Source organism: Phodopus roborovskii, unplaced genomic scaffold (genome assembly GCF_943737965.1).
Source record: "Phodopus roborovskii unplaced genomic scaffold, PHOROB, whole genome shotgun sequence".
Taxonomy (NCBI): domain Eukaryota; kingdom Metazoa; phylum Chordata; class Mammalia; order Rodentia; family Cricetidae; genus Phodopus; species Phodopus roborovskii.
Window position 1 is genome coordinate 1 of NW_026125959.1, and position 144179 is coordinate 144179.

At 37.8% G+C, this 144179-nt stretch overlaps 1 protein-coding gene and 1 pseudogene across 1 annotated transcript; one reads left to right on the forward strand and one right to left on the reverse strand.

The window, feature by feature from the left end:
• Positions 1 to 7971: 7971 nt before the first annotated feature.
• On the reverse strand, positions 7972 to 81033 carry LOC127218166 (iron-sulfur clusters transporter ABCB7, mitochondrial-like; the record flags this gene model as incomplete). Its single annotated transcript, XM_051179193.1, has 4 exons — positions 80819 to 81033; positions 32250 to 32327; positions 30261 to 30347; positions 7972 to 8108 (listed from the first exon to the last, which is right to left on the reverse strand). Coding segments are annotated over exons 1-4 (470 nt in total), but the record flags the coding sequence as incomplete, so codon positions are not given.
• On the forward strand, positions 9830 to 10642 carry LOC127218167 (40S ribosomal protein S3a-like; annotated as a pseudogene).
• Positions 81034 to 144179: the final 63146 nt, after the last annotated feature.

A 144179-nucleotide genomic window follows, 5' to 3' on the forward strand; every position in this document is an offset into this window, starting at 1 on the left:
ACATAAAATATAAATAAATAAATCTTTTTAAAGGAGACACTAGCAAAGACCAAAAACAAGGGGCTACAAAATAAAAAGAATTATAAGGAAAAGGAGAAATGGATCAGTGGTTAAGAATACTTATTGTTCTTCCAGAGGAACTAGTTCTGAATCCAACACCCTCTTCTGGTCTTCATGGACACATATGTACATGTGGTACCACACACACACACACACACACACACATAGATATAAAAAAGGAGGAACCTAAGAGATTCTACAAGGTCCCTCACAGAAGGGGAAAGGAACAAGATCTCCTGAGCATATTGGGAGTGGGGGGACAGTGAGTGGAGAGGGAGTTAGGAGAAAGAGAAGGAAAGGAGAGCAAAGTATGTGGGACTAGGAAGATTGAGTCAGGGAGGAATAGACGAGAAAAAAAAAAAAAAAGAAAAGGACATACCAAAAAGAGGGAGCCATTATAGGTTTGAAGAGAATACTGACTCTAGAGAAATGTCTAAAGATCTACAAGGATGACCCAAACTAACAATCTGAGCAACAGTGGAAAGGCTCCCATAAATGCCCTTCCCTGATAATGAGATTGATGACTAACTTATCCACCATCATGGAGCCCTCATCTAGTAGCTGATGGAAACGGAAGCAGACACCCACAGCTAAACAGTGAGCCGAACTGGAATCCAGATACAGAGAGGGAGGACAAGACCAGGCTACAGAAACCCACAGAGATAGCTGACCTGAACAAGGGGGAACTAATGAATTCCCAGACTGATAGCTGGGAAACCAATCTTTGGACCAACTCAGACCCCTTGAACATGGGTCTCAACTACAAGACCTGGGCGGTCTAAGGGACCACTGACATTGGAACCAGGATGTATCCCTGGTGCACAAAAGGACTTTGGGAGCACATTCCCCATGGAGGGATACTCCCTTAACCTAGAGGCAGGAAGGAGGGCCTAGTCCATACTCCAAGTGACTTGACAGATTTTGATGATCCCTTCTGGAAGGTACCACACTCCCTGTGGAGTGAGGGTGGGGTGGTGTGGGAGGGTGTTCAGGGGGGCAAGTGAAAGAGGGAGGGAGAGAGGGAGAGAAGGAGGGAGAAAGGGAGGGAGAGGGAACTGGGATCAATATGTAAAATAAGAAAAAAATAACAAATAAATAAAAAATAAAACAAAATAGTATAACAAGGGGAGACAAAACAGATGAAATTTTAGCTGATATGTAGAGCTGCAGCAGAACACATAACTTCTACCCATAAAATATTCCATACTAAAGTCCTATTTAGCTTAGTAACTTTTATAAAAATAACAATAAATCATGTTCAGATTTCCAAAACTAGACAGAATAAGCATTAGAATAAGACTTAAGATACTTTTTAGTTATCAGACAAGGAATTTATTTATTTTTATTTTATCTTATTGCAATATTGGAAAGTGAACCTAGGCCTTGCATGTACTATACAACTGCTCTTTCACTGAAACATCAGCTTTTTAAAAAAAATTTTTGAGATAAGTACATAACTAAGGTGCCTAGACTGACCTTAAACTTAAACAGGCCCTTTTGCATCAGCCTCTCAAACAACTGAATTACAGCCCATGTCACCACGTCAGGTATCAAAAAAGAAATTTAAATTTTCTCTAATATGTTAAAGGCTTCAATGGAAAAAGTAGATTGCATATAAGAACAGATAGGTAATCTACACGGAAAGAAAGGACCCTCCAAAAGGGAGAATTAGGACAGATTAGAAATCATACACACTATAAAAGAAATAAAGAATGTAATTAATAGGCTAATTGATAGACATGACACAATCAATTAAAAAAATTAGCGAACTTGAAGACATATTTCAACAGAAACTTCACAAACCAAAGCAGAGAAAACAAAAATAATAAAAAAAGTAGAAAAGAATATACAAAACCCTGGGATAGTTTCAAAAAATTGATACATATATAATGAGACTATTATAATAAAAATAGGAAAAGGAAAATACATGATGTCATAAGTTAAAATTTTCTAAATTATTAACATTAAACCAGAGATATATGAAGCTCATAGAATATGCAGGAGGAATAAAATTTATATCATGGCCTATCACATCTAAACCACAGGAAATCAAAGACAGAAATAAAGTTAAAAGAAGCTGAAGGAAAAAGCACTTTACCTGTAGATGAACACAGGTAAAAATAACATTGGATTTCTCTTCTGAAAACATTGAAACAAAAAGACAGTAAAGGAAACTACATAAATTGAAGAGTTAAAAAAAAAAATCTCCACAACCTAGAATTCTGTACCCAGTGGAAATCTCCTTTAAAATTGTAGGAGAAAAATTTTCTAAACTGAAAAATTTGAAGAAATTCATTGTCATAACCTATTGCTTACTAAGAAGTATTTTCTAAAGTTCATCAAAAAGAAGAAAAATTATGTAGGCCAAAACTTTAAATGTACATACAAACAGATAAATGTTAGAGAGAAAAGTAAATGTACACAAAATAGAGACATTTTTATTTGCTCTAAAACATAACTGAATCTTTAAAATAATACAACAATATACTGAATAATCAGAGCTCATGGATAAATGAAATGAATGGCAGGAGGACTACACTGGAAATACTATATGAAAGTAGACTTAGATTAGCTATAAATGTTTAGTGTAAGCTCTACAGCCACCAGGAAAGAGAATGTAAATGTTAATAAACCCAAAAACCAGAATCATAAAATGCTCAAAGATAAAAGAAGTGGATTAAAAAGCAAACAAAAGCAAAAGCCAAAGAACAGGACATTTGTCTTAATTACTTTTCTATCACTATGATAAAACACCATCATCAAGAAGGTAACTTATAAAAGAAAGCATTTAATTTGGGGGCTCACTGTCCCAGCGGGTTAGAGTCCCCCTCATAGAAAGAAGCATGGTAGCAGGCAGGTGTGGTGCTGAAGCTGTAACTGAGAGCTTATATCTGATCTACTAGCACGATACAGAGATGCAGCACTAATTGGGAATGTAGTAGCTTTTTAAACCTCAAAGCCTACCCCTAGTGACACACTTCGTCCAAAGCCATACCTCTTAACCTTTTCCAAACAGTTCCATTCCTAAAGACCAAGAATTTAAATATATAAGACCATTTGGGCCATTCTCATTCAAATCACAACAGTAAATAAAAAAGCTACACATATGGTTAATATTATAAAATTATACCAAAAGATGGTCAGAGGAGATTAATAAGCAACCTGACACAACTTTGCTTTTAAGTATAAAAGACAGAAAAGATTAAAAGAAAATAGAGAAATGTACATCATAGTACTATTAATCAAAATAAAGATGCAATAATTTTATTAATCTTCAAAAAACACTTTTTAATGTTAAGGAAATGTAAAGAGGATCATTGTCATAATGAAGCAGCCAATTCTAAAGCACATTAACAATAGTAGTATGTTGAAGGAGGGACTAGGCCCTATCCCAAATGACGTGACAGGTTTTGATGATCCCTCCTGGAAGGCATCACCCTCCCTGGAGAGGGGATAGGGAATGAGACAGGGGCAGGTGGGTATGGGAGGATGGGCTGGAGAGGGGACTGGGATTGATATGTAAAATAAGAAAAAAATTTATAAAATAATAAAAATAGTAGTGTGTGCCCCATATATATTTTTTAAATGGCAAAATTTTGTGGTAAAATCTGATGAATATCAAGAAATAAAAAAGAATCCTCTATTATAGTTGAAGACTTCCAAAACTTCATTAGTAATTAATAGAAGTAACAAGCAGGAAGTAAGTAAGGATATGGTTAAAGTAAACATTATCAATCATTTGCATCTAAATAACATTCAATGTATTATATTTCAATCAACAATAGCAGAATACACCATCCTCAAGCTCACAAAATCATTGACCATATAAACCATGTTCCAGGCCAAAAATAAACCCTAAAGTATGTTCTCAGATAACAGTAACAAAATGACAGCTGGCATATTACAAAGATTTATGCAACCAACACACTTCTACTAGCACTAGGTCAAAAAAGTTTCAAGAGAAATTTTAAAGTATTTTAAACTATATAGAAATAAAATTATAGGCTGGAGATATAGCTTAGTGGGTAGAATACTCGTCTAGCAGGTATTAAGCCTTGGGTTCTATCTCCAGTACTGAAACAATGGTGTGGTGTGGCACACAACTCTAATCCCAATGCCTGGGAGGTGTAATCAGGAAGATCAGAAGTTCGGTTACATTGTGTATTGGAGGTCAGCCTAGGCTACATAATACCCTGTCTCAAAAACCCAAAACAAAACAAATAGAACTTTTAATTTATCCTTATTTGTAAAACAAAAAAATAATAAAAGTGATATGTATAATTCAAAACATGTATTATAAAAGATCTAATCTGGATGGCAGGCATTCAAACTGATGTTTATTAACTCAACACTAAAATAGTCCTAAAGTATGTGAAGTTTGGAAAAAACTAGCATATAATGGTGCCTACATTAGTACAAAGCATTTGTTTTAGTGTTCACTATTGCTATGAAGAGACACCATGACCATAACAACTCTTATTGGGGTGGCTTGCTTATAGTTTCAGAGGTTCAGTCCATTACCATCATGATGGAGAGCATGAGGCATGCAGGCAGACATGGTGCTGGAGTAAGTTGACTAACTCTCACACTGAGGGAAGCTTGATAAAGAGATCTCAAAGCCTGTCCCCACAGTGACACATTTCCTCTAACAAGGCCATACTTCCTAATAGTGCCTTTGGGGGCCATTCTCTTTCAAAATGCCACATTCTACTTCCTGGGCCCCAAAGACTTATAGCCATCTCATAATGGAAAAAAAAAAGCATCCAGTCCAATATCAAAAGCTCCCATAATCTATCAGTCTATCATAGTCTCAACAATGTTTAAACGTTCAAAGTCTCCTCCTATGGGACCGTTGGCAGTGGAACCAGTATTTATCCCAAATGCACAAATGTGCTTCAGGAGTACATCCCCTATGGAGGGCTACTCTCTCAGCCTAGATACATGGGGGAGGGCCTAGGCCCTGCCCCAAATGATATGACAGACTTTGATAATCCCCCATGGGAGGACTCACCCTCCCTGAGGCATAAATGGGGGTGGAATGGTGAGATGGTAGGGAAAACAGGAGGACAGGAGGGAGAGGGAACTGTGATTGGGTATGTAGAGTAAGATTGTTTATAATTTAAATAAAAATTCATTTAAAAATCCAAAGTTTCTTCTGAGATGCATGACAATCTCTTAACAGTAAGGGCTCTCATGTTGTCTTATTGTATCTTATTTTGTCCTGCCTAGCTATTGTCTCTTGGAGGCCTGCTCTTTTCTGAAGATGGGGGAGTGGACCTGGGGTAGAGAGGAGGTGGAGGGGAACTAGAAATGTATATAGGCAAAACTGTGATTGGAAGGTACTATATAAGAGAAGACTATTTTCAATTTTTTAAAAAGTTCAAAAACAAGTATTTTCTGTATGCCGCCTTCTATGGGTACTCATAATAATTCCCACCAAGCTCTTCCTATTTACGTCTAATAGGAGTCAAACATACTTTGAAAAGTTTCTCTATACACTTTTGTTGACTTCTAGTCTGTTTGCAAGAATTTGGAACAGCAATTCCCATTCTATGAGTTTTATTTGTTGACTAAAGAACCAAATATTAGCATTCTAAAAATATTTTAATCTTCAACGATGTTAGCTTAACTAGATTTCACACCTTGATATTGACCTGTCACCAAGCAACAGAAATCTGTATTTTTGAAGGACTTGAATATACTCTAAAAATATATCCTAATGTAAATGTCATTACTGAAGACTCCTCCCTTCAGCTAGACTAATTAGTCATGTTCTAACCTGCCCTCTTCAAATCTCAACAAAGAAAACCATCTGCCTTTTACTTGTTAACAAGGTACTTACATTCAGCTAATAAAGAAATAAATGCTAAATCACTAATTTTGCCTTGCATAAGAGTTCAGAATCATCTTTCTCCTTAATAATTTGTATGTAAAAGATAATCCAGCAACCAATGCTGTGCTAAAATGAACACAAAAGTCAAAAAATCTCAACATTAGCTACTAAATTAATTTCTAATATTGTCCTCTACTCAGCTTAAACTAATACAGTGAAATATGAACTCATGATCTACTGCTTAATAGCTTGATTTAAGGCCATTGATATTTCAGGAATGAGTAAGATTTAGTGGGAAGGTTCTCAACAGAGCAAACAGATGACAAAGGAGAAGTGAAAATGAAGAGTCAGCCTATGGTTTCACTTTTATCCTTTCAATTACCTAATTTTTCTTTATGTTTTCTTCTGTATAGAACAAAAGTTCTGCCCTCTGTTTGGTAATCTACTTAATTTGTCATTTTCTGACTATAATCTCATCATTTCTCCAACTCTGGGCTGACTCCTGAGCTTGCTCTGCAGTCTGTATCACTGAATGTACTACTCTCTATTTAGATATTCTGCTAGAATCTCAACATGCTCAAAAGTGAAATCTTTATTCTACAAACAAGATTTCACTTACTACCTACTTCTTTTGAAAGGATTATCATTCTTGCATTCCTAGCATCAACTTAGAATTGTACTCTTTTCACTCCTAAATAACCAATCTGTTCCTATAACTTAATTCTACCTCACAATATGTCTGACATCTTTCCCACCCACAATTTTGCTTTTCTATCATGACTTCTGTACAGTCTGCTATTACTTCTTACCTACACTATTACACTTATAACTAGTTGATAAATATTTGCCATATGAAGGCATGAAATCGATGGATGGTATGTATCCTTAGAGTAGATCTCTTACTACTTTAATTCAGCTTAAACAACAGAGCCAAATTAACTTCTTAAAGCAAACTTCTAATCATATTAATGAGTTACTCAAAATCACAGCTCTTATTTTTCACATTATGAATGTCTTGCTTTATAGTGAAGGTATTTCATATTAGGAGCTTTCTCTCTCTCTAAACTTACTTCCAGTTCCTCTGAAGTATCATCCTTTCAGTGGAGCCAAGATGGGTTATATACAAGACTGCCGCCAACTAACAATTTGAGCAACCGTGGAAAGGCTACCATAAATGCCCTTCCCGGAGAGTGAGATCAACAACTAACTTATCCACCATCATGGAGCCCTCAACTAGTACCTGTTGGAAACAGAAGCAAACACCCATAACTAAACACTGAGTCGAACTAGAATCCAGATGCAAAGAGGAAGGACAAGACCACGCTGCAGAAACACATAGAGACAGTGGACCTGAACAAGGAGGAGCTAATGGGCCCCCAGACTGATAGCTGGGAATCCAGCATGGGACTGACTCAGGCCCTCCTGAATATGGGTCTCAGCTAGAAGGACTGAGCAATCTAAGGGACCTCAGACAGTGGAACCAGGATGTATCCCTGGTGCACAAAAGGACCTTGCGGACACACCCCCCATGGAGGGATACTCCCTTAACCTAGAGACAGAATTCCTAGTCCCTACTTCAAATGACTTGACAGATCTACATGACCCCAACTGGATGGCATTGCCCTACATATGGAATTGGGGTGGAGGAATGGGAGGGGAGGGTGGTCAGGGTGCATGTGAGGGGACAGAGAGAGAAGGAAGGAGGGACGGAGGGACAGAGGGGCTGAGGAAGGAAGGGAAGGAGGGAGGGAGGGGGAACTGGGATCGACATGTAAAATAAAAAATAAATAATTTAAAAAAAGAAATGATGTTTAAAAATAGGCACCAGTGAGGTTCTGAGGAAATTTTTTTATAAAGTTCCTTATGCTTTCTTACAACCAATGTTTATGCAGCTTATATACTTGTGTTAGGAGTGAATTCCATTAAGTTAATACTATCAGACTTTTGATTCAGAATAAAATATCTCCCAGTATCATTATAATTTCTGCTCAACAAATGAAATAATTATGCAAACTAATTAAAGTCCTAAAAGTTGAACATGTTCTACTGACAGTAACTTGCTTACTAGAAAAAGTTACCGCATGCATATTCTTACCTTTGCACCACCCAAAAATCCCAAGGAGATGGCAACTCTGGCTCGGAGATCTGGCCTGTCTTTGGGCCACACATAAGAAAGCATTGCTTTAATGATTTTTCTAGTATCAACATCTTTTAACTGTTGAAAGAAAGAAAACAAAGCAGTAAGGATGAAGTAATGCCATTTCAAATGTTACCAATCTTACTTAGCTACGTTATAATATTATAGTATATTCATTCATTCACTCATAATTGTATGTATGTGTTGGTACATGCAAGACAAAGCATGAATGTGGAGGTCAGAAGACAATTTTCAAGAATCAGTGGCTCCCTGGAACTGAACTCAGATCTTCATTCAGGTTTGGCATCAAACACCTTTATCCACCAAACTCTCAGTAACCACAACCAAACTTTAATACTGCAGAATTATATAAATATTTAAGAAATGCATAAAAACAATACAAACATAACTTTCATTCTGAATCTAAGAATGACCCCAGATAAGACTCCTAGCAACAGAGCACCATAGCCTGAACTAGCCATTTCCTGTGCGAGGAAAGACTTCAAGTGGAGGGAATGGGAAACCAATCCAGCCACATAACTTTTGACCTACAGTCTGTCCTGCCTATGGGATGTGCTCAGGTAAGGTTGGCCTAGAGATTGAGGGAGTGCCCAACCAATAACTGGTCTAGCCTAAAACCCATGCCAGGAGAGTAAGTCCACCCCTGACACTGCCTGGAGCATCAGGACCCACAGGCTAGATGACTCAGAGACCTGAGATAGAATCAAACATGACTGGAGAAGAAGATGCCAATGTAATGATGCCTAATGATATTCTGCTATACACACATAGATTGGTACCTAGCCCTATTGCCATCAGAGAGATTTCATCCAGCAACTGGTGGAAACAGATGCAGACCCACAGCCAAACATTAGGTATAGCTTGGGGAATCCTGGTGAAGAGGGGAAGAAAAGATTGTAGAAGCTAAAGGGGTCAAGAACACCACAAGAAAACTCACAGAATCAATTAATCTGGGTTCATAGGAGCACCCAAATACTGAACCAACAACCAGGGAGCCTGTACGGGACTGACCTAGGCACTCTGCATATATGTTACAGTTGTGTAACTTGGTCATACCATGGAACTCCTAATAGTGAGAACAGGGACTCACTCTTGGGACCCTATTCCACATACTGGGTTACTTTGCCTAACCTTAATACATGGGGAGGTACTTAGTCTTATTGCAACTTGATATGCTATGTTGTATTGATACTCATGGGAGAACTGCCCTTTCATAAACAGAAGTGGATGAGGAGTGGATTGGGAGTAGGAACAGAGAGCGGTTGGGGATGGGGGAACTGAAAGGAGGAAGAGGAAACTTTTCCAGAGATATAGAATGAATAAAATTATTTTTAAACAAAATTTTGGAGGAAAATACAATTTCAATTGCTTTTTCAATGTTACTCATTTCTGAACTGGGAATGTAGCTCAGTTGGTTGACTTCTTGACTAGCATAAAGATATCCAAGATCCTATTTCCATCACCACATATAACTGGGCAAAGTGGGCTGTGCCTATAATCCCAATCCCAGCATTCAAGATATGGAGGCAGAAGGATCAGAAACTCAAGGTCATCCTAGGCTAGACAGCAAGCTCAAGACCAGCACCCCAGCCCACACACACACACACACACACACACACACTTTAATCACTTTTCTTTAACTTTTTACTTTCATCTATTGTCACCTGCACACTGCTAAAAGAGTTTTTTTTCAACAGTGGCATGGGAACATGAACCATAGATTTTTTTTTATCTATAAGAAATAAAACATTGCCCCATTTGGCTCTCTCAGCAACACCATGGCGGCCAGCAAGAACAAGCGCCTGACAAAAGGCAGGAAGAAGGGAGCCAAGAAGAAAGTGGTTGACCCATTTTCAAAGAAAGACTGGTATCATATGAAAGCTCCAGCCATGTTCAATATTAGGAATATTGGAAAAACACTAGTCACGAGGACTCAAGGAACCAAAATTGCATCTGATGGCCTCAAGGGTCATGTGTTTGAGGTAAGCCTTGCCGATCCACAGAATGACGAAGTTTCATTTAGAAAATACAGACTAATTACTGAGGATGTTCAGGGCAAAAACTGTCTGACTAACTTCCATGGCACGGATCTTACCCGGGACAAAATGTGTTTCATGGTCAAAAAGTGGCAGACCATGATTGAAGTACATGTTGATGTCAAGGCAACCGATGCTTATTTGCTGCATCTGTTTTGTGTTGGTTTCACTTTTTTTTTAAAAAAAAAAAATGCAACAACCAAATACGCAAGACCTCCTATACATAGCACCAGCAGGTCTGCTAGATCCGCAAGAAGATGATGGAAATCATGACACGAAAAGTGCAGACAAATGACTTGAAGGAAGTGGTTAATAAATTGATTCCAGACAGCATTGGGAAAGACATTTAAAAAAAAGGCTTGCCAGTCCATTTATCCTCTTAATGATTTCACTGTTAGAAAAGTAAAAATGCTGAAGAAACCCAAGTTTGAATTGGGAAAACTCGTGGAGATCCATGGTGAAAATGGTAGTTCTGGAAAAACTACTGGTGATGAGACAGGTGCTAAAATTGAACGAGCTGATGGATAAGAACCACCAGTCCGAGAATCTGTTTAAAATCCAGATTTTTAATAGTGACAAATCAAAAATCTTATTTGAAAAAAAAAAAGAAAGGAAGGAAGGAAGAAAGAAAGCATTACAGAGGCCTTAAAATAGTTCTGCAATCCCCTCTTTGTGAATTTTGCATTCTTAAACCCAAATTCATCATAGGGCATTTAGGAAAGCAGGATTCTTGGTATTGACTGCACTGTAGTAATTTGAGATTATTTAAAATGTCAAACATTTTTTGGTTGTGCTTACTCTGATTCAAATAGAGCTCACATATATCTTTTTTCTTGTTTCTAAGACAATAGTCCCATCAAGTCTTTGGTTTTGGCTTTAGCTTTAGAGATTGAATTTTAAGAACCAAATTTGTGTGTGTGTGTGTGTGTGTGTGTGTGTGTGTGTGTGTGTGTGTGTGTGTGTGTCCCATGGGATATTTGTATATGTTGTATGCCCAGGTATATGTATGGGTGTGTCTGCTTGTGCACCAATTAGTGGAAGCCAGAGGAAGGTATCCAAATCTTCCCTTGACATACACTGCCTTATTCTTTTGAGGTAGTCTCTCTGTAAACCTGGAGTTTACATGTTTTTATTTTCTGCAATGTTGACAGCTACCATTATCCAGCAAACTTCTTGTCTCTTCTCTCCATAGCACTGGGGGTTACAAAAGCAGGCCTAAGAAACCATGGACACTAAGATCCAAACTCGGGTCTCTTCATGGTTGTAGATCAAGTATTCTTAACCACTAAGGTATTTCTCCAGTGCCCCCCTGCCCCAATTCATACTTTCTGAAACCAAATTAAGGAGATAATACATAATGAATTTCTAAAAATTACCATATTATTATAGTTGGTAAAAACAATCCCCATTCAAAACTAAAATAGCTCAATGTCTAGAAAAGAAAAGAGATGTTCTTTACTGATAAGGGTACACAGCAGTGAGCACAACGTACACTATTAATGGGGGAAATGCTGGAATAATCTATCTGGAAAGCAATTTCCTATCTAATATAAGCTTTTAAAATAATTCTGTCCTCTGTGCCCAAAAATCTACTTCTGAGAAGTTCTGCTAAAAATAATCTGAACACTGTGTTCCAAGTTGAATCTATTTTACCTGAAAAATATCTTGAATCTGTCAAATTCTTTCCATTTCCAATCACTAATATAATCCAAGCTATCATTCTTACCAAAACAACAACAACGACAAAACACTGCAGCAGCTTCCTAACTTATTTCCAAAAAATCACTCTATTCCCTATCTAGTAGATTCACCCTACAATAAATAGCCCTTTAGTTTAAAACTCTTGAACTAAAGAACAAAGTCTATAACATAGCATATAAATCTCTGTTTAGCCTGACACACAGTCATGTTTTATACTATTATTACTATTATCAGTGTTCCATAGGTACTGGCCTTCTTTTAGTTCCCTAAACATGTCACATGTCTTTGAATAACTATGTTCTGTGTCTAGAAGAGTCTCCAAAAAAACAAATTTCCTATCCTTTCATCCCAGCTCTTTAAACCCATTAACCACTTTCAGCAGCATAGAATCATGCATTCAATGAAGTTACTTCTGACACTAGTCAGGGTTCTTTTTCTGTTTTCTCTTACAGATCATTATTTCTTTCTTTTAAAATATCTACTTCAGTCAGAAACACACACACACACACACACACACACACACACACACACACACACACACACACACCAAGATGGCTAATCAGGTAAAGATATTTGGCATCAAGCCTACTGAAGTGGGTTTGATCCCTGGAATCTACACAATTAAAAAAGAACTACCAACGTCTGCAAGGTGTCTTCTGATCTTTACAGAGGCACCATGGCATGCACCACCCCCAAAAATAAATTTTAGGGGGTCATCCTTGGTTACATAGGGTCCATGGTAAGTTGGGATACATGAGACCCAGTAGGAAAGAAGGGAAGGAAGGAGAGAGGAAAGGTTAAAAAGTAAAGAAAGAAAGAAGAGAGGGAGGGAGGGAGGAAGACTGTGTGTGTGGGGTGTGTGTGGGGGTGTATACGAGCGTGCATATGTGTGTGCACGCATGCGTGCATGTATGCACTCAAACAAGGCCACACCTCATAATACTGTTACTCTCTTTGGGGGCTTTTTTTTTTCTTTCAAATCACCACAAATATTATGTCTTTTGGCAAATGAATACATTTAAATTTGTTGTGTGAGTATAGGTCTAGACATATGAAAGCAGGAGAATTGCCTGGTGAAAGGAAACCAATGAGAGGGGGAAGAGTAGTTGATATAGAGCAAGTACAGGCCATGTACAGTGAGGTAAGTATATGAAAATCTCATAATGAAACTCATTATTTTGAATGCTGAGTAAAAATGAAATTTTAATTAAAAAAGAAAACCTTACACCAGAGTTAACTAAAATTCTAAAAATACTGAATAAAGAAACAAAAATTTAGCTATAATAATGCTTATGGTGGACTGTTTTAATAGAAGCAAAATTAGAAAATAATACCCAAACACATTAACAACAGTAGCTTGAGTGAAGAGAATAACTGAATTTAATAATCTTTTTACTTGTTTATATTTTAATTTGTATATAAGCAGAAAAAAAATAATTTCAAAAAGGATAAAGTTATGTATGCAATTTAAAGAAAATTTGTATAGCAATAAGTGGGCAAAAGTCAACATACAACAAACCCAGGACAGTACATCATAAAACACAGGGTACTTTTATATTATGATCAACCTCATAAAGCTCAGCAAACTACTTTGCTTGTGTTTTAGAAAGTTTATTGTGCAAAGAGTAAAAGAAATAAAACTGCTTGCATTATACAAAAACAGAAGGACTGCCATCCTTAGCTGTTTCAAATCCTTAAGATGGCAAAAATATGAAATGCCAAAAGTATAGTTCCTGTATTTTATTTTACGCATACTGGTAAGGCTTTTTAGAAAGGAATGAGGCCGTGATTTTAAAATTCACTTTTTCTAATCGAACAATCACAAAATAAAAATAATTTAATGCATTATAACACAAACTGGGGCATTTCAACCACTTTCCCATTTCCTAAGTTTTGTCTGCCTTATTTCTCTTGATGGAGTAATGGAAAAGGCCCCTGTTTCCACATATCTTTAGAAACATTCCCTCCTGTCAAAACCTTCTACAACACACCCCAGAAATTTTTCAATAAGGACACAGAGAAGTTATGGCTAAGAGCAAGAAAATTATTCTAGTTGGCTTAATAGTGCATAAAATGTCACCACTTCATTTAACAAAATGGGTTCTGAAGTTGTGTAATCATGCATTATGAGTCCATTAAGCTGTAAAGGACATGACTTCAGTTAGAGTTTAGATAAACTATAAAGTTTGAAAAATGTCTTTTTTAAAAAAGTAGAGGCCAAATCAAAAAAGCATTTGAGAGCCTGAGACACAGTTTTAAAGAACTTTAAACCAACTTATTCCTGCTGTACCAGAGAAAATAAAATTGGGGACCATCACATAGATCCAAGAAAATAATATACCTCCTTCCAAAAGCACCCGTTATATCATCTTAAACAACCAGTAGTAATCCTGAAAACAAATGGGTTTTTATGTACAGCAAGAAAAAAAGATCAGCAAGTAGCTTGAGACTAATTTTATCACCTTTATATCCACTATGCATTGTCATCTCAATTCAGTTGAGTATAAATAGATAATGCCAATAATAGTATACCTATCCCTTTAACATCACATTCTTAAGGAAAGTTTGGGAAATGTAATTATCAAGATGATAAATTGGTCTTTGAAAAATGTGAGATGGTGCTTGCCACCAAGCCTGATATCTAAGTTAAATCCCAGGAACTTCTATGGTGAAAGGAGAGAAATGATGCCACATGTGGGTCCTCTATCCTTCAAATATCCAAATATTCCATGGGACACAGACACAGACACAGACACACACACACACACACACACACAGAGGAATTTTTTAAAAGATGAAAAATTACTTGGTAATGAGTGACTACATAATAGAATATGGAAAAGAAATCAAGCAATAATTATGGGAAATGATGTTATTCTAACAGGTTTTCTCTTATAAACCTTTATACATATAAGCAAGAACTATGAAATTCATATTCTAAAATAATTTTTCACAATGGAATTTAAGAGCAGTACTTTAAAACATAATGTTGAAGGTAGAGGCAGGAGAATCATGAGTTGGAGACTAGCCGAGGCATCCTAGTGAGATTCCATCTAAAAAAAAATTAAAAATAAACAAACAAAAAGCACTGGTGACTCTAACATGACAGCAAACGCTCTCCAAGGTTGAGTGCTATAGAAATGCATTTTAAAGTGCTATGAAAGTAGGAGTGCATCTTCTTTCCTCCACCACTAAGAGACTGCATCAAATGTAGCCTTCTTGCTGTAGCTAAACAGCCTCAAATTTGAAAAGGCAGAAATGATACTTAAGCCTCATTACATTGTAAAACTAGTACCATGAGTTTCAGCAGGCACTTCGAAGCTGCTTTAGCTTTTAAAAGGAAGACAAAATTTAAAAAAAAAAAAAATCTTCATTTGGTCCACAGCGTAATTGTTGAACACAGGATCAAAGTTTAGTAATTTTACATTCAGTTTCTGTCTCCTGCACTTTGCCTCTGACTCCTGGGATGTTTTGTTTGACTTCATGGAGTTCTATAGAGTGTCCACCTAACTCAGCTCATCCACTTTCAAAGGTGAAGACATAGACTTGAAAGAGTCATTGTCCTAAACGTATAGTCACCTGGGATTCAGAAAGGACAAAGTCTGAAACAGACCACCCGGCAGCCCTAGATGAGGGTTATTGTCCTTTATGGTGAAGCTACATCCTGAAACAAAACAATTATTTAATGGGAGCTAAATTGATTACTTTAAGCAATAAAATTGGTAACAACTACTTTTGACCACCTTGTAGATCCAGAACTGAGACAATGATCAACCAAACTATACTCAGACCAGTGTGGAATATTCTTTTACACTGTGTGAATATATGTTGCTGTGACTGGCTTAATAAAAAGGCTATCTGGCCAATAGCTGAACAGAATAAGTTTAGCCAGGAGAGCCAAACTGAGAATGCTAGGGGCAAGAAGGGTGGAGTCTGAAGAGTAGTGAGTAGATACAGAGAGAAGCAAAATGGACATGCTGTACTGAGAAAAAGTACCCAGCCATGTGACAAAGCATGGATAAAAATATGGGTTAAATGAAAATGTAAAAGCTAGTCAGAAGCCTGAGCTATTAGCAAAGCATTCATAACTAATATTGAATATCTGTGCATTTATTTTGGAGCCAGCAGTCCCAACAAAAACTCCATCAACAACAGACTAGGACCGATTTATTATGCATAGTTCTTGCCTTTAATTCCAATTCTTCCTGTATCAAACCTAAAGCTTATGCCAGTAACCTTAATACATTGTTTCTCTTTCCAAAGCATTTACTAAGTCCCCTTGCACTGCTTCCCCCATTACTTGCTCTCATTAGCCAGTTTCACTAGGCCATGTAGTCACAGCTAGCTAACTGGGATTGCTGGACCTGAGAATGTGCCCTGAGCCCCCAGTTATACACAAATGAGATTTCTTTCAAAAGCCTTTTGCCTTTAAAAAAAAAAAAGTTTAGACTAATCTTTAAGAATTTCATACAATGCATTTTGACCATATTCTTCCCCAACTCCTCACCATTACTCTCCTACCTTCCTATATCCATTCTATGTCATATTTTGTCTCTCTCTTGCTCTTTTTCTTAAGAAAAGAAAACAGCCCTGTCTAAATGTTTTAGTTGACTACTCCTGGGTATGGGACCTACCCTGGAGTGTGGTTGATATACCAGGTAACAGTCTATTGAAGAAAACTAATTTTCCCTCTCTTAGCAGCAATTAAATACCAACAGCTTCTCAGCTAAGAATGGGACTTCATGCCCATCTCTCCTCCTCCATAGTGGGACTTGGTCTGCTTTGACTTTATGTAGGTCAAAACCTCTGTAAGCTCATATGTGCAAACTTTCTTGCCATGTCTGAAAGACAGTTTCCTTGAAATCGGCTAACAGTCCTGGCTCTTAAGACTCTTTCAGTCCCATTTTCTGCATACATCCCTGAGCTTTGAGGGCAGAGTTATGATATAGACAACCCATTAGAGCTGATCACTCCAATGTCTCTTAATCTTTCTGCACACTGACTAGTTGTGGGTTTCTATTTGAACTGCCATTGGCTGCAAAACGAAACTTCTCTCATAGGCATTAATCAATGCACTGACTTATGAGTACAGTAATAGTTATTAGAATAATTTCTTCTAAGTCCCAAAACTTATCTATCCGCAGGTTCTCAGCCTTACTGACAGTGTTAAGTATGTGTTCCACCTCAAAGAAGGGACCTTAAATCCAATTTTTAAAAATTGCTTGGTTACTCCCATAACATATATACCAAATTGCACTAGTGAGCACATCTTCCCAGGCAAGTGGTTATTGTAACTCAGAGTGTTCATAGCTAGGTGTGGTCATTTGAATGTAATTGGCCCCCATAATCACATAATCCCACAATCTCATAAGAGGGTGGCATTATTAGGAGGTGTGGCTTTATGGGAGGGATATGGCCTTATTGGAGGAAGTGAAGCATGTCACTGTAGGGGTGGGCTTTGAGGTTTCATATACTCAGGATATCACCCAGTGAGTTAGTGGACTTCCTGTTGCCTCTGAGTCAAGATGTAGGACTCTCAGCTCCAGCACCATGTCTGCCTGCTCCCCGCCATGATGGACTGAACCTTTGAACTGTAAGCAAGTCCCCGCAGTCAAGTATTTTTATTATAATAATTGCCATGGTCATGGTGTCTCCTCACAGCAATAGTAAACCCTGCCTAAGACACTGATGAATACTTGTCTTCTCTGGAAGAATTCATAGCACCTGCCAGTACTAGTCAGAAGCAATGAAGCTTCCAATTGAATACTAGCTAGATTTTTCCATGTTTTAAATATGATGCAAGAATAATGTAACAGGATCTTATTGTCAAGTTCTGGGGGGGGGGGTGTGCCACTAAGGTTATTAGAATATAAGGGCACTAACTGCATCAGTGGAATAATCCATTGATAAGGTCAAAGATTAATGCACTATTAAGAGTCAAAGTCTAAGGGATCTAGGTAACTGGAGGCATTCCTTTAAAGAGCATAACCTGTTCCCAGTCTCACCTTCTTTATGTCTTAGCTTTTTAGCTATCATGAGGTAAGCAGCTTTTTACACTGTGCTCTTCTGCCAAGTTTTTGTCTTTTTAGCAGCCTAAGTACAGCTGATCTGGCTGATGGACTAAAATTCGTGAAACTATGAGCCCAAAAAATCATCCTCTTTTAAAATTATTTCCCTTGGGCAATTTGTCACAGCAGTAAAATGTAACTAATACACATAGCTTAAAACAAATTTTATAGCTACACGAATGATATTACATCATTTTCTGTAAGCTTTTTAACTATTTTTATATTAAGCTTTAAATATACAAAAATACACAACCATACACATTAATCTAAGCCTACATATGATCAGGATCATCAATATCACTGTCTTCCACTTTTCTTATCTCCTCTCTGTGAAAATTTTCAGACAAATGGAGCTGTCATCTTCAACAGTGACAATTTTACCTCGGTAATTAACTACAAAAGGACTTTCCTGTGGTTCTTCTTGAAAAACTGTTACTGTTTTCAGAAGTGTGCTCATGGTAGCTTGGTTTATTTCTTCCTCCATTACAAAGTTGCTTGTGATGAGATAACATACCATAAACAACCCTCTCTATTAGTGACATTATAGTGCATGTCTTCAGTCCCTCTCTCTCTCTCTCTCTCTCTCTCTCTCTCTCTCTCTCTCTCTCTCTCTCTCTCTCTCTGGTGTGTGTGTGTGTGTGTGTGTGTGTGTGTGTGTGTGTGTGTGTGTGTGTGTACATGGGGAAGCCAGAGTTTGATGTCCAGTTATCTTCCTCAATTGTTTCATCTTTTTTGAGGTAATACCTCTTATTGGGAACCTGGAGTTTGCTAGATCTTGGTCAGTGAGCCAAATCTTCCTGTCTGCATTCCACAGCACTGGTGTAATAGGTTTACTGCAAGCTTTTTTTTTTTAAATTAAATATGGGCACAAAGAATCTGAACTCATGTCCTCATGCTTGAGCATCAAATACTGCTGAGCTTCCCATTACTGAGGGTTTTTAAATTTTTTTAATATATTCTACTGTTTTTAGAATTTCATATATGAGTGCTGTATTTACAACATTCTCTTCTCCCTCCAACTCCTTCATGATCTCTTCTTTAACTAGGAAATCCCAGTGAAGGAGCATTTCCCCTCCCCCCCTTTTTTTCCTCCTGTGTTTTTTTTCTCTTACCTCTTCTTCAGACATGTGTTTACTAAGAAGTAGGAATTTTTCAGTTCCACTAAAATCTTAAGAGACTACTGCTGTCCCTTGCTGACCAAAGCCTCACTATGGGGCATGTGATTATGCATAAGTAAATGTGCAAGTGTATGATGCGTTAAGAGGATATAACTGTAAAGCCACAAATCACACTTCTTACATTGAATAGTATTCAACCTAACAATGTGACCAGCAGGAGAGAAAACTCAAGACCAAATGCATTATAAGAGAAGACCTACAGTTAATAACTATGAAAAGGGCACAAGAATTTAAAATTCAAAACATCTAAACTAGTTCACTTGGGAGAATTTTCAGATATTTTGTATAATGATATTAATAAATTCAATATGTATTTTGCTTTTCAGGCAGCTTTGTATTTCTTGCCAAAAAAGTTGTCAAGCACAAATAGCAAATGTTTCCACCAGGAATTCATTCATTTCAAGAGACTGCAGCCCACTGAACTCTGACAAAATGAGAATAAGAAATAAGAAAATAGTATTTTGACAAAAATAGTACAATTGTCCTTTCCTTCACTGATGAAGAACTTAAGAATTCTGGTTTTACAGATACTTCTAAATTTTTATTTTTATTTTATATACATTGGTGTTTTGCCTGAATGTATGTCTGTGTGAAGGTGTCACATCCCCTAAAATTGGAGTTACAGACAGTTGTGAGCGCCCATATGGGTGCTGGGAATTGAACCCAGGCCCTCTGGAAGGGCAAGCCAGTGCTCTTAACCACTAAACCACATCCCCAGCTCCAGATATCCCTAAACTTTAATAGCAAGAAATGTATTAACTTACAGATCAAACTGGATTTAAAATAAATTACCTACAGATAAAACTTTTGGTGAAGAAGAAAATCTCCAGCCCTGCCCAAAAAACTTGGGATAGTATCCACTCTGTAAAATCTGGCATATAGGCTTAGTGTCACTTCCCTAAAGAACTAATTTAGCATTATTTCAGGGACAGACAAACCATTCAGGGAAGGAAACTGTCTTCTCAACCCAAGCTAAAGGCAACTTCAATTAAAGGAATAATTAAAATGGATGCTTCAGTACTGTTAGAGAGAACACTGACTTGATAAAAGCTAGGTCAAAGACAAGCAAGTTCAGTAGATGTCTAACAGAAAGCTCCAGAGAGCAGGCAGAGAAGTCCCCCTACATTATTATAACTGTAATGAGTCTGGTATTCCAGAGCAAAATATAAACTGTCAGAAAAGACTTTGCAATTATTGTTATTTTCTCTTTACCTTGGGGTTTGTTTTCTAAGCTCTGTTAGTCTGAAATTTCAATAAAGAGCTTATGTGGTGGTGATTATGACCGGAGGAAATAGATTATGCTGCACATGAGATGGATTTGTACCTGACAGTTCATTTAATAACATATAATAAAAAGTAACTAACAAGCAAACTGATGTTCATGTTGGCCAGTCAGTTAGTTCTTTACCCCCAAAGTAAGTCAAGTTGATAAGGTGATCCTTAGACTGTGTGATGATATATAAAATAAGAGCCAGAAAACTCACTACCCTTGTCGTCCAGGTATTCTTTTCCACTGGATTGTTGTCCCACTTGTTTTAACAAGCTTAGATGTTATTTTTCCAGTCTTCCAATTTTCATTACTTCAGGTTGCCTTTTCACATCTGGTTATACCAAGACTTATGGCAAAGTTCTGAATGCTCTAGCGAGTGTTAATCTCCCTTTTACTATCACAGACTTTAGAATGAGAAAGTATTTATAACATGAAGCAGAGTATTTAGTCAGAAATAAGTTGTCATTTAATTGCAAGGGGAATGGCTAAAGCTGTGTTGGAGAAGGAAGAGAACAGCACAGCAGGACAAGAACACTGTGTCCTTGAAAACGTCTACAAGGTAAGCTATTTCCAACAGAGGTTACTATTGTTTATCCCATGGTATAAAAATGCCTGTGGTGGGAAAGAAACACCAGCAGCTCTGCCATGGGAAGCTCAGTCATGGAGAGAAAGCTCAATCAGAAACTCTACCTTCCTCAACTTCCCTAATTGGTTTTTGTTGGCTACTATGTTTGACTTGATGATGTTATCTCTATCTATTACTATTTCTTAATTTACTCTAAAGCCTTACCTGAGGGGCCACTCCGTTCTATCCAAAATGTTCTCTACTGGGAACCATAACTGCCTGTCTCAACCAGGTTTCCGCTGTTGATTTCTGCTGAATGTTTTGAACACCTGATCTAATGGCATTTTGCTTTATGTGCATATGGGGGTGTGTTTATCTACTGATCATCTGTCTAGCTATATACCTGTCTACATACTTCCCTCTTGCCATCTATTCTCTTGATGCCCTATTAATTTGTTTATTTACTTATATTAATTTTATGTGCAATGGTGTTTTACCATGGGTGTCAAATCCCCTGGAACTGAAATTACAGACATTTGTCAGTTGCCATGTGGGAGCTGGAAATTGAACCCAGGTCCTCTGTAAGTGCAGTCAGTGCTGTTAACTGCTCAGACATTGTTCCAACCACCATCTATTATTGTATTGTGGCTTGCTATAAACTTAATGAGCTTACTCATTAAAAATGTATTACTGATCATTCTTCAGACCATACAGAACAAGCACATTCTCCTACAGAAAGATATAACTAAATATTTAAATGTAGAAATAAAGACTCCAGTCCTGGCAGGCAAGATTGCTTAGCACGTAAATGTGCTTGCCATACAGGCCTAGCAATCAGTGATAAATCTCCAACACCCAAATAAAAATGAAAAGAACACACTCTGTGAAACTGTCTTCTGACTTCCACATGTGTACCATGGCATGTGCATACCTGCATGCACTCACACATATTCCACACAGAAATAACAAATCATTTTTTAAAAATGTCAATTTTCTATTATAAAACATTTCATCTGTTTTAAAAAGCAGAATTTTCAAAGAATGAAACTACCAGTCTTTCTTCACAAATCCTTTTTATGACAGCCACATGAGATAAACAGATTTAAATATATTCCAAAATGGTAATTGTTAATGGCAGTATTTATTTGTAAAGACTATACAAATGGAAAAGAATAAAAAAATCAAGCTGTATATGTTTCAGTTAGTATCACTGTATAATCTATCATTTGTTATGCTGGTAAATGTTCTATTTAGTGGTTTATATATTCTGTCATCTCAACAGTTAAATTTTAGATAGCAGGGATTTTGTCTTGTTAACTAATGCATCTCCCATATGTAGTATAAAGCTTGGAATAAAGCAAGTACATACTATAAGCATTTAAAATGAAGTTTCTTATTACTGTGTGTGAGGGGGAAAGGAAGGGAGGGACGGAGGGACGGAGAGACTGAGGTAGGGAGGGTGGGGGAGGGGGAAGGCAGGGAGGGGATGTCAGGAATGACAGCCATCTTCTTGGCCCAGACACATACTTTATAAATGAAAGCACTGTAGTAGAGGGGGCCTTACAATTCACTACAACAATGCCGAATATTTAGTGAGCAACTCCTATACACTAATCACTATTTAAGAACTTTAACATGGTGAGTGGAATTACCTCATTTCAATTCCTTCTTGTATGTTTATTAGCTCCATTTCCAGAAGCACCTGAAACATCCAGTGTTAAAGGAATTTGTTTAAGGTCATTCCATTAGGAAGTGATGGATCCTGGATTCAAACCCAGTATGGCTCTAGAGCTGAGGCTCTCAACAATAATTATATACTATGCCTCATTTTCTTTTCCATTTAACCACTAAGCACTATTATTTTATGATTCCATTTAGCAATGAAGTTCAAGTAATACAAAGATAACAAAACAAAAGTGCTGTGAACAGCAATATAAAATATTATGATTGCTTTGTTCTATTTTATCAGAAAAGAAATTATTTAAAATTTATCTTGTGTCATATTTAAATGCACCAATATCAAAATTTTATCATTAGATGAGAAAATACTTTCAACATTTAAATAATGCAACATATGAGCCACTGGCTAGAGGTGAGTCTGGGCCCAATCCCTCTCCCCTACAACCCACCCCCCCAGACTCCCTGGGTTGGCCCCTGATTCCTCTGCTCCTGTGTCCTGTCCCCATCAAGAGCACCCTTGGAGCTCTGATATACTCCCACTCATCCCCACGACGAGCCTGCCCCCCCCCCGCCCTACCCGGCCCACTGTCCTGCCGCTCTGGTTGAGCACTGGGACAGAGGGTGGAGCCAACAGTCCCCTCTACTTTGGAGACTTCTCTGAGCAACTCTGAACAAAGAAGACCTGCCTATCCACGCAGGACCACCCGTAATTTCCACCTGCTTGGTCTCTGACCCCACCTCCAGTCCAGCTGGAAATAGAAAAACTGGGCAAAAAAATTGGCAACTACAGACACAAGCATAACCAATTGAACACAAAAGATGGAAGAGAGAATCTCAGGTGCAGAAGATAAACTAGAAGAAATAGATTCATCAACCAAAGAAAATCATAAATCCAACAAATCCTTAACACAAAACATCCAGGAAATGTGGGAAACCGTGAAAAGGCCAAACCTAAGAACAATAGGCATAGAAGAAGGTGAGGAAGCCCAGCTCAAAGGTGCTGAAAACATATTCAACAAAATCATCGAGGAAAACTTTCCAAATCTGAAGAAGGACATGCCCATGAAAGTACAAGAAGCATACCGAACCCCAAATAAGCTGGACCAAAGAAAAAAGACCCCTCGACATATAATAATCAAAACAATAAAGAATATTAAGAGCAGAGAAGGGAAAAGGACAAGTAACATATAAAGGCAGACCTATCAAAATTACACCTGCCTTCTCCATAGAAACCCTCAAGGCCAGAAGGTCCTGGATAGATGTTCTAAAAGTATTAAGAGAACATGGATGACAGCCTAGGCTACTATATCCTGCAAAACTCTCAAGCACTATAGATGGAGAAAACAAGATTATTTAATGACAAAACCAGATTTTCCAAATACGTATCTATAAATCCAGCCCTACAGAAAGTATTGGAGGGAAAACTCCAACCCAAGGAAGGTAACTACACCCACAAAAATGTAGGCCATAGATAATCCAACTACACCAGAAACCAAGAGTAAAGCAGAACTAATGTATTCACAATACCACTGCCAATAACAAACCTAAATCAAACAAGCATCAACAATCAATGGTCCTTACCCTCAACATTAATGGTCTTAACTCACCTATAAAAAGACACAGGCTAATAGAATGTATACGAACACAGAATCCATCCTAATGCTGCATACAAGAAACACATCTAAGCTTCAAAGATAGGTATTACCTCAGGGTAAAGGGTTGGGAAAAGATATTCCAATCAAATGGAACCAAGAAGCAAGCAGGTGTGGCTATCCTAATATGTAACAAGTTAGACTTCAAACCAAAATTAATCAAAAGAGATGAAGACAGTCATTTTGTATTATTCGCAGGACAAATCCATGAACACAAAGTCTCAGTTCTGAACATCTATGCCCCTAATACAAAGGCACCCACATTCGTAAAAGAAACGCTACTAAAACTCAAAGCTCATATAAAACCTCACACACTTACAGTGGGAGACTTCAATACACCACTCTCAACACTAGACAGGACCACAAAACAGAAACTCAACAAAGAAACAAAAGAACTAACAGAAGTTATGTCTCAACTGGGGTTAACAGACAGCTATAGAACATTCCATCCAAAGACAAAAGAATATACTTTCTTCTCTGCTCCACATGGAACCTTCTCTAAAATCTACCATATACTACGGGCATAACAATAGAGAATAGGAATAGTCCCCTGTATCTTATCGGACCACCATGCTTTAAAATTGGAATTCAACAATAACACAAATAGCAGAAAACATGCAAACTCATGGAAACTGAACAATGTGCAATTGTACCACTCCTGGGTCAAAGAAGAAATAAAGAAATAAAATTAAGAACATTCTGATATTCAACGAGAATTAGGACACAACATACCCAAACTTATGGGACACCTTGAAAGCAGTGCTAGGAGGGAAGTTCATTGCACTAAGTGCCCATATGAAGAAAACGTAGGATAGTCACATAAGAGAATTAACAGCGCAACTGAAAGCCTTAGAACAGAGAGAAGCGAATTCACCCCATAGGAGTAGACGCCAGGAAATAATCAACTTGAGGGCTGAAATCAACAAAATAGAAACCAGGAAAACAATACAAAAAAATCAATACAATGAAGAGTTGTTTTTTGAGAAAATCAACAAGATAGACAAACCTTTATCCAAATTAACGAAAAAGCAGAGACAGAACATGCAAATAAACAAAATCAGAAACAAAAAGGGGGACATAACAACAGACACAGAGGAAATCCAGACAATTTTCAGGTCATACTTTGAAACTCTGTATTCCACAAAAACTGAAAATTCAAAGGAAATGGACATATTTCTGGATAAGTATCACTTACCAAAATTAAATCAAGAACAGTCAAACAACTTAAATAAACCTATAACCCGCAATGAAATAGAAGCAGTTATCAAAAGCCTTCCAACCAAAAAAAGTCCAGGGCCAGATGGATTCAGTGCAGAATTCTACCAGACATTCAAGGAAGAACTAATACCACTACTCCTCAAACTGTTCCACAAAATAGAAACAGAAGGTTCACTGCCAAACTCTTTTTATGAGACCACAATAACTTTGGTACCCAATCCTCACAAAGACACAACTAAGAAAGAAAGCTACAGACAAATATCCCTGATGAACATCGATGCAAAAATACTCAATAAAATACTGGCAAACCTAATTCAAGAATACATCAGAGAAATCATCCACCATGACCAAGTAGGCTTCATCCCTGGAATGCAGGGATGGTTTAACAAAAGAAAATCTATCAACGTGATCCACCATATAAATAAACTGAAAAAGAAATACCATATGATTATCTCCCTAGATGCAGAAAAAGCCTTAGACAAAATTCAACACCCTTTCATGATAAAGGTCTTGGAGAGGTCAGGGATAACAGTAACATACCTAAACATAATAAGAGCAATACACAGCAAACCAACTGCCAACATCAAACTGAATGGAGAGAAACTTAAGCCAATTCCTCTAAAATCAGGAAGAAGACAAGGCTGCCCTCTCTCTCCATATCTCTTCAATATCATATTAAAAGTTCTGGCTAATGCTATAAGACAACAAAAGAAGATCAAGGGATCCAAATTGGAAAGGAAGAAGTCAAACTGTCTCTATTTGCAGATGATATCATAGTTTACATAAGCAACCCAATAAACTCTACCAGGGAACTCCTACAGCTGACAAACACCTTCAGCAATCTAGCAGGATACAAGATAAACTCAAAAAAATCAGTAGCCCTATTTTTTTCAGACGACAAAGAGGCAGAGAAAGAAATCAGAGAAACATCACCCTTTACAATAGCCACAAGCAACATAAAGTATCTTGGTGTAACGCTTACCAAACAAGTAAAAGACCTATATAACAAGAACTTTGTGACTCTAAAAAAAGAAATTAAAGAAGATACCAGAAAATGGAAAGATCTCCCATGCTCTTGGATACGTAGGATAAACATAGTAAAAAATGGCAATCTTGCCAATAGCAATCTACAGATTCAATGCAAGAAAGTAGGAGGTACCCTTGAACAAACTGGTATAGGAGACTGCTTCCAGGAGCACAGACATTGAGAGAAACAATTAATAAATGGGACCTCTTCAAACTTAGAAGTCTCTGTAAGGCAAAGGACACAGTTGACAAGACCAAACGGCAGACCACAGACTGGGAAAAGATTTGCACCAATCCTATATCTGACAAAGGGCTGATCTCTAAAATATACAAAGAACTCAAGAAACTAGTCAACAAAACACCAAATAACCCTATTAAAAATGGGGTACAGAACTGAAGAAAGAATTCTCAACACAGGAAATCAAAAAGGCTGAAAGACACTTAAGAAAATGCTCCACATCCTTAGCTATCAGGAAAATGCAAATCAAAACAACTTTGAGATACCATCTTACTCCTGCCAGAACGGCTAAAATTAGAAACACCAGTGATGACTTATGTTGGAGAGGATGTGGAGAAATGGGAACACTCTTCCACTGCTGGTGGGAGTGCAAACTCATACAGCCATTTTGGAGACCAGTATAGCGGTTCCTCAGGAAAATGGGAATTACTTTACCACAGGACCCGGCAATCCCTCTCTTAGGCATATACCAAAAGGATCCACATCCATGCAACAAAGACATCTGTTCAACTATGTTCATAGCAGCACTATTTGTAATAGCAAGAACCTGGAAGCAACCTAGATGCCCCTCAATTGAAGAATGGTTAATGAAGATGTGGCACATCTACACAATGGAATAACTACTCTGCAGAAAAAAATAATGGTATCTTGAAATTCGCAGGCAAGTGGATGGCACTTGAAGAAACCATCCTGAATGAGGTAACCCAGTCACAAAAAGAGGAACACAGTATGTACTCACTCATATATGGATTTTAGACCTAGGTCAAAGGATCACCAGTCTATAATTCACACCATAAGAGGAACTAGGATACAAGGTGTATTCTAAGAGATTCATATAAAGTCCCTCACAGAACCGGGAAGGGACAAGTCCCCCAGAGCACAGGGGAGGTGGGGGGGCAGCGAATGGAGAGAGAAGTAGGAGAAAACGAGGGGGAGGAAAGGAAAACATGTGTGACCAGGAAGATTGAACCTGGTTAGGAATAGAAGACAGAGGAGAGAGAGAGAGAGAGAGAGAGAGAGAGAGAGAGAGAGAGAGAGAGAGAGAGAGAGAGAGACAGAGACAGAGAGAGAGACAGAGAGAGACAGAGAGAGAGAAAGAGATATAAAGAGAGAGAGACAGAGAGAGAGACAGAGAGAGAGACAGAGAGAACATAAAAGAGGGAGCCAATAATGGTTTGAAGATAAAATTGAACACAAAGAAAGGTCGAGAGAACTACAAGACTGCTCCCAACTAACAATCTCAGCTTCTGTGGAAAGGCTACCATAAATGCCCTTCCCGGAGAGTGATATCAACAACTAACTTATCCATGGAGCCCTCAACTAATGCCTGATGGAAACAGGAGCAAACACCCATACATAAACACTGAGTCGAACTAGAACCCAGATTCAGATGGAGAGGACAAGACCAGGCGGCAGAAACACATAGAGGCAGCTTACCTGAACAAGGAGGAGCTAATGGGCCACCAGACCGATAGCTGGGAAGCCAACAGGGGACAGACTCAGGCCCCCCTGAATATGGGTCTTAGCCAGAGGACTGAGCAGTTTAAGGGACCTCAGACAGTGGAGCCAGGATGTATGTATCCCTGGTTCACAAAAGAACCTTGAGAACACATCCCCCATGGAGGGATAACTGCCTTAATCTAGAGACAGGAGAGAAGCCCTAGTCCCTACTTCACATGACCTGTCAGATCTATAAGACCCCAACTGGATGGCATTCCCCTACATATGGAATTGGGGTGGGGGGTGTGAGGGGAGGGTGGTTAGAGTGCATGTGAGAGGGCAGAGAGGGCAAAAGGGAGGGAAGGAGGGAGGGAGGAAGGGAGGGGGAACTTGGATCGATATGTAAAATAATAAATTAAATAAAAAAATGCTTTGACTCCAAAATTTAAGTTGAAGGACAAGTTACTGGGGAAAAGGATTTCTATTTTTGTTCCCACAGAAAATGAAAAGATGTGGATTCCTTCCAGACTAATGTGGTTTGATCACGCCAGACCGCCTGAAACAGAGTACAAGCTGATCCTACATTCAAAACAGCTGGACAAAACAGCCCTACAGACTACAGCTAGGATATCTGAATCTTCTTCGAATCCCCTTGACAGCGCCCCTTACCAGCAGAAAGTAGTTTGGAGAGAACGACACCCAAATTCCCAAATATTGTCTATAAATGTTTGTTTTCATTTAAATGGACTTGGTTATATAAAATAAATAAAAAAAATAATGCAACATATATAAAATTCTTGTTTGGTTGCAGTTTAACAGAAGTGGCTGGCCTCTCCTATATTAGTCCACATATTTTTGGTCATAGAGCATTACGAACAACTAACCTTAAGAGTCCTTAGTGACAGATGATCCTTAAAACTGACAAATATCATGCCAAAAATTAACATATGAATAAACAAATATCACTACTTCGCCAGATTCTTAAAAATTCTATCATATTATACTGTGTTATTTGCAAAGACAGCTATGAGGGCTAGTGATATATCTAGAAATAGAAATATGACTACAATGTGCTTTGAGTTACCTGAAAGTACAAAGCAACACTAGACATCAAGAAAATAAGGTTTTCTTACCAATTATCCACTTTCAATAAAATAACTCATATTTACTTAGCACCTATAATTTATGGAACACTTTTACATAAATTTTTTCCTTAACTCATTGCTACTTAGAGATAACATGCCTATATGAGAAAAAGAGAGAGAAAAAGGGAAAAAGGGAAGGAAAGAAAAAGAGGTAGAAAGAAAAAAAAGGAGAAAGATTAATTTGAGGCAAGCCCCAAGAAAAGGACCAGATGGAGAAATATGTATCAGTATTCTGGTGACATTTTCACTCACTTAGTAAAAATCTAGTCCAAATAGAACTTTTTATTTTAGTGGCTCTACTGATTAACATGTCTATATGATAATAACAGTGATATTTTTAAAGAATATCAATCAGTAAGAGCTGGATCATGTGGATAGAAGATTTACCATGAAGCTAACTGATATTCTAAGACCTAAGTATATCCACACAAAACATTGACCTTAATACACAAATTATAATCGCTAAGCCTTATTTGCCTACTTATTTATAATGCTATGTTATATAACAAAGTTAGTTAATGCTCCTTTAGAGAACCAAAGCATTTGGAACAGCATGATATCATAAACCTGTAAACCGGTGCTTGCCAAACTGAAACAGGAAGACCCTGAGTTTGAAGCCAGAATGAGACACAAAGAAGACTCTGTCTTACATGCCTATAAGACTTTTTCTCAACACACCAAATCAACAATAACAGCAAGCACTATAGAACATTAAAGTTGATGAATAACTTTTTAATTTAGTCAATCATGAATATTTATTATAAATCAAAGAAAATCTCATCTATGTAATATTCACCAATTTATGTGGGAGTTTTTAGTACTCGAAAGCACCATTAGATAAGCCAATCAAAAAATATTAGACTATGATAATCTTAAGGACACATCTTCTACTAAAGTACAATAATCACCAAGAATTTCCAGTTACTTGTCATTCGTTTCTTTTAAAATTATTTTTTAAAGTTAACATAGAAAGGCTTGGTATTCATTCTTACCCCTTCTTTTGGGTCTGTGTGGAGTCCTCCTCCTGCGTGCCCATGCCAACATGTTCTCTTTTCTATCACTGGCCATGCCAGGAGAGCCTAGGTAAAAACAATACCAAGCAGGCTAGTTATTAGCTACTACAGAATTTCAGGTGCCTTAATCTAATGACTATCCCTAAAATAAATTCAAAGGCATTGCATCTACTCTGGCATAGTAAAGCAAAACACTTTCAGAATTAGTATATAGCTAAGTTTATACAAGAAATATTTAAATATAACAAATATTCAGGTTACTTTTCCTAAATAACTTTTGAAATTAGTTTAAGTGACTCACCTAACATTATAGTTTTACATAATTTATCCTAACCCCCTTAATGTCACTTACTATAATGCTATAAGCAAGCAGGCAAACAAGGTTGATAGAGTTGAAGATTTATATCTCACTTGTTTACCTTACATACATATTTTTATAATTAATAAAATTATACAACTGATCCTTTACCTTATTTTTGTGATTTATATGCATACTTAAAAACAAAGTATTTAAAACTTAATAGTAAATCTATCTTATGCTTTAATATTTTGCATACTTTTTTTTCTACTACGCAGTAAATTTCTTAAGATGGGAACAATACCTTTTGGGTCTTTTCTCTCCTATGGTACACACCACAGTATCTTATATATAGGCAAAGAAGGTGTCAATGTTTTCTGGATTCACTTAGAAAATAAAAGCTACATATATTCTCCCGCGTAGCCTTACATATTATCTTACCTAGTATAAATTTTTCAAAGGCATTAATGTTATTGCTAAAGTCAGAGATTATATAAAATAAAATCATTTGGAAAAATGTAAGAGTTAACAAGATAATGACAATTAGGCATAACATTTAAATTTTCTAATGCTGGAAGTCTTCATGACTAAAAATACCAAATGAAGTATACAGATTTAATGATGTTTTGCAGTATTCATAACAATCAATAATTAATGAACAATAGCATAGTTCTTTACAAACACAAATACCTAAGGCATGAAAATAGAATTATAAAAAGTGAAAGTGTCTTCTTATTTTTACCAGTGAGACACAAAAAGTAATTGTCGTGAATGTGTATCAATTTTTAGATCAACAACCTTAACACCATTTTGTTAGAGGAAAACATCAAACGGTGATTTTTATTCTGACAGCATCTTTTGCTGACATTTTTCCTCCAAAATGCTAAGCAACAAGTTTTAGCAAGGGTTCTGATGAATATTATACAAGATAATGAGGTCTTCAACAAAGCAGAAGACTGAAATATAAACAAATTAAGTGGTATCTTGGACAATGAGAAAGCTGAACATATTTTCTACTTAATAGTAGAAAATAAATTTATTTTTGCAGTCTCTGAAAAATTATAACAGTGCTTTCTACCTAAATTGCAAATAATTATTAAATGGCGAAAAAATAATGTTTCCATGATATAGATGGTTTCCTAGCTTTTTTTCCCTATCATTGAAATTTATATATCTTATTTTGAAGTAGTGGGAATTATGAAAGGTATCTTTCACATAAATTAACAATGAAAAATAACCCTCATCAATATTGAAACTCATCATTTATCCCAAGGTCTCTAGCAAGCTTAAAATCTAAAAATCTAAGGTAAAGGTACTTTTCACACTTAAAAAATGGCAACATTCCATGTATCAGATAGGAATTAGGATAAATTTGAGTGTCAACAAGCTGCCATTACATTTATAAAAGCTTTCTGAAAATGTTACTTTAGTTGGCATTGATCTCAAGGGATTCAGACAGATTTCTGCAGTGGTAGAAAAATACCAAAATTTCTTTCTGCAATCCTAGTAGAAACACAACTTCCTGCTAGTGTTTAGAAAAAAAAAATCATGAAAAGGGAAAGTATTTAGGAAATATAAAATATGTAGTAAATATGCAGTACAAATTGGGAAATGCACCATGGGCTTGCACACTTTTTCTACTAGATGTAGAAATGTTGGCTACATCTTACCTTTGAAGCATCTAGTAAATGTCTTGAATTGTCTTTTCCCCATTTCTGCCATGTAGCATTTCTTAATGACTCTGTAGTCTATTGAAGAGATTAAAAAATGAAGATAAGAGTATGAGTGGATATTTAAAATTCTAAGATTATTCTTTTGCTTAAAAGCATACATAAAACTAAACCACTGTCAATGTTAGTGAGATGGCTAACACATGTCAAAAAGGACCAAAAAAATATGTGGATAATGTATAAATTAGGCGACTCATTAAGATAACCAAGTAGATTTTCTTTACATATCTTACCTCCTCTAGTTGTCTTTGTTTTTATTTGTTCTTATTTTTAAAATCCTTGCTTTTAACACCCCCAAAGTCTTCAATATCACTTCTCTTTTAAATTGCTTCTACACACCAACCAGTGCCCAACTATATCATATTGCCAGACCACAGTTAAGATTTACCTGCCAGGTAGGTCTTTTTTCCTCCTGGTCATGGATTCCACAAGAAGAAAAAGTTGCAGAAAGATGGACTTGGCTAAAGAGACACAACCAGGGGTTGGATATACTAAAGCATAACTAGAGAGCGGCCATTGGAATACAGACTGAGGAGAGAGATGTAGAAGTGAGACACAGGAGTCTGAAGCTGAAATATTTCCCCACACACCCTGAAGTTAATAGCTTAAGAAGACAATCCTCCCCCCCCACTGCTTGAAGCTACATGGGGAATGGAAAAAGTGAGATGCTAAACATTGCACAGCCAACAGATGCTGTCTGCCAAAAGTCAACCAGTGACAAGTGGGCAGGCCTTCCACACTCCCTCAAAGCGTTAGTCACAAAAAGTTCAATTAGTAGAAAGAACAATCTATAAAACACCAGAAACAGTTGTACCTAGTAGGCAAGAGGTCTCAATCTGGCTACAGACTTGGAGTGTAGAGTGATCAAGGGATCTACACATGAAAAAAAAAAAAAAAAAAAAAAAAACTTGTCCCAGAAATATATTAGGTCACTGGCAGTGGGTCTAAGATCTAATTCTAATGCACTAATTGATTTAGTGGAGCCCGTTCTATACGGAGAGATACCTTCCCCAGCCTAGACACAGGGGTGTGGGAGTGGAGAGGTGCCTTGGTCCTACCTCAACTACATGATAGGACAAACTTAGCAGACTTCCTAGTGGAGGACTTACCCTCTCCGTGGAGCACATGGTAGGATGGGGGGTGGGGGGAGGGAAGGAGTAAGAGGAGGGGGAACTGGGATTGGAATGTAAAAAATAAATTAATAAAAATATTGTGGAATATTAAAGAAACAAGGAAAACAAAAAAATTCATAGAGTTAAATGAAAACAATAGTACAATTTACTTGGAACTTTGTGGTACAGCTAAGGGAGGTCTAAGCACAAAGTCCATAGCTAGGGTTGCTTATATTAAAAAGAAAATCAGAATCACACATAAACAACCTAATGATATACCTTAACATACTAGAAAAAGAACAAGCCAAACTCTAATGCAGTAGATAACAAGAAATTAGAATGATTAAGGCAAAAGTTAATAAAATAAATATGAAAAAATACATAGATGCATTCAAACCATGAGTTTGAGGTAAACAAAATTGACAAACATGTAGTCAAACATACTAAAAGAAAAAAAAGGAGTCAAAATACTAGTTATAGATTAAAAGAGACATGTTACAGCAGACTCCAATGCATTTAGAGGATAATTAGAGAATACTTTGAAAACTTATACTTGGGGGGGGGACAAAAATCAGGAAAATCTGGGAGAAACAAATGAACGTACAAACATATCTGACCTACCAAAAGTAAATCAAGAAGATAGTCAATAAGACTGAAGCAGTAATTTGTAATAAAGGTCTCCTCAGTTGGATTAACTGCTGAATACTACCCATTTTTAAAGAATAACACAAATACTTCTAAAACTGCCCCATAAAATAAAAAAGAAGAAGTAACACTACCAAATATAGTCTATGAAGAAAGTATTACCCCCATACCAAAACTGGATATGAACAAAAAAAATAAAGCTATAGACAAATTTCCTTTATGAGCATAGAAACAATAACATACTTGAAAGCAAAATTCAAGGACCCATCAGAAAGACCCTACATCATAACTGTGATTGCTAATCTTGGTTGTTAACTCCATATGGAACCACAGGTGTGAATAATTTTCTCACTGGATCACATAGATGAGAAGATTCACTTTCTGAGTGATACTTTCTGGTGATAGCCTATATAAAAGGATGTGGAAGAAAGCTTTTGCTTTTTGCCTGCTTGCCCTTGGATCCTTGGAGTGGGAATTTGCAGGTCATTGGTTTTTTTGTGTAAGTGACGTCTCCCCAAATAAAATATAAAATTCATATTTTATCCTTGTCCCCTGTATCATAATCGGTGCATCCATAGTCCCAAATTCATGCTTGAGATCCTACTAATCACCACCCAGAAAATTCTCCACCCTTAAGAAACCCTATATAAACCCTGTAACTGTTCAGTTTGGGGCTGCCTTTTTCCACCCAGGCAGAGAAAGCTGCTCTCCTGGATTCCTCCCACCCAAGGAATCCTTTGAGTAAGGTTTGTTGTAACAACTTTCTTTTGCCAGAAAGGAAGCAAAGCAGAGCTGTAACAACTTTTACTAGAGCAGAACAGAGCTGTAACAGCTCTCAACTGAGTGGAGCAGAAGCAGAGCAGAACTGTAACACTCTGACTAGGGAAAATTTTCCTTTGCTGGAGCTGAGTTGTTACACTCATGGGGAACTGAGCAGAGCTGTAACACTTCTCCAAAGCACAACAAGGCAGAGCAGAGTAGAGCTGTACCAACCTCGCTAAGGTTTCCTAAACACACTTTGTTGTGTTCCCTTTTTTTGAGGGGGTGTTTCTGAAAGGATTTTTAGAACTTTGGAACATAAAAGGCTACTGAATGCTTTGTGTTTAGTGAGATGTTTTATGGGAGTGTTAAGTCGACAAGGGTTTAATTGTGCCAGTTAGTTTTTGTCAATTTAACACAAACTAGAATCAACTGCTTCCATCAGATTGGTCTGTGGGCATGTATGTGAGGAATTTTCTTGATTTATGGTTAATATGGGAAGGTTCAGCCTACTGTAGGTAATGTCACCCCTGGGAAGGTAGTTCTGGGTTGTTTAAGAAAACAGGCTGAATAAGCCATGGAAAGTAAGCCAGTAATCAGCATTCTTCTATGGTTTCTGCATTAGTCCTTGTGGTGGTTTGAAAGAAAATGGCTCCCAAAGGGAGTGATACTATTAGGAAATATGACATTGATGTAGTAGGTATGGTCTTGTTGGAGGAAGTGTGTCACTGTGGAGGCGGGCTTTGAGGATTCATATATGTTCAAGCTACACCAAATGATATTGACCACTTCCTGTTGCCTGCAAACCAAGATGTAAGACACTCAGCTATTTCTCCAGCACCATGTCTGCCTACATACTACCATGCCACACCACGGTGGTAATGGATTAAACCTCTGAAAATGTAAGCCAACCCAATTAAATGTTTTCCTTTATAAGAGTTGCCATGGTCATGGTGTCTCTTTACAGCAATAGAAACCTTAACTAAGACAGTCCCTTCCTCCATGTTCCTGCTCAATGACCCACTTAACAGTGATCATGTTGTCTAAGCCAAAACAAAAACCAACAAAAGAAAAAAAAAAAAAACTTTCCTCCCTAAATTGCTCTTGGTCACTGCTTTACCACAACAGAGAAACAAACCAGGACATAACATAAAATACTTGAATACCCATGCTGTGTTATTCACAATAGCCAGGAAATGGAACCATGCTAGATGTCTACTAATAGAGTAATGGATAGAGAAAATGTGATACATACACATTCAACAATAAAAAAGTGAAATCACAGTGTTATGTGAAAAAATACAACTCAGAAAGACAAGAGGCATATTTTCTCTTACATGAAGATCCTAGATTTTATCCCCTCTCCATCCCATGCAAAACATGTGTGTGGTATGCCATGAGGCAAAAATAAGAAATCACAGGTGAAGGTGGAAAGGAAAACACATTAAGTAATGAAATACACCTAACATGTAATCAGAAGGAGGCTAATAATAGGGGTAAAAGGAACCAATAAGATGACAGGAGTCTTGAGTTCTTGGCAGGGAAGTCTAAGACAAGCCCAAAACATTGGAGGCTATTGCAGTTGCCTTTGGTTCCCTTCTATGGATTGAAGGGAAGCCCCTATTGGAGATTGGATACAGAACCTGGAGGATCTGAAGCTTAATCTGACCTGAAAGCGTCTTCCCTTAGGACTGGCTCTCATGGTGCCATCTACTACTAAACTACTACTAAAGTAGGGAAGCAACCAATAGTCCTACAAAGCTATGACTCCAATGTTCCACAACCAGACAAACATGGCATGACAAACCTTAAGAATGTAATGGTGGTAAGCATATCTTGGAGGTAAACAACATCTTTCTAATTGGACTTAAGCCCAGCGTAACAATTCCTGGTACCAGAGTCCTAGCAAGTACCTGAAGCTGTGAGGTCATAGATCTTGGGGGAGAACCTATAATTACCACTTTACTAAACCAACAAAATCCTTAACTCTGTTAAAAATATTTATTTGCACCTTACCAAAAAAAACTTCTCTTTGCAACAGATAGAGATCATTACAGAAAACCATAACTGGTCAAAAAGCAGGTGATAACTGATCATGGGGTGTGCAGCCACATCAGATATATTTACAACCCCAACTCTTGCATTTAGGCTCAGGAAACATTATGGAAGAGATAGCAGAAAGACTCTACGATCCAGAGGAACAGAAAATCCATAGTGAGAATACATCTCCCTGAACTTTCAGGGAAGATACACCCACGAAGTCTCAATAACTTGGCTACCTAGCAAAAATCTGATCAAGGAAGACACCAACAGACATGCTAATATGGAAGGGAGAAATCTCATAGGGCCCCCACCAGAGATAAATTATAGGCAACTAAGGATGTTGGGAATGGCAGAAATAGACTTCTCCAGGAAGAGCCCCCAATTGTTTATATGATACCAAGTGGTCAGCCCTGAACGCATACATACTATAACATTAAACAGACTGGACAGATAATATTAATATATTTATGATATATAAATACATATACACATACTCACACATAAATGTACACACACACACACACACCAACAATTAAAGAAAAAAAAGACATGATTTTGAGAGCAAGAGGGAATGCATGGAAGAAGTTGAAGACAGGAGAAGGGAGAAATCATGTTATTATATTTTCATTAAAAAAACAAAATATTAAAATAAAAATGGAACAGGAGGAAAGGAAGACAGCAAAGGAGGGGAAACATTTTTAACAGAAGAAAATGGAGAAAAGAGTTTCTCCATGGTAACACCATATGGACCTCCCTAAAATTGACAAACAATCTGAAATACGCATCAACTTAATGAGAGAAATTTTTTTCTTAGGTCCAGTCTCTCACAAACGGCAAGCTATAGGCTTTACTTAAGATGTAAATTGATTATATGCCAATGTTATACACTGCAAAATGCCAAAAACTCCAAATAAATAATCTGGCATATGCAAAAAACATAGACACAATACTGAGAAAATAAGCTGAGTCATATTCTGAAATTCAAGAATCAGTAACTGATATATCTCGCATCCTGGAATCAGGAAAAAATACTGATAGCTATATGCAAACTATCATGACAAGCCTCTTATTCCAGATCCTCTCCAACAGTTTCACCACAGTAACCAACCCATCAATCCTCAATGTCTGTTCCAGTTTCATATCTGTTATTGTGATAAAATACCCTGATAAAAACAACCCTGGGTAGAAAGGGGTTTACTTCAAATTTCAGGCCATGGTCTATCATTGTGGGGAAATTAAAGCAGGAATTTCAAGCAGCTAATCAAAACACATCTACAGTCGAAAGCAGAGGCAAATTAATTCATACATGCATATTTTCAGCTTGAATTCATCACTCTTATACAGTTCAATACCTCATGCCTAAGGAATGATTCCACTCATAGTGAGCTGGATCTTTCCACATCAATTAAGACAATTCCACACAGGCATGCCCACAGGACAAGAGACTCATGTCCCAAGTGAATCTAGGTTGTGTCAGGCCAACAATTACAATTAGCCATAACAATGCTCTTCTGCCACTTCACTGCTTTCCTCACTGTTCTTCTCCACATTCAGACCTTCTACAAGCTTTATTCCATCTTCCTGTTTCTTGTAAACTCCTAATTTAGGAAGCTGGACACTTCAGTGATATATTATTTATGATTTATTAAAGCTTGACTGAGGATTCAGAAAAGCAAAGCCAGCCTCAAACTAAGGAGACAACGCAGTGGTGATACACTCCTTTAATCCCAGCAGCCAGAAGCGGGAGGAGGAGGTGGTATATACCTTTAATCCTAGGACTCAAGATTAAGAGATCCCTGTGAATCCAATACCATACAGATCTACACAATAGTGAATCAGTCTAAAAGAGAATTATAGCTCACACCTTTAATCCCAACAATAGGGAAGTATATAAGACAGAAGCAGGGTCTCAGTAAAGGATTCATTCTTGGGCGACACTGAGTGAGGCAGCAGTCTGAGACTTGGTTAAGAGCTCGTGAGTGGATGAGCCCTTCCAGCTAAGCTAGAGGTGAGGGTTAGTGGCTGGCTGCTTTGCTTATCTGATATTCAGCTTGAACCCCAATATCCGTCTATGGCTCATTTATTAATTTGTGTAATAGGACACTAAAGGAAACAATAAATCACAAGCTACTCAATTCAACAGATGTGACAAACAAGCACAAATACCAAAGAAACACAATATGCAGAAAATGGCAACCTGCCAGTCCATTGTACAAAACCAGTGTTTATTTCATACTTAAAAAGAAAACATTCTGAAAGAACTGAATTCTAAGGAATCTGTAATTTGAGCATATTACATACTCTCACACTAGCAGCATTCATCTACTAATCATTAAACATACCTTGTTCTATGTAGGTGCTCAGTAAGGATTTATTAAATGTATACAATACTAAAAGCAAAGACTTACTAGCCAAAACTAACTATGTAAATATACCCAAGAGAAAAGCCTAACAGAATCAAAATCTATTTTGTTACATTTATGTCCTTCTTTAAGGACATTACTTTGAAAAAGTAATCCTAGCAATATGTATTTAATAACTATTATTGTTTAACCTTTTCTATAAATTCCAACTTTTATAATTCAATTTATGTTCATTATTTATGAGACCTGAAGATTTAACCAATAGTAAAAGAGATTTAAAGGGTACATAAGTCAATGATAAACCAAGTGCCCAGCATGCACAGGCCCTAAGTTGAATACTGAGCATTGTAGAAGTAAAGGAGAAAAATCAAAAGAAATTTAAACAGTTTAGTACCAACCCATCAAGGATTTGAGTATTTTTACATATTCTGCATTCCTTAAACTTTAGGAACAAAAGTAAGCTTACAATTATGTATCCTGAATGCTTGTAATTTTTAACAACTTTCATAAGTCATGTGTGAATACTGCTATTATCTGATCATTAATCATTTGTGATCAAAATATAAAACATTTAAATTTGCCTCACAGTACATTCTTAAAGAGAAATGACTGTGATATAAACCTATTACCCATTTAATCAGCTTGAAAGTATTAATAAGTGTGACGGTCATAAAATTTGGTTTTCTTTCCCATTGCTGAGAAATTAGAGGTGAAAAGTAAGGGAGAGGGTAGAGCAAACAGGGTGGGAGAGGAAGAAGAGTGACAGGCAGACTTCCTAGAGTTTGTGATTACAATTCTCAGACAAAAGGTGAAGGAAAGCGGACTTTTACTGTGTTGGGTAATCAAAACTGTTTGATGAATACATGGAAAACTGGTAGCACAGCATTAAGAATTATTGACAGTCACCAATAAAACACCAACCCATGATTCTAGAACAAGTGTTGGCATTTTTGTTTTAATAATTATTAAAAAGAAGCGAAGTGTGCCGGGCAGGGAAGCAGAGGCAGGTGGATCTCTGTGAGTTTGAGACCAGCCTGGTCTACAAGAGCCACTTCCAGGACAGGCTCCAAAGCCACAGAGAAACCCTGTTTCGGGGAGGAAAAAAATGGTAAAGTCTGAGGCACATAAGAACTCAGACTATGGCAGTATGCACAAGGCCTACACAGGTTCAAGCAAGATAGGGTCCCAGTGCTGAGAGGGGGACGTGAATACAACAACCCCCCTAATGAAGAACCTATCTGCAACTGATAACTGCTTTACAAAGGAAAAAAATAGTTTTTTTTTTCCAATGGAATCTCATTGGATATATCCACCATACTTCAGAATAGGTACCATGCCCAGGAGTTGTCAGTCAACATAAATGAACTCAATGGTATTTGTTTGGGCATTTTTTGACTTGGTGATCTATTGCTTGAATATTCTGGTTTCCCATTTTTTTTGGTTTTGTGTGAGGGGTGTGTGTGTGTGTGTGTGTGTGAGAGAGAGAGAGGGGGGGTTGTTTTAAGAGAAAAGAAAGGGCATAGAGATGAATGGGTGGGAAGAATCTGGGAGAGAAGACAAGTGTGATCATAATATATGAATTTTTCAATGAAAAAGAATTCACTTGCATAAAAATGAGAACAAAACAATAGTAAAGCCAATTTTGTGGAAGAATATAACATGTAAGCCAAATATAAAACAAATCAAATCAATTTCCCTCTAATTCCTCTGCCCAACATCGTGTAGTACTCATATTAAGATGTACAATATGATGAATTGGGAGATAATTATCACAGGCAGGCTAATTAATAGCAAGGCTAGCTAGCTCCTCACAATTATTGTTTAGTATGTGGTCAGAGTGCCTCAAATCTACTCTTTGGAAATTTCTTATACACAATATGAGATTATTGGGGTTGGAAAAAATGGCTCAGCGATTAAGAGCACTAGCTGTTTTTGAGAGGACCCTGGGTTCAGTTCCCAAAACCCACATGGCAGCTTACATGCATCTGTAACTCCAGCTCCAGGGGATCCAATGCCCCTCTTTTATTACAGAATGTTATTTTAAGGTGTGTTACTTTTATGTATGTTAAGAATCATTTGTTTGATGATATAAAGATGTGTTGCTTTCATTTATGCTGCATTTGTTTAACTCTGTTAAGCTGTGATTCTTTGGCTGCCTAAAACACCTGATGGTCTAATAAAGAGCTGAATGGCCAATAGCAAGGCTGGAGAAAGGATAGGTGGGGCTGGCAGGCAGAGAGTTTTAAACAGAACGAGAAATGAGGGGAAAAAGGAGCAATAAGAGAACAAGGGGAGGAGGACACTAGGGGCCAGCCACCCAGCCAGCCACAGAGTAGGAGTTAAAGAAGTAAGAAAAGAAAACAGCCCAGAGGTAAAAGGTAGTCTGGATAATTAAGAAAAGCTGGCAAGAAACAAGCCAAGCTAAGGCAAGGCACTCATAACTAAGAATAAACCTCCGTGTGTGATTTATTTGGGAACTAGGTGGTGGGCCAAACAAAAAGCCAAAAAAGTAAAACATCACACAATACTCTTTGGCCTTTGCAGGCACTATATGCACATGGTGCACAAAAATACATACAGGCAAAATCTTTAGAAAAAAAGACAATATGAAATTACTACCAATAGTAATGGTGCTTGCCTATTTTATATTGTGGCATTTTTGCACTTTTTGACCAACACCTATCCATCACCCTTGCTTCCCTGTAAACCTCCAATAACTGCCATTCTACTCGGTCTGTCTACATACTCATACATTTTTAGCATTCAAGAGTGAGATTATGTGGTATTTTTCTGTGAGTCTTTCTCCTCATATCTGTGGAATTAACAACTCCAGTTGTTCTCTGACCTCCACATGTGTGTCATAGCATGTGCATGCATTCCTACTGTGACAACTACTTTTGGTTCTAAACTTGACTATATCTTGAATGAATTACAATCCGGAAATGGAGGGCACATCTGCGAGAGATTTTCTACTCAGTTTGAAGTGGTAGATCTGCTTCTAGTCCAGAACATTGAGGCAGGAAGACATAAACCTTTGATCTGGATCTTGAAGCAGGAAGGCAAACCTTTAATCTGGGCCACACCTTCTGCTGCAAGCCTATATAAGGACATGCAAGAAGGAAGATCTCTCTCTTTGCCTGCTTGCCTCTGCTTGCTAGCACATCCAGTCCTTCGCTCACATTTGGAACCTACTTCCTCAGGATTCCAGAATAAACAGAAGACCAGCTAGCCTGTGGGACTGAGGAACTATTAGATTCTTGAACTTTGCACTCACAGTTAGCCATTGTTGGATTAGATGTACTGCAGCCTGTATGTCATTCCAATAAATTCCACATACATAGAGAGATTTTTTTCCATAAGTTATGTGACTCTATAGAATCTTGACTAAAAATACATCCACATACAAAGAAATAAATGCAAAATAGAAAGTCTACACTAGCACCATCAAAAATATCCAACATATAAATATATTTACAGATTCCCTTTCTTCCTCAAGTATTTTTCTGTTTACCTTCCAATTTTTATATTTTTGAAACATAACATCAGCAAAATAAATCCTATTTAGTAAAGATTCTTCACAGAATTTGAAATGCTCGGTTAGACAAATTTCTGGGAAGAAAGCTGCCTTGGTCCCATTAGCATAAAGTCATTTACCTGTGTAATATGATTTTGTCAATGTGAAACTTAGTCACTGCTCCTTACCATTTTAGCTAATGGTATAAGACCCCCACAATGCTTGCTAGTAGATTAACAACAAATTACAAAGCATTTGTACATTAAAACCAGTAACCTGACTCAGTGGGATGGTGTTATCTTGTCTAGTATATGCAAAGCTCTTGGTTCATTTGCCTGAATCACAGGAGGAAAAAACACAAGGAAAAAATGACTAAATAGTACAAAAGTCAGAACCAACTTCTTTTAAAGAAGGGAACTAAGGAGCAAACAAACACAATGATCATACTGAGTGAATTTACTGAGAGCCCATTAAACAAAAAACTATTTCACTAGACTAAGATCCCAAGATTTTCATAAAGTTCATATCAAATCTCACACTACTCATAAGGTTTCCAGCCCCACTATGTTTATGCATAGTATGGTGGTTTGAAAGAAAATACCCCCACAGGGAATGGCACTATTAGGAAGTGTGGCCTTGTTGGAGTAGGTATGATCTTATTGGAGGAAGTAAGTGTGTCGTTGTAGAAGAGGGCTTTGAGGTCTCAAACCACACCCAATAAGATAGACTATTCCCTTGTTGTCTGCAAGATGTAGGATACTCAGCTACTTCTCCAGCACCATGTCTGCCAAATGCTACCATGTCACACCATGATGATAACATATAAACCACCCCGATTAAATGTTTTCCTTTATAGGAGTTGCTGTGGTCATGGTGTCTCTCCAAATCGATAGAAACCCTAACTAAGACATATTTTCCATCTGTAGCAGAATCCTGAAATAATGTGGAAAAAGTCAAAGAATGAAGAATTGGACTTATTTTCTGCTACTTTACAGTTTCAAATTTGGGTAATGTGCTAGCCTTATTCTTGGTGTTTACTTGGAAAAAATCCTCAAGCAACATTTCAACTCTCGTTTCCATAGCTGGATAGTTTCAATCAGTGATAGTTCTCTCATGTTTAGTTATATTTTTCTACAAATGCTCTTTTATATCTGTTGCTTTCTATGGATGTGTCACATTGCTACTAATGACTAAATTACCTGGAAAATTACCCTAAATCCATAGAAGAAGGCATTTTTAATTTATGTGGATTATTCTACAAGGCTTACTATACAGGTTATATCCAAAACACCTCACTTCTCTTTGTAAGCATTCCAGAAAAGGTTGATACTGGGCATCCCTTTGGTACAGACTAAGACATTATCAATATAAACACAAATCTAAACTCAGGGCTTACAAATGATCCTGATGAGTTCATGATTAGCACTAGAATTAAAAGGAACATTAAAAAAGATAATTTGATTTTGTGAATTCTAAATTGCTTTTTGCTTATCTATACATACTTTTTCCAGCATACTAAAAGCTCCTTTCTACTAAAGAAATGGGGGGGGGAATGCAGGTCTTTGATGTAATTTCTGATACCAATCCCTCAATACCAACCTCTGATAGCAACTTCCCTTCAAAATGGCAGCTTCACTGTCTCTTTGCTAACCCATGTTTTGTTCCTCTTTTTATATGTTCATTGATTTCTCTTTCTTCTTTTTAATTGACAGTTTAGTGTTGCTAATGGCACTCAAGCCTGAGAAAGGTGCTAACCCTTATTCCATTATCTCTTCAGAGCTAATTGTACAAAATGGAACTGTCCTTCTCTGATAAAAGTACTATCACCCAAACCAACTGAATCAGCTCCTCAAATTAAAAAAGGGGGGGGGCTTTTTCAAAATATATTTCAAATTCACCCTCGAAACAAACACATATAAAAATATCTTAATTTCTCTCCCTCTCATTTTTTCCATAGGTCTATTTAAGCCCTGAAAATCTGCCACTTTTCTAAAAATATCAAGTCTTCAACTGCACTTCAAAAAATTCTAAAAGGTGACCATAAACCATACAATAGTTAGAGCACTTGTTTTCACATAATGCCAGGAAGAAATCTGACAGCTCTCCAAAAAGCATTTTAAGAGCTGATTTTTTTTTTTTTAAAGCTGCCTTGAAAAGAAGTACCTAAAGCCTTCAAGTCACTTTAGAACGCTTTAACAGTAAACAAACCTTGGACCAAGGAGATGGCTCAACAGGTAAAAAGCACTTGCCATGCAAGTCTAATACCTGAGTTTGACCCTCTGAACCCATGCAAAAAGTCTGGCACCATAGCTCACATCTGTAATTTCAGCACTCCTATAATGAGACAGAAGGTAGCCACAGGATATTGCCCAGAAGCTCACAAGCTAGCTAAAGTATGCTGCACAGTAAAAGAAATAAGACTCTGTCTCAATGAGGTGGAAGTTGAGAACCAGCTCCCAAAAGCTATACTCGGATTTCTACATGCTTGCCATATACCTGCATTCCCTTTCTCTCTCTCTCTCTCTCTCTCTCTCTCTCTCTCTCTCTCTCTCTCTCTCTTCCTCCCCTCTCTCCCTCCTTCCCTCCCTCTCTATCACACACACACACACACACACACACACACACACACACAATTAAATTTCAAATAAACTGTGCTGTAAATTGTCCACACAACCCTGTTAAATAGAACTCACTTTTGCAATATAAAAATTGGTTTTGTTTTAGACATTGGACAGAATAATGATTTCAAAACACATGGTCCTTATGCTTTTAGCCTAAAACAAACAAATGCAGAAATAAATATCATAGCAAGACAAATATTATGATGAAATACTACCCTAAAAATCCCTGCTAGTTCAGTACAGAACAGTATAGCAAATCCACTGATTTATTACATTTCATAGAACCATTTTGATCTGGGCTTGCTAAGGTGGTTTATTATATAAATTGTTTATTAGGAATAAGTATCCTATACTATTTGGCAAGTACAAGGCACAATACTACATTATATCTTTTCCTTCTCACACCTCTACAATGTAAGGTCCTATTATTGGTGTTATTGGTGTTCCCATTTCACAGACAAGAAACCCAGGATCAGAAGCTGCTTGCTTAAGGCTATACAGACAATAAGTAGCAGACTGAATATATCCATCCCTAATACTATCACTACTAGCAATATCAGCAATTCACTGGACCTAGTGAATTTAGAATTTAGTAACTGTCATCTTGCAACATCTAGGCTGATTTTTCTGTTAACAAGGCACCTCTCACTAAAGTGATAATTAAGCTTACAAAAACTGTCAGATATGAATCAACTTTAACTGAACTCTGGGGCCTAATGAAAAACTAAAAACAACCAGAGGAAAACAATGAAAAAAAGCTGCTGCTAAATCTCAGAAAATAGTGTGTAAGATTTGTGCTTACTCATAGACAAGCTGATCCTCCATGGGCATACAGCCTAAAATTCAGACATGGCTTACAGGAGAAAACATGGTCCTTGTGCTCAAAGTACTGTGCTTACACGTTTTCATCTGTTTGGCAGGAAGGATAAATTCACTGGCTTACCAAACTACACTGAAGCCAGACTGGCCTTCTATGGATCTTTAGTTGAAATAATACAAAGACAAGCCTGAGGCAGGAAGATAGTAAGCAACCTAGGAAGAAAGAGGCTAGTAGAAGATATGGGAGAATAAGGGCTTTGAACAGACAAAGCAAATATTAGTTATAAAAAAATAAAGGAACATAATGGTCTATATTAGCATGTATTCAGTAAGAGGACAAAAAAAGAAAATGGTGAAATGGAAAGAAATACATACCAAAAATTGTCAAAAGTTAAAGATGAAAGAGCTCATATTAGAAAAACCCATCAAGTGCCATATGAAAAACAAAAATAAACTATCTCCTAAATACAGCCATAATAAAATTTAAAAATTTCAAAGGTGGGGGACAGACTGGAGAGATGTGTCTCAATGGTTTAGAGCACGTGTTGCTTTTCCAGAGGGCCTGAGTTCAATTCCCAATACCAACATAGTGGCTCAAAAATCATCTGTAACTCCAGTTCCAGGGGATGCACTCTTTCCAGCCTCCATGGGTGCAGGCTAAACAGCCATACACAAAAAAAATATTTTTAAAGCAATATATTCTAAAAGATTCTACAAAAAGTAAGTAACACATTGAGTAAAGAGAACCAGAAGGTCATCAGACTTTTCCATTGCCTTGAGGAATGGCTATGGAAAGGATAGGAAAAGAAATCTGGAGTCAATAGACAGTGGAAACCAAGGCCAAAAGCCAAGCATGGTGGCACAGTGTACTCAGGACACTGAAGATTGAAAAATCCAGGCCAGCTTAGGCTGCAGACTGAGACTTTCTCTCAAAGAACAAGAGTAAAGAAATAAAGGCCAATGTCATTCTCTTATTATTCCCCATTCCTCTACAGCAAATCCTTGTATTCATCATAATTTTCCAATTCTTCCTAACTTTACTCAGGAACTGTTAAGAGTTTGGAAAAGAAGTAGAAGCTTTATGCGACTTAATCTCGTAAAGGTTAAAAACATTAAACTTTTATGTGTTCAGTATACACTGTGGAGCACAGGACAAACAAGCTGTCTCGCCTTTTACATGTGAGCATCTTATCATTCTGCCAAGCCTCATGGGCAGAAAGCAGCTCAGATTCTAGCAGCTGCTTCTCTGAGAAACTGGAAGGATACAGCAAAAGGGAAATGATAACTCGGATCTTAAACTGACATACTACAGTATCACAAAAACAAGTCAGGTTCATTACAGAACATTTGGAAAATAGAACAAAAAATAATAGTCATGCATCATCCTACTACCCAGAGACAAATGATTCTTATACATTTGGGTAGAATTTCTTTTAACCATACTTCCTTCCCCTCCCTCACTCCCTTTCTTCCTTTTGAGAGTGGGGCTCTCTACATCACCCTGGCTGTTCTAGAACTCACTATGTAGATCAGGTCATCCTCAAAGTTACAGAGAACCACCTGCCTTTGCCTCCCAAGTGCTGAGATTAAAAGCATGTGCCACCACAACCACTTCAATCTCAATTTTTGCACATGCATTTTTTCACACTTGAAGGACTAGAGAATTCTAATTATCCTGATTTGACCATTATACATCACATATGTATTGAATTATCCATGTACCTCATGAATATGTATAATTATGTGTCAATTAAAAATTAAATTTGAGGCAGGCATTAGTGGTGCATGCCTTTAGTCCCAGCACTCAGGAGGCAGAGGCAGACGGATCTCTGTGAGTTCAAGGCCAGCCTGGTCTACAAAGCTAGTTCCAGGACAAGCTCCAAAGCAATACAGAGAAACCCTGTCTCGAAAAAAACCCAAAAAAAATTAAATTTGGGGGGCTGGAGAGATGGCTCAGAGGTTAAGAGCACTGACTACTCTTCCAGAGGTCCTGAGTTCAATTTCCAGCACCCACACATGGTGGCTCACAACCATCTGTAATGAGATCTGGTGCCCTCTTCTGGCCTACAGGGTTACATTCAGGAGGAACGATGTAACATAATAAATAAATCATTAAAAATTAAATTTGGATGCTGGATAGATGGCTCAGTGGTTAAGAGCACTAGTTGCTCTTCCAGAAGTCCCAGGTTCAACTCCCAGCACCCACATGGCAGCTCACCATAACTCAAGCTCCAGGAGTTCCAACTCCTTCAAACAGACTCACATACAAGCAAAACACCAGTGCACATAAAAATAAAAACTAATTTTTTTAAAATTGAATTTTGCCAGGTGTTGGTGGCACATACCTTTAATCCCAGCCAGCACTTGGGAGGGAGAAGCAGGCGGATCTCTGTGAATTCGAGACTAGCCTGGTCTACAAGATCTAGTTTCAAGACAAGTCTCCAAAGCCACAGACAGAGAAACCCTGTCTTGATAAACAAAAACAAACAAACAAACAAACCCTAAATTTTGATGCAGGCACAGTAATGCAAGTCTGTAATTCTAGCATGACATTTAGAAGATTTTGCCATCAAGGCTAACCTCAGATTTTAATTTTAAATATTAAAATCATTTGGCCTGCTGAATTTTGTGTCCTGATTTTCTTTTCTTTTTTTACATCCCTTTGTTTGCATGTGTGCACATAGAAAAGAATATTGTTGACGTCTGGGGAGATGATTCAGTTCGTAAAATAATTGCTACATAACCATGAGTGAGCTTGTATCTCCCATGTCCAAGTAAGAGCCTTGTGTAATGGCTCATATCTGTAACCACAGCAATGGGGCAGGAAGACAAGCTGATTCATGGAGCTTGACAGCCAATCAACTGACTCAATGAGCTCCAGATTCAGGGAGAAACAATGCTTCAAAAATTAAGATGAAAGACGGCTCATGCACCACATTGCCTGCTAAGATCCCCTGTCCCTCAACAGCCCTGAAGCCATCTTTATACTTCTAAGCCTGGCTCCAATCCAGCCATTCAAGCACTGACTGTCCCTGGCCTAGCTCCTGCACTGGCCCAAGATGGGGAAAGTTAGAATCTCACATCAGACATACAACCAAGAAAAGTCTGCATGCCCAGCTCACATCACAAAATACAAATAATATGAAAGGCCAAGACAGTATGATCCCCTCAAACTCACTAACCCTAATGAACCCCAGGATACAGAACTTTTTTAAAAAATCATAAATTTTGTCAAAGGATTCAAGTTTAAAGAAGACAAGGAAAATAGCTTAATGAAAGTAAAGAAGATAAAATACAAAACAAACATGAATGAAATGGCGAAGACAATTCAGGATTTGAAAAACTGAATTCAGTAAAAAGAAATACAGAAGAGAACTCAGGCTGAATTGAATGAAGATGGAACTGACAAACTCAATAATAAAACAATTAGAAAATGCAGAAAAGAAAACCAAAAATTACCCCTTTGAGGAGGTGGCAGTGAGTGCCCGGAAAAAACGGCATTGTGTTCTGGGTCAGTGGTAGTTTCGGTACCTACTGAGCTTAGTGTCCTTCTCTGTGCTTATGTGTCATCCATTGTAACATTGTTTCCCTCCCTGCCCCTGTGAGGTTGTCTTCAAGCTACTGATGCTAGGATTTGCATCTTTTGCAATGTGGTACTACTTAGGTTCTTTGATAGGTTGTTTCTCCCCGTGGGGGGGGGAGGGCAGTAAATTCCCCAAACCCATGTGAATGTGAAGAAAAGTGGTATGTTTGCTGGCTGTTATTTTTTACACAGTGTAAAATAAAAATAACATAAAATTTTAAAAAAAGAGAAAACTCAGGAAAGCCTTACCAATAGAATGGATCAAATGGACGAAAGAATAGCAGGACTTTAATCACTCAAACAAAGATTATGAAAAAAATTAAACACATAAAGGGAACATACTAGAACTGAGGGACACCATGAAAAGACCACACCTTTGAGGATTGAATTAATCATTTTTGTGATCTCACTACCTATTTATGGCACCTCATGGGAAGCTATGCTATATTTTGTTCACCCTTCAATCTAAATGGAGAAGTGGCTACTCAAAGGATTAAAAGACAGAGGAAGAAATTGATATATTCCTTCAGAAATGCTGTAGATCTCCAATAGCAGTACTGAAGAGTTAAAATAGAACTAACTAAAAAATATTTTACTAGGTTTTTTTTTGGGGGGAAGGGGTTGGTTGGTTGGTTGGTTGGTTGGTTGGTTGGTTGGTTGGTTGGTTGGCTACTTTGTTTTGCCATACTGAGGCATAAATCTTGAGTCCTGTGCCTGCTAGGCTAATGCTCCTCCACTAAGCAATCAATATCAAATAACCCACTTTACCGCTGGTTTTTTTTTTTTTTTTTTTTTTTTGGTTTTTGTTTTGTTTTGTTTTGTTTTTTTGAGGCAGGGTTTCTCTGTACCTTTGGTGCCTGTCTTGCAACTTGCTCTGTAGATCAGGCTTGCCTTGAACTCCGAGATACACCCGCCTCTGCTCCGAAGTGCTGGAGTTAAGGGTGGGCGCTCCACTGACTGCCACCTCTGCCCAGCTTCACTGCTGGGTTTTTTTTTTTTTTCTTATTTTACATACTGATCCCAGTTCCCCCTTCCCCTTTTCCCCTCCTCCTCCCTCCCATGCCCCTTGACCACCCTCCCATCCCATTTTCCCACACATACTCCACAGGTGATACCTTCCAGGAGGGGGTCATCTAAATCTGTCAAGTCATTTCGAGAAGGGACTAGGCCCTCCCTCCTGCCTCTAGGTCAAGGCAGTATCCCTCCATGGGGAATGCGCTCCCAAAGTCCTTTTGTGCACCAGGGATACATCCTGGTTCCACTGTCAGAGGTCCCTCAGACTGCCCAGGCCTTCTAACTGAGACCCATGTTCAGGGGGTCTGAGTCGGTCCAATGTGGGTTTCCCAGCTATCAGTCTGGGGGTCCATCAGCTCCCCCTTGTTCAGGTCTGTTTTTTTTTTTAACTCATCTGTGATTTTACAAATGAAAATGATTGTCTTTTCGTGTATTTAGTGACTGGCCATTTCATAGTTCTTGCTCTATGAATAGACTGCTTAACTCTGTCTTCTAATTGAATTTCTAATGTTTTGAAAAAGGTTCATTTGTATAAGTTCTTCATATATTATAGACATTAACTAATTGAGCCTTATAAATTTTTAAACTTTTAGGTTTCCTAGTCATCTCTGACAAAGACATTTTATACACATAGATACACAAGTGCATATACAATTTTATCGCATCAAATTTATTTGTTTTATTTGTTCATTCCTTTGTTCTTATGCTTTAAAAAACATTCCTTCTGAGAGAAAACAGGATGGATTATCACTTCATTATTTCAAGCTTTTATCTGCTCATATTTACTATAACTAACCCATGAACAGTTTGGTGTTAATATTAAGATCTATCTCTAATGGTATAACTATTGAGGAATGTACCGACATTTATGCTTTATTTATACCTAGTTCATTTACTATTTGGTTACAATATCCTGCCTTCCTATTCATAAGCCAGTATCACACTATTTACTTTACAATACAGTCTAACAGCTGATGGAATCAATTTCTCCTCCCAAATACATCTGCATTATATAACTCTTCCAAAATGTTCTTGGCTTACCTCAGCAGCTTACTGTAGCAGAGAAACTATCAAAATAATCTATTCAAGATCACCTTTAAAAATCTTTTAAGTTTTTCTTAGGCTTTGTAAAAAATCTACTATTTTTTTTTAAATCAACAATTTGAATAATCCAGCATTTTCCTCCATGTACTCAAAGTTAATTTACTTCAGTAAAGTTTTTAGCTTTGGTCAAATGGGTCTCAAACACTTTACATAAATTTATTATTGACTCTCATATTCACTATTTATATTGTAAAAGTCCCTTTCATTATATTTTCTATTAATTAAATGCCACCTTCACAAGACATGGAATTATTTAAAACTTTTTGTACTAGGATAACAGACAGATCCCCCTGGCTCTAGAGATGCAGTAAGTTTTAAGCTACCATATGGGTTCTGGGAACTTAACCCTGTTTCTCTGGGAGAGCAGCAACTGCTGCTCTTAACCACTGAGCTTTTTTTTTTTTTTTTTTTTGCAGAAAGTCTCAGATATTTCAGACTGGACTATGTGATAAAGAATGATGACCTTAAGCTTGTGATCCTCCTGCCTGTACCTCTGGAGTGGTGAGAACACTGGTATGTGCTACTATGCTCAGTTTAGACAGTCCACAGAATGGAATGCAGGGCTTTGGCGTATTAGGCAGTACTCTACAATTAAGCCATATCCCAGTCTTCTAGTGTTCTCTTATAGCACCTTACCCTGTGCTATCACTCTCCCAAATCAACACAAAAGCTTTAGTACATGTATTTCCCTCTGCCTGGAATTCACTCATTTTTCTTCTTTGTTCAAGTAACTCTTACTCATCCTTCAACTAAATATCACCATCTCCAAGGAGGCTTTCCTAGCTTTCTTGATAAGAGCAATTCTCTGTATTATCAAGTCTTACAGGAGTATGTATTTCCATGTATAGCTCCTGTCACTTTTACAGTTTTGCATTTAAAATTTTGTTCTTGCAGTGCTAGAGATTAAACCCAAAGCCTCATACATGTTAGGCATACCACTTAATCATAACCCCAACCCTGGATCTTTATTTTTGGCATCACTTCATGCCTATGAATCCATTTCTTCATTCATTTAGTTCATAGCGTCCATAAAGGGAAGGAAGGACCTCATCTTGTCTCCTGTGATTCCCAAATGACTACCTTTCTTTCTCCATGAATATTTGTCAAGTAAGAAGTCAAATATCAAACAGTAAATCTAACTTGATATTTCTATTACTAACAAATCTTTTGCAAAAGAGGTTCAACTTCTCAACTTTTGAGATGGTTTCAAGCAGAAGAGGAAAGCTTCATAACATTGGACTATGAAGACATTGAACCCTAGAAAAGGAATAGCAGCTTTACCGACACCTGAATTCCTATCCTTTATTTATTTATTTTTTTTTAATCGCAGTAGCCGTGAATCAAAATTTCAAGAACTCTGGGGTTAATATACATAAATGTCTCCTCACATAAACAAATTCAAAATTCCCAAAATGATATGATGGGAGAAGCATTCTAGTCTAAGGCAGGAGCTCAGCTCTGGTTCATTCATTATGTCACTATTCTAATAACTGCATGATTCTTCAGTTTCACCATGGTACAATTAGTAAAGCAGAATGGATTATCCTCACAGTTTCCTTTAATGATGAGATCAAAAAAATTATGATTCCATGTATAATCACTTGAACTTAAAAAAAGCAACTGCCTTTGCTGGCAACTAAACCACAAGTTAATAAGCCACTGGAAATGTCATCCAAATAATATTAACAAAGTTTAGTTAAATGAAAACTTGGAAAGAATAAAACAGTTTGGCTTTCCAATACAACTACCACTGAAATCTGTGTTTTTATTCACTGAAGTTCTATTTTTAAGTAGAAATTTCTAAGGCCTTCTGCAACTTCAAAATTAGTAAATCAAAAATCAAAGTAAGCTTAATAAAGACAACTACATTATGTTTTCAGCTGTTTTATTGAATTTAAACATTATATTATTGACTGATAATAGCCTGAAAGCAATATTAGCTCTAAAAACTCATTACTTGCTGCTCACACAGGTTTTCTACAAGAAACGACAACTTAAACTGTAAGAATGTAAAAGTTAAAGTTTTTAGAAACAAAGAATAATGTTGGCATCACACAAAGGAACTCATGAAGAAAGCAAAAGAAGCTCTCAGTTCACTGGTTTTTATTCTAATCAGGTGGTGAATGTATGTTTTCTCCACAAGCTGGGGTGTGACCCACCATCTTTCACAATTGTCTGGTTTTAAAAGAATTAACTCAAGTGGGCTTGGTGGCACATGTCTTTAATTCTAGTATGTTGGAAGCAGAGGCAAGTGGATCTCTGTGACTTACAGGGCAGCCTGGTATACAGAGCGAGTTCCAGGCCAGCCAAAGCTATATATTTATTCTTCACAGTTCAAAAAGTCAGAGGTCTAAAATCAAGGTAGCAACAGGGTTGCACTCTCTATAGAACTCTGAGGAGATTCAACAGAGTGGAAACAGCAACTCATAGAATAGGGAAAACATCATTTGCCCACATTTATGGGATCATTTCTAGACTTTCAATTATCTGCCATTTAGGTTTATGCCTGCCCTTCTGTCAACATCCCATTGTTTTAATTACTGCACATTTGAAGTTAGTGTAAAACTTAAAAATATTAATTCCTCATCAAATATGTAAGTTTAAAACATCCACACTATCTTAGCTACTAGATTGACTATGAGGGTATTGAGGCAATTATAGAATTTCCCTATGACTCTACAATTGTGCTTTGAGGTACACACCCACAAGTATGGAAACCAAGTGCTCAAAAACAATATTGACATTCTTGTTTATAATGGTATCACTTATAGTGGCGAGAAGGCTCGAAATAGCCTAGATATCTTCACTGGAAGAAGGGAATTAAAATTTATGGAATACCATGTGACTATTGCAAAGAAAAGCCCACACTGTGTTTTCAGGTCTTTTTTTCTTAATACCTCTTTCCTTCTTTTAGCCCTTTTGCTTAAAATCTACATTACAAATGTCATTTAACAAAAACCTCAACTCTGCTTCAAAACAAATTGTGTATGGGCAGGAGAGATGACTCAGCAGTTAAGACCACTGGCTGCTTTTGCAGAGAACCTGGTTTTGGTTGGTTTCCAGCACCCACACAGTGTGTCACAATTACCTGTCACAATGCCTACTGACCTTCATGAGGATGAAACACACATATAGTGAACATACATACATGCACACAAAACAATCATATACAAAAAATAAATAAATATTAAAAGAAAACCTGTAAACTAGGCTGAGGATCTATCTCAGTCACAGTAGAATTATTACCCAGCATGTCCTGGGACCTAGCTTCATTCCCCAGAACTGATACAAAGAAAGTCATACATCTACAGAGACTACTTGCCAAGGATTAGGGGGTTGGACCATGGAGAGAAAATGTTCAGCACATATAATAAATTTTAATGTGGAGCAATGGAAAGATTTGAAACTAGACCAAGATGGCAGTTATACCACACTATAAATTTGCAAAATGCCTGAATTATTAACTTTAAAATTGGCAAATTTCATATCCTATAACTCTTACCTCAGTAATCTACGGAAGAATTATGTTTATCAGGGGCATGAATTGGAAGTATGAAAATCTTAACACATCTGAAAATAAGAGTTTATCAATTAAACAATCCTATTTTTTTAAAAACAAATTTTCTAAAGGTAATGCTTACAGTTCTGTTTAGAATAAATGGTTCCAGAGCTCTTATGTGTTACAGGTAACACTTGTAAGAAAAATTTTTATTAAACTTTATTAGTAAGGCCAGGAAAGACATTTATTTGTGGATAGTAGCAGACTGTGAACCTTATGAACCAATTACATTTTTAAATATGTATAGTCAGTGAGTGGCACGGCTGTACAGGCCTATGACAGAACTTGGAAGGTAGAAGCAGGAGGTCAGAAATTCAAGGCCAGCATGTGCTACATGAGACCCTGACTCAAAAGTTTAAAATTTAAAATATAGTTAGGCATGACGGCACATGGGTGGAAGCAGGAATGTCACATCAAAGACACGCTCACAGTGACTTTGAAACCTGGGGCTTCTGAGACTGTCTTAAAAGAAAAATGGACAAGAAGAAGAGCAGGAAGCAGGAAGCAGGGGACAAGGGCATAACCAAAGGACACAAGAGCCAAACTTACTGTATGCAGTAGTTCAAAACTGAAACAGAGCAAGATAAATAATGAATGTATTAGATTACTGTCTAATTATATGGCTTATTAACATACATGGGTCTATCCTAACATATAGAAATACCAAATAAGGAGAGTGGATGCCTCTTCCTTCCAGAAAAAATCCAATTAACAAGTGTAAAAGGAATGAGAGAAATAGAAAAATGTAATTAGGCAAACAGCATATTAATAACTGCGGTAGACAAGATCCACTGATGCCTGCTAAAATTAACTAGTGAAACTTTAGGGAGAAACATGATATCTCTATATTCAAAAAATCTTCTCCAAGGTATTTTTAGTAACAAAGAAAAAAACAATACTTTCCATGACATACAATCTGACCAAGTGAGAGACATTGCCAGTGGTAGATATAGCATTATCATGATCCTTTGATATAATGTACTAAGAAAGGCACTGCATAGTGCCTTACTACTTAAGGTATTATATAACATGATTTCAACCCTGTATGACCACTGAAATTGTTTTTACCAGAATGCTAATTGAACTAGTAATTGTCAAACTCAAAAACACTTTATATGTTCATATTACACTCTGTAGCATAACACATTATTAATTTCCACCTTTCTGAAACTCTTTCCCTTGGTCTTTAGCATTAAAAATTTCTTCACTGGATTCACTTCTTTGCTACAGCTGACTCCTCTCTTCCCTTTTCAGGTAGTGGTAGTTTCAGTGGTTAGCTCCTTGCCTCCATTTTACCTTATCCTGTAATCTCCAGAAATTATTCACTATGGAAATACATTCCCCTGACAAAGACTCTCAAACTTTACCTTAAGTCTAGACCTCTTCCTTGAGTTATCTACCCCATGTATTTGATACTAAAGTCTAGATAAATCAAACTAGACTTGAGTTTATTTTCTCCATCTTCTCTAAATTGCCCCAACTTGTTCTTTCCTGTCTTAATAGCATCACTATCCATCCAAGCTGTCTAACCCAGATACTTGGGACATATTCTCCACTCTCTTTCCTTCTGTACCCTCAGCAAACTACCCGCTAACTTTTGTCAACTTTACCTCCTAATGATCTCTTTTTTCCAATATTGTAATAACACTTTATTGTGTTCCTTTCAAACAAAAAACTCTCCATACCTCCAATATTCTTCCCCTTCCAACCTAAAACTTCTCCAAAGGCATGCTATTACTTCTTGTCCCCAAATACATTTTTTTTCCTATTCATTTACTAGGTCAATATCTACTAATACGTCTTCAGTCTTCATCTAGAAATTCATCATCTGGAAACTCACCCCCCCCCATCTTCTCTAAACTGAATATGCTTCTCCATTTCTGGGATCCCCTAAAACACTGCACATAGATCTTTTTAAAACACTTGTCACATACTACTTTGTTAATTTTTACTAAAGTGTTTTCCCTCAAAAATTCTGATTTCTTAGAGGGCAGGTCATGATTCATTCATTCATTGTTGTATATCCTCAGTGCCTAGTTATGTCTGCCAAATGGCAAGTGCCTAACATATTTGTTTAAAATGATTTAATTTGATCCCCAGTACCCACAAAATACCTTAAAATGATAATGACATGTTCTTTTTGTAAATGTAGAGCTGGGTTAGGTCCTGATAAACCCCAGAAACAAGAGTTTAGAATGATTTTTACTACCATTGTATGTAGGACAATATTCTAAACTACTAGTATAACAAAGAGTTTTACAACAGATTTATTCAAATAGCTATGAGGTAACTCTTCATCCAGGAAATAGAGAATAGATCTACAAATGATCAACTATAATAAATAGAAGTAAATTTCATCAATGAGAGTTGTCAAGCACCAAGCTAGCAAGATAAGGAGAAATAAATAAGTCAAAAGACCTGGTTTGGGGCTGGAGAGATGGCTCAACAGGTAAGAGCTACACAGCACAAAGAAGACTCCTAAGTCTTCACATACCTAAAATACAGGCCAAAAAACCTGGGTTTGGCTGTGTTATGACTGTCATCTAATCACTATGTTAGCAAAAACAGGATGATCACTGGGGCTTGATGTCTTCCAGCCCAAGTCCAAGTTCAACGAGAGACCCTGTCTCAAAAAATTACCATGGAAAAATGGCAGAGGTAAACAGCCACTGTTCTCCAGCCTCGATGTACATGCATAGGTGAATGCACTCCAAAATATTCATACACATGCATACAAAAATAAAATTTAATTTTAAAAGGCCTGGGTTGTAGTTTCAGTGTGTCACCAATTAGATGGGATAAAACTTGAATGCTTGAGGAAAATTTAAAACATAAACAACCATAGTAGCCCAACCAATTGGCACATTACAGACAGTCTCCACAAAACCTATTCTAGAATTGTATTTTATTGAAGACTCATGATAAGCCCAACAGCAATGGCAAAATTTAAAGATTCCAACTCACAAAGTACTTTTCACATATTTCATCTCACTTGATCCTCCAAAGAACTGTGCAAAATAAGAAAAGTAAGACTACTCAAGTGCCATTTTATGGTCTAAAACACTAAGACTAAGATAAAGTAAGGCAAGGTGGTACACTCCTGCCGCAATTCTGTTCTCTTTCCAAGTCACAAAAATGATGACAAATTCCAACAACTCCCATAACAGGTGTTATAGGTCCTTATCACTTCTGCCCTATATTACTTCAGTATCCTCCTTATTGATGATGTCCCTGTCTCCATCTTCTTCTTGTTTCTAATCTATCCTTCAAATTGCAACCAGAAACATATTCCTGAAACAAATTTGACAATGTCATCCCCTATTTACCCTATTTAGTATAAGTCATCTTTCTGTATCCTTGAAGGATTAATTACAAGACTTTCTTCATATAATCCAAATCAGAAAAAAGTCAAGCCTCTTCTATAAAAGAGTATAGTAGAATTTCATATAACCTACATACTTCTCCCCATATATTTTAACTCACCTTTAAATTACTTATAATTCATACAAATGTGAATGTTATATAAATAGTTATGATACTTTGTTATTTAGGAAATAATGATAAGAAAAAGTCTGTGTGTTAAGTAGCTATATAGATATTAGCGGGCTTGAAGGTCACTGAGGATGAGCTCCTTCTTTATAATCAGCAGCTTATAAAACCAGTAACTATAATTTCAGGGCTCTGATTAATGGTCAAATGCATAAATACTGCACATTTGTACTCCAGATGAAATCTTGTTCCTGGATGTTTCTTTTGTTGTTGTTGTTGTTTTTCAAGATTCATCTATTTATTATATATACAGTATTCTGCCTGCATGTATGCCTGCAGGCCATAAGAGGGTATAAGATCTCATTACCAATGGTTGCAAGCCACCATGTGGTTGTTGAGAATTGAACTCGGGGTCTCTGGAAAAGCAGCCAGTGCTCTTAACCTCTGAGCCACCTCTCCAGTCCCCTCCCTAATTTTTTTATATATTTACTTATTTGTATGTATGTATGTATACATGCACCACAGAGCATGTGTGAAGGACAGAAAATAACTTGTAGGAGTTGGTTCCCTCATACCATAGAGGTCCTGTAGATCAAACATTTGGCAGCAAGTGCCTTTAGTTTCTGAGCCATCACACCTGTTTGCCTACTGCTGAATACTTTTAATATATAGTTAGTTGAATGTATGGATGTGGAAGCCATAGATACTCATAGGTCTAATAATCTTTACTAATAGACCATATACCACAGAGCCTCCTGTGTGACAGAAAGACTGCCCATCTGTTGTGTGGTTAAATACGATGGGCACTCATCAATCTAACTTAGCACTCTAATTACATCCACTGAGACTAGGTAACAAATTTTCATTTTAATTAATTTAAATTAATATTTACATAGCTTTGTAAGCTAGTATCTATAGTATAGGACAGTGAATCTCTAAGATGGAGGGAACCGTTTTTCCAATCCTGATGAATATGTATGTAAGCAGAGACAGGAAGAAGTAAAACCTGAAAGCATTTTACAAAGAGCTGCTATTACTGTAAGTACAGGTTATACCTAAGTGCTGGCATGCTGAGTGCTGCCAGAGCTTCCTCCGGTTTTGTTTTTTTCTACTCCAGAAGTAGGTTTATACAGTTAAATGGGTTTTTTATGTAAGAATTTGTTTTTATATGTAAAGAAATAAACGTACATATAAATGGATTTCTATTAGGCAGATTCAAAAGCAGAATGTCTGTACTGTGATATAAAAGAACCACTGATATGAACAAAAACACTGAACCCCAATCTTCAAAAAATCCCTCAATTCCCCCCAATAAAGTAAGAAAGAAAAGCTCAGTTAAATAAGGAAGCAGCAGAATACTCTCAGCTTCTTAAACATGTTAAAGAACACCTTATGTTATACAAAAGCAAAAAACAAAAATCAGGATATATACAGGGTTGTTAAAATGCATTACCAGTAGACAAAGCCCAATTAGACTTAAAAACAAATTAACATGAATATAACCTATTTGAAAAGGCAAGTTCACTAATTGAAAAGCATAATTATTTTTCTATTGTGAAAATAGATTAAATTGCCCAAGTATCTATAAGGGCAGGTGAAGTTTGTCTTCTAGCCAAGTTTCCTAACCCATCCTCTCTCCAGGTTTCGAGTATATACTTCTCACTTGCTATGCTTTACTTCTAAGGTATATGCATATTTGCATACACACACACACACACACACACACACACACACTTATAGCTGAATTATGCCTGCCTCCTAAATTTACATGCTGAAGTTCTAACACCCCAATATATTCAGAATGTGACTTCATTTAGATACACTCTCTAAAGATATAATTAATGTTAACTGGTAGAAATCCAGCCACAGACATACATAGAAGACAAAAGAGGTCTGTGTGTGATATTTGTTATGGCAAACTAACACACATAAATACACATATGCAGCTATGCAGTTGCAAAGTTAATATACTTAGAATAGTTGGAGAGTTCATACCTGAAAATATAGATGCACTTAAAATATGAACATAGATAACAATAACCAGTTATAAGATAACAATAACCAGTTATAGCACAAGTTGTTCAACATCAGCAAAAATATTTGATAAGTAAACAAAAATAGAAGAATCAGCTAGCTTCTCTTTCCTATACAATTTTGAAAAACTGAGGTTTGAAAGCCAACTCAGATAAAACATCAGTACAAGAGAAACTATATTTATACCCCTAAGATATACTTTCTCCACTCTAATATCATTTTCCCCTCTGCAAATAGTAAAGAAAATCTGATCAGAAAACTAATGAGCATAACAAGATATAGCCTGCAGGTAAAATTTTTACAAAGGGTAAATTTTATATCCTACTCCTCAAAGAGATCTGTCCTATAAGTCATTCTTTTCTAACAAAAGATACCTAACAATAAGGCATATCCAAAAATTCTGGATAGGTGATGATGTAGTTCAATGGCACAGCGCTTGGCTAGCATGTACAAGGCCCTAGGTTCAATCACCAGCACTACAAAAGTTAGGATAAGTATATGTGCTTGAGTTATAGAAGAACTCACAAAGAGATATTAACACACGACAATACCATATATTAAAGACAAAAATGCAGTGGACTTATTTATGAAGCTCTTGTCAAGAAAGTGAGACTGTGGTTCTAAACGGCACTGAAGTAAACGTTATTTATTCTGTTAAGACTTCAATGTACCTTAGTTAAAGATTTCATCATTCACTTCACAAATGAGTGCCTACTACATGCAAGAAAGTATGCCGAGCTCTATGGACAACAAAAGATGAGAGAAATGTAGTTGTCATTTTTACCCATAAAATTTTATCACCTCCACAAGACATTTATGATAGCTACTTATATAAGAATTGGTATTATAGGCACACAGATCAGGAAAAAAAACAATGTCTTGGGGCCTATACAGAAGGACACTATAGAATAAAATGACCCTCAAACTAAGATCTGAAAATATGCAGGAAGGAAGAGTCAGAAAATGCATAACAAATAGGCAGGGACAACAAACATGAAGAAAATGAATAGGCACCAAGGTCCAAGAAACAAAGAGCAAATAAATCTGGGTAGACAGAAGATTCAGGTGTGTGTTAGAGAAACAGTTAATATAGCTATCTTGTAAGCTAACAGGAATGTTTTAGTGCTTTAAATGCCAAGCCACAGTATAAAGACTACTGCAATTTATAAGCAAGGACGAGACATGGCAAAGGTTATGCTTTGGGAAGAAGGGTTGTATGGGATGGATTAGAAGAGCAAGTCCATGGAGCTAGGGAGAAAAGCTATGTGTAAAATAACAAGGGCCCAAAAGTAGGACAGAGGCTGAAAAGCTGAAAAGGACAGCAGCAGCTATTGCTACTACCTACTTCACACAGTTACTGTGAAGACCAAATGACATAACACAAAAGACATGAAAAGCATATTTTATTAACCAGTAACAAATCCTACATGAGTGAAAAAAGCAAAGATTTTATGCAACAGATTTTAGGAAAAGAAGGGGAAAAAAACGTATCACCTTTTGAAGGCTAAGTAATACTGTATAGTATATATAGAGTATGACTCTGTCACAACAAAACAGTATCTTGTATAATTAATGTATATTATTTTAAAAAGAAAAACATTATATTTTAGAAAATTAAGTATTTACCTATGAAAATTACTAAAATGTTGCAGCCAATCATGGTGGATCATACCTTTAATCCAGCACTCAGAAAGCAGAGCCAAACTATCTCTGAGTTCCAGGCCAGCCTGGTCTACAGAGTGAGTTCAGGTCAGTCAGGACTACACAGAGAAACACTGTCTTGAAAAAAAAAATGCTAAAATCTTAATTAAAAGACCTATCTACCAAAACAGAGATCCAAAAGGAAAACAGAAAATGTAAGAGGTAGAATTTCAGATATTTTGCTATATTTTATTAAATATTATTCCATGCAATTAAAAAGGTAAACTGTAATAAGCATTTTATCTATGTTGCTCCTACTCTCAGCAGCACACTAGGCTCACAAAGTAAGACAGTTATCATCATCAACACGTAGAAATCAAATCCTTTAATTTACCTGTATTTTCTGTACCATGAAACCTGCTTTCTACTACCTCAAGACCCTTTAATAGAGCCAGGCATCAGTGGTGCACACCTTTAATCCCAGTACTCGGGAGGCAGAGGCAGGCAGATCTCTGAGTTCCAGGACAGCCTCCAAAGCTACACAGAGAAACCCTGTCTCGAAAAAAGACAAAACAAAACAAACAAACAAACAAAAAAGACCCTTTAATAGGACTGGCAAGATGACCTGCGTGCTACCAAGCCTGATGCCTCCATTAATTCCCTGGGACCCACGTGGTTAAAAAAAGAAAAAAGAAAACCAACTCCTACAAATTATCCTCTAACCTACACACATACACACATTGTATAAACACATATGTATGCACACACATGAATAAATAAATGTAATAAAAAATGTTTAATAGGACTTAGTGTCATTCCCTGATAGTTTATTATTGCAGGTGATAATCATTAAGAGCCTTACTGAAATCAAAACAGACTGTACTCACCTTATGTTTTAAGAAAGGGTCTCAGCCGGGTGTTGGTGGCACACGCCTTTAGTCACAGCACTCGGGAGGCAGAGGCAGGTGGATCTCTGTGAGTTCGAGGCAGCCTGGTCTACAGAGCTAGTTCCAGGACAGGCTCCAAAACAATACAGAGAAACCCTGTCTTAAAAAACCAAAACAAAAAAAAAAGAAAAGAAAGGGTCTCATATAGTCCAGGTTTTGAACTGCTGGTCATTCTTTCTCACCATCCTAAGTGCTGGTATTAGATAAGTACCACCACTCCTGTTCTACATGTACTCTTACATAATTCATCATTCACACAGGAAAAATTGCATTTAGTAAATCTCCTTCCCCCTAAAATGAAGCTGTGCAGGATTGATAGCACATGTCTATAATCCCAGCACTCTGAAAGCAGACAAAGAAAGATGAGCTTGAAGCCAGTCTGAGTTACACAGTGAGATCCACCCCATCCCAACCCACCTGGGAAAAAATAGCACTTTAACAATCTTTTTATAATTACTGCATATTGTTTAATGATTATTTTCTAGTATCCCCTAACATTAGAGTCAAGACTGGAACCTAACTCTTGTAATCAATGTTTTACCTATTTTATTTCTACTAAATTAGCCAACAAATGAGTTGTATTCTTGAATGATACAAAGTCAGTTCTAACTTTAGAATACCTAGTTAGGGCTGGAGTGGGTCAGGATTAAGATCTCATAGTGTTTTTCCAAAAGCCACCTCTGGCTTCTAAGGGCTCCTGTACTTAAACACATACACTATCAACAGAGAGACTCATAGACAGACACACACGTGTAATTTATAATATTAAAAAGACTTATTTAACTTATGACTAAGTTACTTATTCTACCTTTTAGAAGCTAACATTGTATATACAACATATGGATTATTAAAATATCATATAGTGTCTCATAAACATGGACAATTTCTACATATCGATTTGAAATAAATTATAATTTTAAAACTTGCTTGGGGGGATAGTCAACAAATTGCTGGCTATCAAAATATGAGGATCTGAGTTCAATTACAAGAAATGACATTCAGAATATGAAAAGCTTGTGTCTTGATGTGTACTTCCAGAATCAAAACTTGGAAGATGGAGACAGGTAGATCACTGGGACTAGATGCAGCCCAGCCTACTAAGTTCCAGTACACTGAGAGACCAGGTCTCAAAATACAAGGTGGATGGCACCTGTGGTGGTCTGAATAAAAATGCCCCCCATAGGCTCATAAGGAGTGGCACTACTAGGTCATATGGCCTTACTGGAGTAGGTATGGCCTTGCTAGAGGAACTGCGTCACTGGGGGTGAGCTTTGAGGTTTCAGAAGCTTAAGCCAGGCCCAGTAACTCCCTCTTCCTATTGCCTGCCAATCTAGATATAGAACTCTCAGCTCCTTCAGCCTCTGCACTGCCACGCTTCCTGCCATTATGATATTGGAGTAAACCTCTAAAACTGTACGACATCCCCAATTAAATATTTTCCTTTATAAGCATTGCTGTGGCCATGGTTCTACACAGTAATAAAACCCTAACTAATGCAAAAATTAGGGATTGAGGTGTTGCTGTGATAGGCCTGACGAAGCTTTTGTTTGAAGAAATGTGGATTTTGGGAGTTTGGATTAAGAAAGCAGTCGAATGTTTTAGGCGGGGTTTAATAGGTCAGACTTGAGGGCCCTGGAAGACAGTGGTGCTGATGGTGATTTGATTTGATCTGTGGAGTCCTACCTTGCTCAAAAGGTTTTAGAGGAGAAGAGTATCAATTTGTGGTCTAGAGACCACACGTGATATTTTGGCAAAGAATACAGCTACTTTCTGCCCTCATCCAAAAAAAGTCTCCCTGAGACTAAATTGAAGTGCTTTAGATTAATTGTGTTGGCAGAGGAGATTTCAAAACAGCCCAGTGTTGATTGTGTCGTGTAATTATTAGTGGCCAGTCTTATACAGACCTATAAATAAACAGGAACAAGTTAAGCAAGGTAAAATACAAACTGTACAATTTGAGGAGAAAAGGGGCATCAGGTAGTGTAAACAGATTAAAGAAAGGCCTGATACTGAGTAGAATAAAGGGAGTGGTGACCTTAGCACATGATCCCACCCTCCTAAGCTTCCAATTTGTGAGAAGAAATTAAAGTGAAAAGGAATTAAATAAAAGTCTGGGGCCAGGCTTGGTGGTGCACATCTTTAATGCCAGCATTCAGGAGGCATCTCTTCATAGCAATAGAATCCCTAAAACAGCACATAAAGAACAAAACCCAACAAACATACACTCCCGTGCATACACACATACATTTGTGCAGAATTAAAAAGCTAAAGCTACTAGGAAGTAAATAGAACATGAAACAGAGCCCTCATGAATGTAATTAGTGCCCTTATAAATGAGGTCATATACAGCCAGCTTTCTTGTCTCTTACACTAGGTGAATAATATACAGCTGAAAGGTACCACCTAAGAGCCAGAGAATTGGCCAGGATCCAACACTGTATCTGATAGTATGTAGAAAATAAATTCCTACTATTCATAAGCTACCCAATGTATTGTCTTTTATTACAATGGCCCAAATGACAATTAGTCTAAAATGTTCTTTCTTGTTTGTACATTAAATCCCTCTTCCAGCTACTGGAGCCCATGTCTCTGTTATAGCCTATGTTCCCAATAAGTACAGCCATCACAAAAGTAGTAAAATAGAACTTTTAATTTTGTTTAAATAATCACATTTCAGGTACTTTTAATGTCACTGAATCATCCCCTACTCTTTGAAGTTCTGTAATTTTAGTTTTTCATATTACATTTGCGGTCTTCTCAGTAATCACTGTAGTTTCTTAATATGTACTTTCTGCTATTAAAGTTAAATGTGAACTAGGATCTCTGAAAAACAGAGTTAGAATTATTTGTCTCCTACAAACCAAACAGAAAAAAAGAAAGCTGTTCTGTTGTACACAGTAAGCCAAAGGGCATGAGACAGTCAATAAGGAAGAACAGGGCATGGTAAGGCATGCCTATAACTCCAGCTGTAGGGAGACCAAAACAAAGAGTATAGCTCTAAGTTTGAAAGCAGCCTAGTCTAAATAGCAAGTTCTAGGATAGTCAGGTATATATAGGACCCTGTTTCAGACAACAAAAACAAAATTCTATAACTGGCATAAAAACATACTTACTGAAGTGGTGGTCCCCAGAAAAAAACATTAAAATACCATAAAAGAACCACCTAGCATATGAAATAAGATTTCCTGAAGACAGTCTCCAAAGGCTCAGTAAGAGTGGTAAAAATCGATTAAGAAATTATCCAGAACACACTCCCTGATCCCATCCCAGGTTGCACAATACACTTGAGATTGGTATGAATCCCTCCTGAAGAAGAATATCTGCACGGTTCCCACTTGTCCCCAGTGACTAGATAAATTCTAGTCTACTATGCTCAAGAACTAAATAAAAATCTCTCTACCTTGGGGTATGCCACTATTGAGAAGATCAATCATCCTGGTCCTGGTTCATAACACACTGATTCTATATGAGGTAAGCTACTGCTTCCACTTCCTCCACCTACTTACTATTCAACTCCCAAATTGGTAAGGCTATATCACTCACAAGTGGACCACTGTCCCCTCCAGCCTCAAGCTGTGACTGGGCGATTTTGTTAGGAGTAAGAGTTGACTTCAGGGGATGGAGAGATGGATGGCTCAGGGGTTAAGATTATATACTGCTCTTCTAGAGGATGAGTACAAATTTCCAGCATCTACATCAGGAGTCTCACAAGTTTCTGTGACTCCAGCTCAAGGGCGATGACTCCTCTGGCTCCCCAGGCACATGTAGTCACATATACATAACTTACGCATAAACATACTCACGCACGCACGCACGCGCGCACACACACACACACACACACACGCACGCACGCACACACAGTTAATATAACAGAAACACATCTTTTTTTAAAAAAAATATAATAACTACATTTGCAGCTAGACACAAAAACATTTGAGATGAAATGTTGCTCTTAAAAGCAAAGATAATTAATTGGGATGGGATTGGTAGAATTATAGCTCAGAAGCTAAATTGCAGGTAAGCTGCTGTGGCTGAGAAAACTAAAACACTAAGGAGTGAGACAATCAGAAGGGGATGCCAGGAGTCAGAGTAAAAAGTCTCAAACACTGACCTCAGCAATCACCTCTTCAAAAGAACCCAGTCTTGTGTAAGTACAACAATTTACGCCCCAGGGCATGGTGAAAACAATAGTATGATCTGCCAGCAACTACTGTAGGTAACTGGGCAAGAGACAAAGAGATCCCTGCCCAAACCATTATCATCACAGGCTGACTGCAGGCATACAAAAGACTGTGCCTCCTGAGAAGCAAAGTAAGAGGGTTAACAGAGGAGTGGGCAATAATAAGGCAGAAACAGTACTAAAATAACCCACTAATCTCTAAACAAATAATCGAATAATAGGCTCCAGGAGGGTGGAGACCAGTACTCAGAACTGCTGTAAATATTACCTAAAATGTCTAGCTTCCAAATAAAGCATGGCACATGATGAGAACCAGTGAAATATGACCTGTAAAAAAGCAGTCAAAAGGAAATGTCTATGGATATGAAGAGACATTATAAGACTTGAGAGGAAAAAGCCTTCAAAACAGTAGTGATAAATATGCTCAAAGACTAAAGTTAATTAATTATATGGAAAAAGCAAAGAAGGATATTATGACAGTATCTTGTCAGAGAATATCAATAAATCATTTTTGTTTTATTTGTTTGCTTGCTTGCTTGGTTGGTTTTTGATTTTTCAAGACAGTGCTTCTCTGTGTAGTCTTGACTGTCTTGGAACTCGCTCTGTAGAACAGGCTGGCCTCAACCTACTCAGAGATTCCCCCACCTTTGTCTCCCAAGTGCTAGGATTAAATGTGTGTACCAGCCATATCCAGATAATAAACTATTTTTTAAAGGAACAAAAATACTGGAATTGAAAAGTGTAATAACTAAAGAATGTGCTAGAGGAGCTAAACAGTATATTTGAAATGGCAGAAGATTTAGAGATTGTAAAGACAGACGAATAGAGATTACACAACAAGATCACAGCACCTACCATTAAAATCTTCCCAAACCCAGATGCCTAGATGCCACTAAAAAACAAAATTAATGACAGCCAAGAAACATGTCTCCACTAGAGCCCAGAAATCCTACCAAAGTAGAGCCTGAGTATTACAACATAGCAGAAGTTTATGACAATGACTTTCAAATAGCCTTTATGAATATGATGGAGGTCCTTAAAGAGAAAATTAATAAATCCCTTAAGTAAGTCTATGAAAACACAAACATAAAAGAGTAGAATGAAATGAATTAAACAGTTTCAAGATCTGAAAATGGAACAAGTATCAATAAAGGAAACCCAAACTGAAGGAAATCTAGAAATAAAATATTTAAAAACTTGGACAAAAAAGAAACCTCAGAGACAAGCCTTAATAACAGAATATAACAGAAAGAAGCTAGAATCTCAGGCGTTGAAGATAGAAGAAATGGATACATCAGTCAAAGAAAATGTTAAATCTAAAATTTCCTGGCACAAGACACCTATGAAATCTAGGACACTACGCAAACTTAAATCTAAGAATAATAGGAATAGCTGGGTGGTGGTAGCACACAACTTTAATCCCAGCACTCGGGAGGCAGAAGCAGGTGGATCTCTGTGAGTTGGAGGCCAGCCTGGTCTACAAGAGCTAGTTTCAAGACAGTCTCCAAAACCACAGAGAAACCCTGTCTCAAAAAAAAAAAAAAAAAAAAAAAAAAAAAAAAGAATAATAGGAATTGAGGAAGGAGAAAAATGCAAGTCAAAGGTACAGAAAATATTTAACAACATCATAGAAGAAAAAATTTTCTATTTTTTAAAACCAGTAGCACTTGATTTTAGCTTAGGTCTCTGGGCTATCTACTGGTTCTTAGTTCTTGGTAGTCCAAGCAGTATTGGTATGGGTTCCATCTTGTGGAATGGACATCAAATCAAACTTTGGTTGGTTACTCCTACAAGTCATATATTTTGCTGGTAAGATAACATTGTAGAACAAAGATTTTTTTTTTGTGGATGGGTTGGTGTTTACATTTATCTTTTCATAGCATGCAGAATATCTTCCAATATCAAAGACACTAGAACATAGGGGTAAAGGTTCTATCCAGTTCAACCTCTCCATGTTCAATGAGTTTTGTAGGTGTTGTCTTCATCAACAGGGCCTTGCTATCAGTTTGTAGAAAGCAACCTATTGTCCTGACAAGAGCATGGATTGTTTGGGGATTTTCATGGGACCTCTTCAGCCAAAAATTCAATTGAAAGTAACCCAGTACCAATACTGGAAGCTTCATTTGGTGACAAGAGATGGCCAATTGGGACTCTGTCTCCCCCATTATTTGGAGTCTTCATTGGGATCACTTTCATATACTTTAGGAAGTTTCCACTGCACTAGTCTTCCATACCACCCCTCAAGTGCCCTTCAATTCTAGTTGTCTCCCCTCCTCATCACCACTTTTCTTCACTCTCAACACCTGATCCTCCTGTTCCTATCCCCCACCCCGCCCAATAAACCTATAAAAATCTATTTTAATTCCCTCTCCCAGGAAGATCCATGTGTTCCCCCAGTCCCTTCCTCTATACCTAATAATATTTTAATATATTCACTCATAGATCAGTGCCTTATTCAGCCATCATCAGAAAAGCTTCCTCCTATAGCTGATGGGAACAAATAGAGAGATGCACCGCCAGACAATACTCAGAGAGAGAGAGAGAGAAAGACAGAGACAGAGAGAGACCCTTTGGGATACACAGCTCTAAATGGAATGTCTCCATTAAATCCCTCCACTCAGAGATCAGGGAACCCCATAGAAGAAGAGGGAGAAAGAATGTAAGAGCCAGAGTGGATAGAGGACACCTGGAGAGCAAGTTCCTCTAAATCAATTGAGTGAAGATCATATGAACTCATCGATACTGAAGCAGCAAGCACAAGGCCCGCATGGGTCTATACCAGGTCCTCCTTGTATATATTATAGCTTTCCGTGTTTTTATGGGACTCCTGAATGTGGGAATGAGTGAGTCTCTCATCCTTGTGCCTTCTCTTGAGCTCTTTTCCTCCTGTTGGTTTGCCTGACCCAGCTTCTATGTGGTGGATTTTGTTTTATCTATTTTTTTTAATGACTTATTATCTCTTAGAAGCCTAGCTCTTTTCTAATGAGAGACAGAAAGGGAGTAGACCCAGATGGGAGGGGAGGGAGGAAGGAACTGTAAAGAGTATAGGGAGGAGAAACTGTAATCAGAATATATAGTATGAGAAAAGAATCTATTTTCAATAAAAGGGAAAATAGTTTTTTAAAAAACTGAAAATTTTCCCTAACCAAAAGAATAAACAAGCAGCATAGAGAACACCAAATAGACTGATCCAGGACAGAAAGTCCCCTCAACACACAATAATTAAAACACTAAATGTACAGAACAAAGAGTATTAATAGCTACAAGGGGCTGGGCATTGGTGGCGCACATTTTTAATCCCAGCACTCAGGAGGCAGAAGCAAGCGGATCTCTGTGAGTTCCAGGCCAGCCTGGTCTACACAGCAATTTTCAGCATAGGCCCCAAAGCAATACAAAGAAAACTTGTCTCAAAACAAACACACAAACAAAAAAAATTTAAGTCAGGTGCTGGTGTCACATGCCTTTAATCCCAGCACTCAGGAGGCAGAGGGAGGCAGATTTCTGTGAGTTTGAGACCAGCCTAGTCTACAGAGCTAGTTCCAGAACAAGCTCCAATAGAGGAACCCTGTCTCAAAAAAAAAAAAAAAAGCACAAAAAAGCTACAAGGGGAAAAGACCAAGCATCATATAAATATAAATATAAATATAAATATAAATATAAATATAAATATAAATATAAATATAATATAAATATAAATATAAATGCAGACCTACTAGAATAACATCTGACTTATGAATGGAGACGGACTTGGACAGATACTCCAGAGACGCTAAAAGACTACAGGTCCAGACTAAACCCAGCAAGCCTTTAATCAAATGGAGAAAATAAAGACATTCTAATAAAAAAAAAAGAAAAAAGAAAATAAAGACATTCTATGACAAAACCACATTCAAGCAATGTCAATGTGCAAATGCAGCCCTACAGAAGGTCCCAGAAGGAAAACTCCAACCTAAAGAAGTTAACCACACACCCCCCCCCCAATAAACACAAGGAATAAATAATTCCAGGCCAGCAAATCAAAGAAAGAGGAACACACACACACCACCACCACAACAACAACAAAAACTAACATAAATAGCGAACACTACTATTGGTGTCTCAACATTAATGGTCTCAATTCCTTAATAAATAGACATAGACTAACAGAATGGATGGAAAAACAGGATCCATCCTTCTGCTGAATTCAAGAAACATACCTTAACATCAAGGATAGACATCATTTCAGGGTAAAAGAACAGAAAAATATATTTCCAGCAAATGGACCTAAGAAGCAAGCTGGCATAGCTTTTTTAATATCTGACAAAATAAACCAAAACTAATCGGAAGGGACAGGGAAGGACACAGCATAGTCAGAGGCAAATGACACCCAGAAAACACTGCAATTCTTAACCTATGCCCCAAAGACAAGGGAACCTACATTTGTAAGGAAAACATTACTAAACCTTAAATCACACATCAACCCTCACACATTGATAGTGGGAGACTCCAATACCCCACTCTCAATAATGGACAGGTCATTCAAACAAAAATTAAACAGAGAAAAACTGAACTTATAAACCAAGTAGACCTAACAGATACCTATAGAATGTTTCACCCAAACACAAAATAATATTATCTTCTTCTCAGCACCACACAGAACTTTCTCCAAAAATGACCTCATAATCAGACACAAAACAAGTCTCAACAAGTACAAGAAAATTGAAATAACCCCCTGCATCCTATCTGACCACCATGGATTAAAGGTGGATATCAACAACAGAAACAACAGAAAGCTTACAAACTCATGGGAACTGAACAACTCACTACTGAATAGAAAATGGGTCAAGACAGCAATTAAAATGAAATTAAAGACTTTGTATAATTCAATGGAAATGAAAACACATCATACCCAGACAGTTCTAAGAGGAGTGAAGGCAGTTCTAAGAGGAAAGTTCATAGCACTAAGTACCTACATGAAAAAAAAAATTGGAGAGATTTCATACTAGTAACTTAATGGTACAACTGAAAGACCTAGAACAAAAAGAAAAAATCATACACAAACGGAGTAGATGGCAAGAAATACTCAGACTCTGGGGCTGGAGAGATGGGCAGCAGTTAAGAGTACTGGCTGCTTTTCCAGAGGACCTGGATTCAATTCCCAGCATGCACATGGCAGCTCACAACTCCATTTATAGGGAATCTGATACCCTCACACTGACATGCATGCAAACACCACTACACATAAAGCAAAAAATAAATCATTTTTAAAAAGAAATAAGATACAATCAAACTCAAGACTGAGATCAAAATAAAAACAAATTTTAAAAAACTATACAAAGAATCAATGAAACAAAGAGTTGGTTCTTTGAGAAAAATCTGACAAACTTTTATCTAAATTAACTAAAAGACAGAAAAGATCCAAAATTGCAAAATTAGAAATCAAAAGAGGGCCATGACAACAGACACCCAGGGAATCCAAAGAATTATGAGGACATACTTTAAAAATCTTTACAAAACTGGAAAATCTAAAAGAAATTAGTCATTTTCTCATGAAAGTAAAATCAAGACCAGATAACACACTTAACCAGGCCTACAACCCCTGAGAAAAATAGAAGTGGCAATTAAAAACCTCCCACCCCACCCCCCAAAAAAGCCCAGCATCAAAGGGTTTTAGCACAGAATTCTACCAGATTTTCAAAGAAGGGTTAATGTCAATGCCCCTCAAATTATTCCACAAAATAGAAACAGAAAGAACATTGCCCAATTAACTTTATGAGGTCACAGTTATCCTGATACCCAAACCACATAAAGACACAACAAAGAAAATTTCAGACCAATTTTTTAACATATATGTAAAAAATCTCAATAAAATATTTGCACACCAAATTCATGAACATAGCAAAAAGAAAAACCACCATAATCAAGTAGGCTTCATCCCAGAGATGCAGTGATGGTTTAACATAAGCAAATCAATACATGTAATGCAACACCATATAAACAAACTGAAAGGCAAAAAAAAAAAAAAAATACCCCACATGATCATCTTATTATATACAGAAAAGTCCTTGGACAATTACAACACCCCTTCATGACAAAAACCCTGGCATGCTTAATGATACAAGGTACACACCTCAACATAATAAAGGCAGTTTACAGCAAGCCATAGCCAGCATCAACTCTAATACAGAAAATCTCAAAGCAATTGTAAAACAAGAATAAGACAGAGTTGTTGATTCTTTCATACCTGTTGAATATATTTAATGTCTTGGCTAGAGCAATAAGACAAAATATCAAAAGGATACAAATTATAATGAAAGAAGTCAAGGTATCATTATTTGCAGATGATATGACAATATATTTAAATGACTCTAAAAATTCCACCAGGAAGCTCCTACAGCTGATAAACACTTTCAGCAAAGTAGCTGGTTACAAAATTAACTCACAGAAATCAATGGTCATCCCAAATACAAATAACAAATGGACTTATAAAGAAATCTGGAAAGCCAGGCAGTAGTGGCACAGGCCTTTAATCCCAGCACTCAGGAGGCAGAGGTAGGCAGATCTCTGTGAGTTGGAGACAAGCCTGGTCTACAAGAGATAGTTCCAGGACAGCCTCTAAAACCACAAAAAAACCTGGTCTCAAACCGCCCCCCAAGGAAATCTGGGAAACACTGGCCTTTCACAATAGCTGTAAATAATATAAAATGTATTGGGGTAATGATAACCACACCATTGAAAGACTTGTATGATGAAAGCATTAAGAAACTTAAGTAAATCAAGTTTGGGCATTGTTGGTACATGCCTTTAATCCCAGCACTGGGAGGCAGAGGCAGGCAGATCTCAGAGTTTGTAGCCAGCCTAGTCTACAGAATAAGTTCCAGGACAGCCAGGGCTAAACAGAGAAACTATCTTGAATATCAAAAAAAAAAAAAAAAAGGAAGAGGAGGAAAAAGAAACCGAAGCAAGAAATTCAAAAACACATTAGAAGATGGAAAGATCTCCCATCTCCCATGCTCATAGGATATATTTAAAAAAAATGACCACCCTACCAAAAGGAATCTACAGATTCAATACTATCCCCATCACAATTCCAACACATTTCTTCACAAATCTTGAAAAGATACTTTTCTGGTTCATATGGAAATACTTAAAATCAAAGATACCTAAAACAATTATGAACAATAAAAGATTTTCCAGAGGTATCATCATTCCTGATTTCAAGTTGTTCTACACAGCTATAGTAATAAAAACAGCATGGTATTGGCACAAAACACACAATTCAATCAATGGAATCAAACTGAAGACCCAGATATAAATCTGCGCACCTATGGACACCTGATCTTTGTCCAAAGAAGCCAGAAAAACACACTGGGAAAAGAAAGCATTTTCAACAAATCGTGCTGGTCAAACTAGATGACTGCATGTAGAATAATCCAAAGAGATCCATACATATCGCCCAGCACAAAACTCAACTTCAAATGAACTAAAGACTGCAACATAAAACCAGATATACTGAACCTGACAGGAGAGAATGTGGGGAATAGCCTTGAATGTATTAGCACGGGAAAAGACTTTCCGAAAAGAATACCATTAGCACAGGCACTAAGATCAACAATTAATAAATAGGAGCTCATGGAAATGAGAAGCTTCTGCCTGGCAAAGGACAGTGACATTCCAACAAAATGGGAAAGAATTTTACCACCTACACATCCAATAGAGGGTTCTGCCTAAAATATATAAAGAACTCAAGAAACTAGATATCAAAAGAACAAATAACCCAATTAAAATGGGATATAGATCTAAACCGAGAACTCTAAACACAGGAAACAAATAGTTGAGAAACACTTAAAAATGTTCAACATCCTTAGTCATCAGGGAAATGTAAACCAAAACAACTTTGAGATTTCATCTTACACCAGTCAGAATGGCTAAGATCAATAAAACAAATGATAGCTCATTCTCGAGAAGATGTAAAGGGAACACTCATCCATTGCTAGTGGGAGCACAAACTTGTACAGCCAGTATGGAAATTAGAGTGGCAATTCCTAAAGAAATTAGATATTGATCTACCTCAAGATCCAGCTACACCACTCTTGGTTGTATACACAAGGGATATTTATTCTATCATACAGACACTGTCTCAACCGTGTTCACTGTTGCTCTATTCATAATATCCAGAAACTAGAAACAACTTAGATATACCTCAACAGATGAGTGGATAAAAAGTGGTTCATTTATACAATGGAATATTACTAATCCATTTAAAAAATGAAATCATAAAAATGAAATTCATGAAATTCACAGGCAAATGGACAGAACTAGAAAAAAATCATCCTGAGTAAGGTAACCCAGACCCAAAAGATAAATATGACATGTATTCACTTACATGAGGATGTTAGCTGTTGAAGTCAATGATAACCAAGCCACAATTTGTAGGACTACAGAGGTTAGATGCAAAGTAAGAGACTAGGGGAGGATACATAGATCTCTCTAGGAAAGGGAAATGGAATAGATATGGATGGAGAGAGATCTAGAAAGAGAGGATCAAGTGGAGAGAGGGAGGGAAGAATGAGAGATGGAAGGGAATGCAGGGAGAAACAGTCAAAATTAGCAGCCATTTGGCAGGTAGTATGGAAACATGACACAGCTGAAGCTTCTTAAAATATATACATATATAAAGAAATCTAAATGAAATTGCCAAATAATGGGAAAAAGAGTTCAAACTGGGCATCTCTTGTTACCAAATGAAGCTTCCAGTACCGGGATTAGGTTACATCAAATAAAGTTGTTGGCCAAAGGGGTCTCATTGGAATACCCAAACAATCCAGGCTACTGCCAAAACTATAGGTTGCTTTCCAAAAACTGACATCAAGGTCCCACTGCTGAAGATGAAATTTACACAACTCACTGAGCATGAAGGCTAGCTGGTGCCCACATAGAGCCATCACCCCTGCCTACTAGTGTCTTTGTTACAGGAAGGAACTCTGCATGTTACCAAAAGAGAACCATAAATACCAAACTGGCAAGATATACTAGCTCAATAGTGGCACAGAGCTTGTGGGAGCAACCAATATCTGACTTGACTTAAGACCCACTCCATAAGATGGAACCCATACCCGATACTGCTTGGATGACTAAGAACCTATGACTAGATACCCCAGGGACCTAGGGGAAAACCAAATACTACTGTTCTGCTAAAGGAATATAGCAATAAAATAACTCCTCCTAATGACATTCTGTTATACTCATAGATCAGTGCCTTGCTCAGCCATCAGCAGGGAAAATCAAGATTCCTCCTGCAACAGACGGGAACAAATTTAGTGGCCCACAGCCAGATATTAGGCAGAGCGTGAGAGACCTTGAAATACTCAGCTCTAAATGGGATGTCTCCATGAACTCACTTCCCTCAGGGCTCAGGAAACCCTGAGGAAGAGGAGGTAGAAAGAGTGTAAAAACCAGAGGGGATGGAGGACACAAAGAAAACAAGGCCCTCTGAATCAACATGATCAATACACATATGAACTCACAGAAACTGAGGCAGCATGCACAGGGCCTGTACAGGTCTGCACCAGATGGGGTCCTAGAACTGAAAAGAGAAATGAACACATGCCCCCATGCCTAACCCAGAAGCTTTCTTGAATTAAAAACCACCTGCAAATGACAAATTAGTTTTCTCTAAGGGAGTCTCACTGGGAAAGACTAAACCATCTGTAGTGGCCCAAGCCTGAAATCTCAATACTTAAAAAGTTGGTGCAGGCAGATCTGTATTTCAAGGGAAGAGGGAAGCCTGAGCTACATAAATAAGATCCTGTCTCCAATAACTAGAAAGAGCCTGTTTTGTTGGTGTACACCTTTAATCCCAGTACTCTGGAGGCCAAAGCAGTTGGATCTCTTTGAGTTCCAGGCCAGACTGGTCTATAAATCAAGTTCCAGGGCAGGCAGGGATACATAGTGAGACTGTCCAAAATGAAAGAGGGTGCTAAAGCGGGTGCAGAGAAGAGAAAAAGAGAAAATGTATCAGAAAGAAACAGAACACACCAACATGATTAAACATAGGATTACCATATGATTTAGAAAATTCTATTCTTACATTAGTATGGAAACTTGGAGTTCGTGTACCTAAAACAAACAGAAACTTAAGTTCATGCAAAACTTATATAATGATATTCGTAGCATTACTGAAATCAACCAAAAAAATCTTGTAGTTGTAGAGATGGCTCAGCACATAAAGTGCCTGCCACACAAGCCTAAGTACCTGAGTTTAATCCCTAGAATTCACTTAAAGGTGGAAGGGTAGAACTGATTCCACAAAACTTTTCTCAGGCCCACACACATGCAACAACAAACAAAAATCCTGTTTATCATGCTAAGTGTGGTAGCACATGCCTTTAATCCTAGTGCCTCCATGACCTCAAGGACAACAAGGGCCACATAGCAAATTCCAAGCCAGCCAAAACTACTTAGTAAGTCCATTAAAAAAATAAAAACAATGAAAGTTTGCATATCCAAACCATTATTTGGGCATGCCAAATAAAGTGATATTTACATGTGCCATAATATGAATAAATCATGAAAAATAATGAAATAGTCAAAAAAGAGATGATATATTGACAGGTGTGGTAGCACATGCCTTATAATTCCAGGAGGTAGAGAGATAAAAAGAATCATTTCAAAGATAGACTAGGCTACACGAGAGTTTTTCAGGCCAGCCAGCCTGGGTTACGAGACCATATATCACACAATCCCATTCATATTAAATGCCCAGAATAGGCACATAAGTTAGTGGTTGCTTAGGGGTGGTCAGAAGGGAAAGGGTATAGAAAGAAGGCAGCCAAAAAGTAGCAGTTTTCTTTTTTAGGCAAAATTGAATGTGGCAATGGTGGCACATATCACTGAATATATAAGATCCACTAACATTTCCTTTTAAAAGGATGGATTACATGGTACATAAATTCTCAAAAAATGTTTAAGAAGCAAATGAACACAGGGTATTGGTGAATGCCAGGATTAATTACTTGAAATAAGGACTCTATGCTGAGGGGTGCTGAGAAAGTGCTTTATGCCTCAATTTCTACTATCTTAAATATTAATGAAATAACTCCCAATTTATACTAAATTTATGGACTGAAGATTTAGTATAGTGGTACAATGCTTGCCAAGCTTGTGAACTGCCCTGGGTTTGATCCCCAGAAGTGCAAAGTGATTTATAAATTTTTCAGTAGAAATTATCTAGGACAGTGGTAGTAATATAATGAACTATACAGTTTAAATATTAAATAAAATCCCCTGATTTTAAGAATAATTTTTACACCTAAGGTGTTCCCCACCATTAATAGTATTCTATTCATTATTAGTATGTATCTGCACAAATCAACATTTATTGTGTCCTTAGAGCCTACCAGGTCTTATTTCATAAGTACCTGACACAAATAAATAAATAAACAAACAAACAAACAGCCTTAATGGCTTTCCTTCATCAGTATTGGGACTTAATTTTCTCATCAGCAAAATTAGAAGGGCTAGATATAATATTATTTAAAACAGCATGTTCAATGAAATTTTTACTCGTCTATGTTGTCAATCGGTACCAGCCACACTTGGCTAATACCTGAAGTGTGGCTTATACAACTAAGAAATTAATTTTTTTTATTTTAATAGCCACATAAAGCTGGTGGATTTTGTTCTAGAGTATAATGCAGAAAAAAAATAAATTTTATAGTCCATCCCAGTAATCACATACATGTGGGAATATGTGTATACATATACAAACAAAAGTTCACAAAATAATTCTTACTTAATATACAAAAAGGACTAGAGTTTCTTTTCTATATTTCTTAATTTCATCTAAAAGACCTGCTGATATAACCACTAACATTTCATAACACAATAGACTCCTTTTTGCTCTAAAATATTATGCTGTATACTAATAACAAATATTTGGGATGATAACTATACCAATTACTCTAATTTGGTCACTTATATACATGTATCAAATATTATACCACATTCCATAAATATGCACAATTATTTATCAATTTAAAATATTTTTAATTTTAAAATTGTTCAATCCTTGTCACCTTATGCATGTCATCTCAGCACTCAATAGGCTGAAGTAGGAAGATCACAAGTTCAAAGCCAAACTGGACTACAAAGCAAGATCTTGTCTTTTAAAAAACCAAAACATACAATCCTTTAAGGCATAACTGTATGCTTCTCTTGGCCTCTATTATCTAAACACTGTTTATGATTATCTAAACACTATTTATAATTACAATAGTAGACATCAGATATTTGTTGACAAAGAATCATAATTTAAGAAATTGCTTTCCAAACAAAAATGACAGTATGTTAAGGTTACACTGATGAACATGTGGTGGCAATTAAAATGTCAGTATATGAGAAATAAAAATATAAACTGAAGTACAAATACGAATGGCTATTTTTAAAAAACTATTCTAGAATAAGATAATGAAAACTAATATTCCGAAGTACCATAACCACTGCCACACTCCTAAGGAAAAAGTCTTAAGGCTTTCCAACATTACCTGTACACAAAGAACATAACTGAATAGTCATAGCAAAAGTTAGCCAAGTTTATATCTTAGAGCAGTGTACATTTTGGTGAAAAAGATAATTATGTGGGGGTTTTTTTTTCCCCCTATCAGGGAGCACGCCTGACAGCGACGGAGTTAGCATACCAATTCAATTTGTTACTTGTTTATAGGTGGCGTGCTTGAAGTGAACTCAAAATTCTTACTTCCAATTTCGTACAATCTGAACCACAGGCACTTTAGCACCAAATTCCTGGCCTAACTTTTAAAAGTAGTCCCGTCTTTCTTACACTTAAAAAACGACCGGCAAATTCCTACGAGACACTGGCACTCAGGTGCCCTACCACCCGGCTCTCGGCTGTCCCCCAAATGTTTTCTTCTTTTCCTTGAATTACCAACCCTAGCTTCCTCCACTGGCTCGCTGCTCCTCTGCCTTCGCCCTCGCAACCTTTCTTCTAGGCGCTCTCTCTGACCTAAGGTCACCAGGGCAACCCTCTCCCTATTGGGTTCCCTCGCCCTTCACCCTACTCTTCCAAGCGCGTGGCAACACACCTGGCGTATCCGAGCGCTTCCTGTCACGCCGCGCTGCTGCGGCTTCCACCGCAGGCCTGAGCCACACACGGAGACTAGAGGCCTGGTCACAACTGCCGAATGTTTGTGCTTTTCGAAAGCAGCCGCCGCGGCTGCCCAGCGCCAAGAATGTATTACGAGCAGCGCCATCTTGAGCGAGGAAAGAGGAACCGAGAGAGGAGGATTGTGGGACACTGGCGGACTGAGCTGGGTGGCTTTCAGTGCCTCTCCCCTCCCCCACTCGTGTCTGACACCGGAAACAGCTTGTGTCTGAAGATGCCTAAGCTTAGGGTATAGCTTTTTTTTCTCTCTCTCTCTCTTTTTTTCTTTTTCCTTTGGGACTGGGCTTTGTTGGTTTTTTGCTGTTGTTGTTGTTTTTACACAGCCCAGAACATTGGAATACGCTTGTCTTTCTTGCCATTGCCAGATAAAATACAGGATTGCCCACTTAAATGTAATTTCAGATGACAAATTATTTATTGGTGTAATTATGTTCCAGGTATTGTTTTGGTAAATGTGGCAACCCTATCTTGTTTGTCACTCCATTTCATTTCTTGTCTACAACTCAAAGCACGCTCCACTCCCGGCATACCTCTGATTTTTCCATGTGCATTGATGTTTAGGGTAAAGTACAAGATATAAGTTTCCCCCTGGAGGACACTTCTTCAGTGAGAGTGGCCACATTTCTTGCAAATGCTTTTATTTTTCTAATATGACTTTGGTCTTTTGCTGTTGGAACAATTGGGCACTCGGAGTACATACATTTAAAAAAAAATAATCCATTAATTTGACTCCTTGTAGCTCTTCCCTTTGGTTTCTTCAGAGTCCCTAATTGAAAAACGGCTAGATAAGCTGATAGATGATAAGCAAACATGTTATATAGTAAAGTGCATATTTAAAGACACATTTGTATTATTTTGTCAGCACTATAATCAAACCAAATGCCATGGAAATGTGTTTACAGGTTTCTGGGCAACAATTTCCAAATATAAATGTTACTTGAAAACCTGGAGTCAAGAAGGCAGTTGCACTTCATTAATACATTCTCAGCTCTTTCTCTCTGAGACAGAGTCTCATTACAAAGCCCTGGATACCCTGGAACTTGATATGTAGACCAGGCTGGTCTTAATTCCGATGTCTGCCTGTCATTGCCTCTGGGGTGCTGGAATTAAAGGCATGCACAACCACACCAGGCTCTTTTTCAAACCTTTTACACAAGGCAGGCAAGTAATTATGAATTAATTCTGCAGGAGCATTATTCACTAATGAGATATGTCATGAAGAAAGACAAAACATATGTATGATTCATGCAGCTTGCTTTACTTTGCTCTGAGACCCATATCACACACCAGGTTTCTGGGGAAGAAAATAATTAGAGTTTCAGATTGAAGAGGTTGACCCCATGTAAAGAAGATGGCAACGTTGAAATCAAGAAAGCGTAAGAAAACTTTCAGGCTCAGGAGTCCAGAAAGTATATGACAAAATAATAGAAAAGGAAGCACAGTGAACGGCTTGATGGCAAGAGGCCTTCCATTACATTTTTAAGAAATTAATGCAGTATGCTGCAGCCATTGAAGGGCTTAATTGGGAGAGTAAAAAGATCAGACTTGTATAACCCTTAAACTACTCTGGCTTAAGTGGAAATGCTGGATTAGAAAAAGGTTCAGATTGAAGTCACAACCACTCCCTCTCTCCATGCTGGCGTTTTGTCTGACTAGATCTTGCACAGGACTTGTGCATGCTGTCCCAACCACTGCACTATTATATGTGCAACTGCCCTGTTGTGTCCAGAAGACATTGTTTCATTGTAGTCATCTGTCGTCACCTTTGACTCTTAAATTCTTTCCTCTTTCACAATGATCCCTGAGGTCATGGAGGAATGTATGTGATAGAGATTGTCCCATCCCATACAGGACTGCTTACTCCACAGTCTCTCTCTCTCTCTCTCTCTCTCTCTCTCTCTCTCTCTCTCTCTCTCTCTCTCTCCCTCTCTCTTCTCCCCTCTCTCTTCCCTCTCTCCTCTCTTTTCTTGCCCCTCCCCCTCTCTCCTCTCTCTCCCCTCTCTCCTCTCTCTCCTTTCTTTTCCCCCCTCTCTCTTCTCTTGCCTCTCTCCCATCTCTCTCCTCTCTCTCCACCCTCTCTCTCCTCCCTCTCTTCTCTCTCCTCTCTTCTCCCCCTCATCAGGTATCTGAGGGAGCCAGAAGAGGGTCCTGGAGCTGGAGTTACAAGTAGTTGTTAGCCTCCTGATATGGGTGCTGGGAATCAAACCTAGGTCCTTTGAGCAATAAAAACTCTTAACTACTGAACCAGCTCTTCAACCCGTTTTGAGGTCTTTAAATGGAGTGAGTATATTTTACAGTCATGTGCATTTTAAGCAAGTTTTTGTGAATGAAAAAATAAAATGTAAGTAACCTTGGAATATTCAAGTAGCTACTTTCTAATGAGATAAAGAAATGCAAATATTTATTGACCTAATAAACCAAACATAATTTCCATAGTACCTGGGAGTAGAACATAAAATAAGAGGTGTACATTAATGGAGAAAGAACACTGAAACAAACAGGCCAACTTGGTCTGCAGCATCTTGACACATTTATATAAGCATTTTGCAACTTCTAAAATGCTTTTTTCATCTGTTATCTAATTTTCACATCAACCCTGGAAAATGGGTCTTATTTATTAACAGTTTTATCCCATATTTATGAGGAAACAGGTTGCGACTTGACAGAGGTTGCAGAGCTAATGGGAACAGAGACCACACCAGGATTTAATGAGTCCCAAGTATGGTGCTCTTTTCTTTTATTAGTCCTAAATTTAAAGAAAAAACTGTGTATTTTGAGAAGACCACCATGATCTTTTTATTTCTTGAAAATGCCAGAAGTTATTTTCACTTCAGGGCTTTTGTACTTGCTTTCCTCTCTGCCTGGAACATCTCTCCTGCAGATTTGTTAATGACTTTTTCTTGCCCTTCAGGTCTCAGCTCAAATGTCATCTGCTTAAAAAAAGCTTCCTAAGAGTACCTTATCTACCCCCCACCACCACTGCCTCTCCGCATTGCCCTGTTTCCATTAAAATCTTCCTATTCAAGCTGGGCTTGGTGGCACAGGCCTGCAATCCCAACTACTCACTAGGCTACTGCAAGAAGATTAAAAGTTTAAGGCCTGCTGGGAAATTCTTTATAATATTTTTATTAATTCTATGAGAATTCCATACAATGTGTTGAGTTCATATTCATCCCTGTCTCTTTCCAGGTTCACTCCTACTTCATGTTCTTATTTTTTTTAATTGAAAATAGATTTTTCTCTCATACAATACATGTCAACCACACTTTCACCTCCTTCCACTCCTCCCAGCTTCCCATCACCTACCGTGTCCCCCAGATTCACTCCCTATCCAATTCCATTCAAAAAGGAGGAGACCTCCAAGAGACAACAATCAGATACAAGTAAAATACAATAAGAACAAGACAAAAAACTTCATATTGAGGCTGGATGAGGCAAACCAATAGAATGAAGAGTCCCAAGAGCAAGCAAAAGAGTCAGAGCCATATTCACTTCTACTGTTAGGAATCCCACAAAAAACACCAAGCTTACAGCCATAACAAATACACAGAGATGCTGGGACAGGCCCCACACTTGCTGCTTCAGTCTCTGTGAGCCCATATGAGCCCTGCTTAGTTGATACAGTGAGGCATATTTTTCTAGCGTCCCCCATTCCCTCAGGCTCCTATAATCTTTCTTTTCCCTCTTCACTGGGTTCCCCAGACTCCAAGGGTGGGGGCCACATGGATACCTCCAATTTAGACTCTCCACATAATGTTTGGTTGTGGATCTCTGCACCCACCATTTGCTGATGATGAGTATAACTAAAAAGAAGTAGGAGTCATTTCATTGATTTTTTTTTTTTTTTTGGCCAGTCATGTTTGGAGCCAATCATGTTTGGAGCCAGTCATGTTTGGATCTATCTACCCTGGGTCTCTGGAATATCTAGTCTCCTATTCCTGGCCATCCAGGCAGTGAAGGACATGAGCTCTCTCTCTCATGGCATGGACATCTTATAGGCAGGACAGATTGTAGGTGGAAGGCTTTGTGGTTGGGTTGGTGTTCATGTTTGTCTTTCCATAGCTGTAGAAAGAGATTAGACTGTAGGGGTGAAGGCTCCATGCAGGCACCAGCTTGACCTCTCTGTGTTCAAAGAGCTGTGTCAGTGCTGTGTGTGTGTGTGTGTGTGTGTGTGTGTGTGTCTGCCATTACATCCTTTTGCATTTTATTTTAAGACAGTGTACCATTAAGTTGTCCAGGCTGATCCCAAACTTTAAGTCTCCTGCTTGAAAGTCCCAAGTAGCTGACTGCATGGGTGCACCACCATATCCAGTGTCTCAGGTTTTCTTTCTGCCTGTTTTCTCTTTCTTTGTTTGTTTTATATTGATTATTTTTTCTTTTATATTTCTTCCTTTTTTCTTTCTTTCTTTTCTTTTCTTTTCTTTTCTTTTTTTTTTTTTTTTTTTTTTTTGAAAATCAGAAAAGTTGTCACATTAAAAGAGGGACAGAGACCCAGTGACCCCTCAAGTCCATCTTAAGGAACCTGACATAGGGCAAATTAGTAGAGGACACCCATATCTAAGCAGTCCTGCCATTTGCTCTTGTTGGTTCTTCACTGGCGATAGGTCTTAAGTGTGCTTGTTCTTACTTTCCCTTCTCTTAGAGCATACTTGATATTTGCTATTTTTGTATATAGTTTCATATCAAGTCCAAATCTTTTTTTCAGACTAAAAGGAGAATTGTAATGTGATATCCACCCTGCCCACACCTGCAGCACTGACCACTGCTCATTTGTACTTTTGATGTTGGCCATTCTGACAGGTGTCAGATGGAATCTCAAAGTAGTTTTGATTTGCATTTCCCTGATGGCTAAGGATGTTGAACATTTCTTTGGTTCTTGGCCATTTGAGATTCCTCCATTGAAAATTCTCTGTTGAGATCTGTAACCCATTTTTTTAAATTGGTTTGTGTAGTTTATTGATGTCTGGTTTCTTTAGTTATTTATATATTTTAGATATTAGTACCCTGTTGGATATGGAGTTGGCAAAAAATCTTTTCCCATACTGTAGGATGCCATTTTGTCTGATTGACAGTATCCTTTGCCTTACAGAAGCTTTTCAGTTTCATGAGGTCCCATTTCTTGTTAATCTTAGTGTTTGTGCTACTGTTCAGAAAGTCTTCTGTGCCAATGTGTTCAAGGCTATTCCCTACTTTCTCTTCTATTAGGTTCATTGTACCTGGTTTTATGTTGAGGTCTTTGATGCACTTGGACTTGAGTTTGTGCAGGGTGACAAATATGTATCTATTTACATTCTTCTGTAAGACCTGCAGAGCGTGGACCTTCAAGCTCCCACTCAGGAAAGGCTACACCCCAAATCACTCACAAGACGTGGTCTTGATGCAAATAGCATGAGGAGTTTTTATTCCAAGTGCACTGGGGTCCACAGTCATACACCACACAGGGGTAGAGGACTGAGGACCTCAAGGGCAGAATTGAGATAGCTTTTATAGGATTTACATCACAGCTAACAAGGGCAGTTTTCAAAGCTATCCTGTTATTTTCATTAGGCCTAAAAGCAAGGCCATGGGATAGTTCAAAATTTGGAATGGTTAGTAAGGTTTCCTAGGTTATAGAGATTTAGCACACCTGCAAGGTTATGGGGTTTTCTTTCTCAAGAACCAGCGGGCTCAGTAGCCTTGTCCTTGAGCGGCTGGGAGAATGTACTTTCCAGTCAGGGAGTTAGCTATATCTATTGGCAGAGGCTCTTGTTTTCTCTGTCTTTCCCTTTTTGCTATGAGTTCCATCTTTTAGTTATTAATTTTCTTTGTGAACAGGATGACCCACAGCAGTTCCCAGACTGTTGTTGTGGATAACAACATTCTTCAGAAACTAGGTGATTATGAATAATAATAATAATAATAATAATAATAATAATAATAATAATAATAATAATATCCAGAAACCAGTCATCGTGACCAAGCTATTTCATGTGTTTTTCTTTTTTCCTGAGCTTTGCATGCAGCTAGGGTGATTTTTAAATACATGCTGATGGACTTTTTCTAAATTTCTACCTTTTAGTGGTCATTAGAGAGTTAAGCTGTATTTTCATCCTTTCATTTCTACATGCAGACATCCAGTTAAACCAGCGCCATTTGATGAAAATGCTTTCTTTTTCCTGTATTTCTGGCTGCTTTATCACAAATCAGTTGTCCATAGCTGTGTGGATTTATGCCTGGGTCTTCAATTCTATTCCATTGATCAAGGTGTCTGTCTTAATGCAAGTAACATGCAGTTTTTATTGCTATAGCTCCATAGTAAAATTTGAAATCAGGTATAGTGATACTTCTGGAAGTTCTTTTGTACTGGAGTTTTTGTTGTTGTTGTTGGTGGTGGTGGTTTTTTTTTTTTTTTTTAACTATCCTGGTTTTTTTGTTTTTCCATATGACATTTAGATTGCTCTTTTGGGGTATGTAAAGAATTATTTTGGACAACCAACCATTAAGTGCAGCTCAGGGAGTCCTGCAGAGGAGTGGGAAGAAGGATTGTTGGATGAACCAGATGGGTCAGGGACATCAAGAAAACACTTCCCACAGGATGAACTGACTTATGGGTGCTCACAGAGATCAGAGAGCCTTTAGGGGTCTGGCCTAGGTTCTCTGCATATATGTTATAGCTAAGTAGCTTGGTGTTCTTGTGGGATTCCTAACAGTAGCAGTAGGGACTGTCTCTGACTCTTTTGCCTGCTTGTAGGACCATTTTCCTCTTATTGGGTTGCCTCATCCAGCCTAATGTGATGGTATGTATCTGGTCTTATTGTGATGGTATGTGCCTGGTCTTGTTGGTTGATATGTCTGAGAGGCCTGTTCTTTTCTGTGTTTGGATATTCAGGGTCTGCTGTGGTAAGATAGTTGGGCTCTGGTGGAGATATATTGTCCTAGATGCTATTGACCATGTTCTGATTTTTAACTCCTCTGAGTCTAGTTTGTTCTGTCCAAATATACTTTAAAATATACTTTAAATATATTTAAAATATACTTTAGAACACCATGTATACCATTGCTCAGGAATTGATGAAAAAAATACCTTAGGCACATTTCCAGGTGTATTCTGATTTCAAGTTTCTTGCAAGTCTAATTAGATTGCTGTTTTATAGACCCATGGTTTGACTCTTGTGTGAAGGAGCCAGTGAACTGAGAAAAATGTAGGTTCATTATAAAGTTGTAACTCAGCATGATATTTTTTGGGGGGAGTTTTGTTTGTTTGTTTGTTTTGTTTATTTTTTTGTTTTTTTTTTTTTTTTTTTTTTTTTTTTTTTTGAGTCAGGGTTTCTCTACGTTGTGCCCAGGTCAGCATGATGTTTTTAAACTCTTATAGCTTACTTTTTTGTTTTGTTTGTTTGTTTGAGATAGGAATCACTGTGTATCCCAGAATGACCTTGAATTGTTGATATTTATGCTTCACTTGCCAACAACTGTGATTATAGAGTACATTACCATGTTCAAACCCAGTCCAGAGCTCACTGGAAAATCTCCACTTTCCACTCCTTTAAAGAAGTCAAGCTGTTGCTGGGCGTTGATGGTGCACACCTTTAATCCCAGCACTTGGGAGGCAGAAGCAGACAGATCTCTGTGAGTTCAAGATCAGCCTGGTCTACAAGAGCTAGTTCAAGGACAGGCTCCAAAGCCACAGACAAACCCTGTCTCAAAAACCAAGTTGTGGTTTCAAGAAGATTATGGAACAGGCAGGGAAGCAGGGTAAGGAAAATCACAGTCATCTGGGGAATTGTTTTCTTTTCAATAAATACATATTTATATTTTGTGTATATGATTATTTACATGCATAAACATATGTGTGCCATTTGCATGACTAGTATCCATGGAGAACAGAAAAGGGCATCAAATCTCCTGGAAATGGAGTCACAGACAGTTGTAAGCCATCACATGACTGCTGGGAACAAAAAACAGGTCCTCAGCAGGGACAGCCAGTGACCTTAACTATTGAGCCATCTCTCCAGCCCTGGGAATTATAATGAGGCTAGTGGTAAAGAGGTGTTAAGGCTGTGGTACAAAGTCAGTCTTTAGTAAACTAAGCCTGATGAAGATTCATAGTAGACTACTGACATACCATTTCTAATACCCCTAAGACTATGAAACCCATGACTCTGTGATTTCTTGTGACTCAGAATCACTACTTCCTTTATGTTTATTGAGGCTCTATAGAAGTAGTTTTTTTACAGCTCTGTTATTATCTAAACAGCTGCAATAATTATGAAGTAGTATTAAAATAATGTAAAAGGAAGGAAACTCGAGTAATATGGATACATTTGTGCATATTGTGGAGGGAAAAGCATCAATATGACACTGTTTTCATTTTTTGTTGCCAAATAAAAAACTATTAGAAGCTATGATCATCTATTGTTTCACAGTTTCTGTGAGTCAGGAATCTAGATCCAGATTCCTACTCCATTCAGCTCTCACCAAGATAAAACCAAGGTGCCATTCAGGGCTTCTATCTCATCTGAGACTTGGAATCCATCTTTGTTTGTTTGTATCCTTGGCTGACCTAGAACTCATATATAGACCAAGCTGGCGTTACATTCGTAGAAATCTGCCTGTCCTTGCCTACTGAGTGCTGGGATTAAAGATGTGTTCCACCCCATCCAGCCTTGAGGTTCCTCTTTTAAGCACTCAGGTTACTAGCAAAACCCAGTCCCTTGAAGTTGGGATTCTAAAATTGTTACTCTTCATAAGTCTTCTCTCAACTTCTGGCAGAATCTTCTGTTGCTTGCCATGCAAACAATTAGTGACTTAACTGATTGATTCTCCAAAGCCAGCAAAACAATCTTTTGCTTTGTATATTTCTTTGAGGAGAAAGTATTTTTTTCAGGCTTTGTCTGATTAAGTAAAGCCCACCTAGAATAATCTCCATTTTGATTCACTCAAAGGGCTTTAACTCAAGGGGCTTTCTTTCTTTCTTTTTGTTTGTTTGTTTTTATTGTTGTTGTTTTTTCTTTTTCTGAGACAAGATTTCTCTGTGGTTTTGGAGCCTGTCATAGAACTAGCTCTTGTAGACCAGGCTGGTTCAAGGGGCCTTTCTTGCACCAATAAATTTCTTCCCCTTTGTCATATAGTATAATCAAATCAAGGAATGGTTGTTTTATTATATTTATGAGTTCCACCAACATCCAAAGGATATGGATATTATCTGGCATATATACAATGGAGTAGGGATCATTGGAAACATTTTAAAGTTTTGCTTATGACAAAAACCCCGATATTCATGATTAAGTTATCAGTGAACTGTGCCCACTCAAAGACCTGTACATGAATGTTCATAGTAGCCAAAAAGTACAATATTTTAATATTATAAAGGTGAGTTTTCATAATAGCCCAAATGTAGAGCAACACACACAAATGTCCATCAACTGGTGACTGAATAGACAAAGTATGGTATAGTCATACAATGAAATAGTATTCATCCATACAAAGTAATGAAGTTATGGTGCACACAAGATTGATAGATATTAACAACATTCTGTTTAGTAAGAAGACCCAGAAAATTATATACTGTATGATTCAATTGGTATGAAATTATCAGAGTAAGCAAATATAGAGATGGACTGTAGATTAATGGTTGCCTACAGCTAGAATTAGGTTCTTTTTCTGAGGTGACAAACATGTTATAAAATTGATGGTGGTAATGGTTCTAAAAACCCCTATGAATACACTAAAATCCATTGAATTGTATGCTTTAATGGATGAATTACACCATATGGAATTATATCTACTAAGCCATTTGAATAATCAAGTTTTACTACCTGCTAACTTCTTTGATATTTGGTAATTCAAACTCAGCTTCCTCATCCTTACACGATTATATGTGAACATAATACTGTCCTTAATCGGTTATAATGTCTACTTCCCAGGTTTTATGAGGTTTGAATAAGTAATTATAAGGGAAAAGTGAATAATAATTATTATACAAAATACTATACAATTTTTAAATTAATATGCATTCTATTCTGTAGCCTTGCACTCAGGAAAAGATCTCTGTAATTCCTTTTAAAAGCTGTCTGGATAACAGCACCCAATATGTCAGTTCTGAAGGCTGGATATTATTTCTATATTTCCAAGACAAAGATTCTTCTTACCCCAGCATGTCTATTCCCTTTCACTCTCAAATAGAAATGGAGAACAGTTGCTCAAAACCATCTACCCTTTCATCTACTTTAAGTCTTTTATTTAAAATCCCTCAATCCTTCTTCCCCACATCAATAAACTAATCCAGTTTCAAAGCTAAACAAGCCCAATTTCTTTATGTATAAATTGAAATATCATTGCCCTTCATCCAATCTTTGTATAATATGAGATAAACAAGGACTGCAGTCTTAAAAGTAAGATTTATCCAGGAGTCTGTCTATACCACACAGTGTTTAAAGCAAAGGTCAAAGAAAGGATGAGGGCCCTGAAAGAAACAATTTAATAAAACTAAGAAGAATCTATAGGGATTACAATTCTCTAAAATTTGAAGCAGCAGATGAAATCACAAAGGAAAAGATTTATGGTCATACCAGTGACATGTTAACATACTCATAGTATTAAAAAGAAAGGCTAAATAAACAATAGTTAAGTTGGAAGGATAATGGATGCTAACGATGACTGAAAAAGCCCTAGGGAAACATTATATTATGTTTACTTAAAATACATACGTAACATATACATATAATATATATATATATATATATATATATATATTAATGAATTTATGCCACTTGGGGTGATAATGTTTCCCCCAAAAGTCAGACTATCTAACAAAATCCCCAGTCCCAGACATGGGAAGCCTCCCTTTAGTCATTGGTCAGAGTAGTTCAAGAGATTCCAATAATAATATAGGCCAATTGCCATTTTCCTGAAGGTAACATCATATTGCTGAAGACAACATATATTTAGGACACAGGAATTGGAGGATTTGAGCTGGAACTAACTTGGAAACCTCCTCTCTGAGAACTAGCTCTCATAGTATCTAAAGTTGATATGCCTGCTACCAAAGAGAAACACAATTAAAAGTCCTATCCAGTTGTAAAGCCCACAAATCACAACAATGGCCAACATGGAAACAAATCCCCGAGGGTACAATAGTAACACTTACATACAACACAGCCTTCTACACCTAAGGCTCAGTGAACATTGTTGAAGAGGGAACAGAAAGATTTTAATAGCCACAGGATCAGAATGTCTGCTATGAGACACTGTCATCTATAAATGACAGGGAAGTGCAGCCATGATATCTTAACAGTATGGTCACCTAAAAAAGATCTGCACAGTGACACCAGTTGACTGGCCAATATGGATGATGTAAATTTTACAAGGCTCTACTCTTAGATGAAGAACTGTAGGTAATTAATGGCTGCAAAGAGAGAAAGAACAGTTTTTCAGGGACGAACCCTCTGAAAGATTATCCAATCCCAACTGGTCATCATTAAACATATATACATATAAGCACTTTCCAATTTAAAAATGTTAATATATTTATTAAATAATAAATGTAAGCCATATATAGTGGTGCAGACACTTTATCCCAGCACTTTGGATACAGAAGCAGAAGAATGTGGAATTTACAGATCTTTGGTGACATAGGGATTTCTGTGCCAGTTTGGGCTATGAGACTGTGTTTCAAAAATACTATTACCACTACTACACCTCTGAATAGAAATTTAAATGATAAGAAAATTCACATGCCATAGAAAGTTTCTGAAATATGACTTATTCTACAGTGTATTTCTGGAGGCAGATTATTAGTAGGAGTAGGGTTAAAAAAATCATTATCCAAGAGCATAATCCATACAAGAAATTGTAATTTAGGATTTTAAATGTGATGTGTTTTCAACACTAAAGCTAGATTATACTTGAGCAAAGTGGAATGGGTAGTTCTTCACATGCCAGAATTAGGGCAAAAGCTACAGGGAGTCCAAAATGATTATGCCCACCTGGTCATACTGGAAGCCATTTAAAATAAAGAAAGCAGTATAAGAGGAAACCTTATTAATGGCATGGCCACACAAATAAACACAGAAACCTACTGAATTAAATTCTGTCTTCAAAGTGCTTCCAACAGTCTCAGTTATAGAGAGGAAAGAATAAAGGCAAAGATTGTGATCTTTCACCAGGTGTTGGTGGCACATGCTTTTAATCCCAGCACTCGGGAGGCAGAAGCAGGTGGATCTCTGAGGCCAGCCTAGTCTACAGAGCTAGTTCTGGGACAGTTTCCCAAAACCACAGAGAAACCCTGTCTCAAAAAAAAAAAAATGATTTGGAGCTTTCACAGTAGTAGTTCATCCTGGTCTGGGTATAATCTGGCTAATCATTATTATCATCGCTGTCATCGCACAATGAGCTAGGCATAGCTATGTTGGTACTTAGGAAGCCTCTGCTTAGTGGGGGCAGTTTTGATCTCTTGTCTTATGATGTCCATCAATCTGGTCCATTGTTGCTTGATGTTCATCAATCCAGTCCATTGTTGCTTGGACCCAAGATGACTCGAAGGGGAAAAGACTCCAAAAAGTTCCAAAGACAGGGAAATAAAGGAAATAAGATGCAATCAGTAAGGTAACAGAATTAGTTAGGACCATTACTGGTCCTGCCTTCAGTCCCCACCACTAGGACACCATTTCATTTTTATGAGAGTCAAGCCAAGCATGCCTCATTATGCCTCTAATTAAGCCTCACAAATTTTGACCAGAACGGATGTCTTGTCATTTCCCCCACTCTTGTACTCATGGTATGTAATAACTGAAAATACTATAAGGGCCAAAGAGATAACTTAGTGGGTGAAGGTGCTAGCCATGAAGTTTAATAACTTAGGTTCTCTCCCTGGCATCCATGTAAGAAGCCAGATGTGGTGATACTCATCTGCAATCCAGCATTCCTATAGTGAGATGGAAAAATTACCCACAAACTCACTAAATTATGTGCATGAGTATGCAGGGAAGCAGCAGCAGAAGAAAAACAGCCTCAACAAGGGAAAGGCATCATCACCTCCAAAAACTCTCCACATACATGCTGTGAGAACACTTTCACACAACTACAAAGTAAACACAGGGTTTCTCTGTATTGCTTTGGAGCCTGTCCTGAAACTAGCTCTGTAGACCAGGCTGACCTCGAACTCACAGAGATCCACCTGCTTCTGCCTCCCAAGTGCTGGAACTAAAGGCGTGCACCACCACCACCCTGCTATAAACACAATTTTTTAAATAATATGATTTATTAGATGAGGTTCTTACTGTGTAACACCAACTTGCCTGGAACTTGCTGCATAGACCAGGCTGGCCTCTATCTCACAGAACCCCCCCCCCAACGCCTCTGCCTTTTGAGTGTGACTTCTTGAGACAGTCTCTTGTAGCTCAGGTTGCCTTAACTCATTATGTAGCTGAGAATGAACCTTGAAGTTCTGATTCTCTACCTATCAAGTGCTGAGCTTACACTCAAGTGCCACAACATGAAGGTTATGAGGTACTGGAGAGTGAACCCAGAACATTGAACATACTAGACATTCCCCATTCATTACTGGGTGGGGGGATTTACAGAAAGGGAATGGGAGATGCTTCTTGTTGACTGGACAGTAAGAACAGAAAGTTTCAGGCTCATGCTTCTTCACAGATTGCATGCTTCTGCTCCACAGTCATCAAGTGCCTTCATATGATTTTTAAACTAATTTTATTTTGACGTGTGTGTGTGTGTGTGTGTGTGTGTGTGTGTATGTATGTATGTATGTAAGGGAGTATGTGCATGTGAGTGCAGGTGCCTGCAGAGACCAGAGGTACCAGATCTTCTTGGAGCTGGAGTTTGCAAGTGCTTTGTGAGCTGATTGTTGCAGGTGCTGGGCATCGAACTCAGGTTCTCTGGGAGAACAGTATGTGCTCTATACCACTTGTATGATATTTGAAACCTTGCCATTCTCTTCTTTCTCTTTAAACATTTCCTCCCTGCCTCCTCCCCATTTATCAGAAGAATGATAGTGTGATAACAGCTAGAGCATCAGACTTCCTACTCAGCAGGGATAGTGTTGGGGAGCTCAAATCTGGCAGTTTGTCTCTAACATTTGCTAGAGAAGAGGAAGCCTGGAAGAGTGTTACAACCTTCTTCATAGTGAAGGTGGTTTCATGATAAGATGGTTTGATGCCCCACTCTTCAAAAGCACTCAATTTCCCACTTCGGATTCTCTACTCAGAAAGTAGCATTTGATGTTGAGTGAGGTCAATACTGTGGCACCAGTCCTCACAAAAAGAAAGAACTGTATTGCAAGGCACACTGGTGAGAAAGCCACAAGCAGGGAAAGAAACAACAATCTCCAACTCATTTTTTCTGATCTGTTACTCTGGGGGAATCTACAGAAAAGGAATGGGCAGTACCTCTTGTTGATTGTATGGTAAGAACAGAAAGTTTTAGCTCATGCTCATTGGTTGTATGTTTCTGCTCTGCAATATTAACTCTCAAGATTATTTGAACTTGAGTGTCACAAGGTCATTGTCTGAACAAGTTGTCTTCTTTTGTGCATGTTCCTTCTTGAAAAGTCAATTTCAAATTGTCCTGATATTCTGGAGGCTTTTCTTCGAAAAGGATGTAAGCACGGTGCTATTTAAGGGATGTATGTAAGTCTGGTACATCCAACCCTACCTGACTTTACCTTCTTTCCTCTCTTATTTGTCTTTTTATTTCTTTTATGATGAAGAATAATAATTCAAGTCAATATGGGAGCATGACTCAGTGTTAGAGGGTTCCACAAAGAAAAGACAATCAAATCAAAAGTATGAAATGAAAGTGAATTTTATGATTTTTTCCAAAAAGTAAGAATATCCCAAGAAGTTTTAAGTCATATGAAAAAAAAATCTGATAATTTACAATGCCTAGAAGCCCACAGAAAATAAAGAAACCCTTTCAGAATGAAAAGATGTGGATTCCTTCCAGACTAATGTGGTTTGATCACACCAGACCGCCTGAAACAGAGTACAAGCTGATCCTACATTCCAAACAGCTGGACAAAACAGCCCTACAGACTACAGCTAGGATATCTGAATCTTCTTCGAATCCCCCAAGACAGCGCCCCTTACCAGCAGGAAGTAGTTTGGAAAGAACGACGCCCAAATTCCCAAATATTGTGTATAAATGTTTGTTTTCATTTAATTGGACTTTGTTATATAAAATTAAATAAAAAAATAAATAAATAAAAAATAATGAAATAAAAAAAAAGAAACCCTTTCAGTCCTTTCTTTATTTAGTCATTCCCTTATTTTCATTTATTTTTTTAGTGGATTGTCCTATTTAGGACATCATGTCCTAAATATTTAGGACATATTATTGCTATGATGAAACACCACAACCAAAAGCAAGCTGGGGAGGAAAGGGCTTATTTGGCTTATACTTCCACATTCTAGTCCATCACTATAGGAAGTCAGAACAGAAATGCAAGCAGGGAAGGAAGCTGGAGGCAGGGACTGAAGCAGAAGCCAAGAAACCTGCTTACTAACTTTTCCCCCATAGCTTGCTCAGTCTGCTTTCTTACAGAACCCAGGACCACCAACCAAGGGATGACACCACCCATAATAGGCTGGGCCCTTGCCCATTAATCGCTAATTAAGAAAATGCCCTATGGGATGGAGAGATGGCATTGTGGTTAAGAGCACAGACTGTTCTTCCATAGGATCCGGGTTCAATTCCCAGCACACACATGGCAGCTCACCACTGTCTATAACTCCAGTTCCAGGAGACCCAGTGCCCTCATACTGGCATACCTGCAGGCAAAAACCAATGCACACAAAATAAAAATAAATAAAAGTTATTTTAAAAACAAAAAGTTCTACAACTGAATCTTATGGAATCATTTTCTCAATTGAGGTTCCCTCCTTTCAGATGACTCTGGTTTGTATTAAATTGACTTAAAATCTAGCCAGCACATGGATTCAAACAGACGTTTTTGGCATCCAGTATCTTTTATACATACATTTGTTTATTTATTTATTTATTTATTTATCTTTTTAGGGGTGGATGAAGGTGGCCTGATGGTGCATGTGTGGAGGCCAGAGGACAACATATGAAAATTGATTCTTTCCACCATGTGGAATGGATCAACTTCAAGTCAGCAGGCTTGGCAGCATGTGCTTTTTAATAACTGAGTCATCTTATGGGTCCTATCCAGTATTTTTTTTTTTTTGAGACAAGGCAGTCTGTCTTTAAAACCATGGTTTTTCTGTCACATCTTTTTAGGTGCTAGAAGACCATACCTGGATAACGTGCATTCTTATTTTATTCTTATTTTTGTTACATTTAGTATTTTTGTCAACATACTGTTTATGAAATGAATCCAGATGGTTATACATAATTTTATTATATATTTTATTAGCATGTAGTATTCCTTTGTATAAATATGCCTCATATGTTTTTCCATCTTCTTAAAAATGAACATTTGGGGTTCTTGTGAATAATCCCTTGGTGTGCATACACATTCATCTCTGTTTTGAATAGACGTACAAGTACAATTTCTGACTCACATATCCTCATTAGCACATAATCTTGTAATTCCTTTTCACTTGGAATGTTCTGTTGTATATCTCCACACTTACATTTTTTTTAAACTTCAACGTGTATGAAATTGAGCATATATATATTATATTTGATATGGTCTTTTCTGAAATGCTTGTTTATAGCTCTTGTTCACTTTTATGTTCTTTTCTGTTGTCATGTTTCTTTTCTTTTTTTGAGACAAGATCTCTCTATATATTGACGAGATTAAAAGTGCGAGCCACCATGGCAGGCCCCAAGGATTAATTTGTAGTATGTAATGATGTACCTTTATTCATTTACTTAGGAAACCTATTTTATTCTATTAAATCAAGATTATTTCTTGATCATCAAAATTTTCCAAGTTATTTATTTTTATTTTCCTCAAATTTATCTTATATTATTTTATTTAAGTGGTCCGCCTTTGTGTTTAATTGCATTAAATACAGACATTTTCAACTACTAAATATGGTATCTTTAAACAAGATATTTCAATAAAGGTTGGTGTTGGGGGGGAATTCAAGTAATATTTTGCAGCCACAATTACTGAATAAGTTTAATGAAAAGCCTCCTCCTAAAACCCTTGGATATATTAAAATTCAAACTCATTATCATCAATATCCTTGTCAACATTTGAGCAATGATACTAGACTCCAGGAATTGTAACAAGGATTATGTGACACTGAAATCATTTATATGCAACTTGCAGTTGATGTCTATTGGGCCCTTTAGTTAGTGGCAGTCATGACACAGTAGCTCTTTGTGATTTAAAATGCCAAGGAAAATGAATGAGCTGTTACTTTGACTTAAATGAAGACATTTTTATGATTGAAATTCTGCAACCATGTATATTTTAAGATAAAGAACTTTCAAAGTGGTTCGTTGACTTCAGGTGCCAATATCTGTCCATGTGATCTGCCAGACCCTCATCTGCAACATGTTTCAGATCATACTCACTGCCTTTTCCACCCTTCTCATCCATGCACCCCATTCCTCTACAGCCTCTCTCTTGTTTAAGTCTACTACCATCTTTTCAGTCATCATGGTTAGCAATATCCTTACTTTCTCTCACATTTACCATTTGAGCAATCACCAAATCCTCTCCAACCTACTCCCACAATATTCAATGTGTCCTTTCCTCCTCATTTCCCCCACTATTACAGTTTTCCAGTCCCTCCTTATCTTTTAACTAAACTGTTTGCCTTGCTTACTAACAGGTTTCTTTCTTTTTCTTTAGTATCGATTCTTCCAACTCATCCTTCTCACTGTTGCCAGTTATCGACCTAATACAAGGTTACATCATAGTCATTCTCTTCAGATGACCTTTCATCATTTACAAAATAAACTCCAATGTCCTGAAGTAGCAGATCCCAGTGGTTACGGCACAGACCTGTGAATAAAGCAGATCTGGATCTGAATGTTTGCTGGACTACTTCCTTGTTAGACATAAGGCTAACCTCGTCAAACCTAGTTTCATCTCCACAAAAGATCTACCCCATAAAGGTCACAAGATCATGCTGTGTGCTTATTACAGCATAAGATCCAGTAAGTGTTCATTTTTATTAACACAATTATCAGACTGCCATAATCTTAACTTGTCCTACCCTTAGAACCTTGCCCGCCACTACATCCCGTTTACTGCACTGAAAAATATCCATATAGATATACTTCACCTGGAATGCCCTCCCCCCTCTGTCTCATATTGGATTCTATCCTTTCAGATTGAGTTCAACTACTTGTATGTCATATTTTCTGTAATCTGCATCTCTGGCTCTCAGTCAGAATGATATTCTTCTCTCTCACCAACTCAATTTATTTATTCTTCTATTTGGTATATCTCATATTCTACTTTCTATTACTTGTTTACTTTTCTATGCCCTTTGCTGAAGTTTGAATTCTTCAAGGACAATGATTCATTACCGTGACATTTCATTTTTGCACCAATTACAGTGCTTTTTAAATGTTACAGTGCCTTGCTATATGAATGTTCTGGGTGAAAGAATGAAAGAACTCACAATGTGCATTAAGGGGAAGAGAATTTTTTGTATTTACATGCTTTCTTTTAAGTTGTACGAGGTCTCCTATAATTATCATAAAGTTTAGAAATCCATATTTTAACATCATTTAACCAGCCTTCAAGAGAAGCATTTCTGTATCAATATCTTTGTACAGTGTAAATATGTATTGTACTCATTGTTAATAAAATGCTCCGATAGCTAGGCAGGATTTTATAGGTAGAAAGAATGCTGCTAAGAGGGAAAGTGGAGTTAGAGGAGTCACCAGACAGAGAAAAGCAGGACATGTACAAAATAAGGTAACAAGCCATGAGCTTTGGAGCAGCACATAGATTAATAGAAATGGGTTAATTTAAGTTGTAAGAGCTAGTTAGTACTAAGCCTGACTATTGGCCAAGTGCTTATAATTAATATTAATCCTCTTTGTGGTTTTTTGGGAACATCTGTGGAGATGCAGAGAAACTCCACCTATACAGCATGAAACATAATTGCTATATGTTCAAGTCACAAAAAAAAAAAAAAAAAAAAAAACTCTGGTACGGAAGAGCAACATGAAATTAAGAATCAAGTTTTGTGGTTATATTCACAAATAAGGTAACAGGAGAGGAAATGCTTATATAAAGAAGGGAATTGAAAGAAAAAAATGTCTAAACAATCAAATGAATTTCAATGGTTGTACACTATTGCTACAAAGGATAAACATAAGAAACTCATTCTGGACAAAGGGATAGTAAGAATAATACCATAATCAGCAATCACATTTTCCCAAAGGCTGTCTCAACTTTGGTCAAGACAGTTCTACAGTCTTAGAACATTTCTAGTTTTGTTACAGTCAGAATGATTGGTCATGTTAGAGCTCCTCCAGATTTCTGGAGAAAGTAGTTCACACCTGTAATTACAATAGAGAGGTTGAGGCAGAATGATTGTTACAACTTCTAAGCTAGCCTTGCCTACATGGTGAGTTCCAGACAAGTTTACACTATATACAAGAGAACCTCTCTGAAAATAAACAACAAAAGAACTTCATTTGCTTTAACACAATTAATACTATCAATACAAGCTATTTATGTATGCGTTAGATTTACATGTCTTTCTATAAATATAATTTTATTTCAGCTGTAGTGTATGTATTATTTCCTTTAATCTTTTCAATTGAGTATCCAATCCTTCTAGTTTTGAAACCATTTTTCACATAAAAGTTTAGAGTAGTCCTTTTTAAAACATTGTGGGGAAAATGTAATGTATTAAAGCTTGAAAACTATCTTTGAAAGGATTCATATGTGCAAAGCAGGCTATCACTTTTAAAAAACTGCATAGAAGGAATTACCATCGTCTTCAATTATATATAATCCAAATCTTGTGTGCTAGTCAGCCTCACACTTCTGTACAAAAAAAAACAAAAAAACAAAAACAAACAAACAAACAAACAAACAAAACCCCACAGAATAAAGGAATACTTTGGCTCCTCATTCTGAAAGTTCTAATCCAGGACTGTTTGACTTGTTGCTTTGGACCAACATGCCAAACTTCTTATATCTTATATTGTATATCATCTTCTATTTTATATCAACAGCAAGGTAGCAAAAGAAAAGGATAAGATAAGGTTAAGAAATCCCTACTAGGCTTAGACCTTCAATGATCTAAGAGCCCCACATACAGCCCTGCTGCTCAAATGTTCTACTACTTCCCAATTGAGTGTCATTCTGGAGGCGAAGACTTTAACACAGTAGTAGCTATTTCCTCTGAATTGAAACATTCTCTTCCAGAGAAAGAAGGGAGGATCATGAGTCTCAGGAAGCAAAGGAAACTTACAAGATTCAGGAAGCACTTGAAACTAGCATGCATAACGGCACTCCCCAAGGCTCTATGAACAGTAAGCAAATGCTGGGGAGAAAGTTGTGCAGGGAGCTCCAAGGAATCATGAATCATCACCGGTGCTAGGATAGGCTTTTCTGTGATACACTTTTCAGCCACTGTGCATGTCCTGTGAGCTATCCTTAGCCCACACTATTTTAATTAACCTCAATATACTCACTGATTCATTAGGCTAGTCTTGGACAGAGTCATTTGTTTAGAATGCTATCAGTGAGCATTTGGGATGAAGACACTCCACAATGTTTCCTCAGTAAAGGTTATACAACAGGTAGTCATTCAGCATATAAATCATAGCAGTTTTAACCCACTTGATGGCTACTATGATGGTTTAGTTGCTAAAAAAAGCAAGCATATTATTCAGGTCCATGAATCACTTAAAAAGTGACCACTTAAGAAATATATATGTATGTATATGTATATATGTATGTGTATATGTTCCTAGATATATAAATACAACCTTCTCTGTCTATATAATGTTATTTGTATGTATATGATTTCAGGGCAGATCACTTGATACTGGGTATACATTTGGGGGCTCTTCCCTGAGGAAGACTATCTCTCTGGCTCTCGGCATTCCTTTGGGGAAGTTTCCAGAAGAGAGGACACAAAGATTGTAAGAGCTAGAGGAACAGGAAGACTGTTGTGAGAGTGCATCTCCAAGAACTCTCAGAGAAACTATACCCATGATGTTTTGACATTCCTTTCTTAATGACTGCTGTCCAGGAGCCACAATCTGCTCTTGTAAATCAGCCTCCGAACACTTTCACATCTGGTTGACTAATGTGTCCATTTTATTCCTCAAAGCTGATGAAGGAGAACAAGAAAAACTCCATCAAAACAGGTGCTACAATTTTGTGTATGTGTTATTATTAACTTTGGTGTAGCTATGTCCCAAATGCTTCACAGTAGCAACTTAAGAGAGGAAATATATATTTTGGCTACAATTTCAAAGGTTCAGGGCAATGATCACTTGACTCTGTGTTTCCAACACTGAAAGGCAGGCTAACCAGACAGTAGGAGCATGTGCTAGAGTCTACAGGACATACAGACAATATGAAAATGTGCTAGAGGCTACAGGCTATCCAGATAGTGGGAACATGTGCTACTCACAGATGGAAGAAAGAAAGCACAGAAAGGGGGGGAGCTATAACCTTCAAAGATATACCTCTACTTGCTCTAGCTAGGTTCCGTATCCTAAAATGTCTGTCATCTCCCCAAAATAGTACCACCAGCTGGCAAAGCATTCAACACAGGAAACCATGGATAATATTTCATATACAAACCATAGCAGTAGTTAATCATATCCATAGCATAGACTTTGTTGTATTCTACTGGCTAATATGAAGTCACTCAAGTGGAGGAAACGATACAAATACCTGAATATCAGCATATGGGGTCTACCCTAAAGTTTGTCTGCTACCCAGAAATGTTTGAAATCTACTTCCTTGGGAAACTCCCACTCTCGAGTACAGAGAAATGGAGCATCACTATTGGTAACAGATGAAACCTTTAAACAAGAGGATTGGTTGTAGAAATGCAGTCATAAATTAGAATGTTTTCAGCAATAAAAATGATTGAAATAACAGCCACAAGTCTAAGGGACCTTGGACAGTGGAACCAGGATGTGTCCCTGGTGCACAAAAGGACTTTGGGAGTACATTCCCCATGGAGGGATACACCCTTAACCTAGAGACAGGAGGGAGGCCTAGTCCCTACTCCAAATGACTTGACAGATTTATATGACCCCTCCTGGATGGCATCACCCTACATGTGGAGTGGGAGGGGCTGAAAAGGGAGAGTGAGGGGGCATGAGAGGATGAAAGAGAGGGAAAGAGAGAGGGAGGGAGAGGGAACTTGGATGGATATGTAAAATAAAAAGAAAAAAGAGAAAAAAAGAAATAACATGTAATATATGGGACAAAATTAAGAAGGAAAGTAAGACAACAATAAGGATGGATTTAGGCTAGTAGCCATCTCAGTAGAGAGAGCAAAGGGAATACAATTTGGCAAGGATTCATTATTCTAAAAGTAAGTAAAGAGACTGAGAGTGTTTCAGAGGTATGTGATTTTTGTGCTTGGGAACAAACTCTAGGGCTCACACACACTAAGTAAGTACTCTACCACTGAGTTACACCCCAGTCCCAAGAGATATGTGATTATTTTTTGTGTGTATTTAAAAGACATTGTTCTTTATTATTTAATAAAACAACTTTTAAAACTCAAGTTCCCATTTATTAATATGCTTGACCATTTCTTTGGTGATTTTCTTGTCTTGAATCCAGGAGTATTTGAATATTACAGGCTCGTAAAATAGTTTTTCTGCATTTTCTCTTATTCCACAAAAAAAGAAAGCAAATGAAAAATGCTTTCTTCATCACTATCTAAGTTTCATTCACAACTATTCTAATCCTGGAGTAAAAAGAAGTAAAAATTGCATTTCTGGAGGATAATGATTTTCCTCCATCCCTTTCTTAAATCCCCAAACTCTTCAACATGGCTCTCAATGGCTCACATATTTTAGACAATCTGCTGACAGACACGCAAAATGGTTTAGCAGCGTATGTAGAATAAGATCATGTCTGTAAAAATTCATCAGCTATGTGCTCATAGGGGATTTGTGCCATGACACAAATGTTCTTAAAACAAGAGAATTTAAAATCCAACAACTTGCACATAAATTAATAAAATCATGACAACTCACCAGCCTGCAAGGTTACTGTTGCTGCTCTCCAGTGAAAGCAAGAGCATCATGAACAGCATGTGCACTATCAGCTGAGTACTCTAACCTACCTAATTCAGAACAGGAAAAGTAAGAGACAATTTTCCTATTGAGTGATCTCATGAATTTTTAATAATTTTATTTCTATAACTCAGGTAATTAAAAGAATTTAGTGAAATAATCATGCTAATTACTTTTAGCCGCAGTGTTTTAAAACTATGGGAATGGATTTTCAAGGCTAGCCATGCATCATGGAGCATGCCTATAATCACTGCCAGCATGCAGTTGGAGGCAGGGAGACTGAGAGTTAGAGGTCAACCTGGGTTACATGGCCAGACCCTATCTCAAAGAACAGTGACAACAAACTAACCAAAACAAAAGAATGACCCTCTAAAGGAATACAGTATCACAGGATCTTTTATTCACTGAAAAAAACACCTTTGTGGAAAGTATGTAATGTTACAGTATTTGATCATGGGATTGCAGTTAACAACAGTGATTGTCTCTTTTCTTCAGATACACAGGGTATACTTAGTCTACAATTGTTTTGGCTTGTGTACACTCTACAAAATCTTAAATAATGCCTTCCTGTGAAGTAAGAGCCTTTGGCTATTCCAAGTTTAAGTTAGAATCCGATGCTTTCAAACAATAGTGATGTCAGACAAAGGATCAATAAGAAAAAAATGACCGCTCTGAGTTCCTGCGGGCTGGATCCTTGACACCCTTCGCAGGGCCTCTGCTAAAGAGGCCTCAGCTAGAGAGTGCCAGGTCCCAGCAAGAGCCTCCTATAGGTGCAGAAACATTCTTGAGTATCAGCCCAGCCTTTGTCCCCCATAACCAGGCCTTGGCTAGAGGTGAGTCTGGGACAAATTCCGGTGGACTCTCCCTTACACCCTTCCCCAGGAATTCCCTGGGTTGGCCCCCGATCTCACTGCCCCTGTGTCCTGCCCCAATCGAGAGTGCTCTTACAGCTCTGATACACCCCCACACACTCCCACCAAGAGCCCACCCTCCCCCTACCCAGTGCCCTACCCTGCCCACTGTCCCACCATTCTGGTTGAGCACTGGAACAGAGGGTGGAGCCAACAATCCAGACACCTTCTGGGAACTTCCTGGAGCTGCTCTGAGCACACAAGACCTGCCTATCCACGCGAGACCACCCATAATTTCCACCTGCCTGGTCTGAGACTGCCACCGTCCATGGGTCCTCTACTGGAGTTCCGGGCCCTTCCCAGAGATCCGCCTGAGTGGATCCTTAACCCCCATCTTAGGGCCTCTGCCAAAGACGCATCAGCTGGAGAATGGCAGGCCCAGGCTAGCTCTGCCTATCTGTTTAAGGAGCATCCCAAGTCCCAGCCTTCGAGATCTTTGACCCTCATCGACAGTCTTCTGCTGGAGCCTGATCGCTAACCCCCATTCCCTAGGACCCTGCCTGTGGAGAGACCGCCTAGGGAGCTTAAACCACCCAGAGCTATAGACATCGAACATCTGACCCATCTAAGCCCACCGGGGAAGTACCATAGAGAGAGGGAGAGACCCCACCAACACCTACTTGAAGAAGCTATGGGAAAACGGCAATACAAGAAAACACCTAACAACAGAAAGACAAGCATAACACCACCAGAATCTAGGGAATCTACACCAACTAGAACGGAACACAACAAAGAAGATGAAGCAGAAGGGAACAACTTAAAAATTATCATCATAAAAATGATACAGGCCCTCAAAGAAGATGTGAGAAAATCCCTCAAAGAAATGGAAGAAAAAACAAACAAAAACTTGGAAGATATGAACAAATTTCTTAAAGAATGTACAGAAAGCCAAGAAAAAACAATTAAACAGGTGAAGGAAACTGTTCAAGACTTGAAAACTGAAACAGAGACAATAAAGAAAACAGAAACCAAAGGAATGCTAGAAATAGAAAAACTGGGCAAACGACTGGGAACTACAGATGCAAGCATAACCAACAGAATCCAAGAGATGGAAGGGGGAATCTCAGGTGCAGAAGATAAACTAGAAGAAATAGATTCATCGACCAAAGAAAATCATAAATCCAACACATCCTTCACAAAACATCCAGGAAATGTGGGACACCATGGAAAGGCCAAACCTAAGACTAATAGGCATAGAGGAAGGTGAGGAAGCCCAGCTTAAAGGTGCAAAAACATATTCAACAAAATCATTAAGGAAAACTTTCCCAATCTGAAGAAGGACATGCCCATGAAAGTACAAGAAGCATACCGAACCCCAAATAGGCTGGACCAAAGAAAAATACCCCTCGACATATAAAAATCAAAACACCTAACATACAGAATAAAGAAAGAATATTAAGAGCAGTGGAGGAAAAAGGCCAGGTAACACATAAAGGTTACACCTGACTTCTCCATAGAAACTCTCAAGGCCAGAAGATCCTGGATAGATGTTCTACAAGTTTTAAGAGTCCACGGATGCCAGCCCAGACTACTATACCCAGCAAAACTCTCAATCACTAAAGACAGAGAAAGCAAGATATATAATGACAAAGCCAGATTTTCACAATACCTATCTACAAATCCAGCCCTACAGAAAGTATTGGAAGGAAAATTACAACCCGAGGAAGTTAACTACACTCACAAAGACGTAGGCAGTAGATAATCCCACTTCACCAGAACCCAAAGGATAAAGCAGGGCAAATATATTCGAATTATCACAGCAAACAGCACATCTAAAACAAACAAGAATTAAAAATCAATGGCCCTTACTCTCCCTCAACATTAATGGTCTTACCTCACCTATAAGAGGACACGGGCTAATAGAATGGATAGGAAGACAGAATCCATCCTTCTGCTGCATACAAGAAACACATCTAAGCTTCAAAGATAGACATTACCTCAGGGTAAAGGGCTGGGAAAAGATCTTCCAATCAAATGGACCCAAGAAGCAAGCAGGTGTAGCTATCCTAATATCTAACAAGTTAGACTTCAAACCAAAATTAATCAAAAGAGATGAAGATGGCCATTTTGTTTAATCGCAGGAGAAACCCATCAACTCAAAGTCTTAATTCTGAACATCTATGCCCCAAATACAAAGGCACACACATTCGTTAAAGAAATGCTACTAAAACTCAAAGCTCACATAAAGCCTCACATAAAACCTCGCACTCAATGTCATATTTCTCTTCCTTACTCCTTGGCCTCAGGTCCAGTCTGGAGCAGTACCTGCCTAACACATTGTCCCTGGTTCTCGTCCCTGCAAATTCAGCCTTACTCCTCTCCTAGTCTGCTGTGCTTAGGAAACACACATTATGTATTTAAAATAGGAGGCTATTCTTTGTGAGGCCATTTTGTCACCCTCCACTCTCTTCTGGTGTTCCTTCTCCTTACCAAGGAGCAAATGTTGTTTTTATAGATGTACACTTATACATATACAAATGCATGTATGTATACAATCAGCCCTGTATCTGTAGGTTTTGCATCCACAGATTCAAATAATATCCAATTGAAAATGTTGTAAACTGCATCTGTATTGAAAATGTAGCCTTTTCCCCTTGTCACTAGTTCCTGAACAATCACATAAAGCTGCTTCCATTGTGTTTATACTGACTTAGGTAGTACTAACATTCTTCAACACATCACTCTCACCACTAGACAAGACCACCAATCAGTAACTCAACAAGGAAACAAAAGAACTAACAGAAGTTATGTCTCAGCTGGGTTTAACAAACATCTATAGAATATTCCATCCAAACACAAAAGAATATACCTTCTTCTCTGCTCCACATGGAACCTTCTCTAAAATCAACCAAATACTAAGTGGAATAACAAACCTCAACAGATTCAAAGGATTGGAATAGTCCCCTGATTCTTATCAGACCACCATGCTTTAAAGTTGGAATTCAACAACTACACAAATCGCAGAAACCCCATAAACTCATGGAAAATGAACAATGCACACTTGTAACATGCCTGGGTCAAAGAAGAAATAAAGAAAGAAGAATGCTATGAGTATAAGGCCAGTCTGGGCTATGGGATAAGACTCTGTCTTTCCAAAAGAAAAGAAAAAAAACCACGCATTTATCTCTGCTTTAAATAGTTTGAACATAGATATTTTGAAATCTGCTATGGTTGGGTATACCTGTAAACTCATCCCTTGGGATGCTGAAACAAAAGGATCTGGAGTTTGAGGACACCCAGGGACCTGTCTCAAAAAGAGCAACATTAACATCCTAGGACATTGTGATGAGATAGAAATAATCTATATCAAATATCCCTTAGTGGAAAATACTCAAAAGTCACATTTATTTAGTGATTATTTAATAACTTATATTGATGCCAAACTGTCTTATATAATTTGGTAAGAACACCATTTAATTTCATCAATAAATACAATTTACAGTGTCTTTTGAATGTTCAGCATGTTTTCATTTGAGGATTTTAAAATTACATTTATTGCCAGGTGTGGTGGTGCATGCTTTTATCCTTAGCCCTCAAGAGGGAGGTGGGTATCTGCAAGTTCAATGTCAGCCTGGTCTACATAGTGAATTCCAGAACAGTCAGAACTCTAGAATGAGACTCTGTCTCAAAAAAAAAAAAAAAAAACCCAACTAATTAAAAAACCTAAATTTTTATTTATCTATCATTTTATTTATTGACTTATTGTGTATATTTTCATGCTGTTTTACACATATGGAAGTCAGTTCACTTCTTCTATCATGTGATCTGGGGATTTGAACTGAAGTCATTAGGTTTGGCAGCAATACTTTTGCCTTTTTTCAGAGTAATTTATTCTTTTGTCTGCAAGAATATTTCACCCTTAGAGATTAAGAGGGCAAGATATACTTGGATGTCATTTCTCCAGAACTAATCACATAGACCATTTCTAAAATGTAAGTAGAAATGACCAAAAAAAAAACACACACCACTCCTGCTCACGTAAGCAACCATAATTAAACTGGAAAAAAAAGTCACCAAAGCACTGGTTGGGAAGAAGAAAGGTTTCAGGAGCTGAGTCAGAAGACCATAAATGATAATGAAGTTGAAAACTAAGTAGAAATTATGAAAGAATTTTAAAAAGAAAAAGTGATTAGAAAAATTAAAGGACATTGCTGGCCATTTAACAGGTGATTCCTTTTTTCCAAGTCATTACTAAATTAGCCCTTAACACAGAATCTTTCTCCATACTCACTTTAACATATGCCTAATATGACTTACAGTCGCATAACAGTAGACAGAGTGCCCAATTAGGAAACAAAAGGATTGGCTTCAAGTCCCAACTCTCTGTGACCTTGGACCATTGCTTTACCTTTCTGAGACACAATTGCCTCATCTATAAACCAAGCAGTTAACCTTGAAAGTCTTTCCCAACCCTGGGAATTTTGAACTTTTAATGACATAATTTTCTTATTTCTATGGTGTTTTTGTTGTACTTGGGAATCAGTGGCCTGGAAGAATGGAAATATGTTCAAAATATCTCAAGTAAATTGCTTTACTTTGTTTGGTTTATAACGGGAGATGAATATTGTCAGGTCATATGCTATAAATGTGAGTTACAATGATGATTTAAATCATTGGATTATACAGATATTAATATGTAGTTTCCTTAGGTGGCTTTAGTAACAGCAGGTAATGTCAGCAATGTTCCTAATATTTAATGTCTTTCAAAGATTGATATGATGAGCTAGGTGGAAGAAAGCAGATAGTACATGAATTTATTCATCTGTATCATTTATCAGAAACTTGACAGCACTCATCACTACAATACATACTCATCGGGACAAATGTGTTATTTTGTGTAAAATGGTTCCAAAGGTATTTTCCTTTCCCTCAAACTTCATTATATATTTGATAATCAAATTTACAGAGGAATAATACAGCATAAATCTAGCAGAATATCACATATGGACAAGTCCTGATCATTATTTCAGAGAAATCTAGTCTCCTTATAGTATTAGAAAGAAAATATAGTCAAAGGCATTCTCATGTGTCCAAACAAGTTGTTAAGCAGAGTAGAAGGCAACTATAAATTTATTTGCATGGTTTCGTGGAGTTATTGACTTAATTCTTTTATTCACCAAATGCTTGTAATTATACAGGTGCCTGAGACTACATTAAAATGGTTTGGATGTGAGATACAATTTTATAGTAGGAAAGCATTAAATGTAGTAGGCCTGAAACTACTTTCTCAGTAAGGACTGCTTATAAGGTTGTACCTTCTCTTGCATCTGGAAGTTTAAACTTCTGGTAGGTTTCACCATTTCTTAGCTGATTAGGGTGGCTTAATGTGCTTAGATGTATAAACCTTACCTCCCTTCTAGAGGACTGCAATCTTGGTACATGCAAGGCAGTGAGTATCTATATGGCCAGAGCCAAAGAGAAACCTTTGCCACTAAGTAGTGGGCTTCTTTGATAGACACTTCATATATACAGTGATAATCCAATACTGGAGAAATCAGGTACACTTATACAACTCAGGGATTCTGAGAAGCTTGTACCTGTTTTCCTTCATACTTCATCCCATGAATTTTCCCTCTATTACTTTGCTCTTCCCTCTATTAATTTGCTATTATAAATGTTAGCCATAAATGCAACTATGTTTTGAGTCCTGTGAATATTCCTAGCTAATCCCTGATCTTGGGGTGGTTTTGTGGACCCCGACACATTGTACTATTTTTAAATTCTGAAATCATGGGGTGTTTGTTAGCATTTAAAAATATATGAACTCTGAATCATTTCTATATTGAGATGTACCCATCTATTATGTACCCATAATTGAGATAATTATATACTACATTAAAGATGTGAATCAAACAACAGTGAACTAAATTACAAAATGCTCGGGTATATTTCTCACATTTTAAAAGCTTTCCAAAGTAAAAGTAATTCATTTAAAATTCCTTAGTTACTAATGATGTCATCTATATTTCTTCAGAGCTCAGGAATTTGCAGTAGGAGGCCTAGGAAGAGTTATTTGTATATTTTAGATATGGAAAAGAGTATAAGTCAGAGAAGAGATAATAAAATTTTCCAGGTTTAAATATAAGAACTATCATATATAACCTATTCCCCTTGATTCCACATGTTAAGTTGATAACCAAGAATAGCCATCATAATCTACTAAATCAGAAACTAGGGGAGAGGGCAGGAAACACTATCTTAATATGATGTCCAAATAATTTCCCACAGTATTTAATTTTGAAAGTACTAAATGAGGAAAAGTGGACAATTGATATAGAGAAATGAGATTGTATGATATGACATGAGCCTTGAAAGTCAAACAGAGAGTATTTCCTATGATGCAGTAGTATTATAATTTCTTGTAGTTTTGGAGAGGGCAAGTGAAAATTATTACCACAATAGCTGGTCTGAGAAAAGGAAATCTGAGGGCAGCTGTAGTAGTAATTCAGGGTTAAGTGATCAGAGCCTCCCTTGGTTGGGAATATCAGAAATGGGGAGAACTTGTGTGTTCAGCATTTTGTTAAATATTACTTTACATGTATAAACTTTTTTTACTTTAGGCATGTAAACTTCTTCAAACTTCAAACTTCAAAAGTCAAACAACCTTGAGATTAATACTGTTATTATTTCCATGACCTTAAGTTCTGCTGGCCTAAGAGTTTTAGTCCCAGAGGTGAGAGTGCTCCTGCCAGGAGACACAACAAACATTTTATTGAACTGGAAACATAGACTTCTGCCTGGCCACTTTGGCCTTTTGATGCCCTTAAGCCAATAGGCTCAGAAAAGAATAACAGTGTTAGGAAGGATGATTGGTCCAGATTACCTAGGGAAAATTGGATTGCTTTTCCACAATGAAGGTAAGAAGGATTATCTGGAGTGCAAGAGATCCTTTAGGGTGTCTCTTGGCGCTGCCATGTCCTGATTAAAGTCAACAGGAAACTACAACAGCCCAATCCACACAGGATAACAAAGGACACAGATCCTTCAAGAATGAAGGTATGGGTCACTCCTCCAGGAAAAGAGCCAAGACCTGCTGAGGTACTTGCTGAGGATGGAGGAAATATAGAATGGGTAGTAGAGGAAAATATTATAAATGCCAGCAGAAATGAGGACATAATTGATATAAGTGTTTCTGTCATATTTTGTTAAGAATATGCTCATACAGAAATGTGTGTTTTCTTTCCTTGGTTTCTTTTTTTAATTTTTTTTATAACCAAGTCCATTTAAATGAAAACAAACATTTATAGACAACATTTGGGAATTTGGACGTCATTCTTCCTGCTGGTAAGGGGTGCTGTCATGGAGGATTCTAAGAAGATGCAGAAATCCTGGCTGTAGTCTGCAAGGCTGCTTTGTCTATCTGTTTCTTTCCTTGGTTTCTTTATTATGTAATGTAATATACATTAAGAGAATAACATTGGTTTTCATATGTAAGTTTGAGATACCAAAAGAATGTCCCTCAAAAGATATTGACAACTATTATAAAATTAATAGTGTGTTTATGGTTGTATGAGGGATAACTTTATTATGTTAGGCATAATTAGGACCTGGATATTTCTTGGAAATTAAGCATGATGTAAGGAGATAAACATGACATAGGATAAATGATGATGTGTAACGAGTAGGGTTTTCTCTGCCCGCCACCTGGTCTTGTCGTGCCGCCGCTCCAGCCCCAAATAATGCACAGAGACTCTGTATTTGATATAATTCTGTTGGCCAGTTAACTTGTTTCTTATCGGCTAGCTCTGTCTTAAGTATTAACCCATTTCTATGTATTTCCCCGAGAGGCGGCTGGCAGTTCTGCCTTCTCCTGACCATCTTGACTCCTCCTTACCACTTCCTCTTTCCTCCTTGTCTCCTATTTCCTCCTATCTTCCTTTCCTATTGGCCAACAGTGCTTTATTCATTAACCAGTATGAGAAACATATATACACAATGGCATCTCCCATCAATGATGTCTCAGACTGACAAGGGATGGACTCTTGATGGCTATAAAGGAGATTGAAGAAAGAAGCTTGCCTTCTTTGCCTGCTTGCTCTTACTCTCACTGGCATGTGCATTCCTGCACTGGTATGACATAAGGATATATGATTATGTGTCAGATTGACAAGGGATGGACTCGTGATGGTTGTAAAGGACATGGAAGAAGGAAGCTTGCCCTCTTTTCCTGCTTGCTCTCATTCTCGGTGGCAAGTCCACTCCTTCACTGGCATTAGAGTTTTCCTCTTCAAGATTCCAGCATATACTGAAGACAACTAAAACATCCATATTGGTGGACTGAACAACTAGTAGATTCTTGGACCTTCTATTGGTAAATAGCCATTGTTGGACTAGTAAGACCACATACTGTAAGCTTGTAAGCCATTCATCCTTTCTCTCTCCTCTCTTGCTTGGAGTTTTGGAAGGAAATCTGAGGGCAGCTGTAGTAGTAATTCAGGGTTAAGTGATCAGAGCCTACGCTTAGTTAGGGGACACACACACACACACACACACACACACACACACTTGCGCACACGCACGCGCGCGCACACACACACACACACACACACACGATACTGAAAATTCTGTTCCTCTAGAGAACCCCAATACATAGGTCTTGATGGTACTTAATATATGCTACTGTTCTAAAGAACAATTTTTGAGAGCCATAGCCACAGCTGGCTATAGTGGTGCACACCTCTAATCCTACATCTTGGGAGTCTGATGTGTGAGGTCAAGAGTTCCTGACTACCCTGGACTATGTAGTGAATTTGAGGTCATTTTGTTTACTATTGCTTCTGTTAATTAATTATTCTCATCCCCCCATCCTATTGCCTTTGATTAGAATAGTCTTGCTAGTACAGATCACATCTCTTCCAGCTGAAGACCCTATCAATTGTTTCTATTTTTCAAATTAATATTATTTAATATAACTTATACCACAGTTTAGCTCTTTATATGTTATTTGCCATTATTTAATGCATGTGACTTTCAGGGCCAACAATATAATTTTTGTTGCTTAAAATTTATATTTTTATTTTTAATAGATATGTTGTATTTGTACATATTTATGTAATACTATGTGGCATTTCAATACATGTGTATAATCTGTAATGATATGGTCAGGGTAATTTGCATATCTGTCACATCAGACATTTGCTATTGTACAGAGGTTATACTAACCTGTGTATTGTTTCCATCTTAGTATGTGTTCTGACAAAATGAACAAAATGCAAATATTTTATGAAGAGAATATTTTCTCTGCATTTTCCTCATAACAAGTCTAGCACCAGATTTAATATACACTAAATATGTCTACTTAATTAAATATAATATTATAATTATTTATAAGTATTAATAATTATTTAACGGGGGTTAGTTTGTGTGGCCATATAATGCATTTTGATTGTGAGACCTTATACTTTTTATTCTGTCCATAACTAGGCAACAATGAAGGAAAGAATTACAGTGGTCCAACTACAAATCTCATGCCTATGATGTGAATGTTACCTGCCATGTCTTTCCAAATTTGTATCCATCTTAATGCACTCAGAATTACAGGGCAATGATTATTATAGAAGATTCTACATAGAACACTGTTCATGATTGCAGCTCTGTATTTAATGGCAAATGGCAGCTGATTGTTTTGCTCTGCCTTAAAGTAGGAAGCATGCTGTAAAAGACAATTTGATGCTGACTGCTGCTTCTGAAGCTTTGTTATACTTCAAGTGCCTTCAACATTTATGGCTCTGGCAGACAGTTGAGAGACATACAACATTTTATTTCAGTCTGGATTAAAGGCAGTATTTGTTGCTTCAATCTGCTGCTGCTACTAAACAGAGGGATGTGGCTCTTTACAGGTTCACATAAGAATATCTAGTTTAATTTTATGACTGTTTTGGTTGTGGTTTTCATAAAACATTCAATATAAAATTTAAAGATGTGAAATCAATCATGAATCTTGAGTATTTGTTTTTATATTTGTCATCAATGTAATAAAGCTCAACAGTGATTAGAAAAGGTACATCAATACCCCATTCAAGAATAATGGTGTACTCCCTCTAGAGAAGCTAGGATACAAGGAGAACCCTAAGAGAGACATATAAGGTCCCCCACAGAAGGGGAAGGGGACAAGATCTCCTGAGCATATAGGGAGGGGGGATGGGACAGTGAGTGAAGAGGGAGTTAGGAGAAAGAGAAGGGAGGAGAGGAGGGGAGAGGAGAACATGAGGAATCAGGAAGATTGAGTAAGGGGAAGAATGGCGGAGAGCAAGAAAAGAGATACCATAATAGAGGGAGCCATTAGAGGTTTGAAGAGAAAACTGGCACTAGGGAAATGTCCAGAGACCTACAAGGATGACCGCAAGTAAGAATCAGAGCAATAGTGGAGAGGCTACCTTAAATGCCCTTCCTTGATACTGAGATTGATAACTACCTTATATGCCATCCTAGAGCCCACATCTAGTAGCTGACAGAAACAGAAGCAGACACCCATAGCTAAATACTTAGCCAAACTTCTGGGACCAAGTTGCAGAGAGGGATACATGATGAGCAAAGGAGTCAAGACCAGGTCACAGAAACCCACAGAGACAGCTGACCTGAACAAGGAGGAGCTAATGGGCCCACAGACTGATAGCAGGGAATCCAGCATTGAACTGACTCACCCTCTGAACAGGGGTCTCAGTTAGAAGGCCTGGGCAGTCAGTCTAAGGTACCTCTGACAGTGGAACTAGGATGTATCCCTGGTGCACAAAAGGACTTTGGGAGCACATTCCCCATGGAGGGATACTCCCCTAACTTAGAGGCAGGAGGGAGGGCCTAGTCCCTACTCCAAGTGACTTGACAGATTTTGTTGTTCCCTCCTGGAAGGCATCACCCTTCCTGTGGAGTGGGGAGGGGAATGGGATGGGAGGGTGGTCGGGGGGGCATGGGAAGGAAAGAGGTCGGGAAGGAGGGAGGGAGAGGGAACTGGGATCGATATGTAAAATAATAAAAAATAATAAAAAAATAGGAACTATTGCTATTGGTTCTTATTGCAATGTTGACTTTGAACTTTCGTTTTGCCATTCACTAAAGAGCCCAGTTGATCAGCTCAAGGTCATGGAATTGCAAAAGACCATGCTGCCATATAGATAATTCACAGCAAATATTCAGTGTTTGCTGATAGAATATTGCCCACTAGGTTTTCTACAGCTCTGTACTTAAGTGCAGAACCTGGAAATGCTCTAGTATTGTTCTGTGGTTACTGTAAAAGCTGGAAGACTATAGTAAAAGACTTTTCCTTAGCTTGGAGCTGTATGGGAAGATTCTATCTGCTCCCCAAAAATGAGGAAATAGCTTATATTTATGTGTTATTTGTCTAAATAGGTGCTTGTATGTCTTCAAATATGGACTTAAAATTTCACCATACATTTATAATATAAATATGGTATCTTATAGTAAGAATTATCAACCCTTATCATATGATTTTCAGTTTGCATGCATTTAGAACTTGAATCCTGACAATAACTCTATGAAAGAGGGAGGATTAGTGTCCCATTTTAGAGATTATGAAACTGAGTTACAGAGGAGGTATTTTAGCTCCTTATAGGGAGTATCTACCTAGGTTGCGTACTACAGATGTCTTAAGAGGTCTATTGTAGGGCTGGAGAGATAGCTCAGGGGGTTAAGAGAATTGACTGCTCTTTCAGAAGACCCAGGTTCAATTCCCAGCATCCACATGACAGTTTACAACTGTCTGTAACTCTAGTTGCAAGGTACCTGACTCCCTCATACAGATACATATGGAGGCAAAACACCAATGCACATAAAAGAAAAGAGTTCTATTGTATTAGAAAAGCATATTTGAGGGGAAAACACATACTTTTTTCTTTTCCCACTAAATTATGTCTAGATGTTGAGACCACATGACGATAAAGAAATTACCACCATTTACTTGATGACAGTATGTTCTAATTGGAGGCAAAGAATATGCAAGGAAATTAGCAGCCTCCTCAAGTGCTTGCTTTTTCAGGTCTGAATGCATAAATTGTTACAACCTAAAAGAAAGGGAAAAGCAAATGTCAGACAGTTTCTCACAATCACACTCCTCCGGCAGAGGGTTAAACCGGACCTCCTGGGCTACTGATTATAGAATTAACAAAGGAAAACTGGGTCCTCCCTAAAGCACAGATTCCCATTTAATCCAGGCCTTGGAGATGGGTGGTAAATATAATAACTATGTTTTTAAGAATATGGACTACAGAGTGATATTAAATTGGAGTCAAATCTCAAAGCTATTACTAGTCTTTTCTATCCCCTATGCTGAGTCAGTTCATCTCTTTTGGCAACAGCTTCTTCATCTGTAAAGACAGGGGAAAGGATAGGTAATTATATGATACCCAGTCACAGCAAACACTTACGAAGATTATTTGAGACCTGATGCATGTAAAATGCTTAGCCCACAAAAATACCCCAGAGCCACTGATTAAGAAATGGCATTTCAAATAGAAAACATAAATAAGAGTTTGAATTAAGTGCATGAAGGTAATTAACAACAGATGAACCTTAAAAGGATTCAATATGGGTGTGACAGACCCTCAAAGTGGAAGGAAAGAGCTGACAGCCACAAGTTAACCTCTGCCTCTTCATGCATACTGTGACACACACACACACACACACACACACACACACACACACACACACACACACACACGATTTTTTAATTTTCAAGAATTAGTTTTGGGAGTTGAGCTACACTCCCAACTCAAAGGGTCTGTTTTAAAATGGACAAACAAATAAATTGGTTTAGGCAGTCAGGATTCATGTTTACCTGATACACTATCAGCGTTGGTTTTGTCTGTTAACATATTCCATCTTTATTGTTTTATAATTATGCAATTATAGTTACAATAAAATTCACATTTAGATTTTATATCTTGTACTGAAACCTGAAAGTATTATCTATTAGATTTGACTGTGAATCTACAGTCATTTAAGAACAGTCATTGTTACTCTGACATTCTAAATTATTCTCCAGAGTCAGATAAAGCAAAGGAATAAAATTCAAATGAAAATGGTGTTTGGAGAAAAGCTTGATTTATTGAGAAGTGAAGAAAATGCATTTCAGCACCTGATCCTTCGGGGCTCAGGAATGCTGGCCCTCTTTGACAAGAGGGTCATCCTTAAGGTAACTCTAAGGCCAAACAGATAGATCCAAACCTGAGGAATCAGTCTGAGAACTATTAAGTCAGGAAAGAAGAAGGTGAGGAGAAGAGAGAATAAATAAATCATAAGTGTAAGGATGAAATAGTGAGTTGAAAGCAGAGTAACAAACAGATAAGAACTGAAAGTTGAGCTGAGGCTAAAAGCTACATAAGCTTGCAAAGGACAGATTTTCAGAATTGTACTGGGTGCTGTCTTAGGGTTGCCATTGATAAAATACCACTATCAAAAGATGAGCTGTGTAGGAAACTTTTTTTCCGTTTATACTTCCACATTGCTGTTTGCCACTGAAGAAAGTCAGGACAGGAACTCAAACGGCAGAATCCTGTTGGCAGGAAGCTGATGCAGAGGCCATGGAGGGACTTGCTTCTCATGGCTCACTCACCCTGCTCTCTTATAGAACCCAGGACCACAAGCCCAGGGATGACCTTGAACCTCCCCCATTGATCACTAACTGAGAAAAATACTTTACAGCTGTATCTCATAGAGGCATTTCTTCAACTGAGACTTCTACTCTGATGACTCTAGCTTGTGTCAAGTTGACATAAAACCAGCCAGCAAAGGGGTATAGGTCAGAAACTAGGGATGGGAGAAGCAATAGCAGTTTTGATTCAGATGGCTTGTGCAGGTAGCTTCATGGCTTGATCGGAAGTTCTGTAACAGAAGACAAATAGCATGAATTGGAGATTGCTTATAAGCCCTAAACAAATTGCAAAAGTACAGAGTTGGAAAAGGTTGAGCTTATAATTGAGCTGCAGACACTTGAAGAAGGAAATTTTTAATCACAGGAAAAGCTTGAATGCAAAAATTTTCTCTGTGAATCATGATAATTTTGCTTTTTATGCCCTGAAAAGATTTATCGAATAGAAGTCCTAGACAATTCAGATCTCTGTCTTCTTGTCCTTTGAAATGAGAAGAGAAGGAAGGAAAACACCAGTCAAGTTTTACTGATAATTTGTGGCACAATAGGAAAATAGCTAACTAAATTATGGTACACCAACTTGATGGAATGTCATAGATTATGAAAAAGAGTTCAAAGAAAATTTAATTAAAATGGAAAACTAATTTGAATAAGGAAAAAATAGTATACAATTTTAGTTGTAGTCAAATAAGCACATCTTTACAAATAAATTGACAAAGATTGGAAGGAAACATTAAGAAATAGAAAACAATAATGGTATAGTGTAGATACAGCTATTTTCTGAAGTTCTATAATGTGTCCCTTTGACACAGCACTTTTATTTCATTTATAAGAATAATGAAAGGATCAAAGACATCAACATGAATCCAGCCATACTTCCCTTCTCTTAGAAGAGAAAGTGGGAAGTACCCTTGAAAGCATAGGCACAGAAGACCACTTGCTGAATATAACACTAGTAGCACAGACACTGAGATTGACTATTAATAAATGGGACCTCCTGAAACTGAGAATCTCCTGTAAGGCAAAGGACACAGTCAACAAGACAAAATGGCAGCCCACAGAATGGGAAACCCCACATCTGACAGAGGGCTGATTTCCAAAATATACAAAGAACTCAGAAGCTAGACACCCAAACACCAAATAATCCAATTTAAAAATGGGGGTACAGATCCAAATAGAGAGTTCAAAATAGAGGAATCTCAAATGATCAAAAGGCATTTAAGAAATTGTTCAACATCCTTAGCCATCAGGGAAATGCAAATCAAAACAACTCTGAGATACTATCTTATACCCATCAAAATGGCTAAAATGAAAAACATCAATGGCAGTTTATGCTGGAGAGGATATATCCAGAGGGGAACACTCCTCCATTGCTGGTGGAAGTGCAAACTATTACAGACAGTTTGGAAATCAGTATGGTGTTTCCTCAGGAAAACAGGAATCAGTCTACCTCAAGACCCAGCAATTCCACTCTTAGGCATATACCCAAAGGATGCACATTAATACTACAAAGACATCTATCTGTTCAACTATGTTCATAGCAGCATTATTTGTAATAGCCAGAACCAGGAAGCAATCTAGATGCTGCTCAACTGAAGAATGGATGTGGGAAGAAAATGTGGGACATTTGCACAATGGAGTACTACTCAGCAGAAAAAAAACCCCAAAACAAATAAACAAAAAACAACCAATGACATCTTGAAATTCACAGGCAAATAGATGAAACCATCCTAAATTAGATAACCCAGTCACAAAAAGAGAACATTGTATGTGCTCACTCATATGTGGCTATTAGACATAGAGCAAAGGATCACTGGCCTACAATCCACAAACCAGAGAAGCTAAGAAACAAGGAGGACCCTAAGAGAGACATATATGGACCCCCGAGAAGGGAAAGGGACAAGACCTCCTGAGTAAATTGGGAGCGTGGGGGGTAGAAATAGGAGGGGAGAAGGGGAGAGGGTAGAACATGAGGGATAAGGAAGGAAGAGTTGGAGGAAGAACAGAAAAGGAGAGCAAGGAAAGACATACTTTAAAAGAGGGAGCCATTATGGGCTTGGTGGGAAATCTGGCACTAGGGAAATCTCTAGGAATCCACAAGAATGACCCCAACTAAGAATCTAAGCAATGGTGGAGAAGATACCTTAAATGCCCTTACCCTATAATGCAAATGATGATTACTTTAAATGCAATCCTAGAGCCTTCATCTAGTAGCTGATGGAAGCAGAAGCAGACACCCACAGCTAAATACTGAGCTGAACTCCTGGGATCCAGTTGTAGAGAGGGAGGAGGGATGAGCAAAGGTGTCAAGACCATGCTGGGGAAACCCACAGAGACAGCTGACCTGAGCAAGTGGGAGCTCACCGACCCTAGTCTCACAGCTGGGGAACCAACGTAGTACCAAACTAGGCCTCTTGGAAGCAGGCGTCAGTTGGAGGGCTTCTGGCAATGAAACCAGTATTTATCCCTAGTGCACAAAAGGGCTTTGGGAGCCCATTCCCTATGGAGGGATACTTTCTCAGCCTAGATACACAGAGGAGGGCCTACGACCTGCCCTAAATGATGTGACAGACTGATGATCTCCCATGGAAGGCCTCACTCTACCTGAGGAGTGGATGGGGGTGGGATGGGGGTTGGTGAGGGAATGGGAGGACAGGAGGGATTGGGAACTGGGATTGGCAAATGAAATAAGATTGTCTTTATTTAAATAAAAATTAATTTTTATTTAAAAAGTTTAAGCCATAAATAATTGGGGAAAGGAAAAGCAAAAGTTCCATTGTTCAATTTTCACCAGTCTTCATTTACATATCCCTTCATATAATGGAAAATGAGTCCAGCTTTGGATAATCATATAGTCATTAAAGAGTACAGTCCTGTCCTTTTCAGGGTGATAACAGGCAATGACTTTAGATGCTGGATGTTAATTTTAAGACAGCATTTTGATGGATATTTCAGACTGGCCAGATACTCCTAATTCTCCAGGCTGAACCTACGAAGGACTGAGATTATATAATGCTCCATCACACCCAGCTCAATTATGTTTTAATGACTGTCAAATCATTTTTAAAAATATATTCCATCCAAGGGTGGTGGCTCATGCTTTAATCCCAGCACTCAGGAGGCAAGGCAAGTGGATCTCTGTGAGTTTGAGGCCAACCTGGTCTACATGGTAAGTTCCGGGACAGCCAGGACTACCCAGAGAGAAACCCTGTCTCAAGCAAACAAATAAGTCAAACAAATAAAAAGAAGTTACATTTTAATGTATGGTGGGGGCAGGCCAGAGAATGTGTGTGGCTATCAGAACGCAAGTTGTGGGAGTGGGTTCTTTCCTATGTTGATCTCGTGGGTTGAACTCAGCAAGCTTCTTTGCTTGCTCAGTCTTATTGCCAGCCCATGGCTCTCATCTCAAATTACAGCCTTCTTTCCTGAACTTTATACATTTATATTCATAAACTACCCACAACATATGGACTTTTGTGTTATATCATGTGTACCTCAAATTCTATCACCTTCCCATCTCCCACAAGTGCTTCTCTTTCTTATTTCCTACTTTGGCTAATGCAATTCAATTGGTCATTCAGGTGAAATTCTTTGGTTTTTCCTTTTTCTAGCAGCAACAGTAATTTTTCTACATCATTCATTCTGTTTCTGTAATAAGGTTATAATCTGTTTCCTACCATCTCCATTGCACTCATCCTTACTTACACTATCACTGGACTCTTGTACTAGCTTCTTTTTTGTTTGTTGCTGTGCAACAAGCCTTACATTGCCGTCAAAATAATTTCATTGTTGTTTTATTTTTATTTATATACTTTTCTTATTTTACTTATCGATCCCAGTTCCCTCTCCCTCCCTCCAGGCCTCTCTCCATCCCATGCCCCACCACCACCCTCCCATCCCACCCCACCCCCACTCTACAGGGAGGGTGATGCCTTCCAGAAAGGGATCATCAAAATCTGTCAAGTCACTTGGGGTAGGGACTAGGGCCTCCCTCCTGCATCTAGGTTAGGGGAGTATCCCTCCATGGGGAATGGGCTCCCAAAGTCCTTTTGTGCACCAGGGATACATTATGGTTCCACTGTCAGAGGTACCTTAGACTGACTGCCCAGGTCTTCTAACTGAGACCCATGTTCAGGGGTTCTGAGTCGGTCCAATGCTGGATTCCCTGCTATCAGTCTGTGGGCCCATTAGCTCCTCCTTGTTCAGGTCGGCTGTCTCTGTGGGTTTCTATAGCCTGGTCTTGTCTGGATTCCAGTTTGGCTCAGTGTCTAGCTGTGGGTGTCTGCTTCTGTTTCTACCAGCTACTAGATGAGGGCTCTATGATAGTGGATAAGTTATTCATCAATCTCACTATCAGGGAAGGGCATTTAAGGTAGCCTCTCCACTGTTGCTCAGATTGTTAGTTGGGGGTCAGTCTTGTAGGTCTCTGGACATTTCTCTACAGTCAGTTTTCTCTTCAAACCTATAATGGCTCCCTCTTTAGTGGTCTCTCTCTCTTTCTCTCTCCCAATCTCTTTCTCAACCTCTCTCTTAATCTCTTTCTCTCTCCCAATCTCTCTCTCTCTCTCTCTCTCTCTCTCTCTCTCTCTCTCTCTCACACACACACACACACACACACACACACACACACACACATCTATTCCTTCCCTGATTCAATCTTCCTAGTCGCACGTGCTTTTCTCTCCTCTTCTTCTTTCTTCTAGCTCCCACTCCCCTCACTGTCCCTGCCCCCCCCCATTCCCCATATGCTCAAGAGATTTTGATCCTTTCCAATTCTGTGAGGGACCTTGTATGAATCTCTTAGATTACTCCTTGTATCCTAGTTTCTCTGGCAGTGTGAATTATAGCCTGGTGATTCTTTGCTCTATGTCTAAAGTCCATATATGAATGAGTACATACCATGTTCCTCTTTTTGAGACTGGGTTACCTCATTCAGGGCGGTTTCTTCAAGTTTCATCCATTTGCTTGCTAATTTCAAGAGTCCATTGTTTTTTTTTCCCACAGAGTAGTATTCCATTGTATAAATGTGCCACATCTTCTTTATCCATTCTTCAGTTGAGGGCCATCTAGGTTGCTTCCAGGTTCTTACTATTACAAATAATGCTGCTATGAACATAGTTGAACAGATGTCTTTGTTGCATGAATGTGGCTCATTTGGGTATATACCTAAGTGTGGGATTGCTGGGTCCTGTGGTAGACTGATACCCAATTTCCTAGGAACTGAAATTTTGATCTCCAAAATGGCTGTACAATTTTGCACACCCACCAGACGTGGAGGAGTGTTCCCCTTTTTCCACATCCTCTCCAGCATAAGTTGTCATTGGTGTTTCTAATTTTAGCTATTCTAGGAGGAATAAGATGGTATCTCAGAGTTGTTTTGATTTGTATTTCCCTGATAGCTAAGGATGTTGAGCACTTTCTTAAAGTGTCTTTCAGACTTTTTGATTTCCTCTATTGAGAGTTCTCTCTTCAGTTCTGTACCCCATTTTTTAAATTGGGTTATTTGGTGTTTGGTGATTAGTTTAGTTTATTGAGTTTTTTTTTTTTTTTTTTTTTTTTTTTTTTTTTTTTTGTATATTTTGGAGATCAGCCGTCTGTCAGATGTAGGATTGGTGAAGATCTTTTCCCAGTCTGTGGGCTGCCGTTTGGTCTTGTCAACTGTGTCCTTTGCCTCACAGAAACTTCAGTTTCAGGAGGTCCCATTTATTAATTGTCGATTTCAGTGTCTGTGCTACTGTTATTATGTTCAGGAAGCGGTTTCATTTACCAATTTGTTCAAGGGTACCTTCCTTTTTCTCTTCTAAGAGGTTCAGTGTGGCTGGATTTTGTTGAGGTCTTTGATCAATTTGGATTTGAGTTTTGTGCATGATGATATACATGGGTCTATCTGCAGTCTTCTACACACCATCATCCAGTTGTGCCAGCACCATTTGATGAAGATGCTTTCCTCCTTCCATTGTATTCTTTTAGCTGTTTTGTCAAACATCAGGTGATCATGAGTGTGTGGGTTGATATCAGTATTTCCAATTTGATTCCATTGGTCTACCTGGCTATTTTTGTGCCAATACCAAGCTGTTTTCAGAACTATAGCTCTATAGTAGAGCTTGAAGTCAGGGATGTTGATGACTCCTGAAGTTCCTTTATTGTACAGGGTGGTTTTGGCTATCCTGGGTCTCTTGTTGTTCCATATAAAGTTGGTTATTATCCTTTCAAGGTCAGTGAAGAATTGTACTGGGATTTTAATGGGGATTGCATTGAATCTGTAGATTGCTTTTGGCAAGACTGCCATCCTTACTGTTTATCCCACCTATTCAAGAGCATGGGAGATCTTCCCATTTTCTGGTATTTTCTTTAGTTTCTTTCTTTAAAGACACAAAGTCGTTGCTATATAGGTCTTTCACTTGTTTGATAAAAATTGCCCCAAGATACTTTACGTTGTTTTTGTCTATTATAAAGTGTGGTGTTTCTCTGATTTCTTTCTCAGTCCCTTTGTTGTCTGTATATAGTAGGGCTACTGGTTTTTTTTTTTTTTTTTTTTTTGAGTTTATCTTGTATCCAGCTAGGTTGCTGAAGGTGTTTATCAGCTGTAGGAGTTCCCTGGTAGAGTTTATTGGGTTGCTTATGTAAACTATCATATCATCTGCAAATAGAGACAGTTTGACTTCTTCCTTTCCAATTTGGATCCCCTTGATCTCCTTTTGTTGTCTTATAGCAGTAGCTAGAACTTCTAGTACGATATTGAAGAGATATGGAGAGAGAGGGAAGCCTTGTCTTGTTCCTGATTTTAGAGGAATCGCCTTAAGTTTCCCTACATTCAGTTTGATGTTGGCTGTTGGTTTACTGTTGGTTTAGGTATGTTCCTGTTACCCCTGATCTCTCCAAGACCTTTATCATGAAAGGGTGTTGAATTTCGTAGAAGGTTTTTTCAGCATCTACTGAGATGCTCATGTAGTTTTTCTTTTTCAGTTTGTTTATGTGGTAGATTACATTGATAGATTTTCATGTGTTGAACCATCCCTGCAGCCCAGGGATGTAAAAATTTTTGGTAATGAACCTTCTGCTCCTATTGTCTGGAACAATTTGAGGGCTATTGTTATTAGCTCTTTTTCGAATTTTCAGTAGAATTCTGCATTGAAGCCATCTGGCCTGGGCTCTTTTTGGTTGGGAGACTTTTGATGATGGCTTCTATTTCATTAGGATTTATAGTTTTATATACATTGTTTATGTGTCATTGATTTAATTTTGGTAAGTGATGCTTATCCAGAAATCTATCCATTTCCTTAGAATTTTCAAATTTTGTGGAGTACAAGTTTTCAATGTATGATCTGAAATTGTCTGGATTTCCTCAGTGTCCATTGCTATGTCCCCCCTTTCTTTTCTGATTTTGTTAATTAGCATGTTCTCTTTCTGCTTTTTGGTTAGTTTGGATAAAGGTTTATCTATCTTGATTTTCTCAAAAAACCAACTCTTTGTTGCACTGATTTTTTGTATTATTTTCCTGGTTTCTACTTTATTGATTTCAGCCTCCAAATTGATTTTTTCCCGGCATCTAGTCCTCCAGGGTGGGTTTGCTTTTTTTTCCCCTAAGGCTTTCAATTGTGCTGTTAATTATCTAATGTGACTATCCTCTGTTTTCTTTATATGGGCACTTATTGCAATGAACTTCCCTCACAGCACTGCTTTCAAGGTGTCCCATAAGTTCAGGTATGTTGTGTCCTCATTGTTGTTGAATTCTAGGATGTCTCTAATTTCTTTCATTATTTCTTCTTTGACCCAGGTATGGTGCAATTGGGCATTGTTCAGTTTCCATGAGTTTGGAGGGTTTCTGTGATGTGTGTTGTTGTTGAATTCCAACTCTAAAGGTGGTCTGATAAGATACAGGGGACTATTCCAATTTTTTTGTATGTTGAGATTTGTTATGTTGCCAAATATAAGACAAAGGTATATTCTTTTGTGTTTGGATGGAATGTTCTATAGATATCTGTTAGACCCAATCAGACTTAACTTCTGTTAGTTCTTTCGTTTCTTTGTTAAGTTTCTGACTGGTGATCCTATCTAGTGGTGAGAGTGGGGTTTTGAAGTCTCCCACTATGAGTGTGTGAGGTTTTATGTGAGCTTTGAGTCTTAGTAGAGTTTCTTTTTATGAACGTGTGTGCCTTTGTATTTGGAGCATAGATGTTCAGAATTGAGACTTTGTACTGATTGACTTCTCCTGTGATGAATATGAAATGACCTTCTTCATCTCTTTGATTGATTTTGGTTTAAAGTCTAACTTGTTAGATATTAGGATAGCTACACCTGCTTGCTTCTTGGGTCCATTTGATTGGAAGATCTTTTCCCAGCCCTTTACCCTGAGGTAATGTCTATCTTTGAAGCTTAGATGTGTTTCTTGTATGCAGCAGAAGGATGGATTCTGTCTTCCTATATATTCTGTTAGCCTGCGTCTTTTTATAGACAAGTTAAGACCATTAATGTTGAGAGAGAGTAAGGGCCATTGATTTTTAATTCTTGTTTGTTTTAGATGTGCTGTTTGCTGTGATAATTCGAATATATTTGCCCTGCTTTATCCTTTGGGTTCTGGTGAAGTGGGATTATCTACTGCCTACGTCTTTGTGAGTGTAGTTAACGTCCTTGGGTTTGAGTTTTCCTTCCAATATTTTCTGTAGGGCTGGATTTGTAGATAGGTATTGTGAAAATCTGACTTTGTTATTACATATCTTGCTTTCTCTGTCTTTAGTGATTGAGAGTTTTGCTGGGTATAGTAGGCTGGGCTGGCATCCGTGGACTCTTAGAACTTGTAGAACATCTATCCAGGATCTTCTGGCCTTGAGAGTTTCCATGGAGAAGTCAGGTGTAATTTTGATAGGTTTACCTTTATGTGTTACCTGGCCTTTTTCCTCCACTGCTCTTAATATTCTTTCTTTATTCTGTATGTTAGGTGTTTTGATTTTTATATGTCGAGGGGTCTTTTTCTTTGGTTCAGCCTATTTGGGGTTCGGTATGCTTCTTGTACTTTCATGGGCATGTCCTTCTTCAGATTGGGAAAGTTTTCCTCAATGATTTTGTTGAATATGTTTTTGCATCTTTAAGCTGGGCTTCCTCATCTTCCTCTATGCCTATTAGTCTTAGGTTTGGCCTTTCCATGGTGTCCCACATTTCCTGGACGTTTTGTGTTAAGGATTTGTTGGATTTATGATTTTCTTTGGTCGATGAATCTATTTCCTCTAGTTTATGTTCTCTCTTCCATCTCTTGAATTCTGTTGGTTATGCTTGCGTCTTTAGTTCCCGATCTTTTGCCAAGTGTTTCTATTTCCAGCATTCCTTCGGTTTGTGTTGTCTTTATTTTCTCTATTTCAGTTTTCAACTCTTGAACCATATCCTACACCTGTTTAATTGTTTTTTTCTTGGATTTCTGTACTTTCTTTACGTTCCTTAAGAAATTTGTTCATATCTTCCAAGTTTTTGTTTGTTTTTTCTTCCATTTCTTTAAGGGATTTTCTCACATTTTCTTTGAGGGCCTCTATCCTTTTTATGATGATAATTTTTAAGTCATTCCCTTCTGCTTCATCTTCTTTGTTGTGTTCCGTTCTAGTTGGTGTAGATTCCCTAGATTCTTGTGGTGTCATGCTTGTCGTTCTGTTGTTAGGTGTTTTCTTGTATTGCCGTCTTCCCATAGCTTCTTCCAGTAGGTGTTGGTGGGGTCTCTCCCTCTCTCTATGGTACTTCCCTAGTTAGGCTCATGTGGGTCTGAAGCTCTGGGTGAGCCAAGCTCTCTAGGAGGTTTCTCCACAGGCAGGGGCCTAGGGAATGGGGGTTAACATCAGGCTCCAGCAGAAGACTGGCGATGGGGTCAAGGCGGGGAATCAGGATGTTCCTTGTGCCTATAGGCAGATCTAGCCTGGACCTGGTACTCTCCAGCTGATGCCTCTTTAGCAGATGCCCTGCGATTCGGAACAAGGATCCTACTGGTGGGACCTCAGAGTGACCACGCAGAGATCGGTGGATCTCTCGGTGGGGCCCAGGACACCAGTAGAGGACCTGTGGTGGGGGTCAGAGACCAGGCAGGTGGAAATTACGGGTGGCCCCACGTCGATTGGCAGGTCTCCTGTGTTAAGAGCTGCTTCCGGAAGTTCCCTAAAGGTGTCTGGACTTGTTGGCTCCACCCTCTGTTCCAGTGGTCAACCAGAGAGGTGGGATAGTGGGCAGGGTAGGGCACTGGGTAGGGGGAGGGCAGGCTCTCAGTGGGGGTGGGTGGGGGTGTATCAGAGCTCCAAGTGTGCTCTCGATGGGGACAGGACATAGGAGCAGGGGGATCCAGGGCCAACCCAGGGAGTTCCGGGGGGAGGGTGTAGGGGAGAGTCCATTGGAATTGGTCCCAGACTCACCTCTATCCAAGGCCTGGTGATAGGGGACAAAGGCTGGGCTGATACTCAGGATCTTTCTGTACCAATAGGCAGATCTAACTGGGCTTACTTTACATTTTTAATAATCGTTCATAAGGAAAACATTAAAATGCTGTCTTACATTTTGAAATATGTAATGCTTTATTGTTTTTTAAAAGATTTTATTTATTATGTATACAACATTCTGCCTCCGTGTGTGTGTGTGTGTGTGTGTGTGTGTGTGTGTGTGTGCGCACGCGCGCGTGCATGTCAGAAGAGGGCATCAGATCTCATTACAGATGGCTGTGAGCCATTATGTGGTTACTGGGAATTGAACTCAGGACCTCTGGAAGAGCTGACAGTGCTCTTAACCTCTGAGCCATCTCTCCAGCCTTGTAATGCTTTATTGTTAATTACATTCAACATGTTGTGCCATGTAACAATGGATGTGGCTTTCACTACTTTGAATATGATATATCTAGACATGATTTATTTTTTCTGATTTTATCCTTTTTGGAATTTTCTGAGTTTCTCATATCTTCAAATTTATTCATCAATTTTGGGTGTTGTCAGCCATCATTTCCTCATACATTTTCTCAACTTCTGTACTGCTTACTCCAGAGTCACATTGGCAAGAACTTTGAAATTTTTTTATTGTCTCATAATTCTGTGAGTCTACATTTTCAGTTTCTTTTCTCATTTTTTTTCAAATTAGATAATTTGAATTTGAAAAGATTTTTAAAAGTCTCTCTTTTTGTTCTCTCTCTCTCTGTGTGTATGTGTGTACACAGGTTGACTGAGGCAGGGGTTACACTGCAAATATGTCATATCTAGAGAACAACTTTGTGGAGTTAGGTTTTTTTGTCCTCTTTTTTATGAGTTTCAAGGATTCAACTTAGGTTGCCAGCACCTTTACCCACTGACCCATCATCTCACCAGCCCTGAATAATTTCCTTTCATTAAACTTCAAGTTCATTGACTCTTTCTTTTGTCGTCTTCATTTTGCTAATAAGTTCATATGCTTTTTTTTCTAAATTTTATGGTTGCTTCTAGTTTTATAAGTTCTATTAGTCTGCTGAGAATTTATTTCCCATTCCTAAATCTTGTGTTCAACATTGTCTCATGGAGCCTTTAAAACTTTAGCTTCATAGTCTGCTTATTTTAACCATTTGATGGTTTGGTGATAGTCATGTATTATATTATCTTTTCTATTAAAATTGCCCATATTCACTAGAAGATTGAAAGATCTCCCATGCTCATAGATTGATAGAGGTAATAGTGTGAAAATGATAATCTTATCCAAATATCCAGATTCAATTCCCCCAAATTCCCCTGATGTTCTTTACAAAAATAAAAAATAACATCTTTTTAAATATGTAGTAAACTATATAATTTTATTTCTTTGTGTTTATGATTACATGATTATATGTTTTCTTTCTCATTCCTATACTTGTATTTTGTTCTTTCTCATTATATTTATTTATTTTTATTAATTTTTAATTTAAATTAAAAAATCTTATTTTATGTACCAATCCCAGTTCCCTCTCCCTCTCATCCTCCTACTCCCTCCACAGTATCTCTCCATCCCACCCCCATCCACTCCTCAGAGAGGGTGAGGCCTTCCATGAGGAATCTTCAAAGTCTGTCACATCATTTAGGGCAGGACCTAGGCCCTCTCCCATGTATCTAGTCTGAGAGAGTATCCCTCCATAGGGAATGGGCTCAAAAAAGCCAGTTCATGTACTAGGAAATACAAAAGATCCTGAACAGCCAAAAAAAAAAAAAAAAAAAACTTGAGCGAATTGAATAATGCTGAAGAGATTACCATACCAGATCTAAGGTTATAAAAACAGCCATAGTAATGAAAGCAGCATGGTGCTGATACAAAAACAGACATGTAGGTCAATGGAACAGAATAGAAGACACAGACTTAAGCCCACATAATTATAGCCACCAGATATATGACAAAGATGCCAAAAATTCACACTTCATCTTCAACAAACATCTTCAACAAGTTGTGCCAGAAAAACTGGGTGCCCACATGTAGAGGAAAGAAATTAGACCCTTGTCTATTACCCTGCACACACACACACACACACACACACACACACACACACACCCAACTCCAAATGAATCGAATCAAAGAACTTACCATGAAACCCAAGCCATTGAAACTGCTAGAGGAAAATGTAGGCAGTACCACACAATATAAAGGAGTAGGAATGGACTTTTTAATAGGCCTTCATTTGCCCAGGTATTAAGGCTAACTATTGACAAACCAGACCTCACAGAATTAAAAAGTTCTTATACTGAAAAGGAGGCAGTCAATCCAGTAAAGAGGAAGCCTCACAGAGTGGGAATCTTTGCTAGTGAATATCCAATAGATGATTATATCCATAATATACAAAGAAGTGAAAACTCAAAAGCAAATTAAGAACCAATTTAAAATTGGGCTTTAGATTTGAACAGAGTTCCCAAAAGAAGAAATAAAAACAGCTACAAAATACCTTTAAAAGTGTTCATCACCAGGTATTGGTGGCACAGGCCTTTAATCTCAGAACTCGGAGGCAGAGGCAGGCGGATCTCCATGAACTCGGGGCCAGTCTGACCTACAGAGCTAGTTCCAGGACAGCAGGTTCCAAGGCAATACAGAGAAATCTTGTCCAAAAAACCAAAAAACAAACAAACAAAAAAAAGTGCTCATCATCCTTAACAATCAGGGAAATGAAAATTAAAACTAATTTGAGAGATTTTATCTCATCCCAGTCAGAATGGCCAAGAATAAGAAAGAAAATGAGGGGGTCAGGCAAGGCAATGCATGCCTTTAATCCCAGCACTCAGGAGGCAGAAACAAGTGGATCTCTGTGAGTTCCAGGCTGTTTTACAAAGTGAGTTCTAGAACAGCCAAATCTGTTACACAGACAAACCCTGTTTTGGAGACACACACACACACACACACACACACACACACACACACACACTGACACACACGTCAACAAATTCTGGCAAGGATTTGGGAAAAGGAGATTCAAACCAGTGCTGCCACTGTGGGAAAAAAATTCCTCATAAAGCTAAACATGCATCTACCATATGACCCAGCTATACTGTCCCTGTGCATATACCTAAAGGATTCAACATCCTACTGCAGAGGTACTGGCTCGACCATATAGCTTGTCATTTCTATTCACAATAACTAGGAAATGGAAGCAGCCTAGAAGTCCATCAACTGATGAATGAATAATAGAAGTACTGTACATTTGAACAATGAAATTCTATTCAGCTGCAAAGAAAAATTAAATAATAAAATCTGCAGGTAAAAGGACAGAAATGGAAATTATTATACTGAGTGAGGTAACCAGACCCAGAATGATAAACACTGCGTGTTCTCTCCTTTATGCAGATCCGAACTTGAATCTTGTTTAAATGCATAATTTGGAATGACTGTAGAAGCCAGGAAAGCATAAATGAACCATTGCAGGAGGGAGGGATAAAGACCTATAAAGAGGAGCACAAAACACAAGTGCTGTGAGGGGAGAGTGAAAAAAGCAGGGAGGGGGAGACTTAAGTAGAAAAGAACAAGAGGGTAAAGTAGCAGAAGGGTAGGGAGGAAGGATAAATACACTATGGTTGTTTGAAAAAAAAGTCATAGGAAATCCACTATTTTATAAGCTTTCTTATAAATACATATATAGTATGCCTTTATAAGATATATAGTTCATATTTACATAAAATATATTTATGTATTTATATTTTATACATATTTTAATTGGAATTGTCCTACACAGGGTTGTAATGCTCCCCTGAAGCCATAGACTAACAAAAACCCTAATGCCAGAGGAGGATGCCTCCTTGAAGTCATTGGTCAGGAAGGTTCAAGAGACCTCCAACAATACAGGATATTGCCATTGCTATTGGATACTTGACAGAACTTGAGGGTACGACTCTATTGCTAAAAACCATGGAGAAATCAAACTGGTCTTCTTTTCAGGGCCTTCTTTCTCACTACTCACCCTTATAATGTTGGAAGGTGGTGTGCAAGCTGCCAAGTTATCCAGCTGTAGAGATTGCATATTAGGATAATGACTGGTCCTGTTACTCAATAGTGAAATAGTGGCACTAAAACTTTGAGGACAACCAACAGCTGTCTGATTGGACTTAGGGCCAAATCAACAGGAGACAATTCATGCCTGGTACTGTAAACCTAGCCAAGAATCAGAGGTTGGAGAGGTCATGGACTCTAGAGAAGAACCTATTGCTACCAATTTATTAATTTAAGATGGCTTCTAAATAACCGATTTCTAAGTACTTATCCTTATACTCACAGAAGATAGAGGCTATTAGAGAGCCACAACTAGTCAAAATGCAGAGAATAAAGGACTATGGAGCACCCATCTTTAAAAAGGACATCTGTAATGAAACCCCTACACCTCAGGGAACATTGAGGAGGAAGGGACGCAAAGATTCCAAGAGCCAGAGGGCTTGGAGAACTACTATGAGATAATGTCTTTTGGACAGCACAGGGATGTTGTCTTGCTAGACTCCTGAATGACTTTTATATCACCCAATATCCCATTGATTTATTTTTGACCCATTTTTCTTATTGCATTTTGTGAGTAATACCCTTGTTCTGTCTATTACATAGTATTGGGGGGGGTAAAGATAATATATATAAAGAAATTATTGAACATTAGCAGATATGTTCCCTTGCACTGTGACTGCTAAGTAGTGGAAGAGTCTCCTGAAAATAATTTTAAACTTTTTATTCAGAAGCAATTTTAGAGTTGCTGAAAATTTGTAAAAATGGTACAGGAGGCACACACATAACTTCCATAGGCTTCCTAATGTAAAAGAAAAAAAAGCATAAGGAATAGTTAATTTGATGTTGACACTAAATTAACATAACAGCATTACTGATGCTGTTCCAATTTTAGCAGTATTTCTTTGAATGGCTGTTTTTATTTTCTAGTATTTAATCCAAAATCTCACATTGCATTAGTTGCTTATACTCCCTAGTCTATTCCAATCTGTGATAGTTCCTCAGTCTTTCATATTTCATAGCTTATGACCTTAACACTTTTGATGAACACTTTGCATTTATTTTGTAGCCTATCTCTCAATTTGAGCACCTGTGGAATTTTCGGTCTTATGTGGGTTCCCCATTTGTCAGACCGAAGTCAGTGATCTCTCACTAGCTCGGGTCTGCTGATTCTGTGGGTTTCCCCATCATGGTTTTGACTCCTTTGTTCATGTTATCACTTCAGATGCCTGTTTGTTTTCAGACAAGAGACTGAAAGGCTGTAGATTCAGATGGGAGGTGAAGTGGGGAAGATCTTGGAGGAGATGGGGGGGAAAGAAACATCAGAATATATTGTATGAAGATAAACCTATTTTCAATAAAAGAAAAAAAATACCTAAAAGTTAAAAAAAAAAGTTTAAAATCAGTATGTTGGCAAAGAAGATTCCTTCTGTGAGTAGAATCTGTTCCATGCCTTCTAGCTTCTAATTGGTTACTGGCAGTCTTTGACTCCATCTCTACCTTCATTTTTACCTATCTTTCTCCCTTCCCATCATCTGTCTTCTATGCATGTTTGTCTCAGTGTCCATTTTTTTTCCCTTTTCTTAAGGACCTAAGTCACACTGGATTGGAGATCAAGTGCTCAAAGAAATGAACTTTTGGGAAATATTTCTCATTCGATTACCATATTCAACTGACCAGATGGCCTCATTTTAACTTGATTATTCCTATTTCCAAACAAAAATACATTATAAGGTATGCGATTTAACAAATCTTTATTGGAAGACACATTTTAGTCCATCTAACATTCACATTTGTGCTTTCTTCCTCACCTGCTGCAGTTATATGGTAGTTATGCTGTACATTAGTAATCTAGTCACATATTTGCTACTCTCTGTGCTCCATCTTTGCCATTCCTGAACTGATTTTAGGTATTTAATTTGGAAGTATGTGAAACCTTACCATGGTTTTAAGTGTCAAAGCTCTATAAAAGGCATACCCAGAAAGGAATTACTCCTCTCTCATCCTGAATAGTCTGAGTTTCCATTATGTATAATCCTTTCTCAATTGTATCATATGTGTAACAAATCACATTATTGTTGTTTCTATTCTTTTTGTACTTTTTTTTAAAACAAATGACGTACTGAAGTTCTAATATTCCCTTTACTTTTATAAAGGGGAATGATCTATAAATAATTCTTTTATATGTTGCTTTCTCAATTTAACAGTATGTATTAGAAATTTTACCATGACGATCACTGGCTTCTTCATTCTTTCTGATAGCTACATCGTGTTTGTGACAATCAGAGTCTAAGATTGTGCTGTGACCCTCCTAAGGTCCATCCCTTTGTGTAATTTCCTTCTCCTGACTGTAGGCAAGATCTGCAAAATTTCTCTTTTTAATAGAATATGAAAATGTAATTGGATGTCCCTTTCATGAGTATTCTGGATAATATTATTTTAATCTGCTAATTGTCTATTTTGAGTAATTTCTGCTAGCTTTGTTGATGAAAATGGACATATGAAAAGGCCACATGCTAGGAAACTTTGAGAAACCTCTTATTGCTGAATAGAGATTCCATGTGATCTATTCCATTCCTTAGGATCTCCAGCACTCAGGATAAAGTTCAGGAATCATATGGATTTTAAATAACCTCGCTGAGTGAGAAAGGCTTATGTAAATAAAATTGATAGTTCCCTAGCTCCAAAACTCTGCATATCTTGGTTGTGGTTCACACTGAAATGGTGCAAGTAGAATATCGTTAGGAGTACAGTAAAGCTAGGTGTGGCATAACATTGGGAGGAACACCATTTTGTAATCAATATGTGGAGTTTGAGCCTTAGATTGTCCTCCTACTAAATACTGCATTTGATGAATTTTCTGAAATGCTTTTGCAGTTATTTTTACACATAAAATATAAGTAATAAAGTGCATTTTCTAATGGTTACTATGAGCATTAAACTAGGAATACCTCTGTGTGTGGGTGTACTTTTCATAAATGGAAATTTTGCCTCCTCCTTTTCTTTATTGATGAAAAATGGTAAAAATAAGAATTATAGAAATAAACAATAAAGCTGGACCTACCAATACACTCCTTTAAATCTAGCACTTGAGAGGCAGAAGTAAAAAGATCTCTGTGAATTAGAGGCCAGTATGGTCTACATAGTGAGTTCTAGAACAGCCAGGGCTGCATAGTAAGACTCTGTCTTGAAAAAAAGTAATAAAATAATTATTCATATTCTGGGATTTCAGAAACCATTTCAGAGTTTATTCTTAAACTCAAAGTTAAACATAGAAATTGTTTTCTTGATTGAAATATGTTCACCTTACTTTTTACTTCACCATACTTTATTCTATCTTAATTTATTCAATCTTTATCACTACATCACAAGTTCAAATACTTAATCATTTTTACAGATTTGTTCACATTAAAAATTTATTGAGAACAGGCTGCCCTGTTGGGGGGGCTTTTCATAATCACACCACAAAATGTCACAGCAGAAAAAGAAGTTTGCATATGCTCTGGTTCAACATTATCATTTTATAAAATTAAAGGAAATAAGGCAAAAGAAAGGAATTTGCTTACCTAGTATCCATAGTAAATTAAGATCAGATTCATGATAAGAACCTAGGTTTCCTAATGTTTGAGGCAATGAGAATTTCAGTTTATTGTTATATGTTTAACTATGAACCTTTTTCAGAAAAACAAAATGAACTAAACTAGTGAGTAGTTAACAGTGGGCTGGCTGTCCAGAGCAACAAACTGCCTGATAGATGATATGATTTCAATCAATGGACCTTTTTCTAAACTCCAGTGAGTTGTCAATGAAATTACTTGTCCCTATCCTGATAATTTTGCTGCTACTACTTCTAACTTGCCTACACCTAGGCTATGTTCATTAGAAGTTAGAAGATATTTGGATGTGAGACTGGGCTTCTTCACTTGCCTCCACATCAGAGGCTAACAAAACACATTTTGGTTAAAAGTAATTCTTACAGGGCACCCTTACTCAGAAGCAGGTGCATCTCTGAGGCCAGCCTCATCTACATAACAAGGTCCACAACACCCACAGCTGCATGAACAGGCCTTATCTCAAAAAAAGGAAAGAACGAAAAAATGAAAGAAAGAAACAAAAAACAATTTTCCAATGTAAATATTTGTTTATAACCATACTGTATCCTTGGACCTGTAGCTATGAAAAGAGACAATGATGGATAAACTGTGGTCATCCTCCAGTCTAATAATTAAATCTTTGTCAGGAGTTGGTTGCCCACACCTTTAATCCCAGCACTTGGGAAGCAGAGTCAGATAGATCTTTGTGAGTTTGAGGCCAGCCTGGTCTACAAAGCAAGTTCCAGGACAGAGACTCCCTGTCTTGAAAAAAAATAATAATTCCCTCCCAAAGAATATGTCCAGTGTTCCATGGGCATACCAATCACTGTAACACTGCCTGTATCTTCAAGGCACCTAACATCTATTTTATATTCACTGCCATGAGAACAAATCTTTATGAAAGAGGGGATTTGGAATAGGTGATACAGAAGAAGCCCACATAGTGTGCTGCCGGAACAGAGAGGGGGTAATAATTACTACCAATTACTTTCCAGTGAAGCAGATAAAATTGGCATCAAAGAAAGATGGCATTTTAGTCAGGCTGTGAAAGGTAGGGTTTTGTTGATTACAGAACAAGTACAAGGACACTTTGTACTTAACAACCACAGAAGATGGAGACTCGGGGTGTTAAGGAACTGATTTGACTCCAAACAGAAATTATACACATTTATCTTAAGTGGAGATTTCTTATAGGTGACTCTGGCAAGGGTAGACCATGAAAAATTTGAAAAGCCACACACATTAACTGTTTGGAAAAAATATATGTATATATATGCACATTGCTTAGAAAAAGAATGTTGTGATTTAAACACTGCTTTTAAAGAATACTTCTGGGCTGTGTGTGTGGCTTTGCAGCAGGACACTGGTATGCTATATGTGAGGATCTGAGCTTTACCTCCAGCACCACAAATATTCTTCATTTTTATTCTTAATAGCAGTGTACACCGGCTACACAGCACACAAAGAGGCAGGAGAATTGCAAACTCAAGGCCAGCCTATGCAACATATGGGGACCTTGTCAAAAAATAAAACAATAGATGGTTCCACTGCTCTGGTTGAGCACTGAGCCAGAGAGCTGGTCCAACAACCCTACCACCTCCAGGGAACTTCTTGGATCTGCTTGGAGCACACTAAACCCTCCTATCTACTTGGGACCACCCTGAGTCCTCACCTGCCTGATCTTTGCCCCTATCTCCAGGCCCCTGCCAGAGGAGAGACCTCATAGAGAACTTGGACCATCCAGAGATACAGACATCAAACTCTGACCCATCTATGCCCACTGGGAGAGTAGTGTAGAGGGAGAGAGACCCAACCTGCACCAACTGGAAGAAGCGATGGGAAGATGGCAATACAAGAAAACCCCTAACAATAGAAAGACAAGCATGACACCACCAGAATCTAGGGATTCTACATCAACTAGAACTGAACACACCAAAGCAGATGAAGTAGAAGAGAACGACTTAAAAAATAACTACATAAAAATGATATAGGTCCTCAAAAAAAATCCCTTAAAGAAATGGAAGAAAAAACAAAAAAAAATTGGAAGAAATAGAGGAAAAGACCAAGAAAAAATTCAAGAAATGAACAAATCTCTTAAAGAAAGTAAGGAAAGCCAAGAAAAAACAATCGAGAAGTTTTGCAAAACAACTCAAACAGATCAGGACTTGAAAACTGAAATAAAGACAATAAAGAAAATTGAGGGAATGCTGGAAATAGAAAAACTCAGATGCAAGCATAACCAACAGAATACAAGAGATCGAAGAGAGACTCTCAAGCACTAAAAATAAACAAGAGGAAGAGGCATCCACCATAGAAAATCCAACAAATCCTTAACACAAAACATCCAGGAAATGTGGGACACCATGAAAAGGTTAAACCTAAGAATAATAGGCATAGAGGATAGATGCTCTACAAGTACTAAGAGACCACGGATGCCAGCCCAGGCTACTATATCCAGCAAAACTCTCAATCACTATAGATGGAGAAAACAAGACAAAACCAGATTTTCCCAATACATATCTACAAATCCAGCCCTACAGAAAGTATTGGAAGGAAAACTCCAACCCAAGGAAGTTAACTACGCCCACAAAGAGGTAGGCAACAGATAACCTAACTACACCAGAAACCAAGGGTAAAGCAAAACTATTATATTCACAATACCACTGCCAACAACAAATCCAAAACAAACAAGCATCAACAATCAATGGTCTTTACTCACCCTCAACATTAATGGTCTTAACTCACCTATAAAAAGACACAGGCTAACAGAATGGATATGAAGACAGAATCCATCCTTCTGCTGCATACAAAAACACATCTAAGCTTCACAGATAGATATTACCTCAGGGTAAAGGGTTGGGAAAATATCTTCCAATCAAATGGACCCAAGAAGCAAGCAGGTGTAGCTATCCTAATATCTAACAAGTTAGACTTCAAACCAAAATTAATCAAAAGAGATGAAGACGGTCATTTCATATTCATCGCAGGAGAAATCCATCAACACAAAGTCTCAATTCTGAACATCTATGGTCCAAATACAAAGGCTCCCACATTCATAAAAAGAAACTCTACTAAAACTCAAAGCTCACATAAAACCTCACACACTTATAGTGGGAGACTTCAAAACCCCACTCTCACCACTAGACAGGACCACCAATCAGAAACTCAACAAAGAAACAAAAGAACTAACATAAGTTATGTCTCAACTGGGTTTAATAGACAACTGTAGAACATTCCATCCAAACACAAAAGAATATACCTTCTTCTCTGCTCCACATGGAACCTTCTCTAAAATCGACTACATATTAGGTAGCATAACAAACCTCAACAGATACAAGAGAATTGGAATAGTTCCCTGTATCTTATCAGACCACCATACTTTATAATTGTAATTCAACAACACAAATCACAGAAAACCTACAAACTCCTGTGTAAGGAGTAAGGTTTTTAGTCCCGCCGCCGGTCCCAAATAACACACTGAGACTCTGTATTTGATATAATGCTGTTGGCCAGGAACTAGTTTCTTATCAGCTAGCTCTGTCTTAGTTATTAACCCATTTTTATATATTTCCACGTGGTCTTATCTTACTGGGGAGAGGCAACTGGCGGATCTGCTATCTCCAGACTCTCTATCTACACACCTCCTTACTCCTTCCTCCAATCCTCCTTGTCTCCTAGTCCCTCCTATCTTCCTTTACTATTGGCCAACAGTGCTTTATTCATTAACCAGTATGAGAAACATATATACAGAATGGCATCTCCCATCACTCATGCAAACTGAACAATGTGCAATTGCACAACACCTGGATCAAGGAAGAAATAAAGAACGAAATTAAGGACTTTCTAAAATTTAAGGAGAATGAGGACACAATATACCCGAACATATGGGACACTTGAAAGCAGTGATATGAGGGAAGTTCATTGCCCTAAGTGCCCATATGAACAAAACAGAGGATAGTCACAGAAGAGAATTAACAACACAACTGAAAGCCTTAGAACAAAAAGGCGCAAACTCCCCCCGGGAATAGACGCCAGGAAATAATCAACTTGAGGGCTGAAATCAACAAAATAGAAACCAGGAAAACTGTACAAAAAATCAATGCAACAGAGAGTTGGTTCTTTGAGAAAATCAACAAGATAGACAAACCTTTATCCAAACTAACCAAAAAGCAGAAAGAGAACATGCAAATTAACAAAATCAGAAATGAAAAGGAGAACATAACAACATACACAAAGGAAATCAAGACAATTTTCAGGTCATACTTTGAAAACTTGTATTCAACAAAAACTGAAAATTCAAAGGAGATAGATAAATTTCTGGATAACTATCACTTACCAAAATTAAATCAAGAAAAGACAAAAAACATAAATAGGCCTATTACACACAATGAAATAGAAGCAATCATCGAAAGCCTTCTAACCAAAAAAAGCCCAGGGCCAGATGGCTTCAGTGCAGAATTCTACCAGACATTCAAGGAACAACTAATACCAAGACTCCTCAAATTGTTCCACACAATAGAAACAGAAAGTTCATTGCCAAACTCTTTCTATGAGGCCACAATAACCTTGGTACCAAAGCCTCACAAAGAGACAACTAAGATGAATATCGATGCAAAAATACTCAATAAAATACTGCCAAATCGAATCAAATAACACATCAGAGAAATCATTTACCATGACCAAGTAGGTTTCATCCCTGGGCTGCAGGGATGGTTCAACACATGAAAATCTATCAATGTAATCTACCACATAAACAAACTGAAAAAGAAAAACTACATGAGCATCTCAGTAGATGCTGAAAAAGCCTTCAACAAAATTCAACACCCTTTCATGACAAAGGTCTTGGAGAGATCAGGGGTAACAGGAACATACCTAAACATAATGAGAGCAATACACAACAAACCAACAGCCAACATCAAACTGAATGGAGAGAAGCTTAACGCCATTCCTCTAAAATCAGGAACAAGACAAAGCTTCCTTCTCTCTCCATATCTTTTCAATATCGTACTAGAAGTTCTAGCTAAAGCTATAAGACAACAAAAGGAGATCAAGGGGACCCAAATTGGAAAGGAAGAAGTCAAACTGTCTCTATTTGCAGATGATATAATAGTTTACATAAGCGACCCAATAAGCTCTACCAGGGAACTCCTACAGCTGATAAACACCTTCAGCAAACTAGCAGGATACAATATAAACTCAAAAAAATCAATAGCCCTACTTTTTTCAGATGACAAAAAGGCTGAGAAAGAAATCAGAGAAACATCACCCTTTACAATAGCCACAAACAACATAAAGTATCTTGGGGTAACACTTAAGAAACGAGTGAAAGACCTATATAATAAGAACTTTGTGACTCTAAAGAAAGAAATTAAAGAAGATACCAGAAAATGGAAAGATCTCTCATGCTCTTGGATAGGTAGGATAAATATAGGAAAAATGGCACTCTTACCAAAAGCAATCTACAGATTCAATGCAATCCCCATTAAAATCCCAGCACAATTCTTCACTGACCTTGAAAGGATTATATGGAAATACAAAAGATCCAGGATAGCAAAAAAACAACCCTGTACAATAAAAGAACTTCAGGAGGTTCACCATCCCTGACTTTAAGCTACAGAGCTATAGTTCTGAAAACAGCCTGGTATTGGCACAAAACAGACATGTAAACCAATGGAATCAAATTGAAAATCCTGATATAAACCCACACATCTATGAATACCTGATTTTCGACAAAACAGCTAAAAGAATACAATGGGGGGGGGAGGACAGCATCTTCAACAAATGGTGCTGGCACATTTGGATGATGGTGTGTAGAAGACTGCAAGTAAACCCATGTCTGTCGCCATGCACAAAACTCAAATCCAAAAGGATCAAAGACCTCAACATAAATCCAGCTACACTAAACCTCTTAGAATAGAAAAAGAGGTACCCTTGAACAAATTGGTATAGGAGACTGCTTCCTGAACATAATCCAGGAGCACAGACACTGAGAGCAACAATCAATAAATGAGACTTCTTCAAACTTAGAAGTTTCTGTAAGGCAAAGGTCTCAGTGGACAAGACCAAACGGCAGCCCACAGACTGGGAAAAGATTTTCACCAATCGTATATCTGACAAAGGGCTGATCTCCAAAATATACAAAGAACTCAAGAAACTAGTCAACAAAACACTAAATAACCCTATTAAAAAATGGGGTACAGAACTGAAGAAAGAATTCTCAGTAGAGGAAATCAAAAAGGCTGAAAGACATTTAAGAAAGTGCTCAACATCCTTAGCTATCAGGGAAATGCAAATTAAAACAACTTTTGAGATACCATCTTACTCCTGCCAGAATGGCTAAAATTAGAAACACCAATGACAACTCGTGCTGGAGAGGATGTGGAGAAAGGGGAACACTCCTCCACTGCTGGTAGGAGTGGAAACTCGTACCGCCATTTCGGAGATCAGTATGGCGGTTCCTCAGGAAAATGGAAATTAGTTTATCACAGGACCCAGCAATCCCACTCTTAGGCATATACCCAAAGGATCCACATCCATGCAACAAAGACATCTACTCAAGTATGTTCATAGCAGCATTATTTGTAATAACAAGAACCTGGAAGCAACCTAGATGCCCCTCAACTGAAGAATGGATAAAGAAGATGTGGCACATTTACACATGGGATACTACTTTGTAGAAAAAAATAATGGAATCTTGAAATTTGCAGGCCACTTGATGGCACTTGAAGAAACCATCCTTAATGAGGTAACCTAGTCACAAAAAGAGGAACATGGTATGTACTCACTCATATATGTAGTTTAGATCTAGAACAAATGACCACAAGCCTATAATTCACATTACCAGAGCAACTAGGATACAAGGTGTATTCTAAGAGATTCATCTAAAGTCCCTCACAGAAGGGGGAAGGGACAAGTCTCCCAGAGCACAGGGGAAGTGGGGGGCAGTGAATGGAGAAAGAAGTAGGAGAAAGAGAGAGGGAGGAGGGGAAAGCACGTGCGACTAGGAAGATTGAGCCAGGGTACAAATAGAAGACAAGAGAGAGAGAGAGAGAAAGAGAGAGAGAGAGAGAGAGAGAGAGAGAGAGAGAGAGAGGAAGAGAGAGAGAGAGAAAGAGAGAGAGAGAGAGACCATAAAAGAGGGAGAAAAGAAGGAGTAATTCTTGGTTTGAAGATAAAACTGAACCTAAAGAAAGGTCTAGAGACCTACAAGACTGCTGCCAACTAATAATTTTAGCAACCGTGGATAGGCTACCATAAATGCCCTTCCTGGATAGTGAGATTAACAACTAACTTATCTATGGAGCCCTCATTTAATACCTGTTGGAAGCAGAAGCAAACACCCATACCTAAACACTGAATCAAACTAGAACCCAGATGCAGATGGAGAGGACAAGACCAGGTTGCAGAAAAACATAGAGACAGCTGACCTGAACAAGGAGGAGCTAATGGGCCCCCAGACTGATAGCTGAGAATTGAGCATGGGACTGAGTCAAGCTCTCCTGAATATGGGTCTCAGCCAGAAGTACAGAGTAGTCTAAGGGATCTCAGATAGTGGAACCAGGATGTATCTCTGGTGTACAAAAGGACCTTGCA